General features: G+C 55.5%; 4 protein-coding genes and 1 long non-coding RNA gene across 8 annotated transcripts; 3 read left to right on the top strand and 2 right to left on the bottom strand.

Annotated features, from left to right (window-relative positions):
* Nucleotides 1–13,377: 13,377 nt before the first annotated feature.
* Nucleotides 13,378–36,325, top strand: SLC8B1 (solute carrier family 8 member B1). Of its 4 annotated transcripts, none has more exons than XM_036440203.2 (17): nt 13,380–13,482; nt 13,816–13,973; nt 14,742–15,009; nt 22,435–22,590; nt 22,695–22,747; nt 23,272–23,329; nt 23,588–23,693; nt 23,787–23,954; nt 25,037–25,144; nt 25,848–25,913; nt 26,171–26,301; nt 27,509–27,650; nt 27,869–27,990; nt 28,818–28,971; nt 29,955–30,035; nt 30,512–30,576; nt 35,505–36,325. In XM_036440203.2, exons 3-17 carry the CDS (start codon nt 14,827–14,829, stop codon nt 35,700–35,702), a joined length of 1,791 nt encoding a protein of 596 aa, XP_036296096.1. In that variant the 5' UTR covers nt 13,380–13,482; nt 13,816–13,973; nt 14,742–14,826; the 3' UTR covers nt 35,703–36,325. The 4 variants fall into 4 exon arrangements, with proteins under 4 accessions (XP_036296099.1, XP_036296096.1, XP_036296100.1 ...); XM_036440204.2 differs by having other exon boundaries at nt 13,382–13,482; nt 14,742–14,982; nt 22,438–22,590; XM_036440206.2 differs by lacking the exons at nt 29,955–30,035; nt 30,512–30,576 and having other exon boundaries at nt 13,378–13,482.
* Nucleotides 36,326–38,579: 2,254 nt separating this feature from the next.
* On the bottom strand, nt 38,580–86,748 carry TPCN1 (two pore segment channel 1). Its single transcript, XM_036440202.2, has 28 exons — nt 86,602–86,748; nt 83,131–83,368; nt 62,048–62,175; nt 59,103–59,279; nt 58,581–58,694; nt 57,001–57,131; nt 56,110–56,198; nt 55,997–56,031; nt 55,185–55,243; nt 54,877–54,976; nt 52,477–52,593; nt 51,881–52,005; nt 51,131–51,179; nt 50,349–50,412; nt 49,401–49,445; nt 47,644–47,700; nt 47,513–47,566; nt 46,802–46,874; nt 45,476–45,583; nt 44,580–44,651; nt 43,996–44,085; nt 42,895–43,010; nt 42,102–42,148; nt 41,553–41,621; nt 41,304–41,388; nt 40,300–40,439; nt 40,016–40,096; nt 38,580–39,093 (listed from the first exon to the last, which is right to left on the bottom strand). Exons 2-28 carry the CDS (start codon nt 83,240–83,242, stop codon nt 38,980–38,982), a joined length of 2,451 nt encoding a protein of 816 aa, XP_036296095.1. The 5' UTR covers nt 83,243–83,368; nt 86,602–86,748; the 3' UTR covers nt 38,580–38,979.
* LOC118720388 lies at nt 46,751–48,483 on the top strand. The gene is made up of 2 exons (XR_004988430.2): nt 46,751–47,777; nt 47,874–48,483. It is a non-coding gene; the product is annotated as an uncharacterized LOC118720388 (long non-coding RNA).
* A 235-nt stretch (nt 86,749–86,983) lies between the features above and the next one.
* LOC118720386 (dynein regulatory complex protein 10) lies at nt 86,984–103,937 on the top strand. Its single transcript, XM_036440208.2, has 5 exons — nt 86,984–87,195; nt 95,915–96,717; nt 99,354–99,587; nt 101,556–101,627; nt 102,906–103,937. The coding sequence occupies exons 2-5, from the start codon at nt 95,992–95,994 to the stop codon at nt 103,206–103,208; spliced, it is 1,335 nt and encodes a 444-aa protein (XP_036296101.1). The 5' UTR covers nt 86,984–87,195; nt 95,915–95,991; the 3' UTR covers nt 103,209–103,937.
* A 127-nt stretch (nt 103,938–104,064) lies between these two features.
* Nucleotides 104,065–108,014, bottom strand: LOC118720387 (RBPJ-interacting and tubulin-associated protein 1). The gene is made up of 4 exons (XM_036440209.2): nt 107,653–108,014; nt 107,212–107,335; nt 106,448–106,813; nt 104,065–105,106 (listed from the first exon to the last, which is right to left on the bottom strand). The coding sequence occupies exons 3-4, from the start codon at nt 106,747–106,749 to the stop codon at nt 104,602–104,604; spliced, it is 807 nt and encodes a 268-aa protein (XP_036296102.1). The 5' UTR covers nt 106,750–106,813; nt 107,212–107,335; nt 107,653–108,014; the 3' UTR covers nt 104,065–104,601.
* Between the last annotated feature and the right edge of the window lie 546 nt (nt 108,015–108,560).

Genomic DNA, 108,560 nt, shown 5'->3' on the forward strand with positions numbered 1-108,560 from the left:
TTGTCACTCGCATATCTATTAACTCTTTTTTAATGTTTGTATTTCTTTGAGAGAGAGAGGGAGAGAGAACATTGATGAGAGAGAGAAACACGGATCGGCCGCCTCCTGCATGCTCCCCACTGGGATTGAGCCTGCAACCGGGACATGCACCCTGACCCAGAATGGAACCGGCGACTCGGTGCACCGGTCGACACTCAACCACCTGAGCCACACCGACCAGAGTTATTTTCTTAATTTTATTGGTCATTTGTAATTCTTTGGTTCACGTCCTTCACTCATTTCCCTCCATGTGTCTTCTAAGATCTTTTCTTACGGCTGGGCGAAATTCTCTGTGTCTGTATTAGCCCTTGTCACTAATATTGAAAATAGATTTGTGTTTGTTTATACATATATATATATATCTTATTGATTTTTACAGAGAGGAAGAGAGAAAGATAGAGTTAGAAACATCGATGAGAGAGAGACATCGATCAGCTGCCTACTGGAGATGGGCCCGCAACCAACGTACATGCCCTTGAGCGGAATCGAACCCTGGACTTTTCAGTCCGCAGGCCGACGCTCTATCCACTGAGCCACACCGGTTTCGGCAGGTTTGTGTTTTAATCCATCTTTGCTTTTGCTTTTGCCCACAAAGGTTTCGTTTTCCTGCAGCCAAACCTATCAGCCTTCTCCTTGATGGTTCTGGGTTTTATCCTTGCTCCAAAGACCCAAAACCCTTCACCTGGGTGACTTCCAGGAGGAGAGTGTTTAAGGCAATTTCTATTACGATAAGGAGGGCAACGGGAAGAGCTTACGTGACCTTGAAGAGGCCACGGGACAAGGTGGAGCCAGGCTCAGCCAGGACTGCCTCACGGGAAGGCAGCTAAAATGCCACCAGAAGCTCCAGGACAGGAATAGCTCTGCCCAAGGAGTGTGGAGAGGAGAGACTATCAAACACACCCCCCCAGGCGCCCAGAGGGCCAGTCTCTGAGTGCCCACTGGGCATCAGACATGCAGGGCAGACCAGGATGAATGACACTCAGTCCTGCCTTCAGAGAGCTAACAGGGGTGGTGCTTGTGACATGTAAACAGATCATGACAAAACAGGGTGTGGGTGCAAAACAGGGGAGGCCTGCATGGCAACCCTGCAAACTCAGAGACCTAAAGCAACCAAACGACGGCCTGAAATTAACCCTTTCTGACCAACAGCAGTTTGTGGTGGGCAGTCATGTCCTAGGCAGGTCTTTTCCCTGACAAAGGTCAGTCTTTACCTCCCTAAGCCCGCCTCTCTCTCCCTCTCTCTCTCTCTTTAATGTTATTTTTTTTTAAAGATATTTTATTGATTTTTTACAGAGAGGAAGGGAGAGGGATAGAGTTAGAAACATCGATGAGAGAGAATCATCGATCAGCTGCCTCCTGCACACCCCCTATCGGGGATGTGCCCGCAACCAAGGTACATGCCCTTGACCTGAATCGAACCTGGGACCTTTCAGTCCGCAGGCCGACGCTCCACCCACTGAGCCACACCGGTTTCGGCTCGGACGTTCCTTACGTGGATAGAGCTAACAGCGGTTACACACCGAAAGGGAAAAGCCTCCTTGGCTCCATCCCACCTCTCCAAACTGCCGGGATTCTTACCACGAAAAGCTCATCGCCGTGATAATAATTCCCAGCATTTTAAAGGGTGCAGCGTGGCTTCTTTCAAGTGGCATTTCTGCTTCCCCGCCCCTCCCAGGCCTCAGTACCCCGAATAAGCGTCAGTCACTGCCCTGATCCCACCGAGGCCGCCTCATTCCAAGGGCCCCTGGGGTGATTCCTTTGCTCGGTTTGCAGGAGTCTTCAGAACACCCGGGTGGGCGGGGACCCTCCCATCTTCCCCGACGGCCTCAGAGGAGGGAGGTCTGCTCCCAGCACCTGTGTGGGGTTGCCCTGGCTGGTCTCCCAGATCTTCCTATAGCCTTGGTTCCTCAGCCCCAATCAGGTTCCTTCTGATCCGGATGAGGCCGCTGCCCCTCACCACCTACAAGTGTCCTAGATCTCGGGCCGCAAACCTGAGATTCTGCCTCCTTCGGCACCCCCTGCCCGCCCGGCCTCAGCTTCTCGTCTGTAAAATGGGGAGGCGTGGGTGTCAGCAACTGTGCCAGGGGGACAGGTTTTGAGAAACTCCACCTCAGTCCCTGGGCAAAACGGAAATACCCACAAGAGGTGTTTCTAAGCTAAATGAGTCCATTAAAGGCTGCTTTTTTATTTATTTATTATTTTTTTTCCTGAGATCATGTCTTTTCTGCTTCTTAGGTTCTTACAAGAGCTGATCGCTTATGAGATAAAATTGACAGAGGCCGGTAAGTATTGTTCTGTTTTGTTTTTAATTCTGCTTGCCTGACAGAATTTAAAAGCTGGCAGCATGGGATCTGTGAAGCCAATCTTTTTCCACACTGATTTTTAAAAATATATATATTTTTTTTATTGAATTCAGAAAGGAAGGGAGAGGGAGAGAGAGAGAGAGAGAAATATCAATGCTGAGAGAGAATCATTGATCGGCTGCCTCCTTCAGGCCCCACGCTGGGGATCGAGCCCACAACCCAGGCGTGTGCCCTGACTGGGAATCAAACCATGACTTTCTGGTTCATAAGTGGATGCTCAACCGCTGAGCCATGCCTGCTTTGCCACACTGGTTTTATGTCAGGGGTGGCTAGCTCCTCTGAGAAGCCACAGTTAAGCAAATTCAGACCTTTTGAGTGAGATGGGCAAGAGGTCACCACCTGGCTTCAGTGTATAGCATTCCTGGGTGCCCTCACCGGGTAGGGTGCCCGCCTTCTCTGTGGCTGTCACCCCTTTCTCATTCTTAAATGCATATGTTTATCTTGCATAATTTTTAAAATAAATTTTATTAATTTTTTACAGAGAGTAAGGAAGAAGAATAGAGAGTTAGAAATATCAATGAGAGAGAAACATCAACCAGCTGCCTCCTGCACACCTGGTACTGGGGATGTGCCTGCAACCAAGGTACATGCCCTTGACCAGAATCGAACCCGGGACCTTTAGTCCAAAGGCGGACGCTCTATCCACTGAGCCCAACCGGCCAGAGCTCTTGCATCACTTTTTAGAGAAGTAGTGGGTTGTGTCTGTCCATTTGGCTGAGCTCGGTTACTGGGTGTTGGCTGGTGGGTTGGGGTTGTCTGCTGGCTTCCCAATAGGCTAATTCCCTCCTATGGATCTTTACTTCCTCTCCTAGCGGGAAGATGATGTATGCAAAGAGCTGGTGGGCGATCAGATCAGGGAAGGAAGAAGAGGGAAAGCCAAAGGGTTCGGCCTCCGCAGGACCAAGGCCAACTCCGGGGGCATCTCTGATCCTCAAACACCCAATCCTAAATGCTCTCATCTCTGTGGGGAATATCGGTCCAAAGTCAGACACAGTGCAGCTGAAAGGGATTATGGGGAAGAGGATGTGGAGTGTATCCCCGGGTCCCCAGGGGTGAAACCTGGGGGCTATTGAAAAGGAGGGATCCCCCTAACCTTCCCCCTCCCCATCCTGGTCTCACCACTGTGCCGCCTCCTCCAGCTGGCCTCCAGGCAGAGGTGTCCAGTCCCTCTTGGCTCTGCTAAGCAGGGCCCAGAACATGTGTGAGTCAGCAGTGACCACAGTGCAGAGCCACAGTGCTCTGGTTACCTCCACAGATGCCAGCCTACCCCGTGGCCCCCTCTTCCCCAGATTAGCTCTGCCCAGCTCCTGTGTCTACAGCAAACGCCCCTCCCAATGTTTTCTTCTATCTGATACCCTCCCACGTGCCACACAGCACCAAAATGAGGGTGTCCTGTGTCTCCCCGATAATGCACGCCAGCAAAACGGATGTGGGCAGCAGTGGCCATGCCGGCTGGCGACGGCAATGTAGTGTAAGCACCGGGATGAGCCCAGGATGAGGTGGGGAGCGGAGTTTCCCAAGATTCCCCAGAAAAGCCTGGATCCAGGGCCAGGGCCCTGCTGACAAGGTGTGAGGCAGACTTTGCCCAATCCCACGGACTCGGGGTTCCCTTTTGGCACTGTCTCCCCCACTGGATGGGGACCCGCCCCACATCTGCTCCATAAACTCTAGGCCAAGCACACCAGGTGAGTGAGCGATCGATTGAATGAATGAATGAATGAATGGGCCCAAGCCCCGGTATAAGGCCTGAGAGGGGCACCACCCAACCTCCCAGCCGGAGCACAGCCTCAAACTCTGGGCCACGAAGGGGAAATGGGAGGCCAGACAGGCAGAGGAATCGGGTGAGAGTCACGCAACAGAAGGACAGTCCCAGCGAGAAGGACAGTGATCACGAATGCCCAGGACGGAGCACTTGGCTCCATACTAAGTCTCTGGCCACGTGCGTTTCCCCTGGATCCGGAGAGAAGAAAGGCAGGAGCGGAACCCAGGCCATGGCAGCATCTGGGTCTGTGTCCGACCTGCTAAGCCAGGCTCTGACCTGAGGCCACGGTTCTGGAACAGCAGCAGTGAGAGGCTGACACCCACCCCGCCAGTTACAACCAAGAAAGTGAAAATTCGTTTCCTGGTCAGCTCACCACCCGCAGGCCCAGGAGGCTGGGAAGGGAAATGAGGACAAGGGGAAGTTGTGTTACCTCCAGCCACGGACCCTTCCTTCCAGGTGGAGGCACAGGGGCCCTGACGACAAGGACCCTGTGTCTAGGGGGCAGAGGTCAGTCGCCCCAGGCTACAGTTGGGGGATGCTGCCTCAGCGCCTACCCAGCCAGGGATGCTGCCTCAGCGCCCGCCTGTGCCAGGGCCCTGGCCCAGAGGGCGGTGCTGTATCCTCAGAAGCGGGACACTGACCACAAGGAGACAAGGGCACTGTCAGCGGCCAGAGGCCGGTCCTGGTGACAGGCCAGGCCAGGCCCTGCGCCCAGTCCCCCCCTCCCCCATTTCCCCACTGGTTCCGAGCGGAGTCGGGTCTACCCTTACCCTGTCTCATGAATGGAGTTGGTGAGATTGGCCCAGGCCACGAAGCCGGGCTGGCGGCCATCCACCAGCTGCAGCTGGCCCGTCCTGGCGTCCAGGACCACCGAGCGGCTGCGGGAGGCGGGGGGCACCGGCCCGTAGGGTCCCCAGTGTTCCCTCGGGGCCGAGATCGCGCCCGTCAAGCCGCTCAGAAACAGCCCGGCCAGCAGGGCCAGCACCCGGGCCGGCGCCCGCGGCAACGCCGCCGGGCTCAGGCGACCGCAGGGCGAGCGGTACGGCGGGGCCACCATCGCCACGCGGAGCCGCACGCAGCCGGCTCACGTGACAGCTCCCGTCACCGGGGGCAGAGGGGCACCAGGCCGGCGAGGGGCGGGGCGTGGGCCAGCGCTTCCGGGGTGGGCGGGGCCCTGGGCGGGGCAGAGGGGCGGGGCCTGTCTTAAAGAGCCCAGCACACTTGTCCGCCTATGAAAACCCTGCATAGCTACCACACGCCCCCAACTTTTTATTTTTTCAAAATTCAAACCTGGAGCAAAGGTGCAAGGAGGAGAGTCAATACCCATATGCCTAACACAAATTGCTAATATTTTCTTTTTTTAAATATATTGATTTTTTACAGAGAGGAAGAGAGAGGGATAGTTAGAAACATCTATGAGAGACATCGATCAGCTGCCTCTTGCACACCCCCCACTGGGGATGTGCCCGCAACCAAGGTACATGTCCTTGGCCGGAATCGAACCTGGGACCTTTCAGTCCACAGAACGATTGCTCTATCCACTGAGCCAAACCGGTTTCGGCGCTAATATTTCTTCTTCTTTTTTTTTTTTAAATATATTTAATTTATTTATTTTTATTTTTATTTTATTTTTTATTTTTTTTTACAGAGGAAGGGAGAGGGATAGAGAGCTAGAAATGTCGATGAGAGAGAAACATCAACAGCTGCCTCCTGCACACCCCCTACTGGGGATGTGCCTGCAACCAATGTACATGCCCTTGACCGGAATCGAACCTGGGACCCTTCAGTTCACAGACCGACGCTCTATCCACTGAGCCAAACCGGTTTCGGCTGGGTGCTAATATTTTCTTACATGTAATTAGTTTTTCTTGATATATGTAGAGGGTGTTCTCCAAAATGTATACACACTTTAACTCAATTTTTGAAAACGTATGTTAATAAACGCTGACTTTATAAGGATTCAAGATGTGTATACATTTTTCCGGGGACACCCTGTATATGTTTTGCTCAACCATTTCAGAGTTAATTGAAGGCACCATGGCATGTCAATCCTAAATGCAGGAGATGTGCAGTATCTCAATAAGAAAAAAGACAGCATCCCAGTAGCCACCATCTACCATTGTAATCGTCAGGAGATGTGCCCTTCATTTAATGCTGGTACTGAGCGCAGGGTCTTATTCACATTTTTCCAATCGTCCCCAAAATGCTCTCTTTCCTTTTCTTTTGGTTCTGGATCCATTCCTCACACCATACACAAGAATAGACTTTAAATGATGAGAGTCTAAACATAACAACGAAACTGCAGAAGTAGGAAAAAATATGGGTGAATTCCTCCGTAACAGGGATGGGGGAAGGCTTTCTAGGTGCAATTAAAGATGAAGACATGCCGAAGCCGGTTTGGCTCAGTAGATAGAGCGTCGGCCTGCGGACTAAAAGGTCCCGGGTTCGATTCCGGTCAAGGGCATGTATCTTGGTTGCAGGCACATTCCCAGTAGGAGGTGTGCAAGAGGCAGCTGATCAATGATTCTCTCTCATCGATGTTTCTAACTCTCCCTCTCTCTTCCGCTCTGTAAAAAATCAATAAAGTATATTAAAAAAAAAAAAAAAAAAAAAAGATGAAGACATTCGCCAAAACCAGTTTGGCTCAGTGGATAGAGCATCAGCCTTCAAGAGCATGTACCTTGGTTGCGGGTACATACCCAGTAGGGAGTGTGCAGGAGGCAGCTGGTTGATGTTTCTCTCTCATTGATGTTTCTAGCTATCTCTTCGTCTCTGTAAGAAATCAATTTTATATATATATATATATATATATATATATATATATATATATATATATATATATATTTAATAGCCAAGACGGTTTGGCTCAATGGATAGAGAGTCAGCTTGGGGATTGAAAGGTCCCGGGTTCGATTCCGGTCAAGGGCATGTACCTTGGTTGCGAGCATATCCCCAGTAGGGGGTGTGCAAGAGGTGTCTATCTCTCATCGATGTTTCTAACTATCTCTCTCCCAATAAAATATATTTTAAAAATAAATAAAAATGAAGACATTTCACTACATAAAATCCCCTTTAACTTTCTCACAGCCAAGACATCATAAGCATCGTGACAAGACAGCTGACAAGTAGGTTAGGAATTCTGAGGAGTCCCAGAGGCAGACAGGCTGTGTCACCTGAGGGCCCCTGAGGCAGATCCACACACAACCAGCTGGTGGCAGTGGCCAGCCAGGCAGCCCCACATCCGATGCCGCACCCTTTCCAGAAATGCTAATGAGCATCTGGAGCTTTTCTCTCACACCTGTTAGGGTTGCTGTTATCAAGAAAGCAAAGGTAAATGTGGGCCAGGATGAGGAGAAAAAGCAACCCCTGTGCGCTGTTGGTGAGAAAGTGACTTGGTGTGGCCACTCTGGAAACCAGTATGGAGGGTCCTCAGAAAATTCAGAGTAGAACTGTCGTAGGCTCCAGCAATTCAACTTCTGGGTCCATATCCAAAGGAAATAAGAACAGGATCTCAATGAATATCTTCCCTCCCATCACAGCAGTACCCACGATAGCCAAGGCATAGCAAAACGTAAGTGCCCACCGAAGCCGGTTTGGCTCAGTGGAAGAGCATCGGTCTGCAGACTGAAGGGTCCCATGTTCAATTCCAGTCAAGGGCATGTACATTGGTTGCAGCACATCCCGGTAGGAGGTGTACGGGAGGCAGCTGGTCGATGTTTCTCATCGACGTTTCTAGCTCTCTATCTCTCTCCCTTCCTCTCTGTAAAAAATCAATAAAATATATATTAAAAAAAAAAAAAACAACCCTAAGTGCCCATTGAAGGATGGATGGATAAAGAAAACGAGGCACATATACGCAATGAAATATTATTCAGCCTTTTCCTTCTTTAAAAACAAGGAAATCCTGCCCTGACCGGTTTGGCTCAGTAGATAGAGTGTTGGCCTACAGACTCAAGGGTCCCAGGTTTGATTCTGGTCAAGTGCATGTACCTTGCTTGCGAGCACATCCCCATTGGGGGGGGGGGGGGGCAAAAAGCAGCTGATTGATGTTTCTAGCTCTCTATCCCTCTCCCTTTCTCTCTGTAAAAAGTCAATAAAATATATATTTTTTTTAAAGAAGGAAATCCTGCCATTTGTGACAGCATGGATGAACCGGGAGGACACTGTGCTAAGTGAATCAGCCAGATGCAAAAGAAAAAACACTGCATGGTCTCACTTATATGTAGAATCTAAATCGCCAAGCTCAGAGAAGCAGAGAGTAGAGTGGTGATTTCCAGGGGCTGAGGGGAGGGGAGACGGGGAGGTGTTGGTCAAAAGGTACAAAGTTTCAGCTGTGCAAAAGGAATGCATTCTGGAAATCGAATGGACAACATGATGCCCATAGTTAATGGCACTGTAGTCTTAAAATTTGCTGCGAGTTGATTTGAAGTATTCTCACCACACACCAAAAAACGACCATGTGAGGGGATGATATGTAAATTAACTTGCTTGTGGTCATCTTTTCACCGTGTATATGTATATTGAAACAGGTACCACCATATCACAGTCAGTTTATTTATATATTAGAGGTCTTTCTTTGCCTGGCTGCCAGCACCACCTTCACTCTGGCCTGGAGCTGCCTTCCACCTCTCTACTTGTTGTGTCAATTTGCATATTCACTCCTTATTGGCTGTGGGTGTCGCCATCTTTATCCAGGAGTTACGGTCAATTTGCATATTCTGTCTTTATTAGATAGGAGGATATATATATATATATATATATATATATATTATATATATATATATTATATATAGTATATATATATATTATATATATATATATATAATTGATTTCAGAGAGGAAGAAAGAGAGACAGAAACATTAATGATGAAAGAGAACCGTTTATAGGCTGCCTCCTGCATGCCCTTCATTGGGGATCGAGCCTGCAACCAGGGCATGTGCCCCTGACTAGAATCGAACCCAGGACCCTTCAGTCCACAGGCCGATGCTCCATCCACTGAATCAAACTACCCAGGGCATCACAGTCAGTTTTTAAGGCCCCCAGCTGGCCAGGTTGAGAGAACAGGGATCCTAGGCAGAAAGCACACAGGTCTGACTCAGAGGCGGCCCATCAGCACTGGGCAGCCCCCTTGTTGTGACAGAACCGCCCCAGTGCTCACATTTGACCCTCCCTATGTAGGTCATGTGACCCCCTGTGGTCATCACTGTGGCTCAGGTGTGGCCAGTCACCTGGGCGTGCTTCCCGTGACCCCTGTGCAATCCTGTGCTGTAGACAAGACATCTGACGTCCACCTGACCAGCATTTCCTTGTTCCATCGTCACGGCTACACTGAGCGGCCCATGGAACTTAACTCCATTGTGAAGACGGAAAACCAGAGTCTGAGCAGAGTGGTGACTCCCCCAGGGACAAACTCAAGTTGCAGGCCTGGGTCTAGCTGATCCAAAGACCCAATTCCTATCCACTACATGTGGGGGGACCCCAAAGGGAAGTGCTCTAAGAGTCTTGCTAAACCGGATTGAACAACGGTGTCCATGGCAACCGTAGCAAGGCCATTACTGGACACGTAGGGCGTTTTCAATTGCTGCCCAGTCGTGAGTGTCCCTGTAGTAAGCATGCCTGTGCTTAGAGCATCGCCCAAATCCTTCACTCAGGAGCGCTCCGGGAGCAGCATCGGAGGCACAGAAGGCACGCGTGCTTTCTCGGTTCTTAAGATCGACAGATATCAACTGCCGTGTCACTTTCTAGAAGGATTAGCCCCATAGAGACTCCTCCTGGCAGTTCTAATGGAAACACTTCCACGTACCCTGACCAGGTAGCTCAGTTGGTCAGAGCATCACCCCAATATGCCAAGGTTGCAGGTTCATTTTCTGGTCGGGGCCCATACAAGCAGCAGCCAATGAATGTGTACATACATGGGACAACAAATCAGTGCTTCACGCTCACTCTCTCTCCTTCTCTCTAAAATCAATAAATAATTAAAATAAAATAAAATAAAAAACACTTCCTCACAATTGGTATGTCCCCTGGCCATCAGGCTGCCTTGGGAAGCAGGGTGTCCCTGTGGAGTTCCAGGGCCACGTGACTGTGCCCAGGGCTGCTAAGGCCAGGGGGGCACTGGCATTGATGCAGGGGGGACTGGGGCATCTTCAGGAACCTCCCCAGTCTCTGTGCCTCGTGGGCTAAGGATGAAAGTCCTGATTCTCTCTTTCCTCTTCCAAGTTCCCCCTCGCTCCTTACTACTTCCGCTCACGCTTCCCCCCAGGTCCCTGGGAGCCTCCACCCCCACCCGGGCCTCCTGAGCAGGGTGCTCAATGTCAGGCTGAGCTGGCCTCATCTCTGAGTGATGCAGGACCACGGTGGTGAAGGCGACTCCTTCCAGCTTCCACTCACTCAGCTTTTACAAAGGCCAAGCCACGGGCTCTGGGCTCTGTGTATATAATCTCCGTGCATCCTGACCTCAGTCCTAGGAATGCCCGGTAGGTGCCCTTATTAGCCCCACTTTCCAGCGGAGGCTCCAAAGATGAGAGGACTTGTCCAAGGTCAAGTAGCCAGCAAATGGCAGAGCTAGGATTTGAACCTGTGTCTCAGTGACTGCTGAGGCCGCTCCTGTGATGTCAAATGGCCTTTGCCAGGTGGAAATATAGGCCCTAACACTGATCCTGTCCATCCAAGCGGAGGCAAACCGGGACTGTGCTCCAGACCACATTTATCTCCCTGCTCTGTGTCCCATGGTTCTTTTCCTTGGATCTTTCCGGGCTTCTTCCTACAAGCACCGATTCTACACACACCCCTCCCCTCCCTGGCCTCTGGGAGACAGGGAGGTAGTGCCTGGCTGCCCCGCTGACCTGGGATGGTGACATCAAGTCCTCACCCTGGCCTGGCCCCTGAGTACTAGAGGCAGACTGGTCCCTTGGGAAGAAGGACTTAGGCTGCAAAACTCAGCCATTCCGGAGCCACTGGTGCAGGCTGCTATCGCCACACACAGACACTAGTGGTGAGAGCCCGTGTGCCGGTGGCCTGGACACAGGACCAGCAGGCCCTGCCTCTCGCTGTGAGGGGCTGCGAGCTGGGGGGACACAGGCAGGTAAGTCATTGTAGGACCAATAGAATAATAGCAACAGCAATGCATTCTGCCCTAACTGGTTTGGCTCAGTGGTTGAGCATCGACTCATGAACCAGGAGGTCACGGTTCAATTCCCGGTCAAGGCACATGCCTGGTTTGTGGGCTCAATTCCCAGTGTGGGGCATGCAGGAGGCAGCCGATCAGTGATTCTCTGTTATCATTGCTTTTTCTATCTCTCTCTCCCTCGCCATCCTCTCTGAATTCAATCAAGATATATTAAAAAACAACAAACAGCCGAAACTGGTTTGGCTCAGTGGATAGAGCATCGGCCTGTAGACTGAAAGGTCCCAAGTTTGATTCCGGTCAAGGGCATGTACATTGTTTGAGGGCACATACCCGGCAGAGGGTGTGCAGGAGGCAGCTGGTCGTCGATGTTTCTCTCTCATCGACGTTTCTAGCTCTCCATCCTTCTTCCTTCCTCTCTGTGGAAATTCAATAAAATATATATATATTTTTTTAAACAAAACAAACAAAAAACAAAACAAAACACAATGCCTTCCAATGAAGGAATGTGTGCTCAGTACCAGGCCTGGGGCTTGGGGCTTGATCCAGTGTTGTTTCATCATGCGAGGGCCCCATGAGATAGACACTACTGTCACCCCCATTTGACAGGGAGGGGAAACTGAGGCTCAGAGAGTCTAAATGGTACCGAAGGTCACGCAGAATTCCAAGGCTCTGTGATTCCAAACATGTCGTGTTCTCTCTCTAAAGGCGAGACACCTCAGGGGCGGAGGGCAGGGAGGGGGGTGGAGGACCACATGAGGTCTGGCGACGTGAGTGACAGGGGAGAAGGGAAGGGCTGGCACCAGGCAGGGGGCTCAGAAGAAGCAGAGGTGTGGCCCTGTGTAAGGATCAGGGTGTTCAGAGAAGGGTGAGCAGAGGGGATGGAGGTGGGGGTGAAAGTGGAAGTGAGAATGGGGCCCTAGGGCTGGAAGGTGAGGGCCTTAGAGGCCGGGCTCAGAGCTGGGCCTCAGTCCTGCAGGTGCGGAGGAAGCGGCAGACCTAAAGGTGCTGGGATGAGATGTGTGCCAACCGTGGACGTGGGCGTGGGGCTGGAGGAGCGCCTGGGATAAGACGCTGGCTCCCAGCCACATCATCCCTGTCCCAGTCCCCGGCTCTCCCCAGGCCAGTGGCAGGAAGACAGAAATGACCAGAACTTCCCCAGGAAGCTGGGACAAGCAGATCACTAATTGCCTTTCTCTTCCTCCCCCGCCCCCCCCCCCCTCTCTCATTTTAAAAAATTGATTTTAGAGAGAGAAAAAGAGAGAAAGAAACATTGATCAACTGCCTCCTACTCACACCCTACTTGGAATCAAGCCTGCAACCCAGGCATGTGCCCTGACCTGGAACTGAACCAGTGACCTCTTGGCGCATGGAATGATGCTCAAGCCCCTGAGCCACACCAGCGAGGCTGCCTTCCTCTCTCAAAATATGCTACTAGCCCTTGGCGGCATTGCTGAGTGGTTAAGAGTGTTCCCGGGAGCATAGAAGGGTTGCGGGTTCAATTCAAAGTCAAGAGCACATACCTGGGTTGCATGATTGATTCCTGGACAAACAATCTCTCTCCCGCTCTCCACTCCCTCCCTTCCATTCTCTCTAAAAATCAATGCGGGAAAATTGAGGATCACAACAACAACAAAAAAGCAATGCTACTGGAGGCAAATGCTCAACCCAGTTAGGGGTTTTCTTAAATAGAGGTGTTTCGGGCAGGACAGCGGGAATATTTGTGGGTAGGGCGGGGCTTATCACCATCCATGATCAGAAGCATTTTGGCGTCTTGCCTATTAAATAGAAAGAACCCTTTCGTTTCACCTTTTAACAACTTCCCCTCTCTGGACTCCTGCTGCCTTAGCCCATCTGGTTTCAGCTCACTTCTGCTTTAGCGGCGAAAGCAGAACCTACGGGGAGTGGGGCTTAGAAGAGGGTGGCCTGTGAGACTCGAAACCCTCAGGCCCTCCCCGGGAGCCTGTGCCTTTAAGGGAATGGGCGGGGCTAGATCCAGGGGGCGTGTCATCGGGCGGGGGCGGGGTAAGGGGCGGGGCGCGGGCGAGGCGAGCTCGGGACCAGCTCCGGGACCAGCCCGGACACCAGCGCCAGGGCGGGCGGCGGGGGTCAGCGGGCGGGGACTGGGAAGGCCGTGCGGGGCCCCGCGAAGCCGACGTTCGGAGGTTGCGGGTCCGAGGCCCTGCAGGAGGTAAGAGGAGCCTGGCTGCCCGCCTGGACGCCGCGGGGAGACTGGCACTCCGAGTCCAACTTCTCAGCCTCGGCCGGGCTGGGCAAGCAGCCCCTGGAGTTTCTCGGGATCTCGTGTCTGCAAAGTGCAGCCGCCTGGGTGGTCGCGATCCCAGTTTCCCGCCTTCCTCTCAGGTTTGCAGAACTTCCCAGCGTCCCGGGCGCGCAGGAGGCGCCCCCTAAATGCCCCCCTGAGATTGAGTCCCCGAACCCCGGGACCAGGAACCGGGAGGCGCGTGCCGATCCTCACGTCGGGGGATCGTGCATCTATCGAACCCCTATAGTATGCCCGGAGGAGCCAGCATTTGTCTCCATTTGATGGGCGGATCAGAGGCTCAGAGGTTGGAACTGAGTCCCCCAACATTGGATCCCTGGAGGCTCCGGTTGCGGGTTAGCGCTTCCGAGTCCGGGACGAGGGAGGCCGAGGACCACCGAGGAGGCTGGAGCCAACAGGTGATGCCAGATGCTTGGCCGGCCGCTGCTGCCCCTGCTCTCTCCCTCTTCCTCCTCCGGGCCTCCTCCCGCCCCAGCTAGGACGTTGAGAAACGCCTGTGCAGAGAGGATTACACACACACACACACACACACACACACACACACACACACACAACAACGTTGTGTTCTGGGCGGTGTTTTTCTTGCAAAAAATAAAACATGCTCCTCCAGGACGTGTGGGGGGAGCCCAGAGAAGGAAATTAATGTGCCAAGGGACCTCCCCCCGCCACCCCTGGTGTTTCTTAGGAAGAAAAATGAAGTCGTTTTTGCCCCGATGTTGACTGAGGGAAGAGGCTGAGGACAGCTGGAATCTGCTCACAGGCTGTGACTGAGCCGTTCACTTCACTCTGGGCCTCTCTCCTTATCGAAGGCGGTGTTGGCCTAGTGACCTCCTTGCTGTGTGACCTGGGGCAGCTGGAGGAACTTCTCTGAGCCCAGCTCCTTCCTCTGGAAAAGGGGCCGGACCTGAACGGCTCCAGAGGTGTCCTGAGACCTAGAGGGAGGAGGCCACCGCTGGCTCTGGCTCCTGGTGGCTCCTCTGTAGGATGGGAGCAATAGCAGCACCCCCTCCAGGCGATTTGGGGGATGAAGTGAGGTCATCTGTCATTGGTTTTCCTTTGGGTGGGGCAGGGGGGGCGCCCCTCGGTTGAAAAAGGTTTCAGGCCCCTCCTGCTGGGTCTTAGGGTCTTCAGTGACACTGTCCCTCTTTCTCACCCCCAACCCGCAGCGGCCGGAGCTGCCAGCCCTTTGAAACTGAACCACCGCGACGCAGACGGGAAGCAGAGGGTGAGGGCCAGGCCCCGTGGGGGCTGATGGCCGGCGGACGACAGAATGGGCACCGAGTGCTGTGTTGGCTCTGCTTGCTGCTAACAGTGGAGAGAGTGCCCGGGGCCTGGGGCCTGTCTACAGGGGCCCACACCAGCCCCCCATTTCCAGCCTCAGGTGTGAACCAGACCTCCGTGGTAGACGTGAGTATCCAGGCGGAAAGCTGGCATTGGGTAGGGGTGAATTCACCCTATCAACAAGTGTTTATTGGTCATCTCCTATGTGCCAGGAGATAAGCTGATCTCTGGGATATACCAGGGAACAACAGAGAGAAAAATCCCTGCCTTCAAGGAGCGAACAGTCTCCTGGGAGGTCAGATAAAGAAGTAAACAAGTGCCCTCGCCGGCTTGGCTCAGTGGATAGACTGTCGATCTGTGGACTAAAGGGTCTGGGGTTCTATTCTAGTCAAGGGCACATACCCCATTACGGACTGGATCCCCAGTAGGGGCCTGCAGGAGGCAGCTGATCATTGATTCTCATCATTGATGTTTCTCTCTCTCTTCCTCTCCCTTCCTCTCTGAAATCAATAAAAAAATATATATCTATTTTAAAAAGAAGTAAACATGTAAGCTTCAGGTGGTAAGATGCTGCAAATAGGATCAAGTGCTATTGGGGAGGCAGGGCTGTAAGGGGGAGGGTATATCTCCAACTGTTTCAGATTGGGTGGTCACAGATGGCTTCTAGGAGCCACGCCCTGAATGAAGAAAAGAAGCCTCTTGTACAGCCCTCCAAGGGTAGGGCATTTTAGGCAGAAGAAAACAGCCAGCACAAAGATCCTGATGCAAAAACAAGCTTCGTGTGTTCCTGTAGGAGCGAGGGGTCCAGAATGGCTGGAGCAGCGTGAGGGGAAGAGAGTTAACAGACAAGGAGGGACAAGAGGTCGTGGTGGCCAGATTATAAAAGGCCTTACATGCTGGGGCCAGGAGGTTAGATGTGTTTTATGAGAGTGAAGAGCCAGTGGAGGGTTTTAAGCAGAGGCAGGTCAAAAATCCGGTTTATTTTTTTCAAGGGACTCTCTCTGGCTTCTCTGGGGAGAATGGGTTGAGAGGGGCCAGAGGGACAGCCAGGGCACCGTGGGGAGGGGAGACTCCCGCAGCTGTCCAGATGAGCAATGGTGGGGCTGGGAGGTAGGAAAGAAGTGGTGAGATTTGGGATAAATGTAGGAGGATGGATTAGCTGGAGGGCATGGTGGTGGGAGAAAGAGGAGTCAAGGATGGCTTCAGGTCCCTGACCTCAGCCACTGGGCCGATGGCCGTGACATGGACTTGGCTGCACGGAGTGAGAAGCAGCGGGTCCCTAGGGTGAGAGGCAAGCAGGGAGGGTGCAGGCCGCTGAGAACTGGCATCATTCCGTTCTGAGGTCTGGAAGGGTGGAGACCTCATGGGAGATCAGGGGCCAATGGCTAAAGGCAGGGTCTGCTCAAGACAATGCCCTCCCCTCTACCCTCCCCACCCCCCACCCCTGCCCCCCAGTCCCTTCCAGCTCCAGGGCTGAAGTTCCGCCCTGTATTTTCGTCAGCAGAGAGTGAAATAACGCTCCCAACGGGCTAAGAGCCTGCACCCACTTTATGGGGCTGCTAAGTGCTTCCTTGCTCACCCCCTGAGGCAGGCGGACGGGTAATTAGGCCATTGTACCGGTGGGGAAAGCCATTTGTGGTTAGGGTGGTTGTAACATCCACGGCTGCCTCCTGGGGCGTGCTTGTCGGATGCAGGGAAACGGGGGTGAGCTGTAGTTTGTGTGGGATTATCTCTGGTTTACCAAGCACTGTGCCAGGCTCACCAACCCCCCACCCCCAAGCCCCTGACCCACGTATGATTGTCTCTGCGCTAGAGAAGCAGACACAGGTCCCCGAGGGCACCTTGGCCACGAGGGAAGGGGCAGAATCAGGGTTTGAGCGCGGAAAAACAGCACCCTAGACTTGCTGGACGCAGGGCTGCCGCAGGCACCCCGGTGACACACGCAGATCTGCGAAGCGCCCGACAATGGAAACCGAGGTATTTCTGCAACTTCTCGTCTCTGGTTGCCTCCGGAGGAACCCAGACTAGGGTCCGCTCTGACTCAGCACTTTCACTTCTGGAATTCTCTCGGACAAAATAGTCTCACGTGTGTCTGGAGAGTCACGTGTGAAGAAGTTCAGTGTTAATATTATTGGGAAATTAGACACACCCAAATGCCCACCGGGAGGGAACTGTTATCTCCGCCATGTACCTTTCATAGTGTGAAATACTACGGTGCTGTTAAAAAGACTGCAGTGAGCCCAGAGCCAGGGTGGCTCAGTGGATAGAGCGTCAGCCCACAGACCAAAGGGTCCCGGGTTCTATTCCAGGCAAGGGCACATACCTCAGTTTGCAGGCACGATCCCCGGCCCTAGGCATGCGCTACAGGCAACCAACCCGTGTCTTTCTCTCACATCAGTGTTTCTATCTCTCCCCTCGCTCCCTTCCACTCTCTCTAAAAATCCATGGGAAAATATCCTCAGGCGAGGATTCACAAAACAAAACAGAAAAAGACCGAGGTGAGGCAGGGGCTGTGGTGGTAGGAAAAGGTGCCTCGGAGTGGAACCAGGACACTGCCTCAGTCTCCCTGTCTGTCTCTGGGCACGGAAATAGTGCCTTCCTCAGAGGCTGTTGTGCAGATTAATTTACTGAGATGCATTTAAGCTCCGGGCACTTTTCCTGGCATCTAGAAACCCCTCAGGATGCTTTTACTTTTATCACCCTCTTCACCATTGTGTATCCGTATGGCAGTACTAGAGGCCCAGTGCACAAATTTTGTGCACAGGTAGGATCCCTAGTAGCTGCTGGCTGCGGCTGCTGATTGCCAGCTGGGGTCTCCCTTTCCCCAGCTGCCTGCTGCCACCGCCAGCCAGGGCCTCCCTTCGCTCCCGCCTTGGCCTGGCGCTGCCCACTCACCTGCTCCACCATCCTGCTGTGGTCCCACTCTCGTCAAGGCCGGCAGGGCCTCATTGCTGATGCCCACCATGTTCCCTGCCGCCCCCTGGTGGTCAGCACACGTCTAACCCTGTCGGTCCAACTCCTGCCCATGGGGACAATTTGCATATTAGCCTTTTCTTATATGGGATAAGGCATATATGTGAAGTGGTAAAAGCAAATCGCAGGAAGAAAAGATTTAGGATGGGGCTGTTTATTTTTCTTTCTTTTTTAAAAAATAAATCTTTATTGTTCAGATTATTACAGTTGTTCCTCTTCCTTCCCCCCCATAGCTCCCCTCCATTCAGTTCCCACCCCACCCTCTGCCCTCACCCCCCACCCCCACCCCCGCCACTGTCCTCATCCATAGGTGTATAATTTTTGTCCAATCTCTTCCCACACCCCCATACCACTTTCCCCCTGAGAATTGTCAGTCCACTCCCTTTCTATGCCCCTGATTCTATTCTATTCACCAGTTTATTCTGTTCTTCAGATTTTTTTATTCACTAGATTTTTAGGTTCACTTGTTGATAGATATGTATTTGTTGTTCATAATTTCTTTTAATTTCTTTATTGATTAAGGTATCACATATTTGTCCTCATCCCCCCATACCCATCCCCCACCCCTCCCCACAGGTGCCTTCACCCCGATGTTGTTCTTGACCACGGGTTAGGCCCATATCATCTTTTTTATCCCCACCTCCCTCTGAGGTCCAACAGTCTGACCCATGGCTCCTTATCTCTGGGTCTGTTCTTGTTCATCCGTCTATGTTGATCATTATTTCCTCTAGATGAGTGAGATCATGTCCTACTGGAAATATACTTATAAGAATCGAAAATGAGACAAGCAATAATGATTATGCTTAAAGGCAAATGAATCAGTCTGTAGTGAGCTTCTTTCTGGGCCAACAGTTCTTTTGAGACCCAATTTCAATGTCAAACAGTTCCTTATGTGTATATATCAGCAATGATATTTCAGTTCTGGATGGTGGACAAATGGTGGTGATGTTGTTCATAATTTTTATCTTTACCTTTACTTCTTTTTCTTCCTCTTCTTATTTTTTTTAAAATATATTTTATTGATTTTTTTTATAGAGAGGAAGGGAGAGAAGATAGAGAGTTAGAAACATCAGTGAGAGAGAAACATCGATCAACTGCCTCTTGCACAGCCCCTACTGGGGATGTGCCCGCAACCAAGGTGCATACCCTTGACCGGTATCGAACCTGGGACCTTTCAGTTTGCAGGCTGACACTGTATCCACTGAGCCAAACCGGTTTCGGCTTCTTCTTCCTCTTCTTAAAGGATACCTTTCAGCATTTCATATAATACTGGTTTGGCGGTGATTAACTCCTTTAGCTTTTTCTTGTCTGTGAAGCTCTTTATCTGATCTGCAATTCTGAATGATAGCTTTGCTGGGTAGAGTAATCTTGGTTGTAGGTTCTTGCTATTCATCACTTTGAATATTTCTTGCCACTTCTTCTGGCCTGCATAGTTTCAGTTGAGAAATCAGCTGACAATCGTATGGGTGCTCCATTGTAGCTAACTGTTTTTCTCTTGCTGCTTTTAATATTCTCTCTTTGTCTTTTGCTCTTGGCATTTTATTTTTAAAAATATATTTCTTTATTGATTTCAGAGAGGAAGGGAGAGAGAGGGAGAGAGAAAGAGAGAGAAACATTAATGATGAGAGAGAATCATCTATCAGCTGCCTCTACCACATTCCCTACTGGGGATCGAGCCCAAAACTCAGGCATGTGCCCTTGGCTGGAATCGAACCTCGGACCCTTCAGTCCAATGCTCTATCCACCGAGCCAAACCAGCTAGGGCATGCTCTTGGCATTTTAATTATGATGTGTCTTGGTGTGGTCCTCTTTGGATTCCTGTGCTTCCTGGACTTATAAATGTCTATTTCTTTCACCAAGTGGGGAAAGTTTTCTGTCATTATTTCTTCAAATAAGTTTTCAGTATCTTACTCTCTCTCTTCTTCTGGCACCCCCATAATTCAGATGTTGGTATGCTTGAAGTTGTCCCAGAGGCTCCTTACACTATCTTCATATTTTTGGATTATTTTTTCTCTTTGCTTTTCCAGTTGGGTGTTTTTTTGCTTCTTTGTATTTCAAATCTTTGACTTGATTCTTGCGATCCTCTAGTCTGATGTTGGATCTCTGTATATTATTTTTTATTTCAGTCAGTGTATGCTTAATTTCTAGTTGGTCCTTTTTCATATTCTCGAGGGACTCGCTAAATTTATCGGCCTTTTCTAGAAAATTCTTGAAAAACCTTATAACCGTGGTTTTGAACTCTATATCCAGTTGTTAGCTTTCCTCCATTTCTTTCCTTTGTGACCTGTTTCTTTTTATTTATTTATTTATTTATATGTGACCTGTTTCTTTGTCTCTGCATCTGGGCTGCTTCCCTGAGTTGGTAAGAGTGGCTTTGTGTGCTAGGTGTCCTATAGATCTCCCCAGTTACCTGAGGTGGACACTCTTGGTACACCCCTTTGTAGGCTGTGTGCACAGTCTTATAGTTAAGCCTTGATTGTTGTTGGTATCACTGGGGGAATTACCTCCATGCTAATTGGCTGTAAGGATCAGCTGTGTCTACTCTGGGAGAACTTCTGTGCTGGAGACACCCTTATGAGACAAGACTTGCTTCAGTGGGGCTTTGGTGCTCATTGAGTCTGCCCCCTGAGTATGTCCCTTTTGAATCTGAGGAGTTATAATCTAGATGGTCCTTCTCTGATCCCTGGGTACACTGGCTCTTGGATCTCCTAGGAGGTGCTAATTTAGCCTCTGCCTGAGGCCACCCAGCAGGAGCTATGGAGAGATCTGGGTTTTGGAGGTACCCAGATGAGGCCCAGCTGTGAAGCAATGGACGCTACTATGGGGCCTTGGGCCTTCTTTTGGATGTTTTGGGTCTCACTGACTCAGCTGCTGTTGGTTAGGTAAATTTAGATTTCAAAGGACCAGGTCATTCATATGCAAAAGCCTCTGCTCTAAGCTTGGATGGGACGGAGTCTCAGGGTGGAACAAACAGCAAAGTCTTCCCGTCAGCCCTGCCCTAAAAGTCCCCTCGGTCTCAGTGTCCTGCAGTAATTGCTGCAAGCACCTCTGAGAGAAAGCCGCCCTTGAGTTCCGCCTGCTTCCAGACAATCCAATTCCTCCCTGTATGAGTCTGGGTCCCCAGAGTCTCACCCAGAATTGGAGTTCAGAGCAGTCGGGAGCTTGTGTCTCCCTCCCGATTGAGAAAGCCAGCCACCTACTCAGTTGCCAGCCTTCTCCGCGCGTGCGTCTCAGTACCTCTGCCTTCCGCACTTCCTGTAAGTCTCAGGGTGCTTTTCTCTTTCCTTCTCGTTGTAGAATTTCCACTCAGCCAGCCTTCCTGTGGTTCTGGATGATGTCTGTTTTGTCTTTTAGCTGTAGTTTTGACATTGTTGTGCTAGGCAGCAGTTTAGGTGTTTACCTATGCCGCCATCTTGGTCTCTCTCCTCATCTCTTCTCCCTTTCTCTCTCTCTCTCTCTCTCTCTCTCTCTCTCTCTCTCTCTCTCTCCCCCTTAACTTGCATTCTGGTTAAGAAAGAATTCAAAGCTAAGACTCAAAACTGTAAGAGCATGTTTATTTTGAAAGTCACAAGTAGTAGTGATCCGTAGAAGAAATGGGCTCAGGAAACAAGTTATAGAGGCAAAGGAAGGGCCGTTGGAGCTTAAGAGAAAGAGAGGGCCAGGGAAATGCCCCTGGGGAGCCTGGGGAGAGGGCGCAGGTGGGCTCCATAGAGAGAACAACTGGGATGGATCCGTTTCTGTAAAACAAACCAAACTGTAACATGGGGTGTACATCCAAATGTCTTCACACTGAGAAACATCTGTCAGGTGCGCTTCCAACTGACCATGGCGGAATCTCTAGGGAGAGGTGGGATCACCGAAGGCAGGGATGAGGAGGGGAAATCTAGAGATCTTTACGTATTGTTTATTGTTTTTGTTTGAAACAAACATGTACTCATGGATAGCTGGTGTTAATTTCCAGCACAAGTTTATTTTTAAAAGATTACAGGGTGTTGCCGAAACCAGTTTGGCTCAGTAGATAGAGAGCATCAGTCTGTGGACTGAAGGGTCCCAGGTTCAATTCTGGTCAGGGGCACATACCTTGGTTGCGGGCACATCCCCAGTGGGGGGGGTGCAGGAGGCAGCTGATGGATGTTTCTCTCTCATCGATGTTTCTAACTCTCTATTCCTCTCCCTTCCTCTCTGTAAAAAAAAAAAAAAAAAATCGAGCCGAAACCTGTTTGGGTCAGTGGATAGAGCATTGGTCTGCAGACTGAAAGGTCCCAGGTTTGATTCTGGTCAAGGGCATGTATCATACCTTGGTTGCGGGCACATCCCCAGTGGAGGGTGTGCAAGAGGCAGCTGGTCGATGATTCTTTCTCATCGATGTTTCTAGCTATCTATCCCTTTCCCTTCCTCTCTGTGAAAAATCAATAAAATATATTTTAAAAATTTGATTATATATATATATATATATATATATATATATATATATATATATGTATGTAAGATTACAGTGTGTAAGAGAGAGCAGGCTGAAGGAGGTCACCTTCCCCTATTTAGTGGGGCCAGCTCTGGTCACCCGTGGCCTGTGCCTCTGATGTCCTGCCCCCCTCTTCCTCCCTGCAGTGTCGTGACGTGTGCGGCCTGAACGCCTCCGACCGCTGCGGCTTCGTCCGGACCAACCCTGACTGCCGCAGTGAGGGCGGCTACCTGGACTACCTGGAGGGCATCTTCTGCCACTTCCCCCCCAGCCTGCTCCCCCTGGCCATCACCCTCTACGTGAGCCCCGCTGGGGAGCTGGGGGAGGAAGCTGGGGGGGTGGGGGCAGTGGGCAGGGCGCCGGCCCAGGCGGGACTTACCCCTCCCTCTCCGGCCCCACCCAGGCTCTCTGGCTGCTCTACCTGTTTCTGATCCTGGGAGTCACCGCGGAGAAGTTGTGAGTTGGCCTTGGGCTCAGGGTAAGGTGACCACAGTCCCGATTTTTAACAATTTGTCCCGCATCCCGCGGCACTTTAAAAAAGTCCCGATTGCCGAAACCAGATTGGCTCAGTGGATAGAGCGTCGGCCTGCGGACTGAAAGGTCCCAGGTTTGATTCCGGTCAAGGGTATGTACCTTGATTGCGGGCGCATCCCCAGGAGGGGGTGTGCAAGAGGCAGCTGGTCGATGATTCTCTCTCATTGATGTTTCTAACTCTCTATCCCTCTCTCTTCCTCTCTGTAAAAAATCAATAAATTATATATTTTTAAAAATAAATAAAAAAGTACCATTTTTGGCCAAAAATCGGGACTTTTTTAAAGCGCCATGGTACGCGGGACAAATTGTTAAAAATCGGGACATCTGGTCACCTTAGCTCAGGGGTCTTGGCAGGTTGACCTTGGGGCGACCCCAGGTTTGGGGGGCAGGGTGGGCGCAGGGGGTCCCTCCCTGTAGCATCCTCACCATTTGTTTTGTTCCTGCAGTTTCTGCCCTAACCTGTCAGCTATTTCCACGACGCTCAAGCTGTCCCACAACGTGGCAGTATCCTTTCATGGGCCCTGTGCCCTGGCAGGAGGGCAGGAGGTGGGGGGCGGGGAGGTGGGGACACAGGTGGCAGCCCTAGGAACGACCTGGGCAGGCCGGGTAAGGTGACCAGATGACCCACTTTTGTCGGGACAGTCCTGATTTTTAACAATTTGTCCCCCGTCCCCCGTGGGACAAATTGCTAAAAATCTGGACGTCTGGTCACTCGAGGCCGGGGCCTTGGCACAGACCCTCCCCCTTGACATGCTCCCCCATGGCGTCACCTTCCTGGCGTTCGGCAATGGCGCGCCCGACATCTTCAGCGCGCTGGTGGCCTTCTCGGACCCGCACACGGCCGGCCTGGCCTTCGGGGCGCTGTTCGGTAGGCGCGGCCGGGGCTGCGGGCAGCGGGCAGGGCAGGTGGCACGGGGCGGGTGGCAGGGGGAGGGCTGAGCACATGTGACCTATCCCCCAGGCGCCGGCGTGCTGGTGACCACCGTGGTGGCCGGCGGCATCGCCATCCTGCGCCCCTTCACGGCCGCCTCCCGGCCCTTCCTCCGGGACATCGCCTTCTACATGGCGGCCGCCTTCCTGACCTTCACCGCCCTCTACCGCGGCCGCGTCACGCTGGCCTGGGCCCTGGGTGAGTGACTGCCGGGCCGGGCGGGGCTGAGGGGCCGGGAGGCACGGGGACGGGACGGGGTGGCCAGCAGGGCACAGGGCTCCTCTGGGGCCAGGTGATGGGAGCCACTCAGGGAGGGTTCGAGGGAGAAAAGGGGTGTCAGGTCGTCCGGGAGCCAGAGGGGCAGGCGGAGCCGGGGCCAGTGCTCAGACTCCTCACAATTTCTTTTTTTTTTTTTTTTCTTTTTTAAATATATTTTGTTGATTTTTTACAGAGAAGAAGGGAGAGAGGAGAGAGTTAGAAACATCGATGAGAGAGAAACATCCATCAGCTGCCTCCTGCACGCCCCCCCACGGGGGATGTGCCCGCAACCAAGGTATGTGCCCTTGACCAGAATCGAATCCAGGACCATCCAGTACTGAGGCTGACGCTCTGTCCACTGAGCCAAACCGGTTCTGGCAGACTCCGCACTATGTCACACGTTAGCAAGCTGAGCCGGATGCCAGCGGCGGGGGTCAGGGTACCAGCAGCACCCACAGTCCGCCCTGTGCCTCAGCGGCCGGGATGCGGGACAGTGTGCGGGCAGTTGAGGATGCACAGGATTCCAGGGACCCCCTCCCCCCCCGCCCATGGGAGCTATTCCCCCCTCACCTGAAGAGGCAGGGGATGACGTCTTGGAGGGTCACAGGCCCTGCCGGAGCCGGCACCACGGTGGGCGGGCGAGGCGGAGCATGCCCACACTCTCCCGCCCGCCGCCTTTCCACCTGCTGCCAGGCCTCCCGCGGCTGCCACCGGGCGGCAGAGCTCAGCAGTGCTGGTGCCGGTGCCGGCCCAGCCCCCGGGGCACAGGGCAGGACGCCACTCGGAGCCCCTGAGGGGGAGGCCGCTGTCGGAGTCAGGCCTCGCTCAGGGCCTGGATTGTTGGATTGTTCGGAGCCAGGGGGGCAGGGAAGGCGGGCAGAGGCTCCGTTTGCTGGCGCTGGGCAGGGTGCCCACCCCCAGCCACCCCCACAGCATCAGCAATAGAGCTGGCAGCCCTGTTCCCAGGCCCTGCGGCCGGGACGCCACCGGTGACATGTCCTCCCCCCCCCCCCCCCCCGCAGGGTACCTCTGCCTGTACGCCTTCTACGTGGTCACCGTGGTTCTTTGCACCTGGATCTACCGGTGGCAGCGGCGCCGGTCCCTGGCCGCCTCCATGCCAGCTACTCCAGGTGAGCAGCTACTCCAGGTGAGCAGCTACTCCAGGTGAGCAGCTACTCCAGGTGAACGTCTGTGTTGGTCCTCACGAGACGCCCGTGGAGGCTGGCCCCCTGACCCCACCCCCACCCCCGTGCCCTCCATGGCTGCCTGACATCTCCAAGGCTGTGGTCATGCCCATCTCCTCTTCATGCTTTTTCTTTTTATAAAAAAAAACATATTTTGTTGATTTTTTTTTACAGAGAGGAAGGGAGAGAGATAGAGAGGTAGAAACATCGATGAGAGAGAATCATCGATCAGCTGCCTCCTGCACACCCCCTGCTGGGGATGTGCCCGCAACCAAGGCACATGCCCTTGACCGGAATCGAACCTGGGACCCCCTCAGTGCGCAGGCCGACGCTCTCTATCCACTGAGCCAAACCGGTTTCGGCGTCTCTTTGTGGTTTTGGGAAATCCCATCTCCTGCCCTTAAACGGCCTGTGCTGGGGAAGCCTCTCTCGCGGCCTCGTCCACCTTTGCATTGGAAAACGTCTGCCCGTTAGCCTTCCTCGCTCTGAGAAATCCCGAGTGTGCGTGGCGATGGCTGAGAAAAACCCTCACTTCAGAACCACTGGCCCCTGGCCCCCTCTGCTGCCCTGGGGGCCTGCTCTGGGCGGGGCAGGGCGGGGCGGGAGGGTCTGGGCACTGGCTGGGGTGACACGTCCCTCGCTCCCCCAGAGATGCTCTCGGACTCCGAGGAGGACGACGACCAGGTGTCTTCTACCACCGCCAGCTATGACTACCGTGAGTCCTGGGCCCGGGCCCGGCTGGGGTGGGGGCACCGGGGCTGGGGGGGGTGGGAGGTTCCAGGCCCAGGAGTAAGGCTTCAAACCGCTTCCCCCCCCCCAACCCCTGCCACCCCCCGCAACCCTGCACTCGGCTGAGCTGTGGGCCAGTTCACCTGCCTGCTGCTTCCTCCTCCCAGGACTGGGAGCACTGGTGGGCGGCTTTGCTGGAGGCCGAGCCAGCCCGACACCCCCCGTCCCCCCCTTGTACCCCAGGGGAAGAGTACCAGCCGCTGCTTTTCTACCAGGAGACCACAGCTCAGATCCTGGTCCAGGCCCTCAACCCGCTGGACTGCAGGAAGTGGAGGAGCAAGCCGGCCTACTGGAGGGTCCTCAAGGTGCTCAAGGTAGGAGGGGGCCCGGAACGGGGCGCCTGGCTGCGCGACGGAGCCCACTCAGCCTTCTCTGACTCAACGAGCACTGCTGAGGCCCTCCTGGAGTTAGACAACCGGGGACTTGGTGGGGAAACTGAGTCCTCGAGGTTGGCTGATGGCCTGCCCTGGGGCTCAGTCCCCCACGGGGAGGAGAGCGTCTGCCCAGGGACGGGGAGAGAGAGGAGGGCACCCCTCCTGCCTGGCTGAGGGCGGGGACCTGGGTCTGGGTGGCAGACTGGGTCCAGGTGGGTTCCAGTGAGAACAAGATAGAGTTTTTCTTTTTTTAAAAATATATTTTATTGATTTTTCACAGAGAGGAAGAGAGAGGGATAGAGAGTTAGAAACATCGATGAGAGAGAATCATCGACCAGCCGCCTCCTGCACACCCCCTAGAGGGGATGTGCCCGCAACCAAGGCACATGCCCTCGACTGGAATCAAACCTGGGACCTTTCAGTCCGCAGGCCGACGCTCTATCCACTGAGCCACCCGGTTTCGCAGGAGCTCTGGTTTTAGAATTCCGTCCCCCAGAGACAGAGGGACTAGGTCTGCATGGTCCCAGGGCAGCGATGTGTGTGTGTGTGTGTGTGTGTGTGTGTGTGTGTGTGTGTGTGAATGTGATGCAGCAGGAGCCTGATCCGGGCAATGTAGCCATGTCCTTGAGAAACCAAGCCCAGCTGGCTGTGGCTCCATGGTTGAGCATTGACCTATGACCCAGGAGGTCACGGTTCGATTCCCAGTTGGGGCTTACAGAAGGCAGCCAATCAACGAGTCTCTTTCATTGATGTTTGTGTCTCTCTCTCCCTTCCTCTCTGAAATCAATAAGAATATATATATTTTTTTAATATATTTTATTGATTTTTTTACAGAGAGAAAGGGAGAAGGATCGAGAGCTAGAAACACTGATGAGAGAGAAACATCGACCAGCTGCCTCCTGCGCACCCCACACCGGGAATGTGCCCGCAACCGAGGCACATGCCCTTGACCGGAATCGAACCCGGGACCCTTCAGTCCGTAGGCTGACGCTCTATCCACTGAGCCAGACCAGTTTCGGCAATAAAAATATTTAAAAAATAAATAAATAAAATAAACTTAAAAACAACCTTGAGAAATTAGCTTGGGTGCAACCAGCCCAGGCCGGGTCTCCCCGGTGACCGCTTCCCGCTTTCCCGGACTTGGCAGCTGCCTGCGGAGCTGCTGTTGCTCCTCACTGTCCCCCTGGTGGACCCCGACAAGGAGGACAGGAACTGGAAGCGGCCCCTCAACTGCCTGCAGCTGGCCATCAGCCCCCTGGTGCTGGTCCTGACGCTGCAGTCGGGGGCCTGTGAGTACCCCCCCCCCCACCAGGCCAGCCCGCAGCCCTCCTCCCCTCCTCCCTGCATCCCGTGGCCCACCAGAATCCTGGGCGCCCAGAGGCACTTACTGCGTGCTGGTGTAAGGGACCCCAGCCTCCCCAGTCCTGTCCCACCCCCCGGCGCCCCCCGTCGTCCTGGGGGGCCTCCGGGAGGAGGCGTCACGGCTCCCCTCCTCCTCCCTCTGCAGACGGCGTCTATGAGATAGGCGGCCTCGTCCCTGTCTGGGGCGTGGTGGTGATCGCGGGCACGGCCGTGGCTGCGGTGACCTTCTTCGCCACTTCCAACAGCGAGCCCCCCAGGCTCCACTGGGTAAGGATGCCGGGGTCCCCGGGCGGGGAGAGGGGGCGCTGAGGACTCCCCGGCCGACGTCCTGTCTGCGCCTCTGGGGTCGCTGGGCCAGGAGTCCCTTTCCGCAATGACCGGTCTTTAAAGTAAGGTGACCAGACGTCCCGCTTTTGGCGGGACAGTCCCGATTTTGAACCATTTGTCCCGCGTCCCGCGGCGTTTTAAAAAAGTCCCGATTTTTGGAATGGAACTTGGGACCCTTCAGGCCAAAGGCCGGCGCTTACCCACTGAGCCACACCGGCCAGGGCAGCGAGCTTCTTTTTGTGGCGATCCGTGGCATCTGGCCCATAGAGCAGAAATCTGATGAAAGCTATGGGAACCTCTTCTTCACAAAATATCAATATTCAGCTAACTTTTTAAAAAATATATACATTTATTGATCTTTTACAGAGAGAAAGAGAGAGGGATAGAGAGTTAGAAACATTGATGAGAGAGAGAGAGAGAGAGAGAGAGAGAGAGAGAGAAACACCGATCAGCTGCCTCCTGCACACACCCTACTGGGGATGTGCCCGCAACCAAGGTACATGCCCTTGACCGGGATTGAACCTGGGACCTTTCAGTCCACAGGCCGACGCCCTATCCACTAAGCCAAACCGGTCCCGGCTCAGCTAACGTTTTATCAAGTACTGACTGTGTGCTTGGCTCTGGTTTCTTTGCATCCATTAACTCATCGTACACGCATGACAACCCCATGAAGTGGGTACTGCCATCGCCCCGTTTTACAGAGGAGCTGAGGCTGTGGCCCCGCTGGGGGCGGCCTCGGTCCCACCCGCACGCTGTCCCCTCCCCAGGCCTTCGCCTTCCTGGGCTTCCTGACCAGCGCCCTGTGGATCAACGCGGCCGCCACGGAGGTGGTGAACATCCTGCGGGCGCTGGGCGTGGTCTTCCGGCTGAGCAACACCGTGCTGGGCCTCACGCTGCTGGCCTGGGGGAACAGCATCGGAGGTGACCGGGGCCCGGGGGGCGGAGAGGGGGCGGTGAGCACACATCCCTGCCCTTTGCTGCCCCAGCCACAATGGCAGTGGGCAGGGATGTCCAGGGCACTTCCCTCAGCGTGTGCTTAGTGCTGCTGACATTTTTTATTTATTTTTAAATACGTTTTTATTGATTAGAGGAGAGAAAGAGAGACCGAGAGAGAGAGAGAGAGAGAGAGAGAGAAACATCAATGAGAGAGAATCATCCATCAGCTGCCTCCTGCACACCTCCTACTGGGGATGGAGCCCACAACCTGGGCATGTGCCCTGACTGGGCATTGAACCAACTACCTCTCAGTATGTGGTATGACGCTCAACCAGCTGAATCACAGCGGCCACGGCCCCCCTGACCTTTCGGAGTGACCATCACTGGGCATCGGGAGGCTCTGAGCCAGGAGAGTCTGTAGAACCCAGAGCTGCTCCCCTCTCGTGCTTGGAGGCTTGTGGTTCCCCAGAGTCAGGCAGGGCGTGTGCGTGGGTGTGTGGCCTGTGTAGGTGTTCGCACATGCATACACACACACACACACACACACACACACACACACAGTCCTCTAGCTGCAGCCGCCCAGTCGGATGCACGACAGCTGGCCAGGTTGTGACCAAAGAAGGTGTTGGGAGGCTGAAATCTCCTCTCACTCACCTTTTCCTAATTTGCATGGAGACACCTCATTTGCATGGAGACACCTCATTTGCATGGAGATGCCGAATATGCGGGGACTCGGGTGGAAATCGGTGGTTGCATGTCACACCACAAAGCTGCCTCTGCTCAGAAGAGGGGGTGAAGGACTGCAGGATCGAACCGTGTCTCAGGGGCCGCTGTGGCCTCTCAGAGCCAGGCGGGGGGCATGTGTCCGTGTTTGCCGGCTGAAGGACTGTGGGTGAGAAGGAAGGAGGGAGTGGCCAGGAGGGCCCGGGCCTCACTCACCACGCCGGCCTCCTCTCGTTTCCACGCAGACGTCTTCTCCGATTTCACGCTGGCCCGCCAGGGCTACCCCCGGATGGCGTTCTCCGCCTGCTTCGGTGGCATCATCTTCAGTATCCTTCCCGGGGCCCGAGCCTCCCCAGTCCTGCGCCCGCCCACCCTCGGGGCTGTAACCCCAGGGGCCCTTCCGTTCCCGCTGAGCCCGGCTCTGACCTCTCAGGATGGGGTGGGAAGGGGGGTGCCCTGCCTGAGCAGTGTCCCCTGAGCAGTCCCTAGAGGTGGCCTTGACCCGTGCTCCGTCCCCAGCCCCCCAGCGGCCCATGGGCGGTCACTTCGCTTAGCCTGGCCTCAGTTTCCCCACCTGCTGAGTGCCCACCGGGTGCCAAGCATCTCTGCCACTCGTTCCGTCCTCAGGGATCGTGTGCAAATGCCCGCTGGACACTCGCCCTCGAGAGGCGCTAACCCTGGCTGAGGCCTCTCGGGTGGGGGGTGGGGGGCCGGGGGTGGGGGTGTAGATCATAGAGAAAGCCCATGGCTGTGTGGTCGGGGTACGGGGTGGTCCCAGCACCTTTCCTGAGCCAGGCTGCAGACGTGCTGGTGGGCGTGGGCCTGGGCTGCCTGCTGCAGATCTCCCGGGGCCACGCGGAGGTGAAGGTGAGTGGCCAGACCCTCTGCAGCGGACCTCCTTACCATGTCCCCTCCTCCTCCTCTCCCTCCTCCTCCTCCTCCTCCTCCTCTTCTTTCCCCACTCCCCCTCCGTCAGCTGACTAGCAGGTGACTCACACCTGAGCACTTCACACTTCCCCGGAGAGGACTAGGTTAAACCTGTGACCAGTCTGACGGGTAGAATCTCTTTAAAACGTTCTGCGTGTGGGGTTGGAGGAGATGCATTCCTTCCAGATTCTCGGAGTGCTAAGGTGTAGCTTAGGGGAAAGGGGCAGGAGGTCTCTGCATTCAGGTGTCGGTCCCACCCGTTAGGTCTCTCGCTCTGTGACTTTGGATGAGTTAGGGCATCTCTGAGCCTCAGCTTCCTCACCTGTGAAATGGGGTTGATGATGCCACCCACCACACCCTCTCCCCTCACTTCCTGATGAGCACCCATGGGGCGAGGGCCGGGCTGAGCACAGCGTTGCCCACACGGGGTGGATGGGCCGGGAGACAGAGGGGAGGTGCCATCGGTTGGAGACAGCCCTAGGATGGGGAGCCAGCGGATTTGGAGAAGGTTCTGAAACACACCGAGGGTCAACGGTCTCACACTTCGAGAGGATCCGAGAATTCCCCGAGGGCCTCCGAGAGACCCCCAGACCCGGGCATGCCAGGGGGCGGCCGGCGGCTGCATGTCAGGAAGTTCCCTGCCGGCTGGTGAGGGCAGGACGCTTGAGGGACTCAGTTCTCAGGTGGGACATTCAGGTACTGCTGGCCGGGCAGGCAGGTGATGGAAGCGTCTGGCCTGTTCAGGTGGGCCTCACGGGGACAGAGTCAGGCTTTTTATTTTATATATATGTATATATATATATATAATTGATTTTAACAGAGAGGAAGAGAGGGGGATAGAAACATCGATGAGAGAGAATCATCGATCAGCTGCCTCTTGCACACTCCCTACTGGGGATGTGCCCACAACCAAGATACATGCCCTTGGCCGGAATCGAACCTGGGACCTTTCAGTCTGCAGGCCAATGCTCTATCCACTGAGCCAAACCGGTTTCGGCCAGAGCCAGGCTTTTTAGAGAAGAAATCGAGGTTCCTAGGTGAACTTTCGCTGTTTTAAAATACTGGCCTAGCTGGTGTGACTCAGCGGTTGAGCATTCGTCTATGAATAAGAATCCTTCCAAAAATCGGGACTTTTTAAAAAATGCTGTGGGATGCGGGACAAATTGTTAAAAATTGGGACTGTCCTTCCAAAAGTGGGATGTCTGGTCACCTTATCTATGAACCAGGAGGTCCTATCTAGTGAGGGGCAGGATGGGGGGGAGAGGGGTGAGCAGGAGGCAGCCGATGGATGATGTTTCTCTCATGGATGTTTCTCTCTCTATCCTTCTCTCTTCCTCGCTCTCTAAAATCAATGAAAACATTTAGAAAAAACTAAAACATTGCGCAGGACAAACAGCGCTCGGAGCAAGGCCGCAGGTGGCACCCCTGTCCCAGCACCTCCATTCCGAAGGCTGGGCGTTAGGAGACCACAGGAGGGCTGGGAGGACAGAGACAGACGGGGATGGCCGCGGGATGGTTTGGGGGCTCAGCGAGTGGGAGCACGGGGAGTGTCTGGAGGCTGAGGTGGCATATTGGCGGGAGCACAGGCCCCGCCTTCTCACAGCTCTGAGTCCCGAGGAGCCTCAGTGGCTGCTGCCCGGCAGGGAGCCGGCAGGAGGGCCACGCCGGAAGCAATGGCGGCTCACCCTGCTGGCAGAGCGGCCTTCCTCAAAGGCGAACACACGCCCAGATGTGCTGGTACTCTTCGTGGCTCTGAAGGTTCCTTTCCTCATCGATGCTCAGGCTGGTGCAGGGAAGGGGGCCTTAGGGCGGCTCCGCCCCCTGCTTGGAGTGTTTGTGTGCACCCCACCAGCTCTGTGTGTGTGCTCCCACCAGCTCTGTGTGTGTACTCCCACCAGCTCTGTGTGTGTGCTCCCACCAGCTCTGTGTGTGTGCTCCCACCAGCTCCGTGTGTGTGCTCCCACCAGCTCCGTGTGTGTGCTCCCACCAGCTCTGTGTGTGTGCATCCCATCAGCTCTGTGTGTGCTCCCACCAGCTCTGTGTGTGTGTGCTCCCACCAGCTCTGTGTGTGTGCTCCCACCAGCTCTGTGTGTGTGCTCCCACCAGCTCTGTGTGTGTGCTCCCCCAGCTCCGTGTGTTGTGCTCCCACCAGCTCTGTGTGTGTGCTCCCACCAGCTCTGTGTGTGTGCATCCCATCAGCTCTGTGTGTGCTCCCACCAGCTCTGTGTGTGTGTGCTCCCACCTGCTCTGTGTGTGTGCTCCCACCGGCTGTGTGTGTGTGTGTGCTCCCACCGGCTCTGTGTGTGTATGCTCCCACCAGCTCTGTGTGTGTGCTCCCACCAGCTCCGTGTGTGTGCTCCACCAGCTCCGTGTGTGTGCTCCCACTGGCTCTGTGTGTGTGCTCCCACCGGCTCTGTGTGTGTGCTCCCACCAGCTCTGTGTGTGTACTCCCACCAGCTCTGTGTGTGTGCATCCCACCAGCTCTGTGTGTGTGCTCCCACCAGCTCTGTGTGTGTGCATCCCACCAGCTCTGTGTGTGTGCTCCCATCAGCTCTGTGTATAGAAACTGCCCCACTGTTCATTGAGACGCCAGGCAGGCTCCTGGGGGGGCCGTCTGGGAAGGACGCCCGCGGAGGGAGCACTGGTGGATGGAAAATGCTGGGAGCCTGCCCTGGCCGGTGTGACTCAGTGGACCAAACGGTCTCTCTCGGGCTCCATCCTGGTCAGGGGTACGGACCTCTGTTGCAGGTTCCCAAGGCTTGGTGGGGGCTGTGCGAGAGGCAACCAATCAATGTTTCTCTCTCTCTCTCTCTCTCTCTCTCTCTCTCTCTCTCTCTCTCTCGCTCTCGCTCTCTCTCTCTCTCTCTCTCTCCCCCTCTCTCTGCTCCCTCCCTTCCATTTCGCTCCTCTCTTCCTTCCACTATCTCTAGTAATCAATGGAAGGAATATTCTCAGGTGAGGATTGAAAAGTAATGAAATTGGGGGGGAAACAAAACAGCAGTGAGTGCCCATAACCGCTCACTGCTGTACAAGCCCCGCTCTCAGATCTTCGCACAGTCTGTGTCTGTGCGCCCCCACCTGTGTGTGCCCGCCTGTGTGGGCTTGTACGTGTGTCCCTGTGGGGGGCAGGACAGGTACGGGCTAAGAGCTGGACATCCACGAGGGCTCTGTCGCTTACTGATGACTCAGTCTCCCCCCCGTGGCCGGGACGTGCCCCTCGGGGGTGGTTGTGAAGATGGAAGCTGAGTGAGCGTGAAACCCTCGGCCTGTGTTAGACACACGCTAAGTGCAGGAAGAAGAGAGGGCAGGTGGGGGCAGTTTCACTTCCTTTTCTGGACCGCTGGAGAATTCTCTATGTCACATGGTGTATACCCAGCGTATCGTACCTGTGCCCTAGGCCACCCTAACGGATGAGCAAACTGTTCAGGCTGCGGGAACGCACCTGGTCTCTGACCGGCTGGGTCCCAGCCAACCTGGGATCAGCAGTCTCGCCATTGGTTCTGGCTGGGAAAGAATTCAGAGCCAAGACCCAAACTGTAAGAGATCATTTCCTCGGTAAATCAGAGACAGAAGGACTCCTAGGATACATGGGCTTAGGCCGGGCCGGCGTGGCTCAGTGGTTGATGTCGTTCCATGAGCCAGGAGGTAGATCACAGCTCGATGCCTGGTCAGGACACGTGCCCGGGTTGCGGGCTTAATCCATAGCAGGGGGCCTGCTGGAGGCAGCCGATCAATGATTCTCATCATTGATGTTTCTCTCTCTCTCCACCTCTCCCTTCCTCTCTAAAATCAATAAAAGTTTTTTGTTTTTTGTTTTTTTTAAAGGAATTAGGCTTAGGAAGCAGGTTATAGAGGTAAAGGAAGGGCCCTTTCGCTCGGGAGTGAGGAGGTTAAAGGTAACACACCTGGTAGGGAGGCGGGAGGAGGAGAAGGAGGAGGAAGGGGTGGGGAAAAGGGAAGGCGCAGGCGCGCTTCCTGGTGGGAGTGGGGAAGCGAGAGCCGGAGAGCACACGGGTTTTCCGTCCTAGAGGGATTTTCCGTTTTTTTAATCCTCACCCGAGGACATTTTTTTCAATTGATTTTTTAAAGAATTCGGGGGGGGACGCACCCAGAGAAATGATGTGAGAGAGACACATCGACCGGTTGCCTCCCACACACCCCCCAGCCCGGAGCCTGGGATCAAACCTGCAACCAAGGTACGTGCCCTTGACCGGAATGGAACCTGGGACCCCGGAGCCCTAGGTCAACGCTCTAACCATTGAGCTAAGTCAGGTAGGACCACGCTCAGGGTTTGAAGGGTGGCAGTTTTAAGGGAGATCGTAGCATATCCAGCAGCTTTCCAGGGGTGCCCTTTCAGGGTCGCGGTCCGCTGATTGCTTGGCGTGCCCAGGGCAGGGTCATTATTGCCTGCAGCTGGCCCTGGCCTCAGCCTCAGCCGGGGCTGGCTGGGTGCTGATCTGGGCCTGGAGCTGACCTACAGCTGAGGCCTGGGTGTTAACCTCCACGGAGGAAGGTCCGGGGACCTGGTCTGAACCCTGTGACCAGCACGGCCTGCACAGGCCAGCACTGGCCAGGGGAGGAATGTCCCCCTGGGGCAGGTCCCACCTACAACTGATGGTCTGTTGCTAGGCACCTGGGCTTCCCACACAGTGACCTTCTGTACCTGGCCCGTTGTCCTTGCTCTGCTCACGTCTAACTGCCTCCCACAAAACTAGACGGCTTCACACATTGCCGGTCCGGGTGGGGGCAAGCCGTCCATGGGGCAGGCCTTCGCCGGCCCCTAGCAAGGGGCTCTCAGGCATCGGTTTGACTGACTGACGGGTGTGGTAGTGACCTGGCCTCTCTCCCTCGTCCCGCCCCCTCTGCAGCTGGAGCCGGATGGACTGTTGGTGTGGGTCCTGGCGGGCGCCCTGGGCCTCAGCCTCGTCTGTTCGCTGGTGGCGGTCCCGCTGCAGTGCTTCCAGCTGAGCAAGACCTACGGCTGCTGCCTTCTCCTCTTCTACGTGAGCTTCCTCCTGGTGGCCCTGCTCACCGAATTTGGGGTGATTCACTTGAAAAGTGTGTGAGGGAAGCTGCGCGCCGGGTCCACCTGGCGGCCGGGAGGTGTCACTGCAGGCGGCGAGCTGGAAGATGGAGGAGGATGCTGTGGAGACCCATGCGTGGCGGGGAGTGAGGTGTGGGCTGGACGTGGGGTCGCTCGCTTTGCTAGAGGTTCCCAGGCACTGCTGAGTGCAGGGAGGACGCCGAGCCTCCTATCTGGGGCTTTGGAGGCTGGCCTTGCCTGGGTGGACAGCCTCAGGCAGAAGGAAGGAGACTTCCTTGGATTATCTGGAGCCTCTGGAAGGCTGGGGTGTAGGGGTGACTGGGTGCCGTCCAGGCTGGTGTTGGAAGGACTGGGACGTGTTCAGGGCTGGAGGCAAGTAAGAGGCCGAGGCCCAGCCCCACCCCACGGGTGTTCCTGCCCCCACGGGTGTCCCTGCCGCCCGCCCGCCCGCCCGCCTGCATCTTCTCAGGGTTTATGCTGCCAAAGCCAGGCTTAGGGGCTCAGGGTGGTGGGACCTGCGGACAGGGTGCCAGGCCGTCGTGGGCTGAATCCTAGAGCTGCACCGTCTGACAGAATCGGAATGGGACACGTATCTCATTTGGAATTTTCTAGTCACCATGTTAATAAAGCCCAAAGCAACAGGTGCAAATTCCACTGTGATGTGTCTTACTGAACCCAAAAGCTCCCGGCTATCTGCCCACGGCTGTCACGCTGACGGTACAGCTCTAGCTCCCACCGCCGGGCCCACCCGCCGGCTGAAGGTAAAACGCGTGTCCTACACCTTGTTTTCCCGGCTGCAAAACCGGAGGGAAAAAACCTGTGCCTTGTGCCCACCTCAGGGGGAGCCTGGGCTGGGGTCCCAGTGCCCCCGCACCCCCTCCCACCCCCAGCACCTTCTGCCGTCAGTGCCCTGCTCCGGTGAGCAACTGAATAACCTGCCCATTGCCTCGTGACAGGGATTCTGTTATCTTTTTTCCCAGCAAAAAGTTATTAAATATTTCAGGTGTCCAGTTCCAGGGCTGAAGGTGGAAGGTCCTTGGGCCTAATGCATGAGCTTCGGGGCACATGTGGGGGTGGGACTGCGCTGGGGTCGGGAACGGGGCCTCCCTGCACCCCCCCCCTCCCCCACGATACCAGAATGTGAGGAGGCGGCAGCCACACGTACAAAGCAGAGGCGCTTTTATTAATGTGCCAGAAGCCCGGAGACGCCGAGGGCTTTCCCGGTAACAAATCACCAACGTACAAAACCACACAGGGCCGTTCCTGCGATCCGTACAAAATGATTGTCGCGTGACGTGGAGTAAGGCTTGGGGCTGGGGGGAAGGAGGGGGCGAGGAGGGGCCGTGACGGTCAGACAGGCTGCTCTGACCCAGGGCAGCTCGGTCTCGGCGTGGTTGCTCAGCTGAGTGGGGAGGGAGGGCGCCTGGGCTGCGTGATGTCCCGGGTCCCGCAGAGCTCACAGCCCTGGGCCGCCTGCTCCCTGCACCGTGTGCGGGTGTGAGGACCGGCCTGACCAGGCCGTAGGAGACCCTGGGGACTGCTGTCCTCGGCCTCAGTGACCAAGGCGCCGACCAGTGGCTGCACTAGGCAGGTTAGTGCAGGTTCAGACTAGACCACATGTGTCAAACACAAGGCCCGTGGGCCAAATCCGTCCCGCCAGGCCTTGCAATGTGGCCCGCACCGCGCTGTCATCACTGCACTCCGCTGCGTTTCCATCACAATGACAGTTTATGACTGTTCAGTAAACCATTCGGCCCGCGATTTAGGCTGGATTTTAGATTTTGGCCCCTTCTCTGATTGAGTTCGACACCCCTAGACTAGACCCTGCCCTCCCCTGCCGGCCCTCACTGTGGGCTCAGGGCCCCGGTGCCCTGCCCAGGTCCTCGGCCCCTGCGGGCAGAGGAAGGGCTAGGATGGGGCCGAGGCTCAGCTGGAGACCCCCTGCTTCCGAAATGCCATTTCAGTACAAAAGCTACAAGGCACCCGGCTGTGCAAATACGTTTCCTCTCAGGAGGTGGAGAGCTTCTGGCCTGAGCCCAGTGCCCAGCGCCCAGCTGGCTGATGGCCCCCGACAGAGGCCGCCAGCCTCCTGCCCCCTGTGGGAATCTGCCTTCCTGGTGTCCCCAAAGGGCTGTGCTTGAACAATAATGCCCACTCCTCTCCCCCTGAGGGGCAGAGCTGTGCAGCGTGGGTTCTGGGGATCACCCCTGGAGGGGGTGAGGGGTGCTGGGTGCTGTACCCAGGGTCAGGCCTGCCCCTCCCCCCCCTCCCCCCCCTCTGACCCTGCTATGCCCTCACTGGGGCTGCCAACCCCAACAGCCTGCTCTGGATTCTAGCACCGATCCCACCCCACCCACACTGACCCCAGACAGCTCCCCAGGTACCAGGGGGACTCGGCGAGCTGTGGGTTCACTCGGACCCGCTTCGGTACCACCCACTCCTCCCAGTGAGGCCTGAACCTAACGCACAGCATGAAAGAATGTGCTGTCTTGAGCAGAATCCTGAGGAACCCGCACAGCTTTCTGCCTGGACAGCACAGTCACAGGCAGGGGGAGGGGCTTAGCGGAGAAAGCCGCTGCAGGAATGGGTCTGGGTGTAGCCATTGGCCTCACCCTTGCTTTTTCCTCTCCCCCAACCCCCATGCTTTCCCCCCCTCCCCCCCTTGGTACTGGGCCTGGATTCCAACTGAGGCTGTTAGGATTTTCGGCAACAAGAGCAGAAACCTAGCCAAAAGGGGGGTGGGACAGAAGGCTTAGAGCCAGGCGCTCACCAGCTGAGGCCGGACCACGTGGTCTAGTCACACCCGATTCCACTTCCCACTAGGTCGTAGGCACAGGTCCCGAAGGACTGTCCCGTGACATGACCCTATAGAGAGATACGAATCCCAGTATTTCTGTCCCGTAAGTGGTTTTGTCCCTAAAGCAAGACAGAAACCCGTGCATGGCCGCGGAGGAAGTGAGGGGGGAAGCTGTCAGCTGGGACGGGGCCTGGAGGCGGCAGGAAGGCGTGGGTGTGAGTGTGGCCTGGGGAGGCCGGAGGGCCAGCCCGCGGAGGGGGCAGAGTCCGTCCCAGCGCTTTCTGCCTGGCTGCGCCCAGAGCAAACTGGCTCCCGGAGTTAAGGAAGACAGGGCCAGGAGGTGACAGACCAAACCCCACCTGTCTTCTCCGCTGCCTATAAATAGGTGCATATATGTGGACGTGTGCATAGGTATATATGCACGTTATCCCGATACATCGTAGTAAAATAGTGCTATGTGTTATTGCATAGAGAGATGGCTTCCGGGAAGGAGCGAGCTGGCTTAGGTGATGGTCTGCGAGCGCTGGCGGCTGCCTGGGGGCTGCTGGGTGGCGGGGGCACCGCTGCCGTCCGACTGCTCCTGCTCCTGCTTCCGGGCGTGTTCCTCGTACCACTCCTAGGGCACAGGGCAGATGGGGGGGGCGGCGCTCAGTGGCTGCACCCCTCCCAGCCCGCCCTGCGCCTCCAGCCTGACAGGCACCAGGCCGGCAGTGCGGGGCCTCCGGCCTCTGCCTGTGGGGCTGGGGACCACCCAGGACGGAGGAGGTGAGCTGCCAGCCCCCCACCCACAACGGGGCCCAGGGCCTCTCACACCTCCCGCTGTGAAAGCAGTTTGAGGAAAACGAAGCGGCTCACCGGCCTCAGGCCATTGTCTGACATTTTCGGGGACAGGGGTAGTCAGGTGATTAAGGAATTACAAACGCACTGTGTGTTTAGATTTAGAATCTGAACCACAATATGAAAGCCTAAAACACCAAGATGGCCTAGCTCCGTGCCCCCTCATCTTACAGAGGGGAAACTGAGGCTGGGGTGATGGACAGGGTACGGACACCAGAGCTCCCGCTGACCCATGCCCCTGTGCCACCCAGTGCCCTGCAGCCTCTCAGTTTGGGGCGTGAGCAATGGCAGACCGGGTTCCCGCTGTGAGAACGCCAGGAAAGGAGGCAGCTGCTGCCAGGGAGACCCTCCCGGGACCCCGGGACCCCGGGACCCCGAGCAGGAGGGCGAACCCAGGCCCCTCCACCGCAGCCCGTGGCCAGTGGCTCTGTCCTGTCTGGGACACAGCGTGCGGGCCACGTGGTGCCAGGTCAGACGTCTGACTCAGCTCGCAGTGTGGGGAAAAGGGGCGCGTTTGTAAAAAAACAAAACAAAACAAAATTGACTTCTCCCTTCTCTTAAATTAGAAAAAAACCAAACAGTAAGAAGAAAAAAAAAACACCCAGAGACCCGCTGGGCACAGCAGGCCTCATTCGATGGGCAGAGTTGGCTGGACCTGGGAGGGGCCGTGTCACCCAGGGCGGCGGGGCGGGCGCTCCTACCCGGATCTCCTCCTGGTACATCTTCAGGCTCAGGTCACTCTTGGTCCGGGACCTCCGTCCCAGGAACACCACGGCGCTTTGCTGTGGAGGAGCAGAGGCTGCAGGCCCCCGTGCCAGGCCCGGGCTCCCCCGCGCCCCCCACCCCCCCCAACCCCCCAGCCTTGGCCGCTCCTCTGGCTTTTGCTCCGATGCCTCCGAAGTGTCACCAGACCTCGAGGGGCTGACGGTGGGGGTGGGTGTCCTCCTCCCGGCCGGGTTTCCTGCCCCGATGGGCCCAGCCTCACCTCGTTCCTCTCCATCTGGGAGAGGACCTTGAGCAGCCGGGGGACGTCGGCGGCCGCGTCCCGCGCCTCCCGGGACAGCTTGAGGATGGCGAGCAGCTCGTCCTTGGACAGTTCCTTCTCCACGGTGATACCACCGTCAACTGCAGCGGGGGAGGCACCCGGGCTCAGAGGCCTCGCCAGCCCTCCTCCTGCCGTCCCTACAGGGTCCTGAGGCCCCTCTCCTGCCCCTCCCTCCTTCCCTCCCTCTGCTGTGGGTGTGAGGATCGGTGGGCGGGACAGCAGCTCACAGGGGACAGGGTTTCGGAGGCAGCCTCCAAGCAAAAAGGAAAGGGTCAGCCTGGCTGGTGTGGCTCAGTGGTTGAGCACGGACCAGGAACCATGAGGTCCCTGATGCAATTCCCAGTGAGGGCACATGCCCAGTGTGCAGGAGGCAGCTGAGCGATGTTCCTCTCTCATTGATGTTTCTCTCTCTCTCTCTCCCCCCTTCTCCCTAAAAATCTATTTTAAAATGACATGTTATAAAAAAGGGTCAGACAGCCTGATAGGTAGACTTGGAAACAAGTAGAAACAGGTTTGTGGCCATGTGGAGGGAGGAGAGTGTGGAAAGGATGGGGGTCAGATGCAGAGAGCTGTGCCCCTGGGAGGCGCGAGGCGGTCAGGGGAGCTGGGACCTCCCAGCAGGAGAGCTATGGCCCCGCGGTCTGCAGGGGCCCAGGACCTCAGAGTGGAGGTTAGAAGCGGAGACAGCGGCTGAGCGGAGGCTAAGTGAGCAGCCCAGGGGACAGGGGACGGCCGGTGGGGTACACCAGAAGCCTGCCTCGGGTGTGGGGTTTTCTTAAACTGTGATGTATATTGTTTTTCTTTGAAAAATGAGATGGAGAGCGTGTGCCTGTCACTGACTACCAGTGAGAGAGCTAGAAAGACAACCACACACGTGAGCTGAGCTGCAGGGCAGACAGACAGCCGGGCAGCCGGCAGCGCAGGCGCCTGCCCCTGGCACAGACCTTCCGAGTCCTGGTTCTTGCGGCTGAAGTTCATTCGGAAGACGAAGGCCTCGAGGATGAAGGCCACGATGATGGTCATCACCACCTGGCCGGCACGGGGTGGGGGGAAAGACAGGAAGGGGTGGGCGCTGCTTTGGCCCCGGGCAGAGCCGCACGGACCCGTCCCAGCCCTGTCCTCTCCGGCTGCCGCCCAATGCGCAGGGCAGCTGGAAGCCCGGATGGAGGGGGCGCGTCCGGGCCCAGACTCACCATGGTCACGATGTAGAAGGTCATGAAGTAGAGGCGGCTCCAGTGGGAGGTCTGAGAGGTGACGCCTTCCTGGAGGCAGAGGACGCAGTGAGCGGCCTGGGGGGCGCTGTCCACTAGGCTTCCTGTGGCCCCGGCACTGCTGGGCTCTTTACAGTATCTCCACCATCCCCCCCACCCCCCATTAAGGAAGACACGGGTCCCAGGATCTAAAATTCCTCTGCTGCAGGGGCCTGGATGGTCCCCAGGACTGAGCCTGCCCCGAGTCGGGGTGCACGTGGAAGAGTTTAGGGAAGGAAATCCTGCCACACTGGTCCCTGACTGGAAAGTCTCCCCGGTGGGCAGGAGGCCAGAGGCTGGCACATCCCCTGGCTGCTGGGGGGTAGGGAGCTGGGACAAAGGCCATGTCCAGCCGAGGAATGCTCCTCTGCAGAACGCCACCCCCGCAGGCAATGGGAAGGGCAATGCACCCCACACGGGGTGGAGGGAGACGCAGAGCTGGCCCCAGAGGGTGAGGGGACAGCGTCCCCAGGGGCTGGCCAAGGTCCTTACCATGATGATGTACCAGTTGTTGACAACTGTGAGCTCGAACAAGGTCACTGCCAAAGGGAAGGGGGAAGGCACCGTGATCAGACCCACCGTTTCAGAGTCAGAGGTGCCGGGCACCAGGCACCTAAATGAGGCGTCCCCATCGCCAGCCTGGGCTCCCCGGGCGCCCACCACAGGCTGCTGCCGCCTTGCCCGTCCCCAGCAGGGTGTGCCCTTTGCCCGCAGCCTGGGGCTGGGCCAGGGCTTGGGGTGGGGAAGGAGCACATGGACCTTCATCGGTGCAGATCTGGGGTGCATGAGGCTCTCCCTGACCTCGAGAAGCTGTGTCAGGCCTGCCTGTCCGCATCCCTCCACTCCCCCGCCCACCCCATCCCCATCCCCCTGCCCCCCCATCCCCATCCCCCTGCCCCCCCATCCCCATCCCCTCCACAGGACCCGGAGCAGGGCGGTGTGGCCTCCTCTGAGCCATGAAAGGGCACTGTGGTGGGCGAGGGGTGGTGTCCTGGCATCAGGCTGGACCCCTCCCTGCAAAGCATGAAGCTCTTCTGCCCCCTGACACTAAGGTTATCCGCAAAGGAGTAACCCGGCCGGCGGCTGCGTGAGCCAGCCTGGCCCGCACCCCTAAGCCCGGCCTCACACACTCCCTCTGGGTCAGAAGGGACCGAGACCGTGGGGCCAACAGCAGGGGAGGGAGAGGCCGCAGGCAGCCCTGCTCTCGGCCTCTGGGGCCTGCGGGCTAAGGCCTAGGGAGTGTGTGTGTGTGTGTGTGTCCCCGCCCCGGGATCTCTGCACTCACCGAAGCTGTTCAGGATGTTGTCGAAGTTGTTGAGATAATAGTAGCCGTCCTCCACGACCGTCCTGTTGCCCACTGTGTGGTTGCGCCAGCGGTAGGCGTCAGCCACTGTGCTTGTGCTGGCCGGGGAGACGGGCAGAACAGTCACCAGACAGCGGGTTGCCCCAACAGGACAGAATGTTTGAGGAAACCCAGGTCTGAGCAGGGCGCACTGTCCTGGCCCAACTTATTTCCTGCCAGCAACCTCCCTCCCCCTCCTCTGGCTGCCTCCAGCCGCTACCACTTAATTCCCCTTATCCGCCTCCACTGGGCATTCCTCTGCTGCCGGCCGCGCCTCCTCCCTCCCAGCCACCCTGAGACACTGCTGGGAGGGCCGTGCCTGCCTCCGGGCTCTGGGCTTGCTGAGGCAGGCGAGGGCCACACCAGGAGGGGAAAGGGCCTGTCGGCTCCAGCACCAGCCAGGCCTTCTCAGCGGTGGTTGCCTCTGTTCTGAGCTGGCTGGCTACTTTTATTTAAATCCTGGATGGCTCATCTGCTAAAACCCACGTGATGTTTCTGCAGTCTGAGCCTCTCGCCAGGTGCACGCTGCACCCGACTTGTAGGCCTGGAACCTGAGCTTGTAAGCAGCAGCCTGTGCCTGGGACCCCTCTCCTCGGCGGCCGCCCCGAGCTCAGCCTGACTCCCAGCAGCCACCGGTGTCTCTGAGGCTCTGTCGGCCTCCAGGCCAGAAGGACCCAATATTAAAGGGAACACGGGACCAACATGCAGAGGACACATGTCATCCTGGGAGGAGGGAGGGAGGGGTCATGGGGAGCAGGCTCTCCACTCTGTCCCCACAGACCTTCCCATGGGTGTCCGTCTGTCTTATCCTAACGGGCCACCCCTGGAGAGACGTGGAAGTGAGCCATGGGATCAGGCCTCAGCCCTCAGCCCCAAGGGCGAGCTGAGGGAGGCCTGGGGACAGGGAAACTGCTCTGACGCCCTCACCGCAGAGATAACTGCTTCCAACCCTCACTCAGCTACAGACTGACCGAGCCCTGGAAGCACCACAGGGCACTGATTCCAGGGGCCCGGGCCGCCCGCCGAGGCCCCGCACACACTCACTTGCAGCAGTTGGGGTAGAGGATCCCGCAGAAGAACTCCATGCCCACGATGGCGAAGGAGTAGTAGAAGATGAGCAGGGTGAGGCCCAGGCTGCGGGAGGGGCAGACGGTGACCGCGGGCCGGCCGAGAGCCCGCCCCCTCGGCTGCCCGCCTGACCCACGGAGCGCAGGGTGAGAGGCGTGCCCCCAGCCAGGCGCTCGGCCTGGGCAGTGCCCGCGGGAAGGGGCCTCGTGACTCGGGTCTGGGCTAGCGCACAGCCGAAGGAGGACTCTGAACGGATGCCCCCTGACCAGAGATTTCCCCCTTACCTGTGAGGCAGACTCCCAGGCGACCCCTTACCTGTGGAGCAGACACAGGTGGTGAGTGAGGGACCGCTCCCTGCCCGTCCCACTAGCATCTCGCAGGTTGGCGGAGGGGAGCGGGGCCAGGGGGACCTGTGCTGCCAGAGGTCAGCCGCCTCGGAGCCCGCAGAACCCTCGAGTCCAGTCCTTTCCGGGACTCCTCTCCCTCCTACCGCCCGCTGCCCGCCCCAAGGGGGCACAAGCCGCAGGACGCCTGGCCCTGAGGCCGAGGCAGGGCAGTACCTGGCCATCCGGGGCAGCAGCTCAAACATGGTGTCCAGCACGTTGCGGTAGCGCTTCTTCAGTTTGAACAGCCTGAGGAGGAAGGAGGGGGGTCACTTCCTGACACGGGGTGCAGCCGCAGCGCACTCCCCCCCCCCCAGCACCAGGCAGAAGGCAGGCCCGGGGCCCTCCCTCAGGACACGGGGCCGGACAGGCCTGTCCCCGCAGGGACGCAGAGCCGTGCTGGGGGTCAGCCCTTCCGCGGGAGAGGGGCAGTGTGGCTGTTCAGTTTGTAAACGCAGCCTGAGGCTCAGGGCGGTGAGGCCCTGCTCAAACACGAGAGAGAGAGAGAAGGGAGCAGAGCCCAGGGGGCCCGGAGCCTGGACTCTGGGAAGGAAAGGGTGGCGGTGGCGGGGAGAGAAGCTGGCATTAGCCCGGCCGGGCCCCCACCACTGGGCGTGGCAGCAGGTTCTGCTACAGAGATGCCGCCCTGGACCCCAACCTCCTGAGAGGACAGGCGGGAGGAGGAACAGAGCGGGAGGAGGGACAGGGCAGGAGGAGGGATGTGTGTGGGATCGATCGCAGCTAATAGTCAAGAGGGAACCAGGCTCATGAAAACGCAAAGGGCTTCCCCCAGCGGGGAGGGGTGCTGCCCCGGCCGGCTTCACTGCATGACCCTGGGGGCTGTTCCAGAAAAGCAAGGGGCCCTCAAAAGCCCTTTGGACCTCACGGCGGTGCCTCTGAAGAAGGTGAGCCCGAGAGCTGCCTCCCCTCTCCCCGCACCTCCCCCCCCGACAGTGCCAGGGGCACTGCAGGCCCCGCCCCAGCTCGATGCTTTGGCCCTTTCCGGTCCCCAACCAGACCCCAGACCCCAGGGCCCCCGGCCCGCCTGTCCCCACCGCAGCCCGGCCCGTCACCTCAGCAGCTGGAGCGGCCGCAGGACCACGATGAAGTAGAAGGGCTCCATGTTGAAGGCCAGCGCCAGCAGGCCCAGGAAGGCGAAGGCTGTGACGGAGAAGTCGAACCTCGGAGGGAGGGAGAGGGAGAGTGGTCCGTGGGCCCAGCAGCCTCCTGCACCGCGGCTGGCGCCCCGGCCCCATGCTCGGCTCACCTTCCAAGGAGCCCAAGTGCCACCCACAGCAAAGCAAGTGCGCCCGCCCCGCAGAGGCCCAGGCCGGCCAGGTGGGTCACGGCTTCCCACCGCCCTGGGTTTCTGAGGTCGACGTGGCCAGCTGCCATCACAACACACACCTCCTCTCCCCCCCCAACTCCCCCGTAAAACACACCCCTGGAGGATCTAAGGCAGACGCTGGTTCTACTGGTGGCCGCCTGCCCTGGCGAGGTCACGAGTGAAGGGGCAGGGTTGGCAAGGGGACCCCACCTGGACACCAGTGAGCCCTGACCAAGGCCGAGGGCCCCGAGGTCAGCGTGGAGCCAGGCTGACTGCCGGACTCCCCTCGCTGACTTGTTTCACGCTCAGAGGCCTGTGAGTGTAGCCCTATTCTACGGGGAGGCCTCGAGGGGGCCACAGGGACCTCGGGGGGCCTCAGTGGAGCCGGGAGGAGGGCCCGGCGAGGCGGTAGGCCTGCTTCTCTAGGGCGGCATGGTTTTATGGAAAAGGGCTTAGGTATGTTGGGCACAGTGTGGAAGCTGAGGCCTCAGGAAGAGCCCAGCAGCGTGGCTCAGTGGGTGAGCATCGACCTACAGACCAGGAGGTCACGGTTCGATTCCGGCTGGATCCCCGGTGTGGAGTGTGCAGGAGGCAGCCGATCCATGACTCCCTGCCATCATGGATGTTTGTTTCTCTCACTCACTGTCCACTCCTCTCTAAAATCAATAAATATACCCTTTGCACTCCGAACCACTCTGGACATTGGCTACCAGCTACTCGACGCTACTTTGCGGCGGACACGTGCGTTGAATTAACTCAATTCCCCGTAATCACTAATAAACTGCAATGTCCCCCCTGAGAGGGGACATCCGAGTGATATGCTAGAATTCCGATGTCCCCTGAGAGGGGACAGCGGAGTGCAAAGGGATATACAGTATATTTAAAAAAAAATTTTTTTAAAGGCCTCACGAAGAGCCCACCAGCCTCAGGACCCTGGGGCATGTGCAGGAGGGGGAGGGGGTTTGCAGTGGCCCAAGGGGAGGACAGAGCCCAGCCCTGGGAGTCTCAGAGCCACGGGGGTGGGAAGGGTGGGGACTTCCACAAGACGGGGTTCAGAGACACTGTCACTTACAGGTTCCAGCCGGAGGACAGGTACTCCACGGGGCCCAGGCCCGCCACCTTCAGGAACAGCTCCACGCCGTAGACTGTGGACAGGAGCGGCAGTGGCGGTTGGCAGTGACCTCCCATACCGGGCCTGGCTCGGCCTCCAAACCCCCCCCCCCCCCCCCCCCCCGGCTGCGCGCCCTCTGGACAGCCACGCCCCACGGGAGAGTGTGGGCTCCCTCCCTCCTTCCCTCCCCTTCTCTGGGCACAGCCCAGCCACCCTCTGTCCACCCAGCAGGTACTGCCTGCACCTCTTCTGTGCCAGGCGTTGTGCTGGGTGCTGGGCATGCAAGTGACTGGCACAGTGCAGTGCCCACCCTACCGAGCTGAGTGCAGACGGGAGGAGCTGTGAGTGGGTGATGACAGTGTGCTCAGGGTTATAAGAGGAGGGGGGAGTGTCAGGTGGAGGAACACGGTGCCGAAGCAAGAAAGGGCATGGGGCACTCAGGAGCAGGGCGCTGTTCAGGAGGGCTGAGGGACCCTGCCCGGCCAGGGGATGTGAGCACGCCGGGATGGAGATTTGACGGAGGACAGAGGAGCCATGGGGGAGTCTGAAACAGGTGGGATGGCATCAGACCCAGTTTCTGCTTCCTGAAGCCGCCCTGTTTCAGAGCCACGGTCCTAACCCAGTGACCGGCCTCCCACCAGAGTTTAAGACAAAGCCCTGCCGGAGACTTACTGGTGAGGAAGACGAGGGAGCTCCAGGGCACATGCTTGGAGAAGAAGTTCCCACCTGCAGGACAGAGAGGCCGCAGCTCAGGAGGAGGCCGGGCAGGCCCAGGGGCGGGGCGGGCCCCCAGCCGGGCTCACCTCTCAGCATGAAGGTCTCCGCGAGGACCCAGACCCCGTTGACCGCCACCACCAGGTCTGCAACCGACAGAGAAGCACAGGCCTGCAGGTCACGCCTGGTTCATTTCCGGGCCGCTCCCCACCCCATGGGACAGGTGACTGCTTAGTGCTTTTACCACATGAGCTCAATCAACTGCTGGTTTCGCTTAGCAATAGCTATGAATTTCTAAAAGCCCCTTCCGTCACGGCAGAGATACCAGTTAAGATGTTCCAGTAAAACCTATTATTCTAAGTCAGTATCAACGATGGACAATCCACCGAGGGTTTGATTATTGAAATAATTTGCTTTTCCTTCAAGATGTCTGATTTTTAAAATGACTGCACAGTTAGCAAAATACATGTGGACCTGGCCTTCCACTGAGCATTCCCGCTGCTAGGAACCCATCCTAATGAGACACCAGCAAACACACAGCACCAGGTACCCAGAAAGCTATTCACGCGAGAACTACTTGCAATGGCAAAACATCAGAACCCACCTAGCAATCAGGAGGTACCGGTGGAATGAACTATGATGCGGTCATGACAAGGAGCCTACCGCCCCAGCCAGGTGGCTCAGTCGGTTGGAGCATCATCCCGTGCATAGGAAGGTTGTGGGTTCGAACCCCAGTTGGCGTACAAGGGGCAACCAATCAATGTTTTTCACATCGATGTTTTTCTCTCCCCTTCCATTCTCTCTATCAATAAGAAAACATATCATTGGTGAAAATTAAAAAAAAAAAAAAAAATCCTATCAACTATAAAAAAATATGGGGGACATCTCTATATATTACTGTGGCGTGGTCTCCAGGATTTATTGCTAACAAGTGTGTAAAGTATGCTTTAATTTCCTGAAGACAGAGATATATGCATACGTATGCACCTATTCGGAGTTTTTAAAACATGGATGGATAGCTGGGACCAGTTTGGCTCAATGGATAGAGCGTCGGCTTGGGGACTGAAGGGTCCTGGGTTCGATTCCGGTCAGGGGCATGTACCTTGGTTGCAGGCGTATCCCCAGTGGGGGGTGTGCAAGAGGCAGCTGATCGATGACTCTCTCTCACCGATGTTTCTAACTCTATCTCTCTCCCTTCCTCTCTGTATAAAATCAATAAAAGAAAATATATTTTAAAACATGGATGGATAAGGCATGATAACAGGTACCCATTGGGGGAGGTGACAAGAGGTAAAGTTGCCGGAAATAATTAATGGAGGATATGCAAAAACAAACACAAACAAGACAGAAAGAGGACCAGTCCTGTTTCTTCAACTACACAGTGTGGGAGGGAGAAGAGGGACGAAGGAGGAACCTACAGATTAAAAAGACCCACATTAGGCTGGGTTCTCATTAGGATGGGTTCCTAGCAGTGGGATTGCTCAGTGAAAGGCCAGATCCGCGTGCATTTTGCTAATTGTGCAGTCATTTTAAAAATCAAACATCTCAAAGGAAAAACAAGTTCTTTTAATAATCAAACTTATCCACCCATCACACTCTGCGGTTCTGGAATTAGCTTTCAAAACTCCAGGCCTAAGGGTATAGCGAGCCCGAGTGAGGGCGCAGATGCACAAGGAGGACTGGCCACGGGGCGGTGAGTGCCTCCAGGGGTGCTGGGCACGTGGACGTCCCTGAATTTTCTACGATGAACAGTCCTCACGGGACTGCAGGACCATCTCTGGCCTCCCCACTACAGAGGAGTGAGCCCCAGAAGCAGGGGGACCAGAGCTGGACGGGTCGCACTTACACATGAAATACTGAAAGGCTTTGGACTTCACCAGGATGTTAACCCCTGTCGGAAGAGAAGAACTATTAGCATCGAAGTCTTCCTGTGCAAACATGCTCCCCGACTCCACAGTGCGTGCGCGTCAGCAACCAGGGGGCCTGTGTCCAGGGGTGAAAACGGAAAAGCCTGTCCCCTGGGGACACTCAGACACCCGGACACAACGGCATGGACCACAGCTGCTCTGGGGACAGACTAGGCGACCCAGGCCGAGCCGGGACTGAATGGAACACAGTGTTGCTGCCACTGTTGAGACCTACAGTCCTGCAGGCCTCGGCCTGGGACCATTTCCTCACCCACTTGAGCAACTATCATCCCAGCGGAACGGAAACCCGTTAGAGAATATAAGGTGACATCTGCACCCCGCGCACCAGCAGAGGAAGAAATCACAAACTCGGCCATCCCATCGTTCCTCATGTTCATGCGGCCCAGACCCAGGCTTCGGGCTTTTTACAGAGAAACTCCCTGTGGACTCACTCCCCCGCCCCCCTCATACCCCGGGAGAACTTCCAAACGGGCATTAAGTGAAGGGGGGCTGTCAGGTAAACAATCCGGGCACTCCGATGTAAAACGGCTGAATCTTATACTGCCAAGGGATCACGCACACTGGGTATGCACCTTGCACAGGGGGGACAGGCAAAATGCACCAGCCGATAAAAAGGCAGGTTTCAGACAGAACACAGACTGCAGTCCCACAGTTTTCAGAGGTGCAGAAACAGCAACCGACGTCAGAAACAAACCAGAACATGAGCAGCGGTTATGTCCGGGGGGAGATTTTCCTCAGGCGATGGGACTTGGCAAACTTTTCTGCAGTGAACTGGACATTCCACAGATGCCTTTTGGTTTAAAGTTGCCAGTTTCTTCCCTGGTCCCTAACACTTTGTTCACGACACGTCTTCGGGGGCGCCTTACCTTTGAAGATGAGGAAGGCTGTCCTGGGAAGCTCATCGAACCAGTGCTCTCTGTTCTTCTTCGCCTGCCCAGGAAAACAGGGCCGTGGGAGGGGGGTTCAACCAGGGACGGGGACCTGACCCCGGGGCCAGGCGGCCTCGGCCCCTCCCTGCTCCCAGGCTCTAACGTGGGGAAAAGGAAGAACACTCCGGGATCTAAGTAACAATGAGGCCAGCCCAGGGCCACTGAGCACTTCCACGGGCCACGCATGTGCCTTATTCTATAACGTCCTGAAAGTAACTGGAGGTCCTGTCAGCCCGTTTCCCAGGTGTGACGACCTGGTAAAAGTCACGTAAGGGGCTCGAAGTCACGGTGGCTAATGGGGCCCGAGATTCAGAGCTGGTGACCAGGACACTGTCTTACACGTGTGAAGGCAGATGGGGGCCCGGGCCACCTGGTGTCCCTGAAATGACCAGGACAGAGGTGTTGTTCCAGCCAAGGAAGAACTGGACCTCGGCCCGGCCACGGTGGCTCAGTGAGCACAGGGAGGTCACGGTTCGATTCCCAGTCGGGGCACGTTGCCCAGGTTGTGGGCTCGGTCCCCAGGGTGGGGCGTGCAGGAGGCAGCTGATCAATGATTCTCTCTCATCACCGATGCTTCTATCGCTCGCTCTCTCCCTCTGCCTTCCTCTCTGAAATCAATAAAAATATATTTTAAAAAACAAGAAAAGAACTGGCCCTCAGGTGCCTCTGGGCCTCCTCCCTTCCGTGGGGCTGTCCACCTGCTCCCTCTCAGGTCTTACCTTCCACTTCAAGGCGGTGACTTCATAGATATCGTAAAAGTCCTTCAGGCTGTCGGAGCAACATGAAAAGGCAAAGTAAATTTTAAAAAAACCCAGAATGCTCCCACTGAGCTTTTCTTCTGTTCCTTGCCTGCCTGTGGTCCCCTTTAAAGGGGGAAGGCGGAAAGGGGGAGGGGACAGCTGGGAGTCCTGGCATATAAGTGGGGGAGGGGGAACCTCCCCTGCAGGCATTCTGACCTTCCTCCGGGCCCTGTGAATACTTAATCCTCTCAGTCTGAGTGACAGCGTCAGGCCCCCAGAACCACTATAATGCTTACATAGCAGAGAACTTACTGGGACAAATGGGCCGAGAGTTCAGCCCAAACAGAACTGACTCGCTCTCCTATCTGCAGTGGCCTGCTGCTTTTCAAACTGAAAAGAAGGGTTCGGTTGTCAGCCATCTAGAAGATCGAGATTCCCCTGGAAATCTCCGAGGCTGCTCCGTGGTGTGCACATGCCTGCATATGTGTGTGCGTGTGTGCGTGCGTGCGTGCGTATGTGTGTGCATGCGCCAACACCCCTCTGTGGACCTGCTCGTATGCAACATCCCCACTCATTCTTAGCTCAAAGGTGAGCAGCTAAGAATGGGTCAGTCTACTTCATGATCCAATATATTCCACTTTTTGGCAAGTCAGCCTGAATTAAATTTGGGTGGGACTTCCCCGGAATCCCTCAGCGGGCCACAGCGCCCCCACCTGGCCGCACTCTTACCTGAGCAGAGGGGTGTTGCTCTGATTCAGGGCCTTGAAAGTCAGGTAGCGCTCCCAGGCATTCACCTGGGGCTTGTAGAAGCGCATCAGGCCTTCGAACTGCCTGTAGGAGATGCCGGCGGGCCTCTGGGGGAGAGGAAGGACCAAGTGTCAGCACAGGCGAAGGCAGAGCCCACGGCCTCCTCCCTCGGGGGCGACTACTTGGCTGCCCAGCACTGCCTGGATCCCGGGTGCCTGGCTCCTTCTTAGCCTCCCAAGGGCAGGACCCCTGCTTTATTTTTCTTTTTTTAAAATATGTTCTTATTGATTTGAGAGAGATAGGAAGAGAGAAGGACAGAGAGACAGAAACATCGATGAGAGAGAAACATTGACTGGCTGCCTCCTGCACACCCACAACCCAGGCAAGTACCATGACCGGGAATCTAACGGGACCTGCAGGTTCACAGGTCAACATTCACCCACTGAGCCACGCCCAGCGTGCAAGGACCCCTGGTTCTAAAGCTGCCGGCCTGCCGTGCTTTGGGGCTGCCCAGGGCAAGGGAGGGGTACTAAGGACCAAACCCCTCCCAGCCCAACTCCCCCACCCCACACCCCTACCCGCTGGCTGACGAGCAGGCGATAGGCGTGCTGGATGGCAGTTCGCTTGTGCAATAGCAAAGACTTGAACTTGCGTTTCTCGATGTCGTTGAAGGTGTCGAACACCACGGCCAGCAGCTGTGAGGGAAGAGCAGACACCTGGCTCCTTGCACAGGGGGACCTCAAGGGGTTGGGAGTGTACCCTCTGCCTCCAGAGGGCGCTCTCCCACACACCCCAGACCCAGGGAGGGGGAGGGGTGATCCTGCCGCCTGTCCTTGTCGGAGACAGGAGTCTATCTCCAAGTCAAAGAGGAAGGCCATGCCCTAGTTGGTTTGGCTCAATGGATAGACCATCAGCCTGCAGACTGAAGGGTCCCAGGTTCGATTCCAGTCAAGAGCACATGACTGGATTGCAGGCTCCATCTCCCCAGTAGGGGGTGTGCAGGAGGCAGCCGATCAATGATTCTCTCTTATCATTGTTTCTCTCTCTCCTCCCTTCCTCTCTGAAATAATAAATTAAAAAAAAAAAAACAAAGAGGAAGGCCATGTATCACCACTTGTAAATTTTCTCTCTTTAGACACATGAAAACATTGTTGTTATATTTCCCCAGGTACTTCACCTACAGCTCGTCCCTGACTGGACAGTTTTATAAGGTGAGAAGGAAGCAGGGAAGGGCATGCTGGGCTCGATGCCCCCATCAGCTCAGTCTAGTGGCTGATGGCGAAGGCCTGGGAGGCTGGGTCCCTCCTGTGCCCGCCAGGCCCCCGAGCTCGGAGGAGCATCAGCATGGTGGAGGCTGCCTCCCCCTCGCCCCCTTGCTCCCCGTCCTGGTGAGTCCCAGCTTCGTGCACTGGTCCCAGGCACCAGGGGGCAGGGGGCCTTCCTTGAGGCCACATCCTGGAACTGCCCGATTCCAAGTTCAGCTTAGTCACCACACAGCCTGCTTCACCAGAGAGCAAGGGGAGCAAGAAACACTTTCTTTTTCTTTCAAAAATATTTTGAGGGAAATTCTCTTGTCCTTCCTACTCCTTCAAATGGCCCTCCCTCCAAATTTTTTCCTTTAGGTCAAGAAAAGGTCAGCAAACCTTTCCATAAAGAGCCAGACAACAACTATTGCAGGCTCTGAAGGACAGATGGTCTCTGCAGTTGCAGCACGAAATCAGCCACAGAGGATGCGGGAACTAATGGGTGTGGCTGTGTGCCAATAAAACTTTATAAGTGCAGGCTTTGGCCAGCAGGCTGCGGTTCACAGACTCCCTACCCCGGATTTTCACAACAAATTAAATCAATTATACATAATACGTTGTTATGATTCTAAACTAAGGACGGTATATAAGAACTGTAATGTGTATGAAGATAGCTAACATATTTCTTTTTGGTTTTGAGGAATTAAAAAATGTTTTCCTTTTTAAGACCTCACACTTTTAGATTTCACGTGTCTGCTCCTTTCTTCTTTTTCCTAATCCTCACCTGCGGATATTTTCCCATTGCGTTTTAGAGAGAGCGGAAGGGAGGGGGACAGAGAGAGAAACACCAAATGTGTGAAAAATATCGTCTGGTTGCTCTCTGCATGCCCTGAGGCATGCAACCAAGGAATATGCCCTTGACCAGAATCGAACCCAAAGCCCTTCACTCCGTGGGCCAATGCTCTAACCACTGAGCCAAACTGGCTATGGCAAAAAAGTGTCTTCTATTCTATCCCAGGCCTGGCTGTGATGCCTGGTGTGAGAATGCTCCTTAGAAGCATAAAAATACAAGATGAGTAAGAGCCTCTCTCTGGTAATTCCGGTGCTGACGTGTGGTCTTGGCACCTGCCTAACAGTGATTGGCTGATGGCAGGAACATGCCTGGTGGCCAGCCCCGCCTCCTCAAATGCCTCCCCAGTCCCAGTGTGCACGGGGACTTCCCCTTCTCCCGACAGTGTGTCCTGTGCTGGAATTTCCAGTGGTTCGTGATAAAAGGAGTGGAAATTCCAGGACGTGGGTGCCGAAGGCCCGAGCGGTTCAGAGCAGGGCTTGGAATCACACCAGCTCACAGCCGTGGGCCTGTCCCTCTGTCCACCCGACCCTCAGGGCCCCATCTACACACTGAGGATCATAATGGGCCCTCCAGGGCTGTTGTGTGAAATCATTTAATCCACCTAGCACGGCGCCCGGGTAAGGCTACGCAGTGCCGGCTTTAATAGTTATTACACGTCTGCGGTGAGAATGAACAACAGGTCACGGGGAGCCTTGGCTCAGACACGAGCACTATCAGAACAATGGCGGGAATAACCCAGGGAGGCTGCCACGCTGGTCCCCGCACCACCCCCGACTGCAGCCTGGCACCCCCAGCCCCTGCTGACGTGGCACCTCCTTTTCCATGCCCATGGCACCCAGCTGTGCCGGCTGCCCCAGCGGAGACGACACACGGTCACTCACCAGGTTCATGATGAAGTACAGCTCGATGGAGAGGTACACGATGAAGAAGACGCAGGACCAGGGGTTCCGGGAGTAGGAAGGCATCATCACGTCTGGGAAACTGCATTTGGAGAGCATTGCCCAGGGGCCCCATCTGCCAGCCTCCTTCTTTTCTAAGGACATCTCTTTTCTGCCTTCCCAGCCCCGCTCGGAGCTCACGGGCTCCGAGTCACCAGGCCACTCCCATTCCTCCCAGTGCCCGGAGCACTGTCTGGGCTGAGACAGGTAATGTCTGGGCTGGGAAGCCCCGGAGCAGAGCCCACACTCACTTGGCTGTGGTCAGGAGGACGAACAGACTGACGATGCTGCTCTCCAGGGTGCTGAAGTACTGTTGGGGAAAGGAGGCAGGAGGACATGCTGGCCAGCCGCAGGCCAGCCTGCAACGGGCCCCCGGAGCACCCTGCCCTCCCCGCCCCACCCCACTAACTCTGTCCCTCCCACGAGATCCCTGAGGGATGAGCAAACTGGAGTAAGGACTCCGCCTTCCTGAGCTCCACGCTTCTGGCAGAAGCAGACAAGTGACTTAGGGACTTTTCTTACAGAAAATCAGATGTTTGCACAGTGAGCTTGGATCTCCTTCACTGTAACCTCCACCAAAATGTTCCCATGTTCTGCCGGGACCGGTTTGGCTCAATGGATAGAGCGTCAGCTTGGGGACTGAAAGGTCACGGCTTGGATTCCGGTCAAGGGCATGTACCTTGGTTGCGGGCACATCCCCAGTAGGGGGTGTGCAAGAGGCAGCTGATCGATGACTCTCTCTCATCGATGTTTCTAACTCTCCATCTCTCTCCCTTCCTCTCTGTATAAAATCAATAAAATATATATATATATAAAAAATGTTCCCGTGTTCCAAATATGATCTTGGAAACTGAGTCTCGCGGTCAGAAACCATACCCCTTAGTGCGTAGGGAAGGGAAACAGCTCAGGTCGGGGTGACGGGGACTTGCAAGGGCCGTCAGCTGTGATGGAAGCCAGGCAGGCCTCCCTCCCTCACGTAGCTAGAGAGTCAGCCCAGCCACCTTGTCAGAGGAGAATGGCCTCACACAAAGAAAGAAACGGACAAAACATGGTGATTACTTACGGGGTCCGAAGGATTAGGGGAGAACAAGTAGAAACCTGGAAGGGAGCAGAAAACAGATTGAAAAGATGTCAAAGGACTGGACCAATACACGTAAATGAGAGCAGGGAACTCACCGAGGATGGCGAAGATGATCATGAAGAAGAGCAGCAGCAGCAGGATGTCCATGAAGGGGGGCAGGGACTGGAAGATCTGCCGAAGGTTACTGGGGAGACAGGGGATGGGGGGATGAGATGCAGCCCAGGGTGGGCCCGAGGAGCGTGGTCCGGACTCCTCAGGGGAATACACGCTCATGGGGGCCCGGGTCTGGTGCTCCTGACTCAGAACACTAACCCTCCTTGCGCCCCGGCTTGCTGTCCTGCAGGACCTGCCCTCTGTGGTGACAGGGAGGAGGGAGGAGGTGCAGCACAGACACCCCCTCCTCCTGCCTGCAGGGTCAGTGGGGAGTGCCCCGTGAGAGAGGGAGGGGAAGCAGAAGGCTGAGGGCAGAGACTCGGTGCAGAGGTCGCTTCCCCAAGTGGGGTGCTTGGAGGCAGCTCGGGGCCACCTGGTCCTAGGACACGTGTGCCCTGCGCTGAGGATGCACAGAGAATGAATTGCCAGCCCATTCTTATCAACAGTCTCAAAGCTCAGTCTAACTCTAGGCGGACGGTGTGTTCGAGTGCAGGGCCCTGGTCTCGGGGAGGCACCAGGACAGCCTGTGAGCCATGTGCACCTTTAGCCAGGCTGCCTGCTCTGTGCTGGGGCAGACAATGTGCATGGAGAGGGGCCAGGCCCAGAAAGCTGGGACGCAGGCCTGGAGTCCGGACACCTAAACTTCAGGGGGAAGAGCCTTCCTCTCTGTGGGGCCGAGAGGCAGAGGGAGGTGAGCGTACTTAGTTAGACCCTACCGACGGGCAGGATGGACCTTATGGCTACTTGACTCACTGGGTCCTGCTCCACCGGCCCAGGGGTGCAGGCCAGGCCAGGATAACGACTGTCTGAGCAGCTTTTCCCCCAGGCCTTACCGCCGGACGCCACCGCAGTACCGACAGTCCACCAGGAAGATGCAGCGCAGTGCCCGGGTCACCCGCATGTGGGACGTCTGCCGCACCAGCACCACGATGGCCTCGATGAACTGCACCACCAGCACGGAGGCCTGGGGGCGGGCGGGCAGAGAGCACATCAGCTCCTCCGCCCAGACCCCTCCCGGACACCCTGAGCTCAGGGCTCGCTAGGGAATGGCACTCTGGTGCTGAGAGGCCCATCCCTTTTCTCCAGTGCCCACATCAAGCAGCCCCGGGGGAAGGCCCTGGGCTGTGGCACAGGTATGTGGTAGCAGGAGAATGGCCCGGAGGGCAATGCTCTCAGCAGCACCTCAGAGGGTATTCACTGAGCAACTCTTATACTCAGCCTGGCTGGGGTGGCTCAGTGAGAGAGCGTTCGATTCCTGGTCAGGGCACATGCGGAGGTTGTGGGATCGATCCCCAGTGGGTGTCGTGCAGGAGGCAGCCGATCAATAATTCTCTCTCATCATTGATTTTTTTCTATCTCTTTCCCCCTCTCCCTTCCTCTCTCTAAAATCAATAAAAATATTTTTAAATAAAATACACACACAAGCCGAAACCGGTTTAGCTCAGTTGATAGAGAGTCGGCCTACGGACTGAAAGGTCCTGGGTTCGATTCCAGTTAAGGGCATGTACATTAGTTGTGGGCACATCCCCAGTGGGGGGTGTGCAAGAGGCAACTGGTCAATGTTTCTCTCTCATTGATGTTTCTAGCTTTCTATCCCTCTCCCTTCCTCCCTGTAAAAAATCAATAAAATATATATTTAAAAAAAAAAAATATATATATATATATATATATATACACACAAAACAAAAAACTGCCCTACTTGGCTCAGTGAAGAGTGTTGGCTTGGAGACGGGAGGGTCCCAGGTTAGATTCTGGTCAAGGGCACGTACCTAGGCTTGAACTCCTGGTCAGAGTGTGGGAAGCAACCAATCGATGTCGCTCTCACATTCATGTTTCTCTCTGTCTCCCTCTTCCTTTATTTCTTAAAAACAAAAACAAACAAAAACACCTGCCACTGTGTCCGGCCACGTCTACCAACCCGGGCTCCGGCTCTCCTGACTTGCACTGTGAGGACCTCTGGGTCAGGTCCGAAGCACACCTTGCTCTTCAGCTCCCCGGGGCGCTTTCCCTGAACAACTGCGCATGCCCTTTACACTGCAAAGTGCCACCCTGACACACTTCTACTTGTGCCTCTCTGCAGCAGAGAGAACGTGTCCGGTGCTGGTTTCAGGCCAGCGTGGGCTCGGAGGCCAGCCAGACCTGGGTTTGACTCCCATTCTCTGCTGTGGCTGGATGTGAACCAGGAACAGGAATGCATCTCCCTCGAGGGTTACCGCGCGCCCGTGCTCAGCGCCCCAAATTCCGAATCACACTAGCTGCTGTCACACTAGCATGACCACGACCGTGACCTTGGAGCACGGCTCTGCGAGGCTGGGGCACAGCGAGGGTGGGGACCCGGGTTACACTTCCGAGCGCCAGGGGATTTGGAAGGGAAGAGACGGGAGAAAACGCTGGAAGGAGATGGACACGCAACCTTGACCATGGTCCGCTTATGCCGGACGAAGGTGTGGAGGCCCAGCCACCGCAGCTTCATGCAGAGTTCGAAGACGACCACCATCAGGGCGAACAGCTCCAGGGTCGCGTGGACCTGCAAACCACAGGGTGCGGAGACATGGCATCGCCGGGCCCGTCCTCCCGCTGGCCATCGCCCCGACCGACCGCCTCTCCTCTGAGGCTGGAAAGAGTGGGAGGGGCTGCCATCAGGTGTGCTGTCCACCTGGCGCCGAGGTGTGGCCGCTGGTCCCAAGTGAGGCCAGCAGATGGCGCCCCCTGGCATTTCCGAGGGGAATCACAGCCGGATTGAGTGAGCAAAGTGCCTTCGCTCCACAGGGAGCCCAAGAGGACGAGCGAGTAACTGCCGCTCCCGAGGCCTCTAGGGCCTCCCAGGGGCTGTTTTCAATCAGTTTGCGCTGCCTGCCCTTCCAGAATGTTCCCCTTTAAGCTTAAGCTTGCCCCCCCGGGGAGCAGCGGCTCCCAGCCGTCGGGGGACACTCACGTAGATGCCGAGGCGGAGCGCGGGCACGGCAGGCGCCTCGCACAGCGACAGCAGCAGCAGCAGCAGGGCCGTGGCCAGCTCCATCAGGTAGAAGAGGTGGTTGTGTGCGAAGAGGTAGGCCGCCAGCGCTTTGGCATTCTTGGGGTGGGTGAAGAACTTGTCGTTATTCTCGCCTTCCTGCGGAAACAAGAGCCGCGGGGTAGAGCGAGAGGGAGGGCCCTGCGGGTAAGAGACGGTCCAGGCCAGAGGCGGAAGATGATGGACATACAAAAGTCTTACGGCCACAAAACCGTGTGCCACGCCCTGGCCTGCTGATGGGGCTTTTAACTTGCTGATTCCTAAAAACCACGTAGAGGAATCAAAGAATAAAAGGCCCTGAGGGCCCTAGCCGGTTTGGCTCAGTGGTTACGGTGTCGGCCCGTTGACTGAAGGTCGTGGGTTCGATTTCCAGTCAAGGGCACCCGGTGTCTCAGTTGCAGCCTTGATCCCAGCCCTGGTGTGTGCAGGAGGAAACAACTGCTGTCTCTCTCACATCAATGTTGCTCTCTCTCTCTCTCTGTCTCTCCCTCTCCCTTCTACTCTCTAAAAATCAATGGAAGAAACATTCTCGGATGAGGATTAACAACAACAACAAAAAGGCCCAGCCTCGCCAGAGTGACCCAGTGGTTGAGCGTCAACCTATGAATCAGGTTCGATTCCCGGCGAAGGCACTTGCCTGGTTTGCAGACTAAATCTCTATTGGGGGGAGGAAGGGGCGGCGGGCAGGAGGCAGCCGATCAATGATTCTCCATCATCATTGATGTTCCTAGCTCTCTCCCCCTCTCCCTTCCTTTCTGAAATCAATAAAGATATATATTTTTTTAAAGGTCCAGAGAAAGCAGGGAACTGGGCACAACGGGTCCCTGGAGGCCACGTGCTCGCTCTCAGAAATGTCTGCAGAATGTACAGAGCTGAGGGGGCAGTCCTGGGCTCAACAAGCACGGGCTTCCCCACTCCTCCCTGGGCCACACCCTCTCCAGCTGTCAGCCCAACGGCGCTCCCCTTCCTCACAGGGCTCCGGGAAGACACTTGGGAGGCGGCCGGTACACAGTAGGTGTTTAATAGATGTTTGGGAGGATGAACCGTTTTGCAGGAGATCACTTCTCCAGGCGCCAGCCCCGCTCGGCGACCGTCCACCCAGCAGCTGGGAGGCGGGGAGCGCTGGCCTTGACTGTGGTTTGCCGAGTAGCTTTGAAGAAGTCACTTCCTGAATTTGGATACGTCACTACCCTCAGTACCAAAACAAAGACAAACCACAGGCTGGACAGGGCCAGGTCCACAGAGGAAACAGACACGCCGGCGGTCACTCCGAGGGCGGGCGGCAGGCCGGGCTCCAGGCTCGGGCCCTGTGATCTCCGCGGGGCTGTTGGTCTGACGCTGCCCCATGGCCGCAGACGCCCCCGGTGGCCGGCGAGCTTCTGGTTTGGATTACTAAAATATGCAATTCCCGGGGAATGTCACCCTACAAGCGGCCAGCAAGGAGGGTCCGACTAGAAGAAACCCCTGACAGGGGGGCTCAAGCTGAGCTCCAGGACTTGGAAAGGCCACTGAGGAGGTGGAGGCTGAGGTCACCACCAATGAGCACAGAGTGAAATACGAGCCGGGTCACTGGGTTCTGGGCCAGACCCCAAGGAGAGAGAACAGGGGCCTTGTTTCCTGGCTGCTGATCGGAATAGAGATTAAGAAAAAGAAGAAGGCGGCCAGTTCCACATGACGTCCAGCCTCCACTCTCGGCTCCCCGAGGAGAAGTCCACACAGCAAACAAGAACCTTCTCGGAGGCACTGTGACCGCTCACACCCGGCTCCCGAGGGGACGGGGCTGACAGATGAGCTCTGAAAAGAGCAGAAACTGCGGGGACCAGGCAGCCTCACAGCAGCGAGGGCCCGATGGCCCAAGCACACCCGCCACCCGGCAGGGTCTGCCTGCAGCTCAGCTCCAAGCGGGAAAGGAAGACCGTCCGACAGCGGCTCAGCCCACCCTCCAGAGACAGCCCCAAATGCTGCTCATGGAGAGCGCAGTTCTGCTCTTTTTTTTTTAAAGGTGCATTTTGGGTAAAAATCATTCAAATAATACACAGGATTATAAGGTTGTAAAAAGCCCATCAGCTAAATATAATCACCTTTAACACTGAGATAAATAACTTTCCAGATGTAAATGGGTATTTGTGCAAACACACACACACACACACACACACAGAGGTATCTGAAGCTATATACGAGTACATCTATAGTAATAAAAGTTAATAGGCTAATTAAACCAGATATCTTTCCAGACAACCTTCCGGATGAAGCCAGGGCTGCAAGGGAAGCCAGGGTCCCAGGTGCCGGAGGGAAGCCGGTGCCGGCAGCCAGCGGAAGGAAGGCCTGCTCTTGCACGAATTCCGTGCATTGGGCCTCCAGTATCTATATAAACAGCTATATATGGGTTTGAGTGTGTGTGTGTGTGTGTGTGTGTGTGTGTGTATGTGTGTGTACATAAATGCTATACAACAATGATCATACAAGTCCTGTTTTGTAACCTCTTTTCCCACAACTACAAGGCTCATTTTCAAGTGCATACATGTGGTAGCATATAGAAATGAGGCAACAATGTATAGAAGGAAGAACATCACTTGGAGGCTAGTGTGGCCACCCACCCACGCTCTGCAACCTACTAGGTGGGTGGCTTTGGTCTCGGGGAGGCTGGTGGGGCAGGTGGAGCCGCAGGCTGGGGTCACCTGATGAGCCCACATACATCGCCCGTCCAGGGCAGGTACCATCAGGCTGGCTCTCCCCACCATAAGGCGAGAAGCTCACGCACAGAGAACCGAAGCCTGAACTGAACTCCTGGGCATCCAACAGAGCCCCGCCTCCCATCGCCCCCCCCCCCCCCCAGAAGGGCCAAGTCCTGGCCCAGCGATGCTCACCTGGAGGTAGATGGCCGCCTCCTGATAATTCATCTCCCAGTGGTGTCCAGTGGGGCTTGAGGGGAAGCTCTCGCCCTCTGAGCTCAGGCTGGAGGCCTGGGAGCCGTGGGCGGCATAACTGCCTCCATCTGCATTGGGAGAGGAGAGAGATTCACCTAGAGCCCGGGAGGAGGAGGACAGAGACACGGCACCAGAAGGAAGGGCCTCGCGTGCTCGGACACGCACGCATTTATATGTCAATCTCCGCTCCGTGCACCAGGACAGCAAGAATCAGTGTGGTTAGGTAACAATATTGCTCCTTCTCTTGTTAAGGGAAAAAGCAAGTACAAAAGAGCACAAGGAAGGAAAAACATACCATACAGCTGCCCACTCATCTTTACAGAAAAGAAAGAGAGGAAGAGAAGTAGAGCTCAGTGAAATCAGCTACCTACGGGAGAGGTGGGAAACGAGGTAGAAGTGTCACTCCAACTTTCTGTTTACTTTTGGCTTTTGGAAATGTGTTAATATTCTACTTAGTCACAAATGAAAAACAACTGCCCGGCTGGCGTGGCGCAGTGGTTGAGCGCCAACCTATGAGCCAGGAAGTCATGGTTCGATTCCTGATCGGGGCACATGTCCGGGTTGCGGGCTCAATCCCCAGTGTGGGGAATGCTGGAGGCATCCGATCCATGATTTTATCTCCTCACTGATGTTCCTCCTCTCCCTTCCCTCTCCCTTTCTCTCTGAAATCAATCAAAAAATATTTTTTAAAAGAAAGAAAAATAATTGGATTTGGCCCTAGCCAGTTTGACTCAGTGGTTAGAATGTTGGCCCGTGGATTAAAGGATCCTGGATTCGATTCCGGTCAACAGCAAGCTGCCTAGGTTGCAGGCCCTGGTCTGCGTCTCTCTCACATCAATGTTTCTCTCTGTGTCTCTCCCTTCCAGTCTCTAAAAATCCAAGAAAATATCCTCGGTGAGGATTAACAACAAAAATAACTGGATTTGTTCCTTGGTGCGGGGTCATCTGTGGCTTCTACGTGCTGACCCCACACCCTTTCCTGCACGGCCCATCAGCCTCTGGAGAACATTCTTCGGCTCGGGCTGGCTCCACCCCTGGCTCCCGGGCAGGTGCCCAGGTGCAATGAGAGCCCCTCCCCTCCCCGGACAGGCTGGTCCACGCCGGCCCCGGAGGGCTGAAACTGGGACTCGTCCTGGGCCGGTTGGAAGGAGGGGCTCTCTTCCCGTTGCTGCAGGCAGCTGCCTCGGCCACCACGTGGGGAAAGCCTGCCCGAGAAGGACACCAACGGAAAACAAAACGGTGGCACAGGTGCCCCGACTGCAGCCTGGCTCTGCCTGAAATCTACCTCTGAGCGTTTCCAGAATCCTTTTATACTGACAGCTGCTGTCACAACTCTCAAGTGTCTCCACTGGCATGGGTCAGCAGGGACACCAAGAAACAGGAAAAACATCTATGATGAGACTTGGTTCCCCATAATCCACACTCCTAACCACCCCCTACACGAGGATGAAGAATTCCATTTCAAATCTATTCTGTGCAGATTTTTTCCCCCAAAGACAGCCACCATATTCCCTTTCGTCCCCCCTGCTCTTCTGGAACCTTTCCTACAAAGAGGTGGAGTCTGTGCCTCTGCCCCCCGAAACCAGGGAGTCTCTGTGACTACTTTGACCAACAGGACGAAAGATATGACGCTTCTGACTTCTAAGGCTAGTTCAACTTAAAAAAAAAAAAATGTTATTGATTTTTAGAGAGAAGGGAAGGGAGAGGGATAGAGAGATAAGAAACATCAATGAGAGAGAATCACTGGTCACCTGAATCCTGCATGGCCCTTAATGGGGATTGAACCTGCAACCCGAGCATATGCCCAGACCAGGAATCAAGCCTGTGACCTCCTGGTTCATGGGTCGATACTCAACCACTGAGCCACACCAGCAGGGCTGCTTCCACTTTTTGCTCTTGGAACCATGTCCAAGAAGCCCACAAAGAGGACCAAGTCCCTCGGCCACAGCCCAGCTGAGCTCCTGGCCCATAGGCAGCACCAACTCTCCGTCTGTTGAATGAGCCATCTCTGCTCCAGTCAAGTGTCCAGATGGACAGTGTGGGCAGCAGAGGAGCTGCCCCTCCCGGACCCCACCCCTACTGCAGGTTTATGATCGAAGTAAATGAGGTTGCTATGGTAAGGCACTATGCTTTGGAGTGGTTTGTTATAAGCAACTAGAGGCCCGGTGCACAGATTCGTACACCAGTGGGGTCCCTTGGCCTGGCCTGCGGGGATCGGGCCGAACCCGGCTCTCCAATAATCCCCCGAGGGGTCCCGGATTGCGAGAGGGCCCTGTGCACCAGGCCTCTAGTCCAGGAGTCGCCAACCTTTCGGACCCCATGGACCACCAGTGGACCACAGACCACCAGTTGGCGACTGCTGCTCTAGTATGCATATAAGATCTTTGGTTAATCTTTTCCCACCCTCCCCCCCACTTCCCTCTGAGATTCATCAGTCTGTCCCATGTTTCCCTCACCTGTGGTTTCCGCTCCTGCACGGAGCATCTGCCCCCTGGTGGTCAGTGTGCACCATAGCTATTTTCGGTCCTGGTCGGCCAGTCACTTGGGCTTTTATATATGTAGATAAGATAACATGCATATCTAAGCACCTCATACCCATCAACCTATCTAATTCTCACAACAGCCCTAAGAAGAAGGTTGTGATTAGCCCCACCTCAGACTTGAGGGAAGGAAGGTGCAGAAGGGCAAAGGCTAAGCAGCCCCAGAAGCCATGAAGCTAGCGAGACGCGGGGCTGGGAGACCGTCCAGGCTGGGTGCCTCTCAAAAACTGGAAACCAGAAAAGGTGACAGGGTAGTGCCAGAAGGACCAAAAACTAGCAGCAGAAGCACTGAAAACGGAGCCAGAGCAGGAGGAGGGACACTGGGCTGCCGCCTGCATTCGGTGCTGCGGGCCCTTCTCTATGAAAGGCCAGCATCCGCCATTCCGACCCCAGAGCCCAGGTCTAAAGAACCAAACCCCAGGAGGAGAGAGAAGGTCAAACCACCTTCCTTGATCTGCTCATGGGACCAGGGAGGCATGCGGAGGTAGGAGCAGCCTCAGACAGGCAGCTGACATGCTGCCCCCCATGTGCCCGCGGCCTTCACACACACAGCGGGGCCGGCGGCCCGGACACAGCAGTGCCAGGCACAGCAATGACAGAGCGGGTGGGTGAGTGATGAGCTGGCACAGATGCCACGGGCATTAGCCTCCCTTTGCCAGCACTTCCTGTTCCCCGGCCCTTTCCCAGGTCTTTAACTGGGCTCCTTCCCCACCTCCCAGGATCCCCCGAACATCGCCCTCTCAGGGGCCACCTATGGCCTCTCTGAAGTCACATGCCCATCACCCTTGGTCGCCCTCACGCTGCTCTCTGCTTCCTCCTGAGGTTAATACCCCCCCACTCTGGCCCCCAGTACGTTAGAGCCAGCCTCCCTGCCTGGAATGGCAGGCCCCTGAGGGCAGGCACTTCTGTCTTGTTCACTGAGGTGTCCTGAGAGCCCAGAACAGTGTCAGGCGAGATGCAACCAGTGCTCAGCACACAGATCTGAAAGGGAAGCCCTTGCTCCAAAGATTCCAGAGGCACCCTTCCATGGGACACTGAGATGGCCAGTGGCCGGAGGGCACAGCGGGGGTGACCACCAGAGCCCGGCCCAGCCAGGGTGCAGGAGGAGTGCCCGAGGACCTTATAAGGGGCTTGACGTGATCTGTATTTCCTCGAGATCATCCTTTAAGGACCTGCTGAGAGCGACTATGCTGTATAAGAGTAATTCCGAGCAGAGCCTTAAAGAGGACAGAAAGGAAAGAAAGGAAAAACGGAGACGGGAACGGCCGCGGGGCAGGATGGGGAGCTGTGCCCTCCAGGGTGGCCTTTGTCCGCGGCTTCTAGCCATTCACGCCGCACTTGCTCGGAACACAGGCCGTGGCTTGCTGACCGGGTCCCAAAGGCAAAGCCGATCAGCTTGCTTGTGGCTCTTATGTGGGGAGAGGGCTGAAAGGCCCTAGGTGGCGAGGGAGGCGAGGGCGGCCGAGGGGCTATTCAGGAGCCGCAGGTGATTTCAGAGAGCCGCCTTCACGCCGGGCCCCGGCGGCTGGGCAGCGCATGGAGGGGCAGTGGAAAGGGCATGGTGGAAGGCAGGGGGCCCTGTCCCTCCATTTCCTTTCATGGCAGCCTCAAGCAGAGGCCAAGTCCAGCGGCACTCTGAGTGCCTGGCAAGGGGGGGCGAGGGGAGTCCTCATTCCCTGCCCCCTCTGCCGGTTCCCACTTCCCAGGCTGGAGAGGCGATGGCCACGCTCCAGCTCCCAGTGCTTGATTGCTGCCGTCAGAAGGAACGCTTAAAGGCTTAGCTGCCTCCCAGAGGGAACGGACAATTATGGTCCGTAAAAGAGAGGGAGGCAGGGGGTTCAGGGGGGCCATCCGAGGTAAGGGGGCCCCTTGACTGTGGCCTGGAGTTCAGGTGGGGGTGACCGGGGCACAAGGCCCTGCTCACGGGGGAACCGATCTCAGGGACTTCCTCAGAATGAGCGCCCTCAAAGCAGGAAGTGAGAGCTGTAAGAGGCTCCCCGTTCCTGGTCACCACTGGGCATGCGGGCCCGGGGGATGGTCTGTCCCCACGCTGAGGCCCACTGGGCCTGCCCCGGGTCATCTGCCTGGGAAGCTCAGAGCTCCGTGACTGCTAGCACCTACCTGCCCTGATCAACTGCCCACCTGGGCCGAGCCTGCACTTCCGGGGGTTAAAGGTCCCCGGGTAAACGACGGGGGTCTGCATTTCCGGGAGCGGCCCCTGCTCGGAAAGAATCCTGGCCACCCAAGTGGGCAGGTGAGCTCTCACCCCAGGGCCAGCCCCATCCTGCGGGCTGGGCCGGCCTCACGCTGGCGATCATGAGAGACCACGTGAGAATGGGCATGTGGGACCTGGGACTTTGCCACCGTCCTTAGCCCGGGCAGGGAGGGCCCTTCCAGGAGAACGAGGCGGAGGCAGACAGCCAAGGCCCGGATCCGGGAGACAGGATGACCTCACTGCGGGGCCGGCGGGGAGCTGGCCCTCCACTGCCTCCTCCAGGAAGAGGACAGCCGGTCCGGCCTCGGAATTTCCGCCTCGGCAGCTGGGCCGGACCCGGGGGGAAGGAGGGAGAAGACACGCAGCAGGCAGGAGGGTGGGAGAAGCCAGTTTCTCTGCTCACCGGGTCCCAAAGGGCCGGGGGCGGCTGACCAGGAACAGTCCTGGCAACCAGGAAGCTCCCACATGCACCTCGGGGGAAAGTTCCCTGAAGGAAACGTCTCGTTCTGCACCCCTGGTGCCCTGGGCAGAGGGCACTCCGGTGAGAACCAGTCGGCAGCCTTTTCAGACCCGTAGGCCTTATGCAACGTCTACCCCTAAACTGCTCTCCCTGGATCCTGGCCATCAGCCCAGGGAGGGAGGTGAAGGAAAATCGCTGGCAGGAGACGGGACCGGAACACCAGCCCTGCAGGACAGGCAGGCGGACACAGAACAGTTACAGAAACTCTGCCTCCGCGTCTGAGCGCAGGCCGACGCACCAGGATGACCTGTTTGCACAGATGGCAACGCTGATGTAACAGGCCCAGACGCTCCCTGCAAAACAGCTGGCTGCTTTGCATGCAGCCTCTGCAACGGCCCTGCGGGGAATCCAGGGTTTCCGTTCGCTGGAGCACAGTGTGCGGCCGCATCCTGGGGGTGCTGGGTAAATAGAAACAGTTTCCATATGCCGGCCATAAAGCTGCACCAGGGAGGAGAGGGAAGGACAGGCGGAGGGGGGACAGGATCTGCTGGGCGGGGTAAACCACCGGCCCTTCCTTTGGGGCTTGGCGCAGGAGGCCGCTTTGGATAAAAGGCCTACGAGCTCCTTCCTCGCGGGAGGCAGCTCTGATCAGAAAGAACGCGAGGCCATGACTGTTCTGGGCAGGCTTACACGGAGGACCCGACCCCTGTGCAATCCTCATTCCCTTTCATTCTCTCTCCTAAATGCCTGCAACCAACCTCGCACATTCTCAAACACACACACACACACACACACTCCTGCACATCCTCTTCAAGACAAAAGGCTGCCCTGTTCACCCAAGTTCACTCCCAGCTGTTCCCCTCCCCTCCCCCGGTTCACTGTCTACTAATCCCCAGAGCCTCAGTTTCTTCACCCATTAACTGGGACCAGCGCCAACTGTGCCCCGGGCATGGCAGAAACAAATGCCAATACCCACAAAGCACTCGGTGCCCACCAGAATGACAACGAGCAGCCGCCCAACCGCTCGCCAGTTGTCGCCGAGAGCCCCACTCCACGGGAGAACGCTGGGAGAGGGGAGGAAACGAACCGGCGTGACTCTGATGGGTTTCCAGCCGCGGCGTCGCCACACTGCCGGTGCCGGCTGACCCTGCCAGGGCCCCAGACAAAAATCGGGCAAGAGCCACTTTGCCGAGAGAGAGAGAGCAGAGCGCGCGCGCGTCCCCTCCTGCCCAGGCCTTCCCTTGCTGGTAACTGGCTGCAAGATGGTGTGGGAAGCAGACCCACATTATCCACACACATTACCAAAGGCTGCAGAGCCCCGAGCCAGGATACGGACCTCCAAAAGGCGAGAGCTGGCTCAGAGCCCTCCCCGCTGAATCGCTGGGCTCAAGCCCAAAACCCATCCTGCCAAAGGCTTAAGCCAGAGGCGGAAAGGAAAAACGAAAAGCTCCCCCAGGCCGGTCCCGTGGGTCAAGCGCTGTTCGAGGAGGAGGGGGTCCAGTTTGGAACCGGCCAGGATAATGGGACAAGGCCCGGTGCCACCTCCAACTTTGTCTCTGGCCGGCTGACAGGGATCTAAGGGGCCAAATCCAGAGGGAGTCTCTGTAGAGACTAGAAGGCTGCCTGTGAACTTGAACTGGCTGGCAAGTTGAGAGCCGTAACTAAGGAGGTGAACAGAGAGGCAGGAGGGCTGGGAAAATGAGCACCCCATGGTCTACGGTGGTGGTCACTGCCCCAGGTGTCCACCCCACACAGGCCACTCAGAAACCTCCCATCCTGAGGCCACGACATGACCTTGAGAGCAACTCCCCAGTCTTAAGAAATCATGCGGGAATTTGGGGGAAGGGAAGAGGGGGAAGGGGGAAGTTCACAAAGGCTGACTTTCCAGATGCAAACAAACATGGTTTAATGTGAAGAGACATTTATTCAGCACCTACTGTTTACCAGGCATTGTGCTAGGTGTTGGATTTTTTTTTTTTTTTTTTTTTTTTTTTAAGTTAACCATGAATTCTTGTCCTCATGGGGTTCACTCCCAGGAGGCGAAAGAAGGAATGTGATTCCGGTGCATTGAAGTCACGCGTTCGTTACAGCAGCCTGGAAAAGGATGTGACAACAGCCACCCTCCAGGGCTGCAGGGCAGGGGCAGGGGCAGGGGCAGGGGCAGGGAGGGATTCCCGGGTGAGGTCTGCGCAGGCTTCTGAAGGATGAAGAGTTGTCACCGGGTGGATGAGGGTGGGGTGGGTCTGCATCCCAGAAATGGGAAGATCCTGCATAAAGCGCAGAGAAGCAAACAGCACGGCTTGTGTGGGTTCCATAATCCAGAAGGTTCCATAGTCCTGAAGCTTAAAGAGCCAGAGATCAGGCCGATACCAAAAACTATAAACAGCTCACACTCGGCACTGCATGTGCCCCAGACAGAGTGCTCAGGGCCCAAAGCCCGAGGAAGCAGGTGCTGTTCTCCCCTCCAGATTACGGAAGGGGAAACGAAGGCCCAGAGAGGCTGAGTGATTTGCCTAAGGTCACAGAGCAAGGATGTGGCCACGCCGGGGTTCAAGCCCAGGCCGCCCGAGCACCCGCCCTCTTCCCCCACCTGCAGGAGCCACCGGCGGCCGTAAACCACGTTATGGAACTTGAACCCATGGGTTCTAACAGGGGGCACGCTGACCACCTAGCCAACGTGGTCAGTCGTGGTTAACACGGTAGCCCCATCTACAAACATCCTGCTCGGCAGGTTCCTCTTCCCGGGCAGCCACAGTGAGTCAGTCACATTTATGGGGCCGCTGAGGTCATGTCTATCGTAGAATCCTTCCACCACCCTCTGCACGAAGAACCACGTCCTGGTACCCCTCCCCCCCCCGCCCTTTGGCCGGGCGGAGAGAACACTGGATTGCAGGCAGTTCCGTGGCGAGGCAGGACCTGATTTCTACCTCCTCTAAGTCTGTGAGTCTCAAGGTTTCACTTGCAATCGTACTTCCCACTCCTGCGCCCCTGGGCTCATGAGGAAAACAGAAGGCTTTCCCTCCGACCCAACACCCATCACACGGCGTTCACCGAGCGCCTTCCATGTGCAGAGCGCTTCAGATCATGTGAAAAAAGAAAACATATGTAAAGACTAGGCACATCTCAAAGGCCCTACGCTTCACACACACACACGCACATACACACACACACACAGGCATGCGAGCGCCACTCTGTTTACCCAGTGAAGAGTGCAGCACCTGCGCGAACATCTGTCCGGATTCACTTGGAAGCAGCACAAATGCTAATTGTGGAGCACACAGGGACTGGGACGGGAGCGGCGGAGGAGCAAATGGAGATGAAAGGCATTTTTCACTGCACACGGGCAACCCCTCCCTCTCTGCCCCCCCCACCACCCCACCCCCGGGCCCCTGCCCGGGGTCAGCAGACCAGCAGTGCTAGAGGAACGAGGCTGGCGGTGAGCCACACGCTTCATGCAGGCTACTGACGTGTCAGCTGATGCTGTCCTCTTGGCTCAGAACAGAAGTCTGCTCCAGCCCCTACCACAAGGGGGGGGGGGCGGGCGGAGGGAGAGGCGGGGGAGGGCCTGGGCCCTGGGCCTGGCTGGGCGCACAGAGAACTGGCCACGCCCCGGCATCTGGATCTTCTGCCACGGCAAGCAGCTCTGCTCAGAAGAGCAGCGACAAGAAGGCGCGGGCCGTTGGGGGAGTGACAGTTGGGAGGAAGTCTACATCCCAGAGAGCGTGGTGGCCGGGACACGCCACTTCTCCCGGGACCTGGGCTCGCCTGGCTGGTGCCGCTCCCAGAGGAGTCCGTGGCCAGGCACTGGGCCGGCTCAGCCTTCTCTCCCTTACCCTCGGTCTCCCCTCCCATCGCGGGCGGGAGGCAGCCCAAAGGAGGCACCGCCGATGAAGGAAAATGCGAGAGAGACCATCTTAAAAGGGCGGGCAGCCGCTGGAGCCCTTATCTCTGCGGCGCACCAGGGGGCCAAGGACGTGAACGTGTCCGTCCCCCACTTGCCACAACCAGACCCTTAACGAAATGAAATGCAAAGCCCAGCTCAGGTTCCTTAAGCAGAGGCCCGTGTTCTATGAGCATGTCCCATGGAATCCTTCTGGCAGCCCTGAATGGAAACATTCTTATCCCCGTTTCACAGATGAAGAAACTGAGATCAGGAAGAAACGGAGGCTCAGCTCCTCATTCAAGGTTGCACAGCTACCAAGAGGTGATGCGGGCAAGCCGGAGACCGAAGAAACGGGAGAGTGCTGTGGAGAGTATCAGCGGACGGAATCACGCCCCCAACACACGCACATTTCTTTCCGTGCGTGTTTTTATTCTCTAATCCTCACCAGAGGAGTGTGGGTATTTTTTTCCCATTGGTTTTTGAGAGAGAAAATGGAAGGGAGGTAGGAGGGGGAGAGAGACTTCGATATGAGAGTTCTGAACGCATCCTGAACTGGCAACCCAAGTACGTGCCCTTGACTGGCAATCAAACACGAGAGAGACCCTCCAGCGCGCAGGCTGGTGCTCTAACCACTGGCCAACACCGGCCGGTGCCACACACACACACACACACATTTCTAACCACCTGAGAATTCTCCCAAGCCTCCCGATCTCCAGATCGGTGAGCCTGACACATGCCAGGACAGCATCCCACCCAAAAGGAAGCAGCCCTCCAGTGCCTGGAGGCTGTTGGTTCTGTTACAAGCTGGGCCCCATCGAGGCGACCGGTCTGGCTACAGGGCGCACAGTGAAAGCTGTGACTGCAGACAGCGAGGCAGGCCAGCCAGGCGTGCACAGCCGAGCTGTGATAAGAGGGGACCCTTGAGAGCCACAGAGGGAAGACATCACGTTTGTCGACGACCACTCGCAAGTGAAAGCCAAGGCATCCGGCGGCTTGGAGCGACTCCAAGCCATTAGCCAGCAGGGGGCCCCCGCTCACTCCGCCCGAGCTGATTTCCAGCAAGAGCTAAAAGAATAAGAAAAAATAAAAATAAAAACCCAACCTGCCTAGCTGGTTTGGCTCAGTGGATAGAGCGTTGGCCTGAGGACTGGAGGGTCCCGGATTCGATTCCGGTCAAGCCGAATCAATTCTTCTCTCTCGTCATTGATGTTTCTCTCACTCTCCCCCTCTTCTTTCCTCTATGAAATCAATAAAAATGAAAAATAAAACTTTGCCTTAAAACAAAAGACAAAACTCGATCTAACAAAGAGAGAGGTGAGTGAGCTCAGCGCGGAGGGGAGCTGGGATCCAGCCACCAGGGCTGACACAGCCATTACGGGGCACGTGTGGGCTCCTGGAAAACTGCAAAGCCCTAGAGGCAGAGACCTAAGCGTCCAAAACGTAGGCTGCTCCTAGAGGAAGCAGGGGCCAGGCCCCGCCCGAGCTATTTCTGACCTGGTCACGTGTGCACGTCTCCCTGTCACCCAGAGGGCTCCGGGAGCAGGCCAGGGTGTGACTGACAGCCACTTGGGACCCTGGGTGTTTTTGGAACCTGGTGACTCACTCCCAGATTCGCTACTTAATGACAGTTTTTTCAGTGCCCAGAAAAGACATGGCCCCTGCCTTTGCAAAACCTGTACTACCAGGAAGAGGCGCAGTTATAGCCGAAACTGGTTTGGCTTGTTGATAGAGCATCGGCCTGCGGACTGAAAGGTCCCGGGTTCGATTCCCGTCAAGGGCATGTACGTTGGTTGCGGGCACATCCCCAATGGGGGGGGTGTAAGAGGCAACTGATCCATGATTCTCTCTCATCGATATTTCTAACTCTCTATCCCTCTCTCTTCCTCTCTGTAAAAAATCAATAAAATATATATTAAAAAAAAAAAAAAAGAGAGGCGCAGTTATATAAAACATCAGGCAAAAACAACTGCACCTACTCCGACGTTGCATGGGGTTGGCACTCTACCTTCCTGCCCGTCTAGTTCAGCCAGGCCACCTCCAATAGGCACCAGAGACACCAGAAAGAATGCCACGCCCGGCCGGTGTGGCTCAGTGGTGCAGCGCCCATCTATGACCCAGAAGGCCGAGGTTCGATTCCCGGTCAGGGCACATACCGAGGCTGCAGGCTCCATCCCCAGTGTCGGGTGTGCAGAAGGCAACTGATCTATGATTCTCCTCGTTGATGATGTTTCCATCTCTCTCTCCCTCTCTGAAATCAATAAAAAATATTTCTAAGTACGTGTTTAAAAAAGAAAGAAGTCCACAAGCAGGTTAAGCCTTGATGGAGAGAAACGTGGTTCGCCAAACCCACCAGGATGAGCCAAGGGGTATTTATCACACCGTGGAAGGATGCTTTGCAGAACTCAGCCCGCCCGCCCGTATTTTAAATTACCTACTTCACCCAAAGTCCATTTTCTCACCATGTTTAGGAATCCATCACGGCACAAAGCAAACCCCGATTCGGAACAGGAGACATTAATCAAATCTCTCACACGTAGGGGCTGTGGAGCGAGCGGGCCTCTGGGCACGGAGAGCAGAGATTGAGGCGCAAACAGTGCATTAAGAGAAGGGAGGGTGTGGAAATGCAGCCACTGTCCTAACCAGTTGGGGAGAAGGAGGGGGAGGGAAAGCTCATGGGAAGGAGGACGAAGGTCTACAAGTGAAATGGGGACAGATCAGAAGCATGAGACAAGCAGCCCAGCCCCAGCCAGTTTGGCTCAGTGGACAGCGCATCAGATCAGCCAGTGGGTTGAAGGGTCCCGAGTTCGATTCCAGTCCAGGGCGGGTACCTCAGTTGCAGGTTCGATCCCCAGCCCTGGTTAGGGCATGTCGAGCAGGCAACCAATCGATGTGTCTCTCACATCAACGTTTCTCTCAGTCTCTCCCTCAAAAAAGAGACAAGCAGCCCACAGGGAGGTTCGGTAGCGAAGGTGGTTAAATAAGAAAATAATCGAGACGATGGGATTACTGAAAACGGGAGATTATGGGAGCAGCCCCGGGTTTTAAAATGTTTGATTATAGGTTCTGATTTCTGGGGTGGAGTGCAGAACGGAGGGCAGCCCGCCAGGAGTGTAAAACTGTCACGGCCTGGAAAGGGCCGGGCCACCACTGCCAGGCGCCGGGCCAGCTAGGGAATGTGGGGCAGGGCACTTGGCCTTCAAGGGCGGCGTCTGTCACTCGACCCGAGAACTTGGCCTCCCTCTCACCAAGGGAGCGGGGCTCAGTTTACGGTTTCCTGATCTGTGCTCGGGGTAACCAAACTGTGCAAGGCCTGAGGGTGGAGGTGGCAGGGCTCTGCAGTCAGGGTGCGTCACACGCCTGCCTGGTGCCTGCCTGGCAGACCACCAACACTAGCTGAACCAAGCAGCCCCTCCGTGCCCCTGTCCGCTGCCTGGGCAGGTAACGCCCTCCCCACACCTCAAGTTGCACATCCCTCTCCCCAGCATCCCCAACTCCTACTTGTTCCTAAATCCCCATCCCCAGGCTGATCTGCTTACTCCTTAGTTGAGTCTTCAATGTCATTTTTCTCTCTCACCTCCGGCCGCAGCTCCAAATCCACCAAAACTCACCCCTGGGCTATGAACGCAAATGCCTGCGGCACCCGGCGGGTATCAAACCTGGGGAGCTGGGGTGTGAGAGACCAGAGGGGCCATGTGCTCACGCTGAGCGCAAACATACACCTGCTTAAACACTGCTCAGGCCAAACCAAGCAGATCCCAGTGCATCCCCGGGCCACCTCCACGCCACCTGGCCTTGCCCCCCTTTCCCAGCCACTCTCTGCAGGGCAGCCCGAGTGCATTTCAGACCCTGCCCTGAAACGGGACAGGTCACTCCCCTGCTTCTCCAGCACCGCAGGATGAAGTCTCAATCGCAGCATGGCCCTGGGGGCGGGGAGGGACCCTCGGAGACCATGCAGAGCGGAGGTGGGGAAGTGTGCACGCTGAGGAGAAAGCTGTCGATTGCTCGGCGGGTGCAATCATGGCTGTCCTCTGTGGCTTCCCCCTCTCCCCCCACATTTACTCATGCCTCTGGTTTCTCTGTGATGATCCAGTACAGCTTGTACAGTGAAACCCCGTTGGCTTTGCTATTTTTGCAACATGAAAGGGGGGGTCTAGGTATCACACACTAATGTAGGAGAAATACCGTGCAGGCAATAAAAGTTTAATTAAAAAAATAAATAAATAACCCTGGCCAGTATGGCTTAGCAGTAGATCATCAGCTTGAGAACTGAAGGATCAGGGGTTCAATTCCCAGCCAAAGGCACGTACCTGGGTTGCAGGTCGATCCCAGGCCCCGGTCAGGGCGCATGTGGGAGGCAACCGACTGAAGTCTCTCTCTCACATGGATCTTCCTCACTCTCTCTCTCCTCTCCCCCTCCCTCCCTTCCACTCTCTCTAAAGATCAGTGGAAAACGTATCACCAGGCGGCGATTAACAAAAAGCAAAAACGAAGATGAAGATAGACGCCAGCTTCCTTCTGGAAAAGCAAATTCCCCCTAAACCCTGTGTCTTCCAGAGCCTGACTTCCTAGTGCGCGGCCCATCAGGAGGAGCCTGAGTTTGGAGCCAGAAGACACGGGTTCGAAGCGGCCGTGGGCACCTGCTGGCTGCGTGCGCTTGGGCAAGTTCCCACCTCAGAGCCTCGGTTTCCTTCCTCAGATGAAGACAATGAGACCAACTGCGCAGATCTGCGGGGAGTATACGGGAGACGCCCAGGGAGGTGCCTCGGACACCGCCTGGCCCGTAGTAGGAGCCCAATAACCATGAGCCACTCTTTTCCTCGTGCATGGCCTTCCCCAGCTTGGAATGGAGAGAGAGAGTCGGGAAATGGCCCAAACAGGGAATTCACCAGCAAAGGGAGGAGAATGGGGAGCCACCCCGTGGGTCCCTGAGCACAGGGTGGGAGGGGCAGTCTCGAACCCTTGGTCCCTTCCATAGAGCAGGGCTTCCTTCCTGGCCCCGTGCTCCATCTGATCCGAGGCAGCCCGGGGGGCGCTGCGACCAGAGCCACCAGAGGCCCCCGCTGGGAGCCATCAGAACCTCCCCACGTCCCTCCCCAGCTCGGAGGCTGAGGAGCAGCGCGTTCTGGCTCATGAAGCTCTCGGAGCAAATGTGAACTTAGACCCCCCCTAAGGCGACGGGGAAAGAGCAGTGCAGCCGGTCCCGCGCGCACCCAGCTGCCGCTGCTGCCATTTCGAGGCGGCAGCTATCTGCATGCGGAGGGGAGAGATGGCATTTCGTGGCAGGGGGGCCCGAGGCGACAGACAGGATCCCCCGTGAAGACGCAGAGGGCCGAGGAAGCCAAGGCTCCGCGTTTCGGAGACCAGGCTGGAACCCAGCATGCCGGGTGCTTGCTCATTTTAATCGGTGCCTCCGTCTGCCTGGTGACACCAGGCTATCTGCCTGGGCGAGGCCCTAAGAAAGCCAGGGGAGTGACTCTGGCGGAGACAAATGCCCCCGCTCCCTGGGAGGCTGTGAAACTCTTAATTGCTGTCAGGTCTCCAGCTGCCTCGCTGCCTCCTTCCCCGCTTGGCGGCGGCCACCTGCTGGCCCAGCAGTGAGGCAGAAAGGATTCGGGTGTTGGCCTGGGTTCAGGACCCCTGCCTGTGAGCCATGATATTCCAAACAAGCACAGCCTCTGGCCGTGATAAACACACCTATGATGGGCATCTCACTCAATCTCCCCAACAGCCCTCCTGCGAGACACTACCAGATCAGGTAGGAGGGGGAGGCCAGGAGAAGCTGAGCCCCACACTAGCCAGGATGGGAGGCCCGGTGCTGGGCTGCAGAGGCCATAGGCTTGACCACTCCGCTACTCAGGGTATCACAAATGGCAAAAGCAATACAAGCTGAAACCGGTTTGACTCAGTGGATAGGGGACTGAAAGGTCCCAGGTTCGATTCCGGTCAAGGGCATGTACCTTGGTTACCGGCATATCCCCAGTAGGGGGTGTACAAGAGGCAGCTGATCAATGATTCTCTCTCATAGATGTTTCTAACTCTCTATCCCTCTCTCTTCCTCTCTGTAAAAAAAATAAATAAATAAAAAATAAAAAAAATCAATAATATATATATATATTTTATTTATTTATTTATTTATTTATTTATTTTAAAGCTATGCAAGTCTCTCGGGCTTCTGTCTTAAGCAAGCACACTGGAGAGAACGGGTCAGAGAAAGAACCTCGGGCACAGACTTCGGCGAAGGAGCCCATGTGGGGAGTGATCATCCTGGGATATACACCCCGCTGTTCTTCCCAGCGCATCTTGGCTCTCTCTGCACTAAGACCCATCGCACCCTGGCCTGGTGCCAACTGGCCCTGGCTGTGTAAACACACTGGAAAGGGAGCCAGAGCATCATGGGTTGACCTCCTGCAAGGGGACAGTGACCTTCCATGCAGCTAGGTGCCACACTGGGCTCCAGGTAACTGCCGGGCACCATACCGGGCATCAGGGTGAAGCTCTGTTACCTAAGCCTTACCCAGGATGGCCTGTCGCCCGGCAACCAGGAACCACCAGCACCAAAGGAGCCCGTGACGCTACCTGCCCTGCTCAAGACTCAGCCACCTCCCTTACCCCCGATCGCTTTTCACCAGAGAAGGAAGGCACAGAGCACAGGCCCAACTTGGGCAGCTAGTGAGTTTAAAGACAACAAGAAGGCAAAAGCTGAATGGGACCAGAGTTCCCTTGGGAAGTCCCCGGGACAGCCCATGACACTGAGACCGTGTCTGGTGGCAGGCTAAGGACGGCCCGACGCCCAGTGCCCCAGTGCGTGGCGTGGGCTCTCTCCAGCCTGCACTGGCAGAGGCCGGCCCCGCTGAACTGTGCTCAAGGTCATTCCTAAGTGCCAGGCTTTAAATACCTCCGCTGCTACCTGCCTCCCGGACCAACTGCCTGTGCGTCATTCCTTAGCATTTCGGCAGCTCCCGCAGAGCCCAGAGATGGCCGAGTCTTGGATAAAATCCATTCTTGCCCATATATGGAAAAAAAAACCAAAACCCAAACCATCCAGTTTCCTGCAGGGGCAATTCCCATCATAGGTCACCTCCAGGTAAGATCAAAGGGCACTGGCAGCACAGCCAGGGTCCTGGGAATCTGCATCCAAGCAAAGGGCAAGAGTGTTCTGGGCTGAATCGTGTCCCCCTGCAAGTCCTATGTTGAAGCCCTAGCCCCTAGGACCTCAGGGGTAGCTGTATTAAAGACAGGGCCTTGAAAAAGGTAGTCAAGGTGAAATGAGGGCATAGAGGTGGGCCTAACCCCATCTCACTGGTATCCTTATAAGGAAAGATTAGGCCCGGCTGGTGTGGCTCAGTGGTTGAGCATCAGCCTATGAACCAGGAGCTTACGGTTCGATTCCTGGTCAGGGCACAGGCCCGGGTTGCAGGCTTGATCCCCAGCAAGAGACATGTAAAGGCAACCGATCAATGATTCTCTCTCATCATGGATATTTCTACCTCTCTCTCCCTCTCCCTTCCTCTCTGAAATCAAAAAAAAAAAAAATTTTAAGGGGGGAAATATCTGTAAGCCGTCTTTAAAACCAAAAAAGAAAAGATTAGGACACAGAGCAAAGGATGAACACGTGAGCAAACAGTGACAAGGCGGCCGTCTGCAAGCCAGAGAGAGAAGCCTCAGAAGAAACCAAACCTGCTGATCCCCTGATCGCAGACTTCCAGCCTCCAAACTGTGAGACCATAACTTTCTACTGGTCCCCTGCCGCCTTCTGTGGTATTTTGTCGTGGCAGCCCAAGCAGCCCAAGACAAGGAATATGTAGGTACGGAGCCAGAGGAAGCCATGGACGACAGCTGCTGGTCAAGGCGGAGCCCAGGCTCACCCGCGGCGCACGCCCTTAGAAAGCCTGTTTAGTTCCCAGTGCCTCGTGCCCGGGGAGCGCCAACTCCGCTACAGACCTCCGCCTGCATTCTGCCAGCTCCTTACCACCTCAAGGGTTACGTGAGCCGCAGCCCGGGGCAATGGGGGCAGCCTACAGAACATCAGCTCTGCTGGGAGAAATGAGACTCAGACCCCTGGTTAGGAGGACAGGGATGCTTGCTGCCCACCTCTGAGTGGGACCCCCAGACAGCCACTCCCACGAGCGACAAGGCGCCAGAAACCCCACGAGGTGTAACCACGACTTGCTGACTGGGTCATCAAGCTCGGTGATAGCACAGACGAATGGAACGCAGGGCCTCCGAGGTGATCAGATGGCTAAATAAGTAATTACCACGCAGTAAGCCACTTGTCATAATGGAAGCCTCGTGGAGACACCGAAGCAGAACAGGGTAGTCATTAGCCCTGAGAGGGGAGGTTCAGAGGTCTCAGCAGGATTTCCAAGGCAGGACTGAAGCTTCTGAGCAAGCAGGAGGCCGGGGAAGGCATTCGCAGTGAGGGGCCAGCAAGGTGGTTTCCGAATGCACGGCCGGGATGCGCAAACTAGCAGTGCGACGTTGTGGGCGGAGGCAGGAAATGGGGCAGATCAGGTTAGAAGGTGCTAGGACACCCACGGCCTCGTATTGGGCCTAGAGCTTGGCCTTCATCCCGCAGGGGATGAGGAGGTCCCGGGGAGCTTCGAGCTGGGGAGATGGCCGGGCTGGATTTGTGTTGTGGACAGAATGCTCAGACAACAGGGAAGAGGGTTGCTGGATAGAAGGTCAATGCCAAAATCTGTAAGCCAGAGAGAGAAGCCTCAGAGAAAACCAAACCTGCTGACCCCTGATCTCAGACTTCCAGCCTCCAAAACTGTGAGACCGAACATGAACTAACAGAGGGGAGAGCAGGCCTCATCTGAAGGCTTTTTCCCCCTCGGACAGGCCCTGCTGCCTTCCCAGCCAGGCTTGGTGCAGGACATCCACTCCTTCTTAGAGGTTTTAGCCAATGTCTCAGTAAGAAGGTGAGACACTAAGGCACTGGGGAGAAAGTCCCATTTCCCTGCACCCTGTCACTTTTATATTTTGTATATGCTTTTTTAAGAAACAAATCCAGCCCTAGCTGGGTTGGCTCAGCGGATAGAGTTTTGGCCTGCAGACTGAAGGGTCCCGGTTTGCTTTCTGTCAAAGGCCCATACCAGGTTGCATGTGCGATCCCCAGTAGGGGGCCTGCAGGAAGCAGCCATCAATGATTTCCTCTCATCATTAATGTTTTTGTCTCTCACTCCCTCTCCCTTCCTCTCTGAAATCAATAAAAATATATTTTTTAAAAAAGACAAACAAATCCAGTCCAGCCATGGTGGCTCAGTGGTTGAGCATCGACCCATGAACCAGGAGGTCACAGTTCAATTCCCAGTCAAGGCACATGCCCAGGGTTTGGGCTTGGTCCCCCAGTAGGGTGTGTGCAGGAGCCGATCAATGATTCTCTCTCATCATTGATGTTTTTATCTTTCTTCCCTTCTCCCTTCCTCCCTGAAATCAATAAAATAAATTTTAAAAATTAAATTAAATCAAAAAGAAACAAACAGCCCTAGTCGGTTTGGCTCAGTGAATGGAGCATTCGGACTAAAGGATCCCAGGTTCAATTCTGGTCAAGGGCATGTACCTTGGTTGCAGGCACATCCCCAGTAGGAGGTGTGCAGGAGGCAGCTGATCGATGTTTCTAACTCTCTATCCCTTTCCCTTCCTCTCTGTAAAAAAAATCAATAAATATATTTTAAAAAGAAAGAAAAAAAGGAAGAAAAGAAAGAAAGAAAGAAAGAAAGAAAGAAAGAAAGAAAGAAAAACTTCGTTACAAGGACAGTCCCACGAATGGCTATCCAAGGTTAGCTTTGTCTTTCTGGCCTACTTCCTACTCATCAAGCTCTATCATCGGTTTAAACCTGATCTTGACACAGAACGAGGCTGTTCCTCCCACTTTGATCTTGCAGGAGAGCGGGACACCCTGCCACCAGCTCTGATACTTGGAAGAACTTAAAAGGGACCCACGACAATGATCGGGATTTCGATTTAGAAACCTGAGCCTATTTCCAGAATGATCCAACCCTCCCTTAGCGCATCAACCACCTCCCTGGCAGTCCATTCCCTTGTTGGTCATGGATGGCCCACCTCTCACTAGGAGGGGGTCCTCCTCTGAAGTGGAGACTGTGTCACTTTATTCACACCCCTTTCCCAAAGCTCCTTACACCTTGGCATGAGAGGGAAGATCAGAGAAGCATTGCTCCTTACTAGCTGTGTGACCTTAGACAAGTTACTTAACCTCTCTGAGGCTGTTTCTTCTTCTGTAAAATACAGATAACAATGACTCTATTCTTGAGGATATTTGATGAGATAATATATGTAAATGCTAAAGGCCAGTGCTCACATTCATTAAGGGCTTCAGAAGGGAAAAAAAAAAAAAAAAAAAAAAAAGAGGAGGAAAAGAATCAGGAGGAGCAGGAAGAGAAGAAAAAAGGGAGGAGGAGTGGGGGAAGAAACTTTGGAGTCAGATGGTCTTGGGTTCAAATCTCATCTCCACCACTTGCATGCTGTGTGGCATGAGTCAAGTTACTTACCCTCTCTGACTCATTGGTTCCTCCTCTATAAAATCCTTGCAAAAGGATTTTAGTTAAGGTAAGAGATAAGAAAGAGCTGAACATACGCCTGCAAGTTCTAGGGCACATGTGTCAAACACAAGGCCCGCGGGCCAAATCCGTCCCGCCAGGCCTTGCAATGTGGCCCGCACCGCGTTGTCATCACTGCACTCCGCTGCGTTTCCATCACAATGACAGTTTATGACTGTTCAGTAAACCATTCGGCCCGCGATTTAGGCTGGATTTTAGATTTTGGCCCCCCCTCTGATTGAGTTCGACACCCCTACTCTAGGGCATTTAAGAAGTGTGCGTGAAGTCAGCGTCTGGTTTCTCAGCCCTGGTTTGCAGTCTAAGCCTCCTGGACTACCCAGCTCTGCCACCCCAGCTGGGTGAACAGGCCACAGCATAGACAGGCCAGTTCAGAGGGAGCCAGGCCGCCCCCTGCGCTCCGTCCACAGGACACAGCTCTCTCCATCCCTTCCAAGAGACGCCTGCTGGGCTCCCCACAACCAGCTGCATCGTCTCTGGACAAGAGGGAGAGGAGGGCAGGCTGGTCCTCACCTGGACCCACGTATCTCCACTTCTGAACCGAGGGAGAGCAGCAGCCCTCCGCCCTGGCCCAGGCACATCCTGGCTCAGCGCACGGCCGGCGGGGGAAACGCCCATTTGCCAAAGCGTGAGTCCCTGCCGTCTGAGGGCCGTTCATAAAAGGCGAGTTATTTTAAGCCTCTTGCAGACCCGAGGCCCCAGCAAATAAAGCAAATGGCTTTGGGACTAGCACCAGGAAGGATTTTAAGGCTTCTCGTTCTGCCAGAAACACACTTAAACTTTAAAACATTTAAAGCTCACAAGCTCTCTTGGGTTCACCTTGCGCTAGGCTAGGCTGCGGTTGAGAGGAAGACAAAGCAAACCCGGAAATCCTCAAATCAATGGATCACGACAAATGTTTGCGGCTGGGGGGGTGGGGGTGGGGGGCTCCATCCAGGGCCACGCAGGGACAGATCCCCAACAGGGCGCAGCAGTCAACTCTGCCTGCCCTCTGCCAACAGTGTCAGAGTGGGACAGACGGCCGGAGCTGAAATCTGTTTCTTTTTTTAACCAGGAATGGGGCAGGGAAGCTAGCCAAGGTGCAGGTGTGCCCGAGGTCCCCACCAAGCATCCAGTCAGATGCAAAGTGGGGGAGGAGGGGAGGGGAAGCAAGGGCTCCTGGAAGCATCCCTCAATTGGGGTGCAGGATTAGGACCCTGCAGTCTCCCAGGAGTTTGTGTCAGATCCTAGGGGTCAGACACAGAGGCAGGCCCTCGGGTACCAGGTCTACAATCAGACCATCAAGCCCACAACTCACTCCCTGAAGTGGCCCCCCAGCCCCCGCCCCCAGTCCACCCCACCATCTTACTTCTGTCCGGCAGCTCCTCTTGGCCCAAGCTGTTGGAAGGAGCCAGTGGGGCGCTGCCGCCCTCCTCCAAGGTCAGGATGAGGGGAACGTCGTCATCCAAGTTCATGGCCATGGTCTTCTCTCCTGCCGGGCCTCAGGATGTGATGTCCAGGGCTGTAAAGAGTCTCTGCTCTGCGCTCCCTTTCAAAGCCTCTGGCCCAGAGATGCTTCTCAGAGACTCCTCCATTTGGGGCATCATCTAGAGGTTGGGGAATTTAAAAAAAAAAAAATCATTAAAATACAACCACTACTGCCGAAATAGGTTTGGCTCAGTGGTTAGAGAGTCGGCCTGTGGACTGGGAGGTCCCGGGTTCGATTCCGGTCAAGGGCATGTACCTTGGTTGCGGGCACATCTCCGGTGGGGGTGTGCAAGAAGCAGCTGATCGATGTCTCTCTCTCATCGATGTTCCTAACTGTCATCTCTCTCCCTTCCTCTCTGTAAAAAATCAATAAAATATATTTTAAAAATAAATAAGTAAAATAAAATACAACCACCACGGATGAAAATGTTCTGCAGTTAGATAGTGGTGATGGTTGCTTAATCTTGGGAAAACACTAAAAACCACTGGATGGAGTACTGCAATATAAAATAGCATTAAAAATGAGAGCAGCCCGCCCTAACCGGTTTGGCTCAGTGGAGAGAGCGTTGGTCTGTGGACTGAAAGATTCCAGGTTCAATTTTGATCAAGGGCACTTGGTTGCGGGCACATCCCCAATGGGGGTTGTGCGGGAGGCAGCTGATCCATGTTTGTCTCTCATTGGTGTTTCTAGCTCTCTATCCCTCTCCCTTCTTCCCTGTAGAAAATCAATAAAATACTTTTTTTTTTTAAATGAGAGGAGCCTTCACTGGTTTGGCTGAGTGGATAGTCAGCCTGCAAAGAGTCCTGGGTTCGATTCTGGTCAAGGGCACATGCCTGGGTTGTGGGCTCGATCCCCAGTAAAAGGTGTGCAGGTGTTTCTCCCTCATCATTGATGATTCTATCTTTCTCTCCCTCTCCCTTCCTCTCTGAAACCAATAAAAATGTATTTTTTTTTTAAATGAGAGGAAAACTCTGCAAGAACAAATATGCAGTTAATGGTAATTATGTCTGGAGATTAAGATTATGACTAATATATTCCACCTGCACCCTTTTGGTTCTTGTTTGTGTTTGAGTTTTATAAAGATTTTGAAGACTTAAAAAATATATAACCATTAAAGTAATTGTAGTTAATACCGTACTAGATGAATACTTAATATGTATCAGGGACTCTCCTAGCAATTTTTAAGTAAATCGGATTGAAACTCCATGAGAGATAGATAGAATTACTATCCTCCATAACAAAGGGAGAGACTTTAGGCTCAGAGAGGTTAAGTAACTTGTCCAAGAACACACAGCTTTGAACTATGCAGTTGGACTCCAGCCCTATGCTCCTAACCACTACACTACAATTCCCCCAAGTCCAAGCCCTGGTATTTAGGCAGCACTTAGCTCCAATGACCTGGAAAAAATTTGTGTGCCAAGTCACTTACACTTGCCCATCGCATTCTTTTTTTTTTTTTTTAAATCCTCACCCAAGAATATTTTCTCCATTGATTTTTAGAGAAAGTGCAAAGGAAGGAGGGAGGGGAGAGAAAAAACCATTGATTGGTCGCCTCCTGCATGTTCCCTACCAGGGCTGAGGAACCTGCAACCAAGGTATGCATTCTTCACTGGGACTCGAACCCGAGACCCTTGGGTCCACAGGCTGATGCTCTTACCACTGAGGAATCAGCCGGGGCCTGGCACTCTTATACAGGCATTATTACCCTAGACCAGTGGTTGGCAAACTGCGGCTCACAAGCCACATGCGGCTCTTTGGCCCCTTGAGTGTGGCTCTTCCACAAAATACCACGGCCTAGGCGAGTCTATTTTGAAGAAGTGGCGTTAGAAGAAGTTTAAAAAATTTGGCTCCCCAGAGAAATGTCAATCGTTGTCCTGTTGCTATTTGGCTCTGTGGACTACTGAGTTTGCCGACCACTGGCCTAGACTTAGGTGCTTGAGGAGGAAGGAAAAGAGGACCCGGGCATTTTTTTAAGTGATGTCCCGAGCCACACAGCAAAAGCCCTCATCCCGAGTTCCCAGTTTAAGACACCCGGAACCAGCCTGCTACCGTTCCTGTTTATACACATTCCCAGTTCCGCTGGGGAGGACCAGAAGCAAAGCCCAGACTCAGCAGATCTGACGGCAGACCTTTGAACTGGAAAACAGCAGCAGGTTCCTTCCTCAGGCGGTGGCCTCCCGGGCTCCGTCAGCTCGGGCTCCAGACTAACCCGCAGAATGGCAACCCCGCACCTGGCTTCTCTCACAGACCATCAGGACCCCCTCCAGCAGGTCCCGGGCACCCACATCTTCTTAAGACAAAGCAGCGAAAGCAAGCACCGCTCTCCTGGCTGCTGCTAAGCCTGTAGCTCTCCTCGGTCTGTCCGGCAAACTCCCTGTGAGATTCCTATTGCTGTGTGCTCCAGATCTGGGGATTTCTTTTGCTTTTAAAATCTCAGTATTGGACAGAAGAGGAAATCCCAAACAAGACACTACTACTGGGCTATCTTAAGAATTTTATTTATTTTCCTTTTGTTTCAACTTTTTTTTTTTCTTTCTTTCTTTCTTTTTTTTTCTTTTTTTTCTTTACCACGGATATTTTCAAACATACTCAAAAGAGAGAGAGCATGGTAATGAATGTTCTTGTAGCTTGCACTCAGGTTTGACCATGAAAAACATTCTGCCCTCCCATCGTGCTATGGTTGTTGAGAAATACCCATTTCACAGATGTCGAAACTGAGGTTTAGAGGCATTAACTCAACCGCCTCTTCTAAGTCAACAGCAAAGAAGTGAGTGCAGAGCCCAGTTTCCCACCCAGGCAGCCTGACTATAGGGACATCCCCTCCTGGAACCAGTCCTGCTATCGGAACTCACTCAAGCCCGTCATTTTAAGGGGGAAAGGGAGACCCGAGCGGGGAAGGGACTTAGCCCAGGGCTCCTTCTGCGGGCTTGGCCTCTCTCTCTATGGAGGACACTGAAGGAAGGGTCACCCTCGGGAACAGGTCCCAGGAGAGGGCCAGCAGCCGTCTGCCCCTGCTCCCTGACCCGGCCGGAGTCTCTTGTGGGGTCCCCTTAGGGACGAGGGGCAGGGGAGGAAGGAGGAATGCGAGCTCCAGCTCCACGTGCTCTCAGCCCTGATCGGGAGGGCCCCCCAGAGCGGGGCTCGCCCCAGGAAATCGGGGACCAGGAGACAGGGTGCAAAGCCCCAGCCTGGGCCGGACGGAGAAGCGCGCGAAAACTTCCCCGCAGTCCCTCCGCTCGCCCGGCCCGCCGCCCGCACTCCGGCGCCCAGCTGCAACCCGTCAGCCGGCGCCCTCTGCCCCCGGCCCCCTGCCCTCTCCTCCGCCATCCCCCGCCCCCCTCGGATTCTTACACGCGCCGCCCCAGCAGCCCGGACCGCGCGCCGGGCTCGGCACCGTGCAGCCCAGCCTGCTGGCGCCGCCGCCGCCGCCGCCGCCGCCACAGCCCCGAGCGCGGAGTTGTTGCAGCCGCCGCCGCCGCCACTTTGGCCGCTGCCACCACAGCAGCTGCGCCAGCTCTCTCATCCGCCGCCTACCCTCCACCCCGCCGGCCCCGCCCCCTTCCTCCTTAGCCGCGGCCCATTCGCTAGCTAGGCTGCCGTGATGAGTTCTAATTGGCCAATCCTCAAGTCCTTCCCCTGTTCTCGTCCACTGCCGACGCAAGACCCCCTGCCCGCCTCCTAGAGAAGGGGAGGGACTGAGAAGCTCCGCCCCTTTCCCCTCTCCTCTCTCAGAGGCAGTCCGTGTCTTCCGATTGGTGGAGGGTCAGCGAGACGGTGCCTCTGATTAGTCAGGCCCCGAAGTGGGTGGCACTGAGCGGAATTGCGTGGTGAAAAGGAAAGTCAATCAGGCTCCGAGTCCCGCCTTCTGAGATTGGCGGGTAACCTAGCAACGCAGATACCTGCGCAGGTAACGTCAGGTAGGAAAACCTGGAGCCCTCAGAGCAGGTGAGTGACCAGGTGGGGAAGGGCTGGGAAGGAGAGGGAAATGCGGAAAGGCGGCTAGCCTGCTAGCCTTTGGCTCTCTGAGGGATCAGGAACCCTCATCGCGATCCCATCCCCGCCCCAGGTCCCTGCTCTCCAGCCCTTGACATCTTCCGTGACCCTGCCTGTACTCTGTCCCTCCGCTTATCGTCTCCATGGTCCTGTTTTCTCATCTCTGAAATGTGGAATCACATGGTAGTTAACTAATTTCAAGTGCTGGGGGCGAGAGAGTAGTTTATAAGTCCCCTACCATTCTACGCAAGGTCCATATATTTCAGGGTAAGCGTATAATGCAATGCATCTCAATGTGTTTATATTAGGTCATTTTGATTGTGCCAATTTTTGCCTTTTGTGCTAACTTGAAACGTAATTCCCTGCCCTGACCCGGTTGCTCAGTTGGTTAGAGCATCCTCCCCTTACACCAAGGTTGCAGGTTCAATCTCCAGTCAAGGCCCATACACGAAGCAAGCAATGAATGCATACATAAATGGAACAACAAATTGATGTCTCTCTCTTTCTCCCCTCTTTCTCTATCTAAACTCAATAAATAAGGGAGGGGAGAGAGATCCAATCGGACTTTCTTGTTCCCTATTTCCCCTGTAAGGTGACCCAGAGGAAGTGAGAACCATAACCAGGCCAGGCCAGGGCAAACGGCCAAGGACTGAACTTGGTGGGAGAGTGGAGAGTGAGAAGCAGTGCATTCTAATATAGAGACTTTGCTAGTAGAAAGCAAGATGTCACACACCTCTTAGAAAGCCCTCAATAGCCTTTTGATGGAAAGAATGCAGCTGTAACAAAGGCTTTGGGGCCGGGGCCCTAGCGTCAGTCTCCTCTCCCCCAAGCTGGATGGGCTGCCCAGGGCATCCTAGACAGAGCTCCACCCTGGCTCTGGGCCAGGTGTCGGTCCAGAATGGTCCCAGGCACCTGTGGCCCGACATAAATGCCAGAGTTTTAGCTTGGCCTGTTCACTTGCAGTGGAAGACGGGATTAAAGGGGCTAGTCTTCCCTGCCTGCTCCATTGCTAGGTGCCCCCACACTTTCCTTTTTCCCCAGGAGAAAAGACCCTGGAGCAATGAGGCCCATGTAGCACCTGACTCACGCCTGAGCTTATTATAACACTTCCCTTTGAAGAGGGCTTTTAACTCCCCAAAGGGCTTTCCCAGGTGCCACACCATCCCCCTCCACCAGCCAGCTCCCTTTGATGTGGCTGGGACAGGTGTATCCCCCGGAGCCAGACAGATAAGGGACTCTGACTCGCCCAGACTTATTCCCAGAGCCTCTGATAGGTTTGAGTTTTGCACCCAGGTCTCCTAATACCAGTTTGTGACTCTGATCTTGATTCTGTAATTTGGGGTGGCTTTATTTTATTAATTTTAATTTTTTAAAATAAATTTATTTTGTTATTGTTGTTAATCCTCACTCAAGAATATTTTCCCATTGACTTTCTAGAGAAAGTGAAAGGGAGAGGGAGAGACGCAGAGAGAAACATCGATGTGAGAGAGAGACACACCGATTGGTTGGCTCCCACACAACCCCCAACCAGGGCTGGGGATCGAGCCTGCAACTTTGGCACGTGCCCTGGACCAGAATGGAACCTGGGACCCTTTTGTCTGCAGGCCAGCACTCGATCCACCCCGCCACTCGATCCACTCGATCCACCGGTTTGGCCCTGATGGGGCTCAGGACGGCACAGGTGTCAGCTTGTCAGACAGAGCTGGGACAGACTTCCTCTGAGCCTGGATGGAGCACCAGACCTGTGACGGGAGGTGGGGGGTTTACAGCAGAGCAAGGCCTTTGAGGTCCTCAACCAGGAGCACCCCCACACCACACTCCGCCCCCAGGGGCATTTGGCAATATCTGCAGGCACTGTCTCCCATTGGTCAGAAACTGGCCGTGGGAGGTGGGCTACTGGCATGGAGTAGGTGGAGGTCAGGGATGTGCTCTCATATAATAGCAGCAGGTTGTATCCTAGGAGCCAATCCAATGCCTTTAACACGAGGGCTTTCCAGCACAGGTTTTTCTTTTTAACCACAAATCAAAGAAATACATTCTCCTTCCTGACCCAGCAGATATGTTTAATTACAAATGAGTATTTACTCCATATAGTGCACTCTAACATATATATATTTCAGAGAGGAAGGGAGAGATAGAAACATCAATGATGAGAGAGAATCACTGATTGGCTGCCTCCTACACCCTCCCCACTGGGGAGTGAGCCAGCAACCTGGGCATGTGCCCTTGGCCAGAATCGAACCTGGGACCCTTTAGTCCACAGGCTGACACTCTATCCACTGAGCCAAATCGGCTTGGACGTCTTTCATTTACTTTTAGTGAATTGATTTCACTCACTAAAGGGGCACAACCCTTGGTTTAAAAAAGACACTTCTTCAACATAATCTGTCAGCCAGGAAAAGCCCAGTGTTTTGCATTTTATAAGGTTATAATTTTTTTTTTTTAATTTTAAGTAGGAGAAGTTTATTTTAGAAGGGTTCTCAACTCCTTACTAGGAAATTATTCCTTCTGTCTGCAACACCGAAATGTTCCTTTCCACAGTTGGATGTAACTGGAAATAAACATTCCTAAAACTACACTTTCATCAAAAGAGGGATTAAAAATCACGATGAATTAATTTATAAGGAGGAGGAAACTGGAGAATGGTGACTAGTTTAGTGGATCTAAACTAGTTCTCCTCTGGCTGGGCTGTTTTTATTGATGAGAGAGAAAGAGAGAGAGAGAGAGAGAGAGAGAGAGAGAGAGAGAGAGAGAGAGAGAGAGAGAGAGAGAGAGAAAGAGAGAGAAACATTGATGTGAGAGAGAAACTTCGATCAGTTGCCTCCTGTCCATGCCCCAGCCAGGTATTGAACCTGCAAAACCTAGGTATGTGCCCTGACCAGAAATTGAACCAGTGACCTTTCAGCGCTTGAGACGATGCTCAACCAACACTAGCCAGTGCAGGCCTTGCTTTTTAACAAGAGATCTGGTCTGGACTCATTGTTCTATCACTAATAGTTTCTAGCTAGAGTGAATATCAGGATGTAGACATTATCTTCTCCTTAAGGAAGTGATACAGATGTTCCAGTTGCAGAGGAGATATCAAGTTTTCTTTTTAATGACAAGTACTTAAGAACAAAAGTATACTTTAAAAAAATTAGGTTGCTGATAGTACAACGTGGCCTATAGATTTGGCAGACATCCAAAGGCGGCCTGCTACAGAGAGATTTGGGCAACGCTGCGCTAGAACTGACGAGGGCCTGTTACCTGACCCACGTGGTGGGACATCCACGCTGCCCTGTCGTGTGATCAGTTATAAGGTGTGTCTTGGTAATTAGTTGAGAATAAGTTTCAAAGTAGCCCAAGCTGGTTTGGCTCAGTGGATACAGTGTCGCCCTGCAGACTGAAGGGTCCCAGGTTCGATTCCAGTCAAGGGTATATACCTTGGTTGTGGGCACATCCCCATTAGGGAGTGTGCAAGAGGCAGCTGATCGATGTTTCTAACTCTCTATCCCTTTCTCTTCCTCCCTGTGAAAAATCAATAATATATATATATATATTTTAAAAAGTTCCAAAGTATACAAATGATTGACGCACATTATAAAAATCAATGAGAGATGATTCGAAGCTTCAATAATTTAGTCCCTCGCTTGCCTTCTGTCTGGGAATCGAACTGTGATCTGGTTCATAGGTTGATGCTCAACCACTAAGCTTCCAGAATATATATTTTTTTTTATCACCCTCTGACTTCTCCACAAACCAGTGTTAAATCTGTGGGGTTAGTTGTAAGGTTAAATTTTCTTCCCCTTTTCCTCCTGAGGGGAAAAATATATATAATTTACCTCATTTTTTTCCCCTTTCAAAACGTTCTGAGAGTGAGAGTAATAAAATGTCTAACCAGCCCCTATTGAATGAAGCCGAGGTATCATTTGCATGATAAAGATATATTTCCATTTGTAAAGTTCATCAGCAGAATTAATGACAAATAAAGGGAAGATCCAATTAAAGTTCCCCACCCATTAGCAATCTCGCTTCAACTCTCGGGGCAGGAATTTTCAAAGGAGAGGCCGAAGTAGGAAATTATTTCAATATTAAGGTTGGTGGCATTAAAAAAAAGGACACGGAACGGTCATATTAGAATTCGAGGAAAAGAGATTCTCTGGTGATTCTTGTCATCGCAGTCAGACGCGCTTCCCCCCATCCCAGCTCCGCAGGCTTTTTCTTGTTCGCCCAAATGAGCTGTCAGGAACTGATGGGCGTCATCATAATCAAAGAAAACAAGTTTGCCCTTTAAAGCAAAAGAGGTAATTTGGCTGAAAGCAAATTGGAAACATTTCATGTAACGTTGCATTTCCAGCCGCCATCCCCGAAGAATTTGGGCGTTTTGATTTATGCCTGCAGGTTTGGGGGGGGCGGGGGAGGAAAAGGGGGGTGGGTAAGAGGGGGAAGAAGTGCATTCATTAACTGTTTTAGTCCCATTCATCCTGTGGCTGAGGGCCACTGAGCCTCCATCCCCCGAGAGGACGGTCCCTGGCTGTCCTTAGAAGGTTATCCTCAGGCCGAAACCGGTTTGGCTCAGTGGATAGAGCGTGGCCCTGCGGACTGAAGGGTCCCAGGTTTGATTCCGGTCAGGGGCATGTACGTTGGTTGCGGGCACATCCCCAGTAGGAGGCGTGCAAGAGGCAGCTGATAGATGACTCTCTCTCATCGATGTTTCTAGCTCTCCATCTCTCTCCCTTCCTCTCTGTAAAAAAATCAATAAAATATATTAAAAAAAAAAAAGTTATCCTTAGGAACAGCCCTAGAGGAACTCAGGACATTGAAGGAAAAGCAGGAAATGGGTGGGGATGAAATTTATATAATTTACTTTCTCCTCCATTCGGTGCTCAGCTCCCTGAGGCTTCTGGGATCCCTCTGGCCCGGCCTCAGCACCCGAACTGGCTACCTTTTTAAAAATATATATATTTTATTGATTTTTTTTGTGTTTTTTTTTTTTACAGAGAGGAGGGGGGAGGGATAGAGAGTTAGAAACCTCAATGAGAGAGAAACATCGGAATGTATGGGGGGGCAACGGTAAGATATATACACAGATAATAATTTTTAAAAATTAAAAAAAAGAAAAAGAAGAGAGAAACATCGATCAGCTGCAACTAAGGCACATGCCCTTGCCCAGAATCGAACCCGGGACCCTTCAGTCTGCAGGCCGACACTCTCTACTGAGCCAAACCGGTTTGGCTGAACTGGCCACCTTGATCCTTGTTTTCGTCATTTCCGGCTTTTCTTTGATCCCCACCCCTGCTCTCTGTTTACTCTTCCTCCTCCTTCGCCTTTACATCCCTGGAGCCTGCTCCATCCTGTGCAGTCAGTGACCTAGACCGCGTTGTCAGCTAGGGTCCTTTGGTCGCAAGCCACAGAGACTGGCCCCGGCTAAGCAAACGGTGAACGGTGACGGAAAAGCTGGAGAACCGGAGTCTGAGAGGACTGCGGCTGCGGGGGTTCTGGGGATCTTGGCGGCAGGGTCCTCAGAACCCACCACCGGCAGGCATCAGCCGTCACCGTCTCCCGCCCGCCCGCGTGGCCCTCGGAATTCCCCGGAGGAAGAAAGCAGGGCTCTCTGATCAGCAGCCCCACCGGGACTGCACCCGGCAGAAGAGAGGATCTGAGTGCCGAAAGGGAAACGGGGCTGTCGCCTGACAAAGAGGAAACGATCACAGGAAGGCCAGGACGTCCTGTCCATGGTCTGCACTGGTTGTGGCCGCTGGAACTCACGGAGTTTACACGGCCTCTCCCAGCTTCCCTAGTGACTCAAGGGCCCCGAAATTCTCTCCCCGTCACCCAAACCCGGAGCTGTCTTTGGCTCCTCAAGCCCTGTTGGTTCCTTCTTCTGATTGTCATGGGCGTGAACTGTGTCCCCAGCTGCCCCTCGCTGTGAGGGAGGCCGAGAAGAAGGGCAGTGTTTCCGGCCTGCACGGTATAGGCGAGCAAGCCTGCTACCAGGGGCTCGGCACTGTGATAACCTGAAATGAGAATTCAACCAAGGCTGGAAGCCCGGGAGAGGCTTCGCTGAAGAAGTGACACAGGAACTGAGAATAAGGAATTAAGTTGGCAAGAGAGAGGGGGTGGGGGGGCGCATTGCAAGAAAAAGAAACAGCATGTGCAAAGGCCCTGCGGTGGGAGGTTTATAGTATCTCAACTTACCAGCTGGCCACCAGTCCTTTCCCTATAAATCATCCATACAACAGGTCTCTCTGTCACGTTTCCTGCCATCAAAATGGATCCCAAAGTCCTGCCAGATCAAGTCCCCGGACTGGTGTCGAAGGCAGGCGCGATCCCATCCTATTCTGTGACCGCACCTCTATTCTCTTCCTCCTCTAGTTGTTGGCCTTCATGCATGCATGTTTCAGCTCCCACACCAGGTCATAAGCTCTGGCAGGACAGAGCTTGGCATGGCCTTCATGTCCCCAGGGGGCGCAGACAAGACCAGACTAGATCTCTACAGGGATGATCTTTATTGCAGGGGGCAGCAGCAGATGTGAGCCGACCAGCTGAGCAGCTGTTTCATCATCTAAGCCGGAGATCATAAGGGCCCTGGTGACAGAGCGGCTGCTGAAAGGGGGGATGTGGAAGAGGGAGCTGTCGAGGAGAGATCACTGATGGAAGTGGGGGCAGATCGGGTGTGTGGGGAAGGAAGAGTGGGGGGAGGGGGGACCACTCAGGTTTCTGACTGGAGCAACTAGGATGGCTGATCATCAGGACAAGGGATAAAGAAGAAGCAGAGTGCCGAAACCGGTTTGGCTCAGTGGATAGAGCGTCAGCCTGTGGACTGAAGGGTCCCGGGTTCGATTCCAGTCAAAGGGCATATATCTTGGTTGAGGGCACATCCCCAGTGGGGGGTGTGCAAGAGGCAGCTGATCGATGTTTCTCTCTCATCGATGTTTCTAACTCTCTATCTCTCTTTGTTCCTCTCTGTAAAAAATCAATAAAATATATATTTTTTTAAAAAGAAAAGAAAAGAAGGAGCAGGGTGAGGGATGGGCACGTGGCGGGGGTTGGGGGGTGTCTTAGGTGCTTTATGCTGGGAGCCCAGGTTCATCAGAGACTTCTGGATCTCCATTGAGGCTGAGATTCTTAACTGGGAAATCATCGCGGTCCTGGACTTGGGGTTTCGGTTGGTTTCCCTGGGCTAATAATATTAGTTATTATTTATTGAGCACTCCCAATGTCCAGGCCCCGTGCCAGAAACATCCCCCAGAAGCTGAAGATCCCCGTCTTATGGCCGATGAAGCCGGGGGCTTAGGGGAATTAGATAAAAGCCCAGGGTCCGCCAGCAAGGACCTGAGCCTACATGGGGCTGCAGCAGAGAGAGCTCTTAGTCATCACGCCATGCAGCAATGTCAGTTCTTGATTTCTGGTTGCCCCCGTAGGCTTTTTCTGAAGCGGTCTTATAAATAGGCGTTTTATTCTGCAACAGCTGTAGCTTTCCAGAAAACTTGCAAAGATAATACAGAAATTCCCGTCCGCCCTCCACTGGCTCCCCCTACTGTTAACATCTTACATAAGCGTGTTATGTTTGTCCAAGCTAAGACGCTAACACTGATGCAGTGCTATTGACCAAAGTGTCCACTTGAGTTGGATTTCACCAGTTTTCTTACTAATGTCCTTGTTTCCCTTTCAGAATTCAGTCCGGGATCCAGGGTTGCATGTAGCAAAGCCATTTTTTTTTTTTTTTAAACAATACATTTCAAAGTCATTGTCCATCCCACCCTGGCTTAAAAACCCAGCCAGCACAAGTGGGCTGTGCTGGTCCCAGTCCTGTTTGCTCTGTCCCTGTTCTGCTCTGTGTCTTGGGCTGTTCTCCCCTCCCTCACCCTCCCCAGCAGGCTGCCTTGCCCAGGCTCCCTTTTCAGCTGGTTCCTCACTGGGCTTGACCAATGGGAGGCACTGGTGTTGGACTGGAGGGCAGGATGAAGGGAGAAGCCGGAGTACTTCTCCCTCCTTACAGGCCCTCTGGAACTGCAGCCTCTCCCGGAGAGGAAACGGCTGGGGTTCTGCCCCCCGCTGGCTGACCCCAATCCCGAAGTTCCCCACCTCCTCCTGGGGTGGCTTCCCGCCACCAACAATTTTATTATTATTTTTTTAAATATATATTTTATTGATTTTTTACAGAGAGGAAGGGAGAGGGATAGAGAGCTAGAAACATCAATGAGAAACATCGACCAGCTGCACACCCCCTACTGGGGACGTGCCCGCAACCAATGTACATGCCCTTGACCGGAATCGAACCCGGGACCTCTCAGTCCGCAGGCCAATCCTCTATCCACTGAGCCAAACCGGTTTTGGCATGCCACCAACAATTTAACCATTGCTGCTGGGGGGCTGGCTAGGGGCGACTTCCCCTTGCCCTGGTTGACCCCTCAGCTCCTCCATCACCTGTGTTACCAGTTTTCTGTCCTTAAATACTCAGAAAGTTGTCCACATCCCTGGTTGGTCCCTGCCTGACACCTGTGCCCAAGACCCACCTCCACACGTGGCCCTCCTACCCCTGTGGCCCTGACGCTGTCACAAAGCTACCAACCGCTGTTGGTGAGGGTTCCGTGCACAAGCTGCAGAGCGCCTACGGTGAACCCTCAAGGCCAAGTTTATGGTTGACCTCTGCACAGCTCTCCTAACGGCGCGCCCCTTCCTTTTTCAGGAAAACAGAGGCAGGAGACCTGTCCAGTCTGTCCAAGTCTCCCAGGGCCCACCGAGACCGAGAAGGCTGCCTGCAACATGGCACTAGACATCCTGGCCGTGGGCGCCCTCTACCAGAGCTCGGATATCAGCAAAATGAGGGTGATGGCAGAGTCGCCCAAAAAGGGAACTCCCACGCCAAAACCCTTCACCCCCTTGAAGACCAAGCTCACCACCATCGAGACCAAGAGGATCATGTCCGTGCTGGACGAGACCATCCAAAAGGTGGAGCTAGTGACGCTGCTGTCCTCCGTGGCAGCCAACATGGAGCTGGAGGGCCTGCTGGGCGAGGAGCTGAGCCGGGCGGTGCGGGAGCACGAGGACCTGTGCCAGGTGCTCATGAACAAGGTCCGCTACCTGCAGGAGGAGGAGCTGCAGCTGCAGGCCGAGGAGGAGTTCGAGGAGGAGGCCTGGTTCCGAGACCTCCTCCTGTCCATCGAGCTGCAGAAGTCCAACCTCCTGCCGCTCATGGGGCAGATCCGGGACTCCACCAAGAACATCCTGCGGCTCCTGCTGGGCAACCCGAGGGCGGCCCAGCTCCTGCGGGCGCGGGCGGCGGACCGGGCCCCGGGAGCCCAGGGCTTCGTGGACAGCCTGGTGGAGCTCCGCGGCTTCCTGTTTGAGAAGCTGCTCACCAGCCCCATGGAGGCCAGGGACAAGGGCCAGTTCATCCAGGACATCACCAAGCGGAACATGCGGAACCAGGAGGTCATCGACGCGCTGGAGAACGAGCTGGCCGAGAGGATGAGGAACAGGGCCGCGGAGGTACCGCTTCCTGCACGGGGCGGGTTCTGGAAGGAGCCCCACCGGGAGCCCAGACCTCCTGGCTTGGGTCCCCCCCCCCCCCCCCCCCGCCCCCGGGGATTTAAGTAGATGCTTTCATTCCTTTATACCATGAATATGGTTTTGAGTACTTATGAAGGGCCAGGTTTATATCAATAATTAAGTCCATATGGTCCCAGCCTCATGGAGTTCACAGTAAGGAAGATAGGACTTAAAGAGCTGATTTAATTACAGGTTTTTAAAAATATATTTCTAAATTGATTTCAGAGAGGAAGGGAGAGGGAGAGAGAGATAGAAACATGAATGATGAGAATCATGGATCTGCTGCCTCCTGCAGGGGACCGAGCTCACAGCCCAGGATTGTGCCCTGACTGGGAATCGAACCCTGACCTCCTGGTTCATAGGTCGACGCTCAACCACTGAGGCGCGCCAGCCAGGCTAATTACAGTTGGGAGACATGCAATATGGAGGGTAGGTCTGAGGTGCTGTAAGAGAGGGTTATAGGAGAGCTGAACTCACACCCAAAGGGTCCAGGACGGTGAAACCAAGACCCGAAGAACAAGAGGGCGTGAGGCAGACAGGTGAGGCAGGGACGACTTCCTGGCCAGGGGCAGGCAAACTTTCCACAAAGGGTTGCACAGTCAACACTTCGTGTTTGGAGGGCCTGTCTCTGTTGCAACTGCTGAACTCAACTGAATCCCCAGTGTAAAAGCAGCCATAAGCAATCCATAAATGAATAGTCTATGTTCCAATAAAACTTTATTTACAAATACAGGCAGGCAGCCCAATTTGGCCTGGGAGCCTTTGTTTGCAGACCCCTGTTCCAGGGTGTGTGTGGGTGTGGGTGTGGGGGGGGCGGGGGGTGTACCTAGGAACCCAAACCTGCCAGTAAGCAGAAGGGAAGGGGAAAGAGGGGCAAGGGGCAGATCATTCGGGGTTGGGGTTTGAGGCCTAATCAAGGGATGTGGTCTTTGTCCTCGGGGCAAGGGGCAGGTGGGAGGGGTGAAAGCGCTAATAAAATGTTTAAGAGGGAAAATGGGTGGGTGGGTGGGAAGAGATCAACTGAAGAACTTGTAGGCACATATGCATAACCCATGGACACAGACCATAGGGCGGTGAAGGCCTGGGGTCTTGACCCCTGGAGTAGAAGGGGTCAATGGGGCAAAAAGGGGTCATATATGGCAGGGTCTCTCTTTTCCGTGTCCAGCATGGAAAGAGAATGATCCAGTTCTTCCAGGAGAGGGGCTGGGGATTGAGAAATATGAAAGAAAAAGCAAGACACAAAATGGAAGGAAAAAGCTGGGACCAGTGGGACCGCTGCCCTCTTCTGGTGGAGAGACAGTGACCCAGAGCCTAGCAGCCTGTTTATTTTACCCCCCACAAATCAGGAAGTTTCCCCAAAACTTAAGATAAAGGAGCTCCGGTGGACCGGAGCATTCCCAGTGCTAGCCTGGATTTACATCTTTTTTTTTTTTTTTAATTGGTCCTTCGAGTGGATTTACGTATCAAAATGAAGGTCAAGCTGACAACACCCTTGCCTTTTGGCAAAGCATGTTTCCAGGGTGTGGCTTTGCCAAGGCCACTGGGTTCAGCTGACAATAATTAAAGAATGCCCACGTGCCTCCCAGGCGCTCTCTACAGACATATGTAATACTTTCAACAATAAAGATTAAAAAAAAAAAAAAAAAAAAAAAGGAAGGAAGGAAACGATCCGGACCTAATAATAACCATAGGTCCCATGTTAATGCAGTTGGCCCATGAACAACACAGCTTGAAGCTGCACAAGCCCACTTATGCGTGGGTTTTCTTTCCTTAGGATTTCCTTAACCACATTGCCTCCTGTCTAGCTTTCTCTCTTGTAAGAATACAGTATGTAGCACAGATGACAGGAAAAATATGTTAACCGACTGCGTTATTGGTAAGGCTTGGGATCAGCCTTTCGAGTTTAAATATAAAACAGCCAGGTCCTCCACCCCATCCCTATTTTTAAAAAATATATTACTGATTTCAGAGAGGAAGGGAGAGGGAGAGATAGAAACATCACTGATCGGCTGCCTCCTGCACGCCCCTACTGGGGATCCAGCCCACACCCCAGGCATGTGCCCTTGACCGGAATCAAACCAGGAACCTTCAGTCCACAGGCCGATGCTCTATCCACTGAGCCAAAAGGCCAGGGCTGTCCCTGTTTTTGAATCAACTGAAGGCAGGACAAGCCAGGCCTACAGGGGGAGCAGGTGGCTGTCCTGTGGGGCGTGTCCATCACACTTTCCTGCATCTGTGTCTCTGCCAACTGGGCACCCCCACTGTGCCCCCAGCAGGAGTGTCCCCCTGTCCTAGCCCTCTCTCCTGCCCTCCATTCATGCCAGGAAATAAAGGGGGTGGCCAGGAACCTGGGCTCCGGGTCAGACAGACCTGGCTTCGAATGCCGGCTCAGCTGCACCACCCTGGACAGATGAGTTGGCCCCTTCAGCCTCAGTTTCCTCGTCTGGCATCAGGCTGTCCCTGTGCCCACGGCGCTGGGGCAGGACTCGGCGAGGCGATGGCACGGCAATGGCTGGCGTCTGCGCCGAGCCGTGGTCACGTGGGTTCTGACTCGGCCTCTCCTCTCCCGGGCCCAGGTGGAGAAGGAGAACTTTGTGATCCAGGAGCTGAAGAACCACCTGCACCAGGTGCTCAAGTTCTCGGAGAACAGCCTGACGCGCACCAAGCAGGAGGCGGAGAAGCAGCAGAAGGCGGACTACCGGGCCTCGCAGTCCCGCGTGGCCAGGATCCAGCAGGACATCCTGCAGCTGCGCTCGCAGTTCCACAGCCTGGTCATGGAGAACCGGGAGGCCGAGCAGGCGCTCCGGAAGGTGCCCTGGGGCGGCATCGAGCTGGGGACAGGGTCCAGCATGGAGGGCAGGGCTGCCCCAGCCACTAGGAAGCCCAGCGTGGAGCCAGTGCCCCCTGGGAGGCAGGAGGGTGCCCGTCCCGCTGCCGCACGCCCCCTCTGAGATCTCAGGCAGGTTCCCTCGTCCCCGCCCCCCCCTCCCTGAGGGGATGATGGAACCTACCTGTCAATACCGGGCAAGGGAACACGAGGAGCATGTGAGCCTGTTTTCACATCTTTAAAATGAACGTGATCAACTCAGTCTTAACAAGAATTAAATGACAGGCAGAGGGCTGGTGCAGAATTGGTGCTCAGTACATACCATTCCCCCGTGCCTTCTCCATCGTCTCAGCCAGGCCCCAGGCCCACTTCGCACTCGAGTGTGGGTTTCAGAGTCCCTCTCCCGATGAAGCACACCTTTTCCGGTACTTGTTCCCGGTTTCACTTTAGTGTCTTCACTCTTCTGAGCACCTGACGGAAGCCCCGGGCCTCTCCCCCATCAAATCTACACTGGTGGGCAACCGTTGGGGGACACAGGCCCCGCTGTGCTGCCCAGTTAAGAATTCTTGCTCTGTAGGATTAGGGAGCTGGTTTGTTATTTTTAAACTGAGGTGAAATTCACAAAGCATGGAATTCATTGTTTTAAAGCGAACAGTTCAGTGGCATTTAACACACTCACAGTGCTGTGCAGCCACGCCTTGGTCTTGTTCCAGACATTTCCATCGCTCCAAAATAAAACCCCACACCCATCGCTCCAAAATAAACCCCCACACCCATCGCTCCAAAATAAAACTTCACACCCATTACAGTCTCTCCCACTCCTTCCCTGGCACCCTAAAACCACTGACCTCCTCTCTATCTCTAGGGACTTGCCTATTCCGGGCGTTTCATACAGAAAGAATCATAAAACCTGTGGCCTTTCTTGTCTGGCTCCTTTCACTCAACATCATGTTTTCAAGGTTCATCCATGATGTAATGTGTAACAGTACTTCATTCCTTTTTATGGCTGAATAACGTTCCATTGTATGGATGAGAGCTGATTTCTTTTATTTTTTTTTATTAAAAAAATCTTTATTGATTTCAGAGAGGAAGGGAGAGGGAAAGAGAGATAGAAACATCAACGATGAGAGAGAATCATTGGCCGCCTCCTGCATGTCCCCTAATGAGACCCAGGCATGTGCCCTTGAGCAGAATCGAACCTAGGACGCTTCAGTCCTCACGCTGATGCTCTATCCACTGAGCCAAACCAGCTAGGGTGGAGCTGATCTCTTTTAAAAAGCAAAATTAGATCATGACCCTCTACCGCAGTGTTTCCCAAAGTGTGGTACGCGTTGCACTGGAGTGTGGTGGGGATATGCACTGCACCGTGCTTAGCTGCGCCTAATTCTGCGTTTTCATGAAGACGAGGGGCACTCAGCGTTACGGAAATTATAGAAGGGGTACACATATGTCACAAGTTTGGGAAACACTGCTCTACCCCATCTAAAGCTACCCAATAGCTTCCCCGCCCCCTTACACTAGAACCCAAGCTCTGCCCCCTGCTGCCACTCCCGCTGCCACTGCCACGCAGCGTCCCACTCTGCCCTCCCAGGGTCCACGCTCCGGGGCCCTCCATTCCAGCCACACTGGCTTGACCTCTGCTCTAGAAACACCACAAGCTTGCTCCCATCCCGGGGTCTTTGCATCTGCGGCTCCCTCTGCTTAGAATGTTCTGGAGCCAGACTGCTGGCCTCAAACGGAGCTCCAACACTCACCAGCTCTATGGCCTTGGGCAAGGGAGCGAGTACGGCTGACCCTCAGTTTACCCATCTGTGAAATGGAGGACCCACCTCGTGTGGATCCATAGGCGAGGCATGGAAGGCACCCACCAGAGGGCCGGCTGGTTCGGAGCCTGCTTGGCATTGTTTATTGTAAATACTAACTGGATTTTTTCTTTTTTTTTTTTTTTTAGAAGAAATATAAAGTGGAGACGGAAATCGAGAACTGGATCCAGAAATACGACACGGAGATGACCGAAAAGCAGGTATTTGTTGCTGCATAAATCTCTCTCAAGTGTATTTCCCACAATCCTCTAGGAGTGGGGATGGGAAGAGAGGCCCCAGGATGGTCTGTGGTCTTGGCCAAGTTCCGGGCCTCCCTGCTCCTTCCCTGGGCGCCAGGGTTTGTCTGGCCTGGGGCAGCGAGGGGTGGGAAGGGACAGACCCAGAAGCTGTGACCCTGGCTCCCTCTAGCGTCCACATCCCGTACTCTCTGCTCCAGCGGGCACCCAGGCCAGGGCTCATCCCCAGTGGACTCGGGCGTGAGCTTGCCTCCGCCACGTCCCTGTGCCACGCAGAAAGCTCCTTCTGCATGCCCGCCGCTTGCCAGGTGCTGGGACCCGGCAGTGAGAAAGGCCTGTGGCCACTTGGAGGTTCTCCGCTGTCACTCACAGGCTGTGGGCCCTAAGCTGTGGGCGTGGCCTTCCTGGGCCCATTTCTGCGTGATCAGCGGGGTGGTCATCCCCAGGTCGGGCAGCACGCAGCCAGTGAGGCACCACTGTCGCCAAAGCTTGTGTCCCGCACTGGGTCTGGCCTGCAGGATGTGCCTACCATATGGGGTGCCCTCAAGCCCCCCACCAGCTCCGTGGTAACCTCGGTGGCCCACGGCCCTGGCTGTGGGGCCAGGAAGCCTGATGGGCACTGGAGCGTGCTGCTCAGGGAAGGGCAAATCGGGGCCTGGCTGTCCGACCATGAGAGCTCCGGGGAGGGGGCCCTGGGGAGGCTGGCAAACGTGAGAGGGAGGGAGGTGTGAGCTACAGCAGGAGAGGCTGGAGTTAGGCATAAGGAAGAGCCGTGGGACTGAGTTCCCTGAGGAAGTCCCACTCAAGCTTTGTGACACGGACGGCCTCAGCGGCAGCCGCCTGCATTTTTTCCGTCCCCACGCGTGCCTGGCACCTGCATCCAGCAATTGTGTCCGTCGTCCTGTGTCACTTAATCCTGGAAACGGCTCCCACCCACCCCTTCCTGCGTTTGCAATTGTCACGGTGTTTCGGACGAGGAAAAACGAAGGCTTGTACGGCGTGGCTGAGCTGGGACTTGGACTCAGTCTGGCCAACCACAAGCGGTGATCTTTCCCGGGTCCCACCTCGCACCAGGATGGAGCTCACGCCCCTGGCACTCTCTCCCGGGCCTCGGAGGCAGAAAGCCTCAAGCAGGCGGCCTTGCTGGCCCGGAAGCCCCCGTGGGAAGGATGGGGTGCGTGCTGAGGGCCGGGCAGGCCGCCCGATGCCCGGGGAGCCCACTGACCGGCCCTCCCTCCGCAGGAGGAGTACGAGGAGCTGGACATCATCCACAAGGAGGAGAAGATCCAGCTGAAGGAGCTGCAGACGCGGTACGAGGTGCTGGTGGAGGAGTTCTCCCAGATCCGGGAGGAGCGGGAGATCAACTCCAAGAAGAGGATGGAGGCCGAGCAGGACATGATGCGCATGGTGAAGGCGGCCACGCTCATCCAGGCCGTGTGGAAGGGCTACCTGGTCCGCTCCCTGCTCCGGTCCAAGAGGAAGAAACGGGGCAAGGGCAAGGGCAAGGGCGAGAAGGGCAAGGGCAAGGGCAAGGGCAAGAAATGAGCCCCGCCCCCGGCCCTGCTCTGATCCCCTGCACCGCCCCCTCCCAGAGTGCCGGCCGGGAGGCCCCCGGGACCAGGAAGCCCCGCCATCATGGCTCTCCTACCTTTTTCAGAATTAAAAGCCATTTCAAACCACTTCCTGTGAATAAGCCTTTGACCCAGGGTGGTTGGCCGTGGGTGTCCGTGCCTGTAAACGCCGTCCCCAGGAGGGGAGCGTGCAGGGTGTCAGCACTAACCATTCCTCTTTGCTCCCAGACCGGAAGCTGCCAAGGCCACGATGGACACGTGGTGTCCAGGGCTGCCCACGGAGGGGAGGGTGAGGGCAGGCAGCGCTCCGGCAGCACCGGCTTCCCTGCCCTCAGCCCCGCTCCGGGGCTGCCCATTGGCCCACAGCCTCTCCCGCACAGCGCTGTGAGCTCAGAGCCCCAAGATCACAGGCCAGCAGCCGCCACAGGCTTTATGCGGTGTCCAGGTAGTTGGACAATGTATCTTTTTAAAATTCACTGCTGGGACTTAAGGTATTTAAAAAAAAAAAATCGGGGACCCTCACACACAAATCCAGCTTCCTGCCTTTTCTGGAAAAATCTCACCAACCAGGTTCCCAGGGCTCTTCCGGAGCTGAGCTGAGCTGAGCTGCAGCTCCCCATGGTTAGTGGCAGCAGCTGAAGCTGACGGAGGAGGCCCCAGTGGGGCTGGAGGCCTGGGTTCCGGGACTTCAGGCCCGGACTTCAGGCCCCCACTCGCCACTGTCACAATTTCTGCGGCTTCCTTGTTGTGTCAGTATCGTTACTTAACCCCAACGCAGGCCTAACACCGGCTTTTCCCCTAGGGGAAAAAAATTTATTAAGCCACGGCTTTGGTGAGCTACTGACACATTTAATACGTGAAAATAAATACATGATCATTAAAAGAAAAAGCCCACCCTCATAGCACCCAGACACGGTGCCAGGGAAAACTCGGAGGCCTCCAGACTCGGCTGGAAACTCATCCTGAGCAGGACGTTTGGCTTGAAGGGAGGTTGGGGGTGGGGGTGGGGGCGAGAGAACCCTCCAGATTGGCGACCCACCATTTATTCATACTTGGCGGCAAGACAACGTGTGGGAGTGATGGGGGGCATCCCTGGGTTGGCACTGATACTGCATGTGGCTCTGACGGGACTAGAACAGATATCTCAAGGGGTGGCCCTCAAGTCCACGTTGTGGGGGCAGCAGGGAAGCAGAGGTTGTCAGGACAGAGGGCGTCCCTGACCACCCTCCATGCCTGCCACCCTGAGTGCCTCGCTGACGCCTGGGGGGTCTCCCCAGAAGCTCTCCCCCTCCCCGCCCATGCCATCCTCTGAAACTCCTCCCCTTGCTGCGACCCCAAGGGCAAACCTGATGAAAGGACCGGGAACCTCATTTCCAAGGGGGCTTTGGTCTGGGGGTGGCACCCCCTCGCTGGCACGTCGCTGGCACTGAAGCGCTGACTGCCCGAGCCCGGGGAGTCACCAGCGGGCTCCGGAAGGTCACCCCCGAGGGGGAAGGCCTGGGAACCCGAGGCCCACTCGCGTGGGGGCCCCCGGTGGGTGGGCGGCCAGTGCTGGGGGCACTCAGGTGGGTGAGGGAATGGGCACGCTCCCGCCTCGGAGAGCGTGGAGGGTCTAATCCAACCTTGGACACCTTCTCAGCCTCGGACCCCTCCCTGGGCTCTGTCTTCGTGGGAGCGGACGGGTGAACGGTGCGCTCTGGGGTCTCCCTGGGGTGGGGCGGGTGGCCCCTCGGGGTGGCTGGGGGTGTCCAGAAGAGCGTGTGGAGTTTTGAAGCACCCCCCTTCACCATCCACGGGGCCTCCCAGCAGGCGCCCACGGGTCGGGAGCCAAATAGTGACTCATCACAGTAAGAAGGAGTGTGGCTGATCAGTCTGGCAAAGGGAAGGGAAACGAAGTGAGTGAATAAACCTTACAACCTGAACACCCACCCACGCCACCCCACCCCCACCAGGCACCGGCAGCAGTAGAGAGGGTTGCCAGTAGATCCCCGGAAGTCCCTGTCTCCCAGCCTGGCACCCAGTGAGGCCACAGCCCCTTCATGTACCACTACCTCCATCTCTGCTATTTCGCCTCTACCTAGCATCCAGTCTCCCGATTCCTTGGCATGTGCCCCAGGCCTGGTCAATTTGCATATTTCACTCCTCTGGCCACACTGATTGGCTCAGGAATGGTCATCTGGTCCATTCTGTCCAATCAGAGTCTGCCTTAAGACCTTTGCTGCCGAAACAGGTTTGGCTCAGTGGTAGAGCGTTGGTCTGCGGACTGAGAGGTCCCAGGTTCGATTCTGGTCAAGGGCATGTACATTGGTTGTGGGCACATCCCCAGTGGGGGGTGTGCAGGAGGCAGCTGGTCGATGTTTCTCTCTCATAGACGTTTCTAGCTCTCTATCTCTCTCCCTTCCTCTCTGTAAAAAATCAATAAAATATATTAAAAACAAAACAAAAACAAAAAAACCTTTGCTGTAACTACTCGAAAGATGTTTTTCTCCCTCCTGACCTTGAAAAGCTGGCGTATGCAAGGGCAAAGCAGATGGTAGCATCTTACCTGTAACGTGTGAGGGAAAGCTGCACTAAGATGAAGACAGAATCCCAACGATAGTTTGAGCCCCGGTTATGTAAGCCCCCTACGTCTATGGTACTTTGTTATGGCAGCCATAATCAAAACACAACACCAGTCTCCTGTGTCTTTGTCCAAACACACGAAGGAACCCTGAGGTCCACTACTAGATACCTCCTTCCGGACGACATTAATCTGAAATAATCCCAATAACCTAACTCTAATCTGATAATAACCAGTAGCATCAGCTCCTGGTTTTCTAACTTGTTCATGAAAATGCAGCAAGAAATCTTTTCAAAATGAAATCTGAAACCAGCAAATCTATGTCATTTCATGGATCAACCACACCAATAATCTCATGCAAACTGCTCTGTACCCTTGGGCCAACCCTGACCTCTCTGGGCCTCAGGTGCCAGCCTCACTATTATCTACCAAGAGCTTCCTTAAGGGTCAGGTTACTGTGCCCAGCACAGTACACGCCTCATCTCATTTAATCCTCTCAGTAAAACCACTAAATCCACTTTCCACAGGAGGAAATTATAGCTCAGAGAGGGCAAGGGGCTTGCCCAGGGTCACACAGCACGTGACCAGCGGGGCTCTAAGAGGAACCTGGGTGGCAATGCCGAGTGCAGGAGTGCGTCTCCCGGTGCCGTTACCTGTATTTGTTCTTCTTCCTTGGCGTGAGGGTCGGGGTGCTGCCCCTGGAGGAGGGGGTCCCACAGCTCCCATTGGCCCCCGAAGCCCGTGGAGCCGCTCTGCCCACTCCTTTGGTTCTGTCGGCCTCCTCCACCCAGGGTGGGTCAAAGTCTGGCGGTGCGGGCCGGGGGCCCGAAGGGCTGCCGAACAAGGTCTCGTCCACGTACGACGCCCTGGCCTTGACCTGATAGCCGCCCCGGCAGCGGTGCTGAGGGCGGAGGGTCTGCATCCCGCCGACGGCCCGCTCCACCGGGGTCCTCATGCTGCCCGTGGTCCCGGGTGACCGCAGGCATGCGCTGCCCAGCAGGCCATGCCTCCAGAGCTCCCTGAGAAAGGGGGTCAGGGTGCCATCCCTCTGTCACCGGCAGTGCCACCGGAGAAAGACTGGGAGTCCCCATCCCAAGGGCAAAAGGGTCAAGCGGTCCTCCTCGAAGGGTGACTGCCAACCTCGGGGGACATTCCGGAAATGTGTTGGACTTTTTTGATGGGGAGAGGGGTGCTGCTACAGGCACATTTTGAGTGAATACGCATTCCTAGCATACAGTGTGTACTGGATAAATATTTACAGAATGCTAGAGGGATGAAGGAGGGATGATGGGGCTTGTGTCCATTTTGGCACCAACCACAAAACAAACTGTGGTGTGCGGGGAAGGCAGGCCAGGCCTCTGAGTCCTGCATATGTATTTACGGAGCAGGAAATACCCAGTTTCACTCTCACGCCTACCTCCTGCAAACAGCTTCAGAAGCACCGTCTCCCTGAATCCTCTCATCAGTTCCGTGAAGCAGCTTTATGTCTACAGATGACAAAACTGGAGCTTCAAACGGTGACGTCACATGTGTCAGTCACACTTAGAAAGCGAAAACAGAGGAAGCAAAATGTGAACCTGGCAGGAGTCCAGGGCTTATGCACTTAACCATTCTACTTCAGGGGGGTCACCCCCCCCCCCCAACTGCCCCACATGCCCCATCTCCAAATTAATGTCCGAGGATCCTGCATTCTTTTATTTTTTAAGTTTATCATTATTGTGGAAAGTATTACAATACCTCTCCCCCCCACCCCCCGCACTGTCCCCTCCACTCCGCCCCGGCCCCGCCCCACGGCCTTTACCGCACTATTGTCTGTGTCAGGGGTTATGCGACCCTGCATTTTTGAATTATTTCTTACCGAGTATCTTGGCTCCTGGAGGTCGGCTACAACCATCGGAGCCCCCTCTCCGTAGGCTGGACTCTTCTGTGGGGGCGCCCGGGCACCCGCGGCGCGCGGCGCATTCGGGATCCGTTTATCCGGGGTCCGGAATCCTGGAACCCCGGCCGCTTAGGTCGCCCCGGGTCCCCACCCCGAGCACCGCGCGGACCGACTCCCGGGGACAGCCGGGCCCCGGCGACGTGCACTCCGCGCGCCCACCCGCAGCAACCAGCCGGCGTCCGGCGGCCGGAACCATTCGCGTCCGGGGGGGCGCCCAGGTCCGGACGCCCCGGGTTCCCCACAGCCTTGGAGCGGGGCCTCTCGCGCAGGGCAGGGGGGCACTGTGGGCGCGCCCAGCCTCTGGGGCTGCGGCAGGGGGGGAGCGCGGCCCGTGCCGGGCAGACACCGTGCCCCGTTCCCCGCCTCCACCCCCGCCCCCGCCGCGCAGTGGTACGTTCCCTCTGGCTCCGCCCCTTCCGTTCTCCGGCGCCGGGTCCGCATGGCTGCTGGGACGCGCCCGGCGGCCCGACCGCGGTCCCGACCTGCCATGGCCCAACGGAGGAAGAAGAAGGGGCTCCGGAAGCGCCGGGACGCGGCCTCCCACGCCCGCAGCAGCGACTCGGAGGACGGCGAGTTCGAGGTCCAGGCGGAAGATGACACCCGGGCGCAAAAGGTGGGAGCGCGGGGCTGGGATCCACGCTGGAGCCTGACGCCCGGCCCCGTGGGCCCCCCGCGGCCGCAGGTTGCCCCTGCTGAGGAGTGGGCACCACCGAGGGTGGGGAGAGGTCTGCTGGCCGGAGATCGGGGGCCAGGACCGCCGGTCGGACCCGGGTCCTGACGGCCCGAGCCTCCGCGTTCCGAAGGCTGCGGCCTGCGGGCCTGCCAGG

Source organism: Pipistrellus kuhlii, unplaced genomic scaffold (assembly GCF_014108245.1).
Source record: "Pipistrellus kuhlii isolate mPipKuh1 unplaced genomic scaffold, mPipKuh1.p scaffold_m20_p_169, whole genome shotgun sequence".
Classification (NCBI taxonomy): domain Eukaryota; kingdom Metazoa; phylum Chordata; class Mammalia; order Chiroptera; family Vespertilionidae; genus Pipistrellus; species Pipistrellus kuhlii.

Bases quoted from the DNA above. Each gene is read 5' to 3' on its own strand.
- SLC8B1 (XM_036440203.2), top strand. From the start codon at position 14,827: ATGGCCGGCGGACGACAGAATGGGCACCGAGTGCTGTGTTGGCTCTGC. The intron at 27,651-27,868 runs GTGAGTACCCCC...CTCCCTCTGCAG, and splicing joins GACGCTGCAGTCGGGGGCCT to ACGGCGTCTATGAGATAGGC. The intron at 30,036-30,511 runs GTATCCTTCCCG...GCCAGGCTGCAG, and splicing joins CTTCGGTGGCATCATCTTCA to ACGTGCTGGTGGGCGTGGGC.
- TPCN1 (XM_036440202.2), bottom strand. From the start codon at position 83,242: ATGGCCATGAACTTGGATGACGACGTTCCCCTCATCCTGACCTTGGAG. The intron at 56,032-56,109 runs GTGAGTTCCCTG...GCTCCCTTCCAG, and splicing joins GATCATCTTCGCCATCCTCG to GTTTCTACTTGTTCTCCCCT. The intron at 51,180-51,880 runs GTAAGAGTGCGG...TTGCTCCGACAG, and splicing joins AGCAACACCCCTCTGCTCAG to CCTGAAGGACTTTTACGATA.
- LOC118720386 (XM_036440208.2), top strand. From the start codon at position 95,992: ATGGCACTAGACATCCTGGCCGTGGGCGCCCTCTACCAGAGCTCGGAT. The intron at 99,588-101,555 runs GTGCCCTGGGGC...TTTTTTTTTTAG, and splicing joins CCGAGCAGGCGCTCCGGAAG to AAGAAATATAAAGTGGAGAC. The intron at 101,628-102,905 runs GTATTTGTTGCT...CTCCCTCCGCAG, and splicing joins CGGAGATGACCGAAAAGCAG to GAGGAGTACGAGGAGCTGGA.
- LOC118720387 (XM_036440209.2), bottom strand. From the start codon at position 106,749: ATGAGGACCCCGGTGGAGCGGGCCGTCGGCGGGATGCAGACCCTCCGC. The intron at 105,107-106,447 runs GTAACGGCACCG...TCCCTTTGCCAG, and splicing joins AGGAAGAAGAACAAATACAG to ACTGATCAGCCACACTCCTT.